This window comes from Erpetoichthys calabaricus, chromosome 3 (assembly GCF_900747795.2).
Source record: "Erpetoichthys calabaricus chromosome 3, fErpCal1.3, whole genome shotgun sequence".
Lineage (NCBI taxonomy): Eukaryota > Metazoa > Chordata > Cladistia > Polypteriformes > Polypteridae > Erpetoichthys > Erpetoichthys calabaricus.
Window position 1 is genome coordinate 271,627,789 of NC_041396.2, and position 144,179 is coordinate 271,771,967.

At 40.2% G+C, this 144,179-nt stretch overlaps 1 protein-coding gene and 1 non-coding gene across 2 annotated transcripts; both read left to right on the top strand.

Moving 5' to 3' along the window:
• Nucleotides 1-23,836: 23,836 nt before the first annotated feature.
• On the top strand, nt 23,837-23,911 carry trnaw-cca (transfer RNA tryptophan (anticodon CCA)). Its single transcript has one exon. It is a non-coding gene; the product is annotated as a tRNA-Trp (tRNA).
• Nucleotides 23,912-36,612: 12,701 nt separating this feature from the next.
• LOC114647604 (zona pellucida sperm-binding protein 3-like) lies at nt 36,613-107,452 on the top strand. Its single transcript, XM_028796211.2, has 9 exons — nt 36,613-37,146; nt 48,810-48,925; nt 49,011-49,114; nt 52,149-52,326; nt 91,593-91,722; nt 95,841-95,929; nt 106,154-106,271; nt 106,894-106,980; nt 107,321-107,452. The coding sequence occupies exons 1-7, from the start codon at nt 37,060-37,062 to the stop codon at nt 106,269-106,271; spliced, it is 822 nt and encodes a 273-aa protein (XP_028652044.2). The 5' UTR covers nt 36,613-37,059; the 3' UTR covers nt 106,894-106,980; nt 107,321-107,452.
• The last annotated feature ends 36,727 nt before the right edge of the window (nt 107,453-144,179 follow it).

Sequence of the window (144,179 nt, forward strand, 5' to 3'; positions counted from 1 at the left end):
CATTTCTAAACATTTTTAAATTATATAGCATGTATTGCATATTTGAAATAAAATAGGTACTCAAGCAGCTAGAGTTCGGCTCTGATTGTCTGATGACCTCCTTAATAAAGGTCAACAAGACTATTGCTCACTACATTTCAATCCTGACAGAGAAGTGGTGGAGCAGCTTTTCAGCTGGGTCTGGAACAGATGACTTCATTTCCAGTTTAAAAATCCAATAATATCTGATACCTGCCTATGTCTAAAAGAAAACAAGAATCGAAAATATGAAAAATACATCTATTGAAACCAAAACAAATTAACTTAAACTACATTCTGATACTAGAAACATAAATACAGTATAGAGTTAGATAAATGTCGATAAAAGTTAAGTAGGTATAATAAAATATGCATCTATGATATATCATTAATTAAAAAAGAACAAATTGGTATTAGTGGGCTCCTTTCAAAAAACGTTAGGGGGGCACGATTAAAACTGTTATGAAAACTCGGGTTGCAAATACTTAAAGGTTAGGAAACGCTGCTCTATAACATCTGAGAATATGAGAGACTAGAAATGTAAAGTGGGATGTATTAAGCATTCCCGTCTTCACCTGGCAAGACCACAAACACCACTCCATAAATAGCCCCATTACACCCTCATCCAAAAATGAAAAGGGCGAATATCCAGAGCAAGGATAAAAATTACACACTCGTTTGGAGATGGAAGAGGTGAAGTTCTGGAGCAAGGATTAAAGTAAGGTGGAAAGGATTCAGAACTGACTTCAAATAATGAGAAGTGTTCTTTTGATTTCATATAAATGTTTATATTTCAAAGAGACTTATGGAAAGTTATGGGTACTGCAGAGAACCAGTTTACACCTCTTATCTCAGATGATATTTTAATACTGGATAGGTTTCATCAGACTGAATGGAAAAAGCAGGAGCAGGACTGGAGATTTTTGTGAGTGTGCAATGGTGAAAAAGGGAGCACAGAACAATTAAAACTAAAAATGTAAAGTGAATTCCTCCATGCTACTGCCCAGGAAAGTAAGATGCATCATCCTGGCTGACTTAGGAACATCTATCTATCTATCTATCTATCTATCTATCTATCTATCTATCTATCTATCTATCTATCTATCTATCTATCTATCTATCTATCTATCTATCTATCTATCTATCTATCTATCTATCTATCTATCTATCTATCTATCTATCTATCTATCTATCTAAGACTCATCAGAAAGTAATGGTGATAAATTGTGCACAAAGAAGAACATAATAGCTTCAGATGTGTTAGACTTCCTTCTTGGTGGAAGGTAGTTCAGTTCAGTCAGTCAGTCATTATCCAACCCGCTATATCCTAACTACAGGGTCATGGGGTCTGCTGGAGCCAATCCCAACCAATACAGGGCACAAGCAGGAACAAACCCCGGGCAGGGCACCAGCCCACCGTAGGGCACACACACATACACACCCACACACCAAGCACACAATAGGGGAAATTTAGAATCGCCAATGCACCTAACCTGCATGTCTTTGGACTGTGGGAGGAAACCGGAGCACCCGGAGGAAACCCACGCAGACACGGGGAGAACATGCAAACTCCACGCAGTGAGGACCCGGGAAGTGAACCCAGGTCTCCTAACTGCGAGGCAGCAGTGCTACCACTGCGCCACCATGCTGCCCTAGTTCAATTCAATTAAATTTTTTTTTTGTATAGTGCTTTTTACTGAATGTAGGCTCAGAGCACTGTAAAAAGTTCACAGGTAAAATGCAAATACAAACTTTACCAACCATACAATGAATATGCATCCCAAAATTTACACACACAGGAAGAATGGCAAACTACTTCAGGTCGCCAATGTATGAATATGTAATTGGAACTGGTGGAATTAGTGGTCACACTAGAGTAACATCATCAGGGGATGCGCTGGACATTTGATTTTTCATACTAGGAAGAGAATTGTAAATGGTATTAATGTCTGTTTCCCCCTAAAGCAAAGCATTGTGTATGACACATGTTTAGATACTGTAGACGGGTGGAAGAAAGATTCTTAACACTTGCAAAGTGTTTGGGTGCCAACCTGGCTACCTCATTTATTCTTATAGCATACAAAGTAAATAGCCTCTCGATGGTGCTGAAAACAACCACCACCATCACAATGGTTACAACTATATATGTAGTCAAAAAGTCTGGGGAGCTCTGTCCTTCTAAAAGGTTCAGGCCCAGATAAGACACCAACATTTGGGGGCGTCTCCCTTTTATAGTGGTCCTGCCAGAGGGGGTGTGGTTAAATACCCTCAGGGCATCTTCTCTTAGCCGAAGAAGAAACAAGGGACAAGTCTGTTAGCTGCAGCGCCCCCTCTCTGCCTGGCAGCCTATTATATATCTGGGATGACTCTTTGAGATATCCTTCAGACAAACATAAATGACAATTCCAATTAAAAATCAATTATCATTATAATAATATAACTTATGATAAATGTAACTTTCATTTTTCTTTGTTTTAAGCCATATTATAAAGGCTTGTAATATATTTTATAATATACAGAGTGCTAACAGCTGCTAATAAAAGATAAAGTGTTGCATTATCAGTTAATTTGCTTTATGAATTAAAGCATTTGGTGTGCTCTCTTATTTCTTGTAATTTTTTGTAAGGACACTTATATATTCTTTATTTAGTAAACATAGCAAAGTCTTTCAAAGGCCACTGTGCCCAAGATGGAGACGGTGAAATCAGACAATGAGTTCTTTTTCTTAGACTCAAACTGTCCTACCTGTTTCCAATAACTTTTCTATCCAAAGGTGTGAGATTCTGTAATGTGTGTTATAACACCGTTTTATATCAGCCCAGCTCTCCCAATTAATAGTTGCCATTTGTCATAGTGAACTCGGGCTGTTCATATGGCTGTGCTCCCTCAGATCTCTTGAGTAAAAGATGTCTGTTGGAAGCATGGCAGGAGTGACGTCAGCTGTTATTTTAAAGAACGTTCACCACACTTGTGCACCAGTCACTTCATTTTTAAGACACTAGATTTTTCTTGTAATTTTATTATGTTTGTGTATTAAGAAAAATGCACAGCTGGTAATACTGTACACCAAAGCACAAAAGGAGTCGAGAAATCAAGAGACTCAAGCCGCCCATCTGAGCTTATGTATCTTTTCTTGTTTAAATCTCTGCTTGTCAGTTGTGTGATTTTGCTGAACCTTGTATAAAAGTTGTTTTTTTTTAACCATCTGCAGAAGCCTTTAAAGGTTGTTGTTGATTGCCACATCTCAGAATGGAATCTCAAGGACAATGTATGCGTGACATTTAATGCACACAAATCTAAGGAGCAGGGTATCCAGTGTGACATCAAGCCTGCTGTAGTTACACACATTGCTCCCTTGGATTAACAGGAGACAAAGGGAGAGCACCATAGCAAAATGGCTTTATTTCAGTTTTCTTCTTTTCATAATGTGGGAAGCCAAAATCATAATCAAGATTAAAATTTGATTAATCATCCAGACTTAATCTTAATAACTTGGTATCATACATTCATCTTATTGTGTTACCGTTTGTGGTTATTTGGATTACTTTATAGTTTTCAGGTGTTTGCCAAGTTCACTTGGATTTCCCTCAATGATCTTCACAAAGCATTTTTTGAGATACTTGACCATCACCTAACCCTGACTGTTGCAGATTTTCCAGTCCAAAACTCAAAGCATTTGTCAGACCTCATCAGATATGTTGCAGAATGATGTTGAGTTAGAGGTAAGTCATGCGGTCAGAATGTGTGCACATATAAAAATGTGCCTATGAAAATAAACTTCTATGTCCACAAATAGAATAAAGTAATATTACATATTCCCATTTTGAAGACACTTTTACCAAACCAGTGATAACTAGTGACGTTCAGTCCAAATATGGATGAGTGGATGAAATTGAGTGTTAAATATCAATGACAGCAGCAGACTCATTGCAATATTTCAATGCCACAGTATTTGCTACTGTGACTAAAGTATTCTCTCCGTTTATCACTACAATAGTGGAACATCAGTTTGGTGGCTTCTAATGCAGTGATCACCTAGTTTTGTTGAAGCCAAACAAAGAATATATAGGTTGTGAAAAATGAGTCTCAACGCATGAAAAACGTTTGGGGCAGCCACCCTTATATTGTCCCTGGCTGCAAAAGGGTATTTAAATAAATGCAGAAGTACTCTGTTTGAGTTCCAAGACTAAACTGAATTAGTAGAGACAAGATGGCGGCTTTAAAGGCCAAAACTGGAAGTGATGTCATCGAGGGCCGGAACCAGAAGTGACGTCAGCCTGGGCACTGAAACTGGAAGTGTCATTGTTGATGTTCAACCAGGTAGGTTTTCCCGTATTTGGCCTGCAGAGACAAGAGAAGTGGGTTTAGCATACCCCGTCACCTCCTGGCCTACGTTCACTTAGTCCATTCAGCTTCCTCCTAATCACATGTGTGTGACAATCTCTGCAGACAACCATGAGTGAGCTTTGCTTAAAACTGTGTGGGAACAATGAGACAGTTCAATGAGTGCCACATTTCTAAACCAAGGCAACGCTTCATGAAGCTGGTGCTCTGAGCAGGGGTGGAGATTTTGAACTACAAAGATAAGAGGTGGTCTATTTAACCCAGTCCAACAAACAGCAACAAATCTGCTTTCGATGAACCACCTACATTTGAAAAGTCTTCTAACAAAACCCTATTAGACATATAAATGTGTGTCACATATGCAGAGAGCACATTATGCATTTAAAATAATTATCATAACCTGTTTTATAGCCTAATGCAAGGGAAAAAACCTCTCTGTAGCATCAGATCATACATTGGTATGCGATGGCATCAATGCACGAGTGGTAAACGTGAATGTGATCTTTGTCTCAGGTGCTGCGAGTGTTCTCTGTTGTTCAACATTTCTATGATAGTGTCGTACTCGATGCAAGTTTGAAGGAATGAGCAGCAATATTCATGAAAATATGATTTGCAAAATATGCATTTAAAGGAAAAGGTGTGTGTCACTCCATCAAAAGAACTGCCGTTAAGAGAGATGATAACTAGGAGCCACAGGAAGTGCAGAACTCAGAAGAACAGATCTGCCTAACAACACCAGTAGATGCACAGATGAGGCTGCACAGCATCCACCATTTGACTGCATGTCTACACGAATAACTACAAAAATGTAACATTACTGTCTAATTGGAAGTAGAAACATGTCATCACAAAATAGACACAGTGTTTTAACACATAGTATATCCTTAGACCACAATGCTCATCTATACTCTATTTGCTGTTGTTATGCCATATTGTGATTCAATAGTTAAAATGATAGAAAGATATTGTAGCAGACAGAGGCACTTCTCAGACATAATCCGGTAGCTGTGGTGGTCTATGCGTGTTTCTGTCTGTCTGCACTGTCACAGTGCTCATTACAACAATCAATTTAATTTTTAAGCTTCACTTACCTTGTGCTACTGAGCTTCTAAATGGATAATAGCAATTTTACTTTTACGTTTCTCTCAGCATCAAGTCTTTTGTTCAGTTTCTATTGCTCTTTCCATGAAACCCCAGCAGCGGTTTTAAAATGTACAGACTTGAGAAACTAGGGATGGGCATTTTCGGAAGAAGCCCTGTGGTTGTAGCCTTTGCAGCACAGGATTTCATCTCTATTCACCACACACTTTTAAACAGGTTGTCCCCAGACGTGTACTCTTATTTGAGAATCACATTTGGCTCCATGTGGCTAGGGGTCACAAACTCTACTTCTGAAAGGTTACCATCTTTTAGATTTTAGTTGAACACCTCGTGTCACTAATCAAGCCCTTTGGGAAAACACAAATATCACAATCAGGTGGGTTTGATTAGGGATGTATTTAAACCCTGCAGGATGGCAGTTCTCCAGGTTCAGGGCTAGAAACGTCCGTTCTAATTTGTCCAAATTAAGACTTCTGACAGAGCTTTATACATTCATCAAGAACCATCAAATTATGTCTCTTAAAACCTAACTGTGTTTTTTTGTAACTATCACTTATTAATTGTTCCTAGAATTCTGAAGTAGCCCCTCTGAAGTGCATTGCATTTCTTCTTGGGCTCTCTGTCCTTCTGAGAGATGACACCTCTGGATTCTACATGATGAACTCTTGTAAGTAACTATGATAACTTTTTTCAGATGTTTGTGAAACAAAAAGTTGAAATTACAGTAACATTATACACATTTATGCTGATGGAGAGATTTGTTCTCTCCAGGAACCATTTGATGGCTGCAAATGTATCACTTTGGTATTTAGAAATCAGTAATTCAATATTTTACCAGGAAGTTAGCATGTTTATTTTGTGTAATTGCTGTTTTACATCAGAGGACAATGTCTGAAATCTCTGAAAATAATGGTACCCTATATTGTAGTGTACTGAAATGAATATCATATATTTAATAACATGTAATTTAAAGCCCACATTATAAAGTTGTCTAAATCAAGTTTCTTCAGTCTTAAAAATGTCAGGAAATTAAGGCATTTTGTAAATAAGCGGGATTCTGAGAAATTAATTCATGCATTTATTTCTAGTAGGATTGACTACTGCAATGCGGTGTTCATTGGATGTTCAAACTGTTCTTTACACAGCTTCCAGTTAATCCAAAATGCTGCTGCAAGAATTATTACAAGAACAAGAAAATATGAACACATAACTCCAGTTCTTACATCCTTACAATGGCTCCCAGTTACGTTTAAGGCAGATTTCACAATCCTCCTCTTGCTTATGATTCCAAGGAATAATAAAATAACAGTGGGAGGTCGAGCTTTTAGTTACAGGGTCCCTAAACTGTGGAATGGTCTGCCTGCTACTATAAGAGATGCCCCTTCGGTCTCAGCTTTTAAATCCCGGCTGAAGACTCACTACTTCAGTTTAGCACACCCTTGGTTAGAGCTGCTGATTAACTGTACATACTGCATTCTGTTGTTAGTCATTAGCACTAAAACATAAGTAACATGATAATTAGAATTGGATACTAACCCTCACCTATTCTGTTTCTCTTCTCGGTACTCAAATGTGGCACTTGGTGCCACGGCTCACCTGCCAAGTTGTTTTTCCTGCCTAAGGTAAAGTCATCCCTGATGGAGGATCGCAGGAATCATCGGGTAGAGGGGTCCTTTCGTCGGATTGGCTGGCCCAGCACTGACTCAGCTATGGACTGTCCAAGTTGTTTTTAGTAATAATCGTAACTTGTTTAGTTTTGTATTTTTCATTTTTTTGTTTTTACAATGTCAGCTGATAGTAACAGTCACATTTTAGGTTTTGGTGCTTCACCTGTTTCAAGAATGTCATATAATGACATGATAGCTGCTGAGATTTTCCACATTTGTTTCTTGCAATAAATGCCAGTAAAATGTGTGAATCTGACCTTTCCTGATTTTATTTTGTACTTTGAACTTTGTTGTTTGCAATATTTGGAAAGGATGTGAAAGTATTTCTGTTGCATAGAAATTTTATGAATGGCCTAAAGTTGTTGTCAGTGAAAACCTACTAACAGGTAACCTTTGTTCTATTTATGATGTCAACTGATAACCACTAACTTTTTATTTTATATCGGCCCACCATTCTTTATCAATTTCAACAATGCTTTGATCAAAAGTTGCTTATGACAGTTGCTGAGATTTCCCATGGTAACTACCTGCAAAATGTTATGAATCTTTACATGTGATTCTTAATTCTTTATAATGTAATGAAAATAATGTGGTTACTTTCTGGAGACAAGCACTCAGTAGTAGTTCATTTAAATAATTAACCCTTTCGGGTTAAAACCTGATTCCTGCAAGGGGTGACTCTGACTAAGTAAAGATTACTCATACAAAATTAATGAGTCAGACATAACATGAGTAATATTTACTTACTGTATGTAAGGCAATGAGTTTGCACAATGTACTGAATTAGTGGAACAAATACATTTTATAGTGATTCTTGCTGTTATAGTTTCTTTGGAACTAATACTATAAAGTCATAATCCACACAGATATTCACTGCTGCAATTAAGCTAACTAATGACTAACAATGAAAAATGATTAAAAAAAACATACATAATTATTGAACACACTAAAAGTAATTAGGAATAAATCATAAAGACCAAATGAAAACATAAACGAATTAAGTAACAAGAAAATGGAAAAATAAAGAAGGAGGCAGACCCTCAGCAACACATTTAATACCTAAATTCAATAGAATGAGGACAAAGCAGAACTCTAAGCCATAACACCAAATTCATAATTTAACAGACATAAAGTACTGAATCACTAGACGTTATCAGGTACCAGTCCAAGAACCCAAATCTAGAGCTGTAAGTCAAAAACCTAAGCACCCTGAAGAGTCTTCGTCCACACAACTGAAACCTCAGTGAAAAACAGAGGCTTGGGTGGCCCCTTTTATTAGACAGATGGTGGCCTGCACACCTGAAGGATTAGTAAGTGGCTCTGCCCCCCTAGGTCAACTCTTAAAAGGAGCAGGACAACATCATTGAAAAATAGAAGTCATGAAGGAAACACAACCAAAAAAACAACCAAAGGGCCAATTAAAGCATGAGCCTACCTCTCAAGTACCATGAAGCACTTCACTTTACATCTTCCTTCTTTCTCCTATCTGCTCTTTTTCTCATTGTTCTCCTCCTGACTGTGGTCTCTATCGTTGTCTGATCTGAGACAACTGTAATCCTCACCTCTGTTGTCTCTTCTGGGGTTAGGATCAGTCCCTGTGGAGATGGATGGACTGAATCTGTGCTCTGCCTTTGTCTGTTATGGTTTCACTACTTTTTGAATTTTTCTGTTTTTTCATTTGTTATGACCGTTGTTATTTCACAATCTTCATCTTTTTTTTTTAAAATTTTATTGATTTTATTAAAATCACACAACATTCCATACAAATACTGTAGATCAATTTTACAAGAATGCCCTCTAGCACCCTCTCCAGGGACTCCAAAAATGGTGGGTACTCCAGACTGCTGTTCGGCGCATACGCGCAAACAACAGTTAGGACCTGTCCCCCCAACCAAAGATGGAGGGGGGCTACCCTCTCATCTACTGGGGAGAACCCCCAATGAACAGGCTCCAAGTTGAGAGGCAATAAGTATGCCCACACCCGCTCCGTGCCTCTCACCGGGGGCAACTCCAGAGTGGTAGAGAGTCCAGCCCCTCTCAAGGAGATTGGTTCCAGAGACCAAGCTGTGCGTCAAGGTGAGCCTGACTATATCCTGCCGGAACCTCTCAACCTCGCGCACTAGATCAGGCTCCTTCCCCTTCAGAGAGGTGACATTCCACGTCCCAAGAGCCAGCTTCTGTAGCTGAGGATTGGACCACCAAGGTCCTCGCCTAACTCACACTGCACCCAATATCCTTGGCCTTCTTTGTAACAACAGATTAGAAAGATAATAAGTTTGGGGCAAATAGTACAAAATAGTGTAAGTCATTTCTAATCTTTATTTGACTTTCTTTCCAATGTTGTAATTTGAATCTGCAAATTTAGTTTGGTTAGACTTTTGGTTACTGACTTGGTTACTTGTGTTTTAATTGCTCCTCTGCCAGCCTTTTTTAATATTTATTTATTGGGTTTGTAATTGAGCTTTTATAAAATGCTAATAATGTGCTGTCTGTCTTAAATAGTGCCTCATCTATCTTATATAGTGCCTTGTCTGACTTATATAAAATCTTTACTATCTATCTATCTATCTATCTATCTATCTATCTATCTATCTATCTATCTATCTATCTATCTATCTATCTATCTATCTATCTATCTATCTATCTATCTATCTATCTATCTATCTATCTATCTATCTATCTATCTATCTATCTATCTATCTATCTATCTATCTATCTATCTATCTATGTCTTCCATCTCCTGGTCTATCTATCCTTCATTCAATGTTTCACTGCCTGGTACTCATAACGACGGAGATATTATTTTTTTATTCCCACTAGAGATCTTTATTTAAGTACTAAATGACAGTCAAAAGAAATGCTAAATTTCCAGACAGAAAATTTGTGTCAATGTCACAAATTGTGCAGAAAATGAAACATCACTTATTTCATACATTTTTGCACAAAGCTAAACACAAACTAAATTTCACATGAATCATGTTGTTCATCACTAATCAATGTATAGAGAACAAGGCACCAGCAGTGAATGTACAGTATGCTCTAATGAAAGCATTTCACACAAAACATTGAATAGCAAAAATACAGGAAAAGGTAGGTAAATATTGTTATAAATAAAATACAACACAAGTGAAAATCAGTAAATAAATCTGGAAAACAAGTACAAACTAACCATACAGATGAACAAAACACAAGAAAAATATCAAGAAATGTAAACCAAAATGCATCATTTCCATCGCTTCACTCTTGGCATAACTGCCAGGCCTTTCTATTTGCAGTTACATGCAGTTACTTCTACTGTAGATGAAACGTTGACTATACTGTATAAAATATAAAATAATACATTAGTCTACACTGCCCTTCAATGGCCCTCAGGGAGTGAAAGTGGCCATTTGCGGGTTCTCACCATTAAACGCACAGCAAGCTCTCAGCTTCTTCCGCTAGGGAGTTTGTGTCGGCACCTGTCAGCCTGGAGGTCTTCTCAGCCCCTGGCAACCATCTGAGGACTGATGGTCTCAATCACCAGAGGGTTCGACTCCCACAGCCTGCTGCCCACTCTCTGCTCTTAACTGGTCACTTTATCTTTACTCAGGCTCTGAGACCTCTTTATCTTTTCTGAGAAGCCATTCAGACCGGTAGAGCTTCTCATCTCCTCTGATGACCTTAGTTTCTCTGTGTTTCTTTTCATGTTCCCTGTTGACTTTCCTCTGCTCTGTGCAAGTTTGATTCAGCCCAACTTTTTTAGCATCCTATATAAATGTCACATTTTCTTTTACCTCTTCTTTTGAAATATTCTTGGAGCGCCAGTGGGACCATGAAAAGGGGGTTCAATACCTAGGATGCCTCAAGGCCTGCACTGGAATTGGAATTGGGTTACCCTTGACACACCCCAGAAGGAGCAGTGTATTACCAGTGGAGCCTACCCAGATTTAGAAGCTAAGGGAGGAAGTGAGAGGATTGCCCCACTCTGTCCACAACTGAATACAACAGGAGAGACAGTTCACCATTCTTCAAAGAAGGTGTTAGAGCCCTGCCAGCCAGACTGTGCCTCACACCCAAGTGGGAACATAAACCTTCTATTATAGAAAATAACAAATAAGGGCCTCCGCTGGCAGTATGGTGTAGTGGGGATGGCTAAAGCTGATGGCTCAGTTTCCACCCATGACTTAATGTGAGCAGACACTAATAATTTGCTATATAAATCTCCCAACCCGGCTTAATCCAATTATGGGTGTCATGGTGTTATGCCCAGTGCACTGGCACCTCTGCACATATTCAAACTATGGGCATCTGTAATGTTACTTATGAATGGAGGCACAGAAACAAACAAAATATGCAAAAGAAAATAAGTCTTAATTAAAGTGCCAGCAAGACAAAACAAAAAAAAAATAATGTTATGCACTTCAAATTAAATGCACTCCTCTGCAGTGACACGGAATTAACAGATATAAATACAACAAGAAACAAAAATAAGTGATGGTGAATATGTACAGTATTTACAATAGTCAAAATAAAGTTGAAAAAAAAATGATCAGAGAACTCTTCTTCCTCCTCCATCTCTCAGGACAAAATGAAAAGTACAGAAAAAACAGTTAAGAAATCAAAAGTGAAGAAAATGGCACCAGCACAAAAATACAGGAAAATCAGCGCAAAACAGATAACTTTATGTGCAGGAATGTTTAATAAGTCTTGCCTAATAAACACATGTGAAAGAGCCATTTGCTAGTTATTTAGGTTATGTCAAGTATATAGAAGTATTTCCTTAGTTAAATTAAATGTTTGCCTATAAATTAGTGTATAGTTTAAGATTGGTGCTTATAACCCCCACAAACTGAATTGAATTGGTATTGTGGCAGGTGGCTGGCGTCCATGCCCAGCCGGGACGCCCCTGCACACTATATTCAGGAGGAGCAGCCCTGGACACTGCAGTACCTCCTCCTGGACACTAGATGGCTGCCCCCCTGGGGTGAAGCAGTGCCTTGGTTTCCCACAGGGCTCCCTGGGAATTGGAGTTGGGTGCAGCCCTGTTGGGTCCCGCAGGCACCACCAGGGGGCGCTGTGTTTGGGACTCCTGAGCCCATGTGGGCAGCGTATGCATCACACCTGGAAGTGCAGCCGGAACTTGGTGATCAAACACCTGGAGCACTTCCGGGTGAACTATAAAAGGAGCCAGCGACCAGTGGCCAGAGTCGGGTGGAGGAGGTCAAGGTTGCTTGGGAGGAGTGATGATGCCAAGGAGAAGAAGAGTGCTTGCTGTACTGGTGTGCTTTATTTGGGACTGTGTATTGCCTGTGGGTCACGGGGAAGACGTGCACCCACAGACAAAGAAAATAAAAAGTATTTGTTTTATTTTACACGTGCCTCCCGTGTCCAATCTGTGTCTGCTCGGGCGCTATACAGTGTCCATTCTTACAGTATATTTTAACTGTTTCTTGTCCCTCTGATTACAGATTAGTCTTAGTAAGTGACCTGCCTTGCCGTGAGTAAGGCATGGAGGGCACACGGTTTCAAACTGTGCCTTAACGTGCCCAATAGTATGTAACGCAATGTGCTCTATTGTATGTGCAGCGGTGTACATACAGAACGTACTGTAGGGGAAGTAAAGCATCTTTTAGTACAAGAAACAACTGAAGTTTAATAAGAAAAGGCGAAGTTTAGAGAAGAGACATTTTTTTCCCATTTTTTGTTTTTTGCTTTTTATTCTACATAACAACCTTTTTTCTCTATTCTTGTGTTGACTGTTTTCTTTGAATTTTCACTAAATTCATCCATCCATCCATCCATCCATCCATCCATCCATCCATCCATCCATCCATCCATCCATCCATCCATCCATCCATCCATCCATAACGCTATTTCCTCATTTAAACAAACTTTTGGACTGAGCGATTCCTTTGGTATGTGTCTGACCCATGCTTGATCTTGCCTTACCTACCAGCAGCTACAACAGGAGTGCTTAATAAAACCTTCCCCTCTCTCATGCCAGACAGTCAAAAAACTCGATTTATATGCTGAGCTGATTTATCTGGCAAGTTATTAATGCCAGCCCGACATAATCCATTCAACGACGCCGTCTGTGACCTTCCATCCCTGCAGCCTTGGTCTAGGCAGAATCCTTTCCATTTACCAGGTGTCTGGTGTGTGGCTGCTGGCATACACATGTGCATGCACCTCCAACTTCAGGCAGCTTCACCAAGTTGCTTTCTCTTTTACTCCTTTCTGGGCTTCCAAATCTCACAGCCTCTCTGCACGCCTGTCTGATGTGCCTCCTTTATCAGCCGGTTAGTCTGCTGCAACTCATGCGGCCAAATGGATTGCCTGCCCTGGTATGGCACCAAGTAATGCCAGGATGTTGGCATGCTGGTGTTCGAGGGTTAAAACAAGTGCCAGTTCTTCTTACTCATGTTAAATAGCCATCAAGGATTCTACCCGTGGTGTACCTCCACAACACCTCCACAGGTGTTTGCTCCCAGAGCCTCTTCATCTACTATGCAGGCAAGTGCACTTTTTATAACTAAACTATACGAAAATCAAACTGCTATAGTCAGTTATTATATTGTCTCCAAATGTCCTGTGATATGGCCTATCATACAATGCAAAGCATGAACTAGCCCTGCATGGGGCCCAGGCCATTACAGGGCCCACATTCCCACAGAGCCAAATTGGAATTGTCATTTAAGCTGACATGCACAGTGAGAAAAAGCTGAGTATTTTTTTAAAGGAAAGCCCATGTGAACATGGAGAGAAGATGAAGACTCCTGAAGGGAAACAACTGCTTGTGGGATGTAATCCCCGGATGCTGGATTTGTGAATCAGCAGTACAAGAACTCCAAGAAGAAAAATAGGAAGAAAATCCGGTTTTGAAAAATAATGACATCATCTCGAGCCTTCCTGGCTAAGCAGCCCCCAGTGGTCACAAAGGTGTATTGCACTTGTGAATAATAGCATGTTTTCATGCTTGTGATCTGTAAATGATTAAGCATGACAATGTATGTTAATTGTATAGAATTTGTTGCTGACAATAGTGTTCTGAGGCTTTTCAAGTAAGATACACATACCTTAAAATGCGAATTTCCCCTTGGGATTAATAAAGTATCTATCTATCTATCTATCTATCTATCTATCTATCTATCTATCTATCTATCTATCTATCTATCTATCTATCTATCTATCTATCTATCTATCTATCTATCTATCTATCTATCTGTCTGTCTGTCTGTCTGTCTGTCTGTCTGTCTGTCTGTCTGTCTGTCTGTCTGTCTGTCTGTCTATTGTAAGCTTCAAGATGAGGTACAGGAGCTAATCTTTGGGTATTTAACAAAATCACCACCCTTGAAAAGCCCTTTCAGGCCTAAAACCTTTTGACCACCATTCAAAACTTCCTCTTGTTAATATATCTGAACTTAAAAGCATCATGTGCATTATTCCTAGGAAAGGAGCAGAATGTATTGTAAGGCGTTTTGAAGGTAGTTGTGGCAAGGTAAACATTTCAGATAAGGACGGTGAGGAAGTTATAGAGAGTGATAATATGTTCCACATTGGTGAGTGTCTCTGTCCTCTGTACATATGGCAATAATGACCTTATAAACCTACAATTATATGTAAAACCGTATGTAAGAGTAAATGCTACATTTTACACATGTTTCACATTAATGCATGCTCATCATTTTTAAAAATACTTTTCACCTGAACTGTTGGTTAACAATCTTTTGGCTAAGGAACAGTTGATGATTCCGATGGGCTTAGAAAGTGGGATATCCTGAAGGGCTTGCAGTAATATTAACAGTCCTTTTCCTGGGGATGAGGCAAACAGCCAGAGAACAGCAAAGTCAATTCGGAAAAGGTCAGGAGATGACCAGCAAGTAGCAGCTCCAGAGGAGCTGATGAAAATGTACTCAAGGTTTTCCTACAAAAGACCCATTTGCTGTTTTTCTATTTTCAGTTATTACATTTTTATTGCTAGAGAACAGTATGCCTTTAGAGATTCATTCTCACTCAGTGCCTGTCCACTCCATAGGTCACAGTCAAGAGACAGGCTGAGATCTGCAGAATGGCAGTGCAAGGCTTGACTGGCCTTTAATATCTGTGACAGAAGAAGATGTTACCATTGTGGAGTGAATTGGCAATATGGACATTCTCTTCCGGATTCCATATCAGCCTGCTGCTGCACTTCTGGTGCTGATATCAAAATGGACTAGCTATGGCGTTTTTCATCTAGTCACTTCAAGATGTGCACAGACATACAGTAAATGATGTAAGTCACATTATTCAATCATTGTGCCAAATGTCATGAGCTAAAAAGGAGAAGGGCTTCAAACTATATGTTTCAAGCTACATTCACAATTACAAAGGTAAGATCTGGATGTATTAAAAATGTGTGTCTACAATGAAGTTACATAGGACAAATATGTGATTACATTAGGCTTCTTTAACTCTTTCAGGGCAAATGAAGGCCTTTATCAAGAGGAGGTGTTGAGGGTGGTAATCAACTGTAAGCAGTGGCCAAACCTGTTGTTATGTGTTAGTTCAACTCTCTTTGCTAGAAGGAAAGTTAACTTCATTAGTTTGACTGAGATTCCCTGCACTCATGTGAGTAGCGAAGAGCAAACAATGCCAAAAATATCATTGATATCTGCCGATATATCGAAGTGAATGTGCAAAGCAAAATACTCCTTGGACAATGTTTTGCATATTATCAATGAATTTGACTGTGACGTATCAGTCTCTGATTTTGATGCAAGTAATTGAAAACGAATGTGAGGTACCAGCATCAACTAATCGGTCCCAAGTTATTGAACACTTTTGTGTAGCTGATGCACCTATGGAAACATTTGCCTGGGAGGACTTGCACTTACAATGACAAGAGGTACAACCCAGATTGTGTTTCACTGCGATCATGACGGCTGCTGCCACCCATGCCCCATGAAGATAGCATGGCAGCTAGCCAGCCGTGCATTCTTGTCAAACCATGAATTACAATGACAGGGTACAGGTGAACATGTACAGTATGTAACCTTAATACTGCAATGACACTGGATAAGTCATATCAGCCAGGGATGAGTCACCAAAAGAATGAGCTGGCTATTACATCATTAATAGTAAAAGATAGATAGATAGATAGATAGATAGATAGATAGATAGATAGATAGATAGATAGATAGATAGATAGATAGATAGATAGATAGATAGATAGATAGATAGATAGATAGATAGATAGATAGATAGATAGATAGATAGATACTTTATTAATCCCAATGGGAAAAGTGCCTATAAATATGTCAGCTCTGCACAGTCGCACATGCTTTTTCCAACTAATGTGGCAAAAGGCAAGCAGTCCTTTTAAGGACAGCAAGCCACCTCAAAGAGCCATGTAAAGAACAGAAAATGCATCCATTGTGGCACTCTGCGCCAACGCTACAATGCATAATAATATGAGTCTGCTGGACATCTTACTTTGTAAAAAAGCAAATATCTCTGTCTGAGCCAGCAAAACCCTGAATGTCAAACCGCTGTTTCATTGTAAGGGTCCCAATTTGATTCCTCAGCTGGAGGGATCTTCTCGCTGAGAGACATGTTTTCATCAAGCGCTATGTCAACAACTGCTGAATCTAGGGCCAAAGTGTAGTTGTTGTCCTTAAGGATTTTATCATCCTCCTCCTTGTCCGGTAAGTTATCCTCTGTCAGTTGCTTTCTCCGGTGTTGAAAGTGGAACAGAGAAATTGTTCCACTCAAACAACGCAGGAACCACTCCCTTCTTCAATAGTTGCCACACTGTCTCAGACCCTGGATAGCAAAAATCCTCTTTTTTAAAAAATTCTGGCTACAAACTTAGGCATTTGCACTAATAGTAAAGCATTCTCTCCAGATAGCGATGATTTCGGTGGGAAATGTATGAAATCTAAGTACCTTGTGAGATTTAATGTCGAAGCACTCGACATAAAGGTACACAACAATATTCAGCTGTAGAGCTATCTGTACACTGAAACCTAAACTCTTTTTCTGTGACATTCTCGCCACTAAATAAAAATCACAAGTGCAGTACGGACAATGGGAAGTGACAGAGCTGGGTTAGATTTCACCAGAAGTACGTCAGAACTACCACGTGCATATAGCCTATTGTAATGGGGGACCATGCATGAGGTAATATTACAGGGATGAGTTATGGTAGAGATGAATTAATTCTTCATGAAAAATGAAATATTAAGAAAGTCTGTTAACATTGGGTTCTTAGAAGGTTAACTCCTGACCTGAAGCATCACAGCCTCATTGCATCCAATGTTCTAAGGAGAATTTCATGTTAATGAATTCAGACTGGGAGAAATCTTTGATCCCTTACTATAACCCAAGTCAGTGCCAGCAAGTTCACATGCACAATTGTATATGATGTGGAAGGTGTAGTTCATATTGACTATGTCCCTCAAAAGGCCCAAATAACCAGTCAGCTGATTTGCTTTGTCTTCTATGGCAGTCAGTCAAAGAGAAGTGTTAGGGGAGCTGTTGACCATCTCACAGCTGCTTCATTTCTCTGTGTTAGCTCACATCACATAAGTTGCAACGGCTGCTGTGAAAGACTGTTGATACCAGGAGATGCCACCACCATCCTATTCTCCAGACCTAACCTTGGATAGCTCCTACGTAGCAAAGGACTTTATTGAACTACAGTTTATATTGCCACTTTCATCATGGCCTACAGCTACTCATAGCCTAGTAATTGTGGTCTTTCAGTCTGACAGTCTTTAGTGGAGTGTTTTTCCACAAGGTTCCATAAATTCAGCACAAACGAACATCGGGGAAGTTGATTTGTTTTTCCTATTCCTACAAGAAAGTTTATCATGGCAATGGAGAGTGCTGATATGTTGTGGTTGAACAATCTGTGTACTCTGTACACATGACAATACGTCTACTACCACTACTACTATCACTAGTGCCTGTTGAATGTGAAGAGCTATCTCCAGCTAGAGAGTTCAGTGGGGGCTAAAACAAGACAAAATATTTTATTTCAGTAGCATAGAAAAGCTCTGAAAAAGTAATAACAAGAGTAATAATGTTTATGGGATTATGTTCAAAAATAAAATTTACTTCATTTGGCTGCCGTTTCTCTTCATAATTGTGGCTTAAGAATTTTTGATCATCTCTTGTATAAAAGGGCACATTAATAACAGTGAAGCAACAGTGGTTCTTAACAAAGGGCTATTGTCCTGTGGAATTTATTACCATGATGCACTGCTGGAATGGACTCGCTGTACAGCCTGCATAAGAAGAGGCTTCATTTAAATGATGGCTGCAGCCCAAGGCAGAACATATCTGATGTTCTTTATCCATTAAAATAGGTATAAAATATTTTAAAAGGGCCCATTTTCTTCCTGTAACACATCAGAGATTCATTAAAACATCACTGGAAGAGAAGGCTGAATTGGTTGAACTGCCTCCATCCTTCTACATGTCTTACATATGTAATTATATTTGAAAGAAAAGAAAAACTGGTGAAGTTCTGGCTCTGATTATCTAGGATGGATGAGCACGTTAGGCAGCCCAGTGTGTTCAGAAATGCTGTCTGTCCAGAGAACGGGGTTTGAATCCTGGCTCAGTTACAGGTCATGCAGAATCTGCATGTTTTCCCATTGATTTTAAAGAGTTTTACCTGATGGTACTCCACTTCATCTCACATATCTTCAATGGCACATGTGATACATTAAGTGGCAACTCTGAACTGGCCCGTTCAAAGTGATTAGGAGTGTGGGCCCTGTAAACTGGCATTCCATATAAGAATGCTTCCTGCAATGTGCTTAGTCTGTGGCATCATCAGTTGTGAATTAAGTGATTGGATTGATGGGTGGATAATAAGTAAGACATTGCAAGTCCAGTCATGAAGTCTCCCATCAGGTAAGTATACAAAAGGATGTGAAACGTTAGCCTGGTTGAGCGCAGATGTGACACCATGAGCCAGTTCAAATATACAAGTAAATAAGTCAAGGCAACAGCAAGTAAAAGGAGTGACAGGGGTGAACTCTCAGGTGATACTAATGGCCAAAGCGTGTGATGAAGTGTGCCACTAATAGTGAGGAATAATATTAAGATTAATGAATGTCACAGTTTGTTCCTGTTTCTACTAGTGACATCTGAACTTGGACCACAGGCATACCTAGGAGGAACAGTGGAGGAGCATGAGAAGTTCAACAAGCAGGAGGAGACCATTCAGCCCATTAGGCTCATTTGTTCCAATGTCTCATCCAAAAATGTTTTAGAGTTTGTCAAGGTTTCTGGTTCAGCCCATGACTCAGACGTTTTTTTCCAGATTACTACAACTTGTTATGTTAGAGTTAGGGATACATATCTAGCTTAGGGGTCTTTTCTATTTATTTAATGTTTGTGCTAAGTTTTAAATATTTATTTGCAAATTCTGTTTGAATTTTATTTTTGTCCATATTTTATTTTTTAGTGAGTTTTGTTTCGTTTATTACCTTTAATTACTAATATGATCTTTATTTATTAATTTTATATATCTTGTATTATTTTTTTGAGCCTAAGGAGCCTTCAGGGCTTGTAAGCTTGGCCTTTCTTGAGAGTGCAGGGCATAGACTGCTTAGGAGTTTCAAGGCTTGCCTTACTTTATATTTCTACGTGTTTTTAGAGCGGTATAACCTAGATTTTTATTTTATAATTGAAGCACTTTTTTGGGTTTCATAGACCTAGCATTACAGCACAATACTTTGTGCAAAGAAGTGCTTCCTGGCTTCAGTCTTAAATAGGCTGTCCTTTAATTTGCACCAGTGTCCTCTAATATGTGATAATCTATTAAATAAAAAGAATTTGGCTGAATCAATTTGTGAATTTTAAAGATCTAGATTAGGTGTGCACACAGCCTCCTCAGCTAAGATTAAGAGGGTTTATCTTGTCAGAGTAGGACATAATCTTGAGTTGTGGGACCACCTTGGTGGTTGTTCTCTGCACAGCTTCAGGTGCTTCTGTGTCTTTTTGCAGTGTTGTAGTCTCACAGAGCCAGATGTTTAATATACATGTCTGGAGGCAACCATGAGTGGATCTGGCTTAAAAGTGGACAAGAACAATTAGATGACTCAATGGGTGTCACGTTTTTAAACCAATCCAACGCCTCAACAAATGCGGTGCTGAAAGTAAGGGCAGTGTTTATGAACTGCAAACAGAAATGGTGCTCTCATTAACTTGATCTGACAGACGTTCATGAAGATATGAATTGCAAAATATGCGTTCTAAGTAAACTGTGTGTCATGCCCTGTCAAAAGAAGGTGGAAATGACTACCATTAAGAGAGCTGACAATGAAGAGCCTAAAGGAGATGCAGATTTGAGAACTCAAAACTCACAAATCAGTAAATATGCCTAACGACAATGACACCACTCCAGGCAAACCATGGATGAGTCTGCATACATCTTCTGACTACTCATTTAACAAATAACTAAACTAAGTTAACTTTGTTGTCTAATTGGAAATGCAAACATGCCATATGAGAATACAGCCACAGCATTTTAACACGTAGTATTATACACAGACCATGATGCTTATCTAAACTCTATTGCATATATTGATTCAATAGTCAACTTGTGCTACTGAGCGCCTGAACTGATAACAGAAATTCTACTTATTTTCTCTCAGTGTCAAGTCTTTTGTTCAGTTTTTTTCTCTGTGTCTTTTCATAGTTATTTTATATATTTTTCAGATACGTGAGTAGAAATGGGACACTGCAAATCTGATTGTTTAAAGTACACAGAATGAAGGACACTGGAGGTGAGTTCTAAGGAAGAAACTCCGTGGTTGGAGCCTTCATAGTGGTAGATTTCACCAATATTTACTACAAACATTTTAGTGAATTGTCCCCAGATATGTGTTCTGGTTGAAGAAACACCTCAGGGCCCCATAAGACCAGTAATGTGATGACCAGAACTGCATATGGGAACAGGCAAACTGAAATACACAAGAACTATGAATAACTCAGAAAGGGTTCTTATATTTTCTCAGAGTAGGACGAGCCCAGTGAGGGAGGAATGGGAACTTGGTGCTGCCCAGTAAGGTAGTTTATAATTACAGAATCTCCTTGCCTCTTCTGGTCATGCGTCACCATATGACATGATAAAAGAAGGAGCCAGACAGAAAGCCGGTAGCTCACTTCATAAGTAAGGCAGGAAGAAACTCTACCTGTGCTAGGTGCTTCATGACAAAAGGCAGAAGCAATATAATATACAACGGGAGGCCAAAGGACTGCTTCTCCAGGAAACTCAGAGACACTTTAGGGACACTACTTGCTAAATCTTCAAGGAAGAGACTAGGACTTGTTTAATCCTTGAGTGATCTTACTTTCATAAATGTTAGGTTGATAGGGAATTCCAAGTTGGCCCCGTGTTAGTATTTTCATGACTGGGCCCAGAGTTAGCTACAGCCTTGTGCTGAGCTCTGACAAGACAGACGCCATTAGAGAATGTTATGTGAAAAAGAATCCCCAAACGAGGTGTATGAATATCTCCCATCCCATTGCCCAGCACTACACACCAGTCTATGTATGAGTACCTTTCCTCCCATCACATGCTCTTGGCCCTTGTTTGAAACAAACATTAATTATTCTCAAGTCTCACTTTATGTTCAGTTTCCCTTTATATTTTGTAACTTTGGTGTAATCCTTTGCAGTGTTAGTGATTTCTTCTTATGATGCATCATATTGCCTGCCACCTATAGAATAATTTTTTACTCAATGTATGTTTTGGTGATTATTTCATTTTGCATTTTAACTCACTTCTTGTAATTTTGATCGAGTACCATTATTTGCCACTATAGAGTTAAGAACAAACTTTGAGAACACCCATCCATTCATTTTCATTTGTTGACTATCGCAGTAATATCAGGGAAGACCAGGGAATGAACCAAGCCTGGATGGTCAACTCATGCACACAGTAGAATTTGATGAGCCCTAGTGCAAATAAAAATAAACAAATTAGCCCCCTTAAGTATGTTAATAATGAAGCCTTGCAAAACAACATCTGTGCAGTCACTGTGGGCCCCCCTGTCCCCAGCATGCACACACCTACACATCCAAATAACTGTCAGCATTTAACTTACAAATCCTTAGGGTGAGGAAGAAAAATTAAAGTACCTGAAGAAAACCCACACAAATAGAATATGCGAACTCTACTCAGACAGTGACCCAGCTAGAATGTGAACACAGACTCTGTAGTGGTTAAGGCCTTGAACTTCAAATCCTGACGTTGTGGGTTCAAATCCCGCTATTGACACTGTGTGACCCTGAGCAAGTCACTTGGCCTGCCTTTGTTCCAATTGGAAAAACTACAGAAACGTAACCAATTGCATCATAAATGTTGTAAGTTGCCTTGAGTAAAGACATCAGCAGAATAAGCTAATGTAAACAGCACCAAGCACTGTCACCCAGCTCTAGGAAATGGACATTAAAATCAGTAGATGCAATGGCCTTATAGCACCTTTATGATTATTAAAAGGAGGAGGAGGAGGTTGTGAGCATTTGCTGGTAGCGCGTTGCTGCACCCACCACACGCTGAACCACCTTGACTGAGACCTGCGTGCAGTGGGGTGACACCTCAGCACCACGCTGGAAGGAGATCAAAAATTAATTTGCAAGGCCTGAACTTCTCCATTGGCTGTCTAAAACCTGCCATGCTCTACACAAGAAGCAGATATTTGCAGGGTTTTCTAACAAGGCATTGCTAAAATCTCTCAGTGTCCCTCCAGTGATCTATTTCAATTAGTAACATTAACTGCAGGGTGACACAGTAGTTAGTACTGCTGCTTCATGTTGTCCATGTGCAGTTTTCGTGTCCTCCATTTCCATATGAGTGGGTTTTCCTCAGGCTATTAGGTTTCCCCAGAGAAGTGTAGATAAAATTAATCTGTAAGTCTAAATTACTCCCACTTGGGTGTGCAAGAGTGGTCTGTAAGATGGACTGGCTCCCTTTCCAGGGCTGTTTCCTGTCTTGTACCCTCTACTGCAAGGGTATGCTTTGACCTGCCATGCCCCAGAATTAGATAAAGCAGGTTTCAGAATGATTAATTATTGATATTAATAGCATACACCAAAAAGCAGTTTATAATAAACTAATCAGTATAACTTAAAAATAAAAACACCACACACACACATAGAGCATATAAAATCCAACGTCTGTCTATCTGTATGTCTCTCCATTTTTCACAAGAGAGCTACTTAACGGATTTAGATCAGGTTTTTTGCTATAATTTGCTTAAACATTCCGGTTGATTTTGCGACTTCTCTCATCATGCTATGTATCATAGTTTGCTTGTGGTACCGATTTATTTTCACAAATCCAAGAGACATGCAGAAGGCAGAGGGGAGGTGAGCAGGTTCCTCCTCACTCATGCTCCAGTCTCGGGGCGTGTACCTTACATCCGCTTAGCTAGCGAGAGAGAGAACTACTTAATGAATTTAGATCGTTTTTTTTTTATAATTTGCTTCAACATTCCAGTTGATTTTGCAACTTATGTCATCGCGCTGAGAATCATAGTTCACTTGCAGGAGCGATATATTCACGCTAATCCGAAACAGAGGGGAGGAGGAAGCGTGACATCAGGAGTGGGGAGCTGGGCAGGGCCCTCCTCACTGTCCTGTTTCACTACTGTGCTGGTGGAGCCGCAGGGGATGGCTAGTAGAGCATATACAAAATTGTGCCGCTGACAGGACAGAAAACCTTCAAATCCCCTCGTGGCGCAACGGTAGCGCGTCTGACTCCAGATCAGAAGGCTGCGTGTTCAAATCACGTCGGGGTCAAAGTGTTTTCTGGGAGAGGAGGTTGAAATAGTGAATGAATATAAATACTTAGGAACTTACCTAGATAACAATCTTAACTGGAATACAAATACAAAAAAATTATTTTCTAAATGCAACCAGCGCTTATTTCTCCTCCATAAACTCAAACTATTTAAAGTAGACAAGGACCTCATGTTGTCCTTCTATCGTAGTATGATCCAGTCCGTGATCACTTTCAGTTTCATTGCCTGGTTTAATAGTCTGACAAACCAAAACTCAAAAAAGCTCCAGCAGATTACGAAGTATGCAGCTAAAGTTATTGGGGCTGATGTAGATGATTTGACTAGTGTGTGTCAGAGGGCAATGTTAAAGAAACTGGAAATCATCTCAACTGATGACAGACATCCATTACATGTAGAACTAAACTTCAGTAAATCAGGAAGGATAGTTGCTTTGAAAACCCACACAAATCGCTCCAGAAACTCCTTTCTTCCTAGTGCCATACGACTTTTCAATAAGAAATATCGGAGATAATGTTTAAGGTTTTGATATACAGTAATCCCTCGCTATATCGCGCTTCGCCTTTCGCGGCTTCACTCCATCGCGGATTTTATATGTAAGCATATTTAAATATATATCGCGGATTTTTTGCTGGTTCGCGGATTTCTGCGGACAATGGGTCTTTTAATTTCTGGTACATGCTTCCTCAGTTGGTTTGCCCAGTTGATTTCATACAAGGGACGCTATTGGCAGATGGCTGAGAATCTACCCAACTTACTTTTCTCTCTCTCTCTCTTGCGCTGACTTTCTCTGATCCTGATGTAGGGGGATTGAGCAGGGGGGCTGTTCGCACACCTAGACGATACGGACGCTCGTCTAAAAATGCTGAAAGATTATCTTCACGTTGCTACCTTCTGTACAGCTGCTTCCTGAAGCGACATGCTGCACGGTGCTTCGCATACTTAAAAGCTCGAAGGGCACGTATTGATTTTTGATTGAAAAAAAACTATGTCTCTCTCTCTCTCTCCCTGCTCCTGACGGAGGGGGTGTGAGCTGCCGCCTTCAACAGCTTTGTGCCGCGGTGCTTCGCATACTTAAAAGCCAAACAGCCCTATTGATTTGTTTGCTTTTCTCTGTCTCTCTGACATGCTCTGCTCCTGACGCGCACTCCTTTGAAGAGGAAGATATATTTGCATTCTTTTAATTGTGAGATGGAACTGTCATCTCTGTCTTGTCATGGAGCACAGTTTAAACTTTTGAAAAAGAGACAAATGTTTGTTTGCAGTGTTTGAATAACGTTCCTGTCTCTCTACAACCTCCTGTGTTTCTGCGCAAATCTGTGACCCAAGCATGACAATATAAAAATAACCATATAAACATATGGTTTCTACTTCGCGGATTTTCTTATTTCGCGGGTGGCTCTGGAGCGCAACCCCCGCGATGGAGGAGGGATTACTGTATATCCTGTTACCTTTTTTTTTTTTTTTTTTTTTGGTATAAATATGTTTTATCTAACTGCCTTACCTTAACCTTTCTTATTTCTATTTGTCTGTTTTATTTCATTCTGTCTGTTACCTGTTATTAGATGCAACTGAGAAGGCAAATTTCATGTTTTCCTGTGTAAACATGACTAAATAAAGAAACCTAACCTAACCTAACCTAACCCCTGCCTCCTAGAAAAACGGGGAGAAAGAAATTACCGAGTACAAGGCTCACTGCCCCAAGCTTGTGCCAGCCACCTCCACTGCAGCACTCAGCTGAGCACCCTTTACCTTCACAGAGAATCCCCAATACTGGCATACAAGATCCTCACAGATCTCTGCTGGCCCAAGCCATCTGTTACAAAGCCCCTCTAGGCGTCATCTTCTTACCTCAATCTCAGGGCTCACTTTCCCGCACCGTGTCACTCATTCCACTTCTTCATGTAATGAATTTAGGCCTCCAATTCCTGCACAACATTAGTATTCAATTAATCAGTCATGGGAGTAACCAGTTAGAAAATTAAACTAATGGCTAATCAATTTAAATTAAAAATAATTAAATTCTTTAGTGGCATGCAGAAAAGAAAATGATATACATGTACTACACAACTGTTTATAAAGGCACACAGTTCTGATGCAGGAATAACATCTATGAGTGTAGAAAATGATTTTCTCAATAATATGATGGCCTCATACTGACTGGCAAACACCATAGTATTAGCACTGCTACCACACAGTCTCGGGGTCTTGGGTTCAAGTCGTGCAGTGTGTGAAGTCTGCATGTTCTTTTCATGTTATTGTGCTTTGTCCTTTTTCACCTCAAAGGCATTCAATTCTAAACTTGAGGTTGTCATTTACAATACAATACAATACAATACAGTTTATTTTTGTATAGCCCAAAATCACACAGGAAGTGCCGCAATGGGCTTTAACAGGCCCTGCCTCTTGACAGCCCCCCAGCCTTGACTCTCTAAGAAGACAAGAAAAAACTCCCAAAAAAACCTAGTAGGGAAAAATGGAAGAAACTTTGGGAAAGGCAGTTCAAAGAGAGACCCCTTTCCAGGTAGGTTGGGCGTGCAGTGGGTGTCAAAAGAAGGGGGTCAATACAATACAATGCAGTACACAGAACAGAACAATTTCTCAATATAGTAAGAAATAAAAAATATAAATTTTAGAAGTACAGAGCAGAATTTAACAGTAGATGATATATCCCATAATAAGATTTGGATTTGTATAGAGTCCTGGAGACCTCATCCTTCAAGCTGCCTCCCCCATTTGGCCATTCCACGGCTGAAACAGTGTTGGGCCAGCCAATCCGATGAAAGGACCCCTCTTTCCCACGATTCCTGCGATCCTCCATCTGGGATGACTTTTCCTTAGGCAGGCAAAACAACTTGGCAGGTGGGCCATGGCACCAAGTGCCACATTTGAGTACCGAGAAGAAAAACAGAATAAGTGAGGGTTAGTATACAATTATAACTGTCATGTTACTTATGTTTAAGTGCTAATGACTAACAACAGAGATGCAGTCTGTACAGTTAATCAGCAGCTCTAGTCAGGATATGCTAAACTGAAGTAGTGAGTCTTCAGCCGGGATTTAAAAGCTGAGACCGAAGGGGCATCTCTTATAGAAGCAGGCAGACCATTCCACAGTTTAGGGGCCCTGTAACTAAAAGCTCGACCTCCCTCTGTTATTTTATTAATCCTTGGAGTCATAAGCAGACCGGCATCTTGAGATCTTAAAGTGCGCTCTGGTTTGTAAGTCATGATAAGTTCAGACAAGTAAGCCGGACCTCGACCATTTAATGCTTTATATGTTAAAAGAAGGATTTTGAAATCTGCCCTAAACTTAACCGGGAGCAAGTGTAAGGATTTAAGAACTGGAGTTATGTGTTCGTATTTTCTTGTTCTTGTAATAATTCTCGCAGCCGCATTTTGGATTAACTGGAGGCTGTATAAAGAACAGTTTGAACATCCAGTGAACACCGCATTGCAGTAGTCAATCCTACTAGAGATAAATGCATGAATTAGTTTCTCAGAATCCTGTTTATTTAAAAAGCGCCTTAATTTCCTAACATTTTTAAGATGGAAGAAACATGTTTTGGACAACTTTGTAATATGCGCTTTAAATGACATGCTAGAGTCAAAGATAACTCCTAGATTGTGGGCTGATTCAGTAAAATTGACTGGGATTCCCACTGAGTTAAATGATGACAAAATATTGTTGTGATCAGCATCATTCCCTCCAACAATTAACATCTCTGTTTCATCTGTATTTAAAGACAAGTAGTTCTTATTCATCCACTCCTTTAATTCACTAACACAACTAATTAAAGACAACATTGGAGAAACTTCATTTGATTTAAATGAAAGGGTATAATTGGGTGTCATCTGCATACGAGTGAAAATTAACATTATGTTTCCTAATGATAGATCCCAGTGGAAGCATGTACAGTGAAAACAGTAAAGGTCCCAGTACTGAGCCCTGCGGGACATCATATTGAACTTCTGTGTATAATGATGGAGTACTGTCAGCACATTTCTGTACATATTGGAATCGATTTGATAAGTAAGAACTAAACCAAGCGAGCACGGTGCCTGTAAGCCCAACATCATTTTCTAGCCTGTGCAGTAAAATAGAATGGTTGATGGTGTCAAATGCTGCACTTAAGTCCAACAACATAATTACAGTGGAGTTTCCTTCATCAGAGGATATCAGAATGTCATTTACAACCCGTGTTAGTGCCGTTTCTGTACTATGACCAGTGCGAAAACCAGACTGGAATTTCTCAAATAAATTGTAATGCATAAGGTGTGTCTGAAGCTGACTGGCGACTACTTTTTCTAGTATTTTAGAGAGAAACGGTAAATTTGAAATAGGCCTATAATTATTTAGTATATGTGGGTCAAGGTCTAACTTTTTAAGTAATGGTTTAATGACTGACACTTTTAGTGCATCAGGTACTGTGCCATGCAATAATGAACTATTGATAATGTTTAGGATAGGCGCTGCAAGAACATCCATTGCACTTTTTACTAGTTTTTCAACTTAGGCAGTTTATAACCAATAGATTTTCCAGAGCAGAGGATGCTTATGAGGCTTTCACTGTAGCATTCTATATGGCTATATTTTGTCACTTGTGGACAATGTCTGAGGGTTGTGATGGACGGCTGGCAGCTCAACCTGGCCGGGATGCCCCTGGAATAGAAGGATGAGGGAAGGCAGCGACTTGCCGACACTGCTTCCCCCGAGACACTAGATGGCAGCTTCCCTGGAGTGCAGTGGTACCCCAGATTCCCACAGGGCACTATGGGACATGGAGTTCGGATACACAGCCCTGCTGGGTCCCGTGGGTGCCACCAGGAGGAGCTGTCAAGAGACATGAGGATTTCCATTTCCAATATAGCCCAGAAGTACTCCCAAGTCATGGGGACGGAAGGACAGAAGTACTTCTGGGCTGAAGAAAAATGTGATCCTCCATTTGACCTGGATGTGCTGACAAGTCACGTGAACAGAACAGGAGAAGCACTTCCAGGTCAAGGACTATGTAAAGGACTGGTGTAGACCCAGCAAGTGAGCCGGAGTTGGGAGGGAGTGTGACAGAGCTGCTGGGAGGAGAGGAGGAAATTTATTTGTGTTTATTCATTGTGATTAGTATATTTATTACCTTTTTATTGTGGTGGAGGTCCTTTTGGGCACTTTAAAGAAGAAATTAAAATTACTTCTTGGTGCTTTTAAACTTGTGCCTGCATCTGTATGCTGGGTTTCATGGGGCAACAGCGCCCTCAAGTGTCCACTTACTGACGGTATCACAATAACGTGATGACAATCAGGACAGACTGGACACCAGCATTCCATTGTTTGATGTTTTTATGACATGAAGGGTGGGTGAACTTGCTAGTTTCACTACTTATTAGCAAAAGAGAGACTGAGATATTAGTAGTTAGGTATGTTTAGTTTATTTTAACTTTAGAGACACCTGTACACCTAATGGAACATTCTGGTACATGAATGTTCATACCAAAAAATGGCCCACTTACTAAAGCCAGACGATCTTAATTCAATTCAATTTTACTGAAGTGAACCGAAAAGTAAGTGCTGACATAACTTAACCAAGACATACTGAGAGCAGAGCAATGAAGTAGGAGTACTTTGTTAATGTATGTTTTGAGAATATTCCTACTTTACCTGAGTATAACACTTTACGGCCACGTTCACTTACCCATCACACCATTTTCAAACACAAATGGCTCCCTGTACTCTGATATATTTTGCTGGACACATGCATTACTGCCTTATTAAATCAGAAAGTAAAAGAGCTATGCATACATGCACAATACTTTACACAGTCAGTTATCTACCACTTTGGGAATAACCGCTTATCAATAATGTGTGTACATTCTGAAAAATGCTGGTTCTTTAATGGCATTTTATGGTTCTTTATGGGGTTCCTCGGAGAACTATGGCACCATTTCATTCCAGGAAGTGTCCTTTGCATATGAAGTTGGTTCTTTGTGCTTTGAAAAACCTCCTAATATGTAGAAAAAAAAATTAAATCTTTAATGTATAGTAGGCTACCTAGCAGGACACTAACAGATTAAGAAAACATGGACTTAGCCACCTGTGTTATTGTATGCAGCGAGAGTTCTTTTCAAATCATTACCCATTGGTATTTCACAAATCTGTTCCCATCTGTTCATGGTTATTTACTGTATGGAGCCTGTTACCCATCTATCCATTATCCAACCCACTGAATCCAAACACAGGGTCACGGGGGTCTGCTGGAGCCAATCCGAGCCAACAAAGGGACCCGGGCAGGAACCAATCCTGGGCAGGGTGACAACCCACCGCAGGGAGCCTGTTACGAGTTTAAATAAATCAAAGTTCTATCTAGAGCCTTATTGAGGATAGGTCTTTTGGGAAACAAAAATGGTTCCCCTATGGCATCGTTCTGAAGAACCACTCTGGCGCCTTTATGTTTAAGAATGCAAATGAAAAATCTGAGATGATTTTCAAATATGCATTGCTCATGCTAACATCCGATTTTCTCCACAACCATTCCAAGCAATGTGCAATGCGGAGATGCTGCACGTTGGTGACATGCAATCTTCAGTTTTCTTTTTATTTCCACAGTGTGCGTCTCCTCTGAAACTAGACTAATTTTTTATTTTCGGTTTGGAGTGGTGACGCTGCAGCGAGGTGTTCTTAGGTGTTCACGTGGTTTACTCACCTTGTCACAAGTCAAGACAGAGGTAAAGAATTTACAGGTAATTAATCACTCTGACCTGAATTTTAAATCACATATTAATCAGATTACCAGCACAGCATTTTTTCACTTAAGAAATATAGCAAAAATTAGATCCCTTATAACATTGCAAGAGGCTGAAAAGTTAGTTGACGCTTTTGTTTTCAGTCAGCTAGATTACTGTAACGCACTCCTCTCAGGACTACCCAAAAAAAGACATCAATCAATTGCAACGAGTGCAGAATGCAGCTGCCAGAATCTTAACTCGGAAAAGAAAATCTGAGCACATCACCCCAGTTTTGATGTCACTACACTGGTTACCTGTGTCATTTAGAATTGACTTTAAAATACTGCTTATAGTTTACAAAGCCTTAAATAATTTCTCTCCATCCTATATTTCAGAATGTCTTACACCTTGCACTCCAAATCGTAACCTTAGATCTTCAAATGAGTGTCTGCTTAGAATTCCAAGAGCTAAACTTAAAAGAAGTGGTGAGGCGGCCTTCTACTGTTATGTACCTAAAATCTGGAATAGTTTCCTGATAGAAATTCGACATGCTAATACGGTGGAGCACTTTAAAAAACTGCTAAAAACTCATTACTTTAACATGCCTTTCTCATAGCTTCATTTTAGTGTAACCCTGATATTCTATATATGCATTTATTATTATTTTTTTTCATGGCTCCAAAATCTGTACTAACCCCTACTTCCTCTGCTGTTCTTTTTCCAGTTTCTGTGGTGGCGACCTGCACCACCACCACCTGATCAAAGCACCACGCAGTCCCTACATTGATGGATTGAAGGCCGGAGGTCCACATGGCCATCATCATCAAGTTCTTCCATGTGAAGCCGGAAAACCATGAGGACTGATTGAGATTATTTATGTTAGGTAGAATGCCTAGAGGGGGCTGGGTGGTCTCGTGGCCTCAGAACCCCTGCAGATTTTTTTTTTTTCCTCCAGCCCTCTGGAGTTTTTTTTTTCTGTTCTCCCAGCCATCAGACCTTATTTTATTCTTTGTTATTTAGTTTGCCTAATCTTATTTTTGTTTCAAATAAACTTTTCTTTCTTTGTCTTGTAAAGCAATTTGAGCTACACCATTTGTACAAGACCGTGCTATGGAAATAAATGTTATTGTTGTTTCTCACATCTTCTCACATTATCCTGGACACCACTGGTCCAAAACAGATTGTGAAATACTTGACAAAGCACAAGAAAAAAACTGAAAGGCCATTCCTTTGAATGTGAAACTAGAAGTGATAACGTTTAGGTAAAGAGCTGTGTTAAACATTATTCAATGAAGGGCAATGCCTTGCTAGGGTTTGTTTTGAGGACTGTATTTATTAGACTAATTCTGTCAATTTTCATGCCTAAAAATGGAGGTTATTTTTGGGTCCAGGGAACACTTAAACATATGTTCCATTTAAATTAATTGTAACTTATTAGAATTCACTTATTGATGAGTTTTCATGAATGGATTAGCTCCTTCTTTAAAGCGGGGTAAGCCTGTACGCCTCTCCTGTTAGCACCTACCCAAATGAAGTAGGACACGATCATTAAGTGGTGGGCTTACTAAGCGGGGGGCCACTGGGCTTGAATCATTGGTCAGGCTCAATGTAGGTGTTCTCAGAGAACCTATGGAACAACTAGTATGTGATTTCAAAGCTTAGGCACCACACGAGAACAGCAAGTAGTGAGAGAGTAGAAAGAGGTGAATGGAAAGCAGCAAAAATAAAAAAAAACGACATCCAACTATGAGAAGCAGAGAGACTGAAGGACGGACTTCTACTTGATGGCACAGATTACACAAAACAGAGAGTCTGATCTTTCAGCTATCTGTATCTGTTTAGGGAGAGTGAGAGAAACAGGGGGAAGGTGAAAGGGAGGAAAAAACATTTTAAAACATGAGTCTGGCAGCTATTTGTTTGCACATCATCAGGTATTTTGAGCTGTTAAGTTAAAAAGTAAAACAAAAATAAAAACACATCATCACGTTTAATTTTTACCAGTTGGCAGACTCTGAGCACCTTTGTGAAACAACCAATAAACTTGACCAGTCATTCAATAGACATACTGCCAACTCAGTAATTGTCCGATGTTCACAGAATTCTCAGCATCATGAAGCCTGTATAGCAATATGTATTATATGTTGTGGCACCCGGATGGGGCTCATGCCCGGCCGGGACGCCCAGGAAGACAGGAGGAGGGCTCATTCCTCCTCTAGATCACGAGAGGGCGTCCGCCCTGGTTGTATTGGGGGCCACGGGTACAGGGCGTGGAAGCCCAACCCTGTAGGGGCCCGTGGTCATCCCCCTGCCTGAAGGACCCTGGACCCCAGTACTTCCGCCACACCAGGAAGTGCTGGGGGGAAGAAGAGAGGGAACACCTGGAGTGCTTCTGGGAGGACAGCCGGCATTTCCGCCACACTGGGGCGTGTCCGTGGGATTGCCGGTGCACACCTGGAACACATCCGGGTACGGATAAAAGGGGCCGCCTCCCTTCATTCAAGCTGGAGTCGGGTGGAAGCAGGACAAGGTGTTAGAAAGAGAGAAGGAGGCGGTCCGAAGAGGCAGAGTGGTTGGCCTGGACTTTGGGGAAGATTGGGGTGTGTGGCACAAGACTTTGTAAATAGTAGTGTAAATAAACGTGTGTTGGGTGACATGAGCGTGTCTGCCTGTCTGTGTCCGAGCCAGTCTCCACAATGTGTATCATCTGGTGTCGTTGGGGAGGGGGGAATTTGGTCATGAGAGTCGTCTTTAGGGTGTTAGACGGTCGTCACAAACATACTTAGCCTCAGGCAGCATTATTTCAGTCAGCCCTTCTGACATGCAAAAGATTAGAAGACCTTCATTTGACAACTAGTTGTGCTACACACCTAAGATGGTTGGAAATCTAAAAAATCAATGCAGAGCTCAGTGCTAATGTTGCAGTGCACCATACAATGCATATATCTGTTATTTACCATTTGGTATGGCATTTGAAACAGCAGGGTAAATGTTTGTGATGTGCCATCTATTGGAATGACAGAAACAAAGCATCTGGACAGACACACAGACACTACTCCTTTCAGTGAAGGAGATACAGTATATGCAAACAGGAAGAGATCCTACATTTAACTGTACTTCTGATACTTAAGTGCACTTAATATTAGATGATTTAAAGCTTCTGCTTGAGTATTTTTCTCTTGAACAAATTTTACTTTCATGCAAGTCACTTAGGTGAAAGTTAAATCTACTTTTACTCAATTATGGCCATTGATTACTTTATAATGCCAGGATCACTGGAACAATTTCTTTGGAAAGGGCTGCTGCCAACTACAAAGACTTTACTGTATGCATACGGGACCCACACAGGCCTACATGACCTGCATATGGTACACGCATGACAAATGAGTTTTAATGTCACACCCTACTGCAACAGTGGCCACCATTTCACTTAATTAATTAAAAACATAAATACATTAAAATATAAACACAGCAGGCTTAGTTCTTTGCCAGTTTGCAGACTTTTTTGTCAAACCTCTAATAAACTTTACCTGTTGTTCAGCAGAGTAAATGTGGGGCCAACTCAGTAGACAGATACAACTTTATTTGTCCCCAGGGTGAAATCTGGCTTTATATAGGAACTCTTTAAATAAATAAATAAATAAATACATAAATAGGTAGATAAAAAAAATAAATACAAACACACACTTTGGTCTGAACACACATCAGAATGACTATAAAGCAAAGAAAATTAAAAATAAAGAAAACTTCTGACTTGGCTGTCTCAGTCCCAGTCCCAGTCCCAGTGAGACATTATGCAGACGTATTGTCATTGGTGTAAAGAAGCCCCAATAGCATCATTTTTGACACACTCCTGCTGAATAATTTCTTGGCTGAAAGTCCTCAGTGTTAGTGTGTCAGAGAGGATGTGTGCAGCATTCTTCATAATGGCAACATTTTATTTCTCTCCTTTACTACGACCTCCAGGGGGTCCAAACTGTGTCCTATAACTAAGTCTGCCTTTATAATTAGATTGTTGAGTTGGTGGACATCTCTTGAAGTGATATTACCAGCAAAGTATAGAAAATTACACTGATCATCACAGAGTTGTAGAAGATTGGAAGGATGTCACATCCCACATTAAGGGAACACAATCTCCAAATAAATAAACAGCGTGCTTTGCATTTTCTTATATAGTTTCTCTGTGTTCATTAATGTGGACCCCTAAGTACGTGTAGGAGTGAACCACCTCCACATCCACTCCTTGAATAGTGACCTGGCATAGACTCATAAAGTCAATAACCAGTTGCTTGGTTTCGCTGATGTTAAGGTGCAGACAATTCTCTTTGCACCAACTGCATAATTTTTGTATTGCTTCATTGTCAAATGATCCAAACTACAAAGGATTTGTCAACAGCATTATTCTGCTCAGATATGTAGGTTTTATTTTCTAAGAGGAGTTCTGTATACCGTGAGAAGTAATGGCTATCAAAATGCAAACATCTGAGACTTAAGCAAAAAGGTTTTGCAGTGGTGATATGCTGACCGAAAGGCATTTCAAATGATGTTTTTGTTGACCAGCACATCTCATCCTCAGCTTACTATATTATATCCACCGAGTGCAAACAAGGTCAGCGACTCGTCATGACATCAGATCTTATGAGCAGCCTGGATTTTGCTTTCAGTGTGTGCTGCTCAGTCAGTGCTGACCATACGTGCATCCGGGTGCAGGTAAACACAAACGTCTCTAACTAAATGTGCCCGCCAACAAGCATGTAGATACACTAAGAAGTAGAAATGTTTATAGCATTACCTTAAAACATAAATCATCAAAAAAAATTAAAAGGACTAATCATGTTGTAGATGAGAGGTTCCCATACTTCTTCACGCGTAACACGTTCTACCGGCCGGTGTTCTGTCGAACCAGATAACCTAGCAAAATGTGCTTCTGCGCGCGCAGAATACATTTATAAATAAGTTTATTATATATATTACAACCTTACAACCATATATATAATGAATGTAAACATCCATCCATCCATCCATTCATTTTCCAACCCGCTGAATCCGAACACAGGGTCACGGGGGTCTGCTGGAGCCAATCCCAGCCAACACAGGGCACAAGGCAGGAAACAATCCTGAGCAGGGTGCCAACCCACCGTAGGACACACACCCACACACCAAGCACACACTAGGGCCAATTTAGAATCGCCAATCCACCTAACCTGCATGTCTTTGGACTGTGGGAGGAAACCGGAGCGCCCGGGGAAACCCACGCAGACACGGGGTGAATGTAAACAGACCTTACTAAAATTATTTGTCGTTTAAACCATTAAGAGCAAACGTATCCGATGCAATGTCTTTCTCATTTTAATCTTTTTTTCTGTGCCGCATTGTTGTGATTGTAAGCAGAACATGATTGTTATGTTTAAGCTTAGAAAAAAAATCGGTTGATTATAATACCATAAAGGCGTTACGTTCATTTCGTGTAAATATTTGCATGTGTAGCTTATTTCGACGAGGCAACACAAAACGACACAACACCGGTATTCGCACGTCCTGCTGCCGCTGGTTGTAAGGCGTTGTGCGTGTGACTGGCGGTGGACGAGTGATATCAAGGATAAAGGCAATGAGGTTAAAGAAGACACGATCGGGAAGTGTAGACGCAGGAAGATTTGTGGGAAAAGTACAGCTATTTTTTTCATACAAGTTAGTACAGTTCGGGAGCACTGGGTTAAGTTAAGTTACTGGGTTAAGTTGCCCAGGTTTGTCCGTGCAAAAGTTGGACCAATCTGATCCAACTCAGTTATTATCGCCAATTAAAGCGGGTGCTACTCTCACCCTTGTAATAACGCTGATTTTAAAGTGTTAGATCGTTTATTTCCTTGTTTACTGTTCCCGCCCATCAGCTGCTGTTGACTTTTCGTTTTTGACCCGCAGTCACACGTGCGCCCGCCCGCCCGTTTATTGGCACAAGATGAAATGCATAAGCGCGGCTACGGCTCTCGCGCGGAGTGATTTGAGTCTTTAGTTACTGGCGTAATGAGTTGGTGTAATATGCGGCTTTCTCTGCACCTTGCTTGTCTATGGGTCGTATTTGTTGGCTTATCTTACAGCTTTTCACCGGGAGGAAATAAATGGATAACTCGGTCTCGACCGTCATTGGCTAAGGCTGTCCAGCATCATCATCCTCACTCTTCCTTCAAGTCCACGTCAAAGACCCACCGACTCGACAGACCGCACGGGTTGAAGAAGCTAAGCAAAGTGAAAGCGGCCATTCAGTTTCCTGAGCCTCGTATTCTTCACACCCCCAGTCCACCTCAAACAGTACATTTCAGAGCCAACGGTCGTGTGCAAATAGAATGTGGGGGTGCCAGAATGATGGTCACGGTCCCGCTGGACCTCTTTGCTAATAAGATGCCAGCTGACCCCGATTTTCTTTTCTTGGGAAATAACCCGAAATGCAAGTACTGTACAACTTTTTGAATCTAACGGCCATGACCGCTACCTTTGACGTGAAGCTTCGGGACTGTGGCAGTGAGATACATGTAAGGCACTTTTTTACCTGCACGTCCGATCGCATTTTTGCTTGACCACCTTTTTAACCATTAGTGAGTGGACACTTTGGACTGGACGCTGCCTCAAAGGAGTTTCAGTTGGCTGAAAATGTAGTAATGTGTTGTACGTGGCCGGTGGTCTGGTATTAAGAGCCTGGCTGATGTGAGAAGTACAGTAGTTGTGCAGTGCTTTACTGTTAGAATGTCTGTCTGTCTGTCTGTCTGTCTGTCTGTCCAGGTCAGTTTCCAGTCTTGTATGCCCAGTGCTGCACTGGCCCCCAGAGAAATTGAATTGGATTTAGTGGGGCTGCAAATTTTGTCTTTCGGCCATGTTCAGCTACCTTGAAATGTTTTCTGTCTCTTATCTCATACATTTTGTATAGCATGTTATAGTAAGAACAATCCAAATGCCACTTTTGTAATTAATGGAAAGTTTTCACCCATATTTTACTTATTTATGCTTCCCCTGTTTTGACTTTTTTGGCATTCTATGGTCCAGGGAACTGAACAGGCTAACTTGTATGTCCCAACTCCATATGTTTGTCCAGCCTGGACTAATTACACTTGATTGGTCAGACGCTAACCATCCTTGCATTGCGCTTCAGTGCTTGTACACACAACTTTATGGATTTGTAAGTTTAGCGGTATCATATACAGACTCCCAAAAGAGCATGTTCCCTGCGACACTCGCCTTTATTCATGCAACTGCCATGTCCTCCTGCCCGTCACTAGCTGCACATGACTGACGATTGGCAAAAAAAAATTAAGAATGTGAGTTCAGCACTATGGTGGCCTTTAATGACCTCTTGGGCACAGCCATCAGCAGTGTGTCTATCTGCGGAGAGAGTGTCGACTTTGTTGAGAGCTTTACTTACCTTGGCAGTGACATCAATGTCTCTGGTGACTCTTCCTATGAAGTCAGTAGACGAAATGGGAGAGCATGGGGGGTGATGAGGTCTCTGGAAAGGAAGGGGTGTGTGGCGCTCCCGATATCTATGCAAACGGACGAAGGTCCAAGTGTTAAGAGTCCTGGTGCTTCTTGTTTTGCTATATGGCTGTGAGACCTGGACGCTATCCAGTGACCTGAGGTGAAGACTGGACTCCTTCGGTACTGGGTCTCTCCGGAGAATCCTTGGGTACAGCTGGTTTGACTTTGTGTTGAATGAGTGGTTGCTCATGGAGTCCTGAATGAGGCACATTACCTACATTGTGAGGGAGCATCAGTTACAGCACTATGGCCATGTGGTGTGATTCCCTGAGGGTGATCCGGCTCGTAAGATCCTCATTGTTGGTGTCCCAAATGGCTGGACCAGGCCAAGGGGATGCCCATAGAACTGGCTGCGGCAGACAGATGGTCATTTCCGAAGGGGGGGACTGGATTAGGTGTCTTCCTAGGGGGTTACCATCCAGGATCCTGAGCTGTTACGTCGTGTGGAGGACAAGGCAATACTCTGTACCAGTGCATGCCCCCCAACCTGACCTGATCTATTCATTTCAGAGATGCCACCTGCAATGAGAAATATGCCTCGTCATGAAAGCTGCCATCTTAACCTGTCAAAGTTGAGAGGGTGAGCTCTAGCAAGAACTCTGTTTTAATTTTGAGTCATTGGGAGAGTGAGTATAAATCTTTTGTCCGTCAAGTGCTATGTTTATAGGTAGATGCCTAATTTCAGACTCCTGAGAGGACGATGGATCCAGGACTTCTTGAATTCAAGTAGCTGCTTTGTTACTGTAATTCTTGCCAGCGTTTTTTTTTTTTTTTTTTTGCACTTGTTTTCAGTCACAACTTTGAGCCTGCACTTGACTTGCCAGTGGCACACGTGCGAAGCTGACACTGTGAGTGCCCACAATACCAATGTTTCACTAATCGAAAAACAGTTCTTGCCAGAACCCACCCACCCTCTGAACTTTGGTGGGTGACAATGACAGTTTTAATTTTAAGGTGTATTTCATGTTATATGTGGTATCACGGAAATAAATGAAGGAATAATTGAATACAAAAATAAACCGCACCAAACATTTCATGACAAATTGCATTATTTATGCTTACATATCTTTTTGTTTTTTTTTTATTCATTGTCACATTTCACAATACATTTATTTGCATATTTTTCTTTGACTGAAGTCCTCCTCCATACAGTACGTGTACAAATTAGATTTTAGTCTTAACTGCGCTTGTATTCACTAATGGCTAATGATTGTTAACTCTACTTGTGCCTGAAAGTCGGCATCCTTGTAAAGCATGAAACCATTTAGATGATTAGGTACAATTTAAATCTGTCACCTTGTTAATACTGGATGTTAGTAGAATTCCACCTTCCACTTCACCAGCTGCGGTTTCTTGTCAAATATCCGAATATCTGTCATAAATGGTTCTAATAACCCAGCACAGAATATGTCGACACTCCAACCCTGCTCAAGTCTCTCAGTTGGAGGAAATCTCCGTTGCTGATTTTTCTCTACATGTTGCTGCCCCTTGTTGAAATAATTTAAAAAAAAATTATTTTTTAGTCCACCTTTGTTTATTTTTTGAAAAAATCTTCATCATTCCTCTGTGTTCGATTAGAGTGAATGTGACAGCCCACAGGTTAGTAGGATCTTGTGTCTGTAGGGGTGCACTGCGGGTGCAGTGTAGTCCACTCCTGTCCTGTTCATTTGGTCAGTTTGTGGACCAATGGGAATCTTCCTGATGGTCAGCACATGCTTGGACCAGTGTGTGCTCACATTTCACAAGTTCCGTAGGTTCTGCTAGTTTTTGTGTCCTCCTCTCATAACCAATGGTATGTTCATTACTTCTTTTCAAATTGACGCTAACTGGCAGTGTGGCCTGCTGTGGTTAATGTTTCACTTTCATCACAAGGTTGCTGGTTCAGTCCTAGCTGGATGGTGTAATGCAAGTCACCACACTTGATTGTATGGTGGGTTTTAAAATCCAAGCAAGATCTTTGGTAAAGGCATCTACAAAAATATGAGTGAAGCAAATAGGGTTTCAGTCGTTGATAATCATGGAAGTAAGCTAAAACCCATTACCTTTCATACTAAGTTACAATCGATAGCCAAGCTAAGATTTGTGAGTCTTGCTACCCCTGTTAGAAAAAGACTAAAGAGCCATGTTGTGACTTCACTTCCTGACTAATCAATTGTTGAAGGTTGTTTTTGGGAAGTTATGGTGGAGCCTCATCACTGTTTGAAGTTTTGCTTGTCACCACTCATAATGTTGCCTTTATAAGCTGTTGTGGACCTTTACAGGTGGGCACTGCCACCCCAACCTGGCACAAACAGACACAGAGGTACAACTCCAAGGCACATAAGAATTTTTGTTTTCTCCCTTGTGGGAAGCATCTTCCCCGTCTCCCACAAGCACCAGAACACAGTTCCTAAGCACAGAACAATGCACAATTGTTTTCCTCTTCTTATATTTTCCTTCTGTCTATTCTCGCCTCCACTCCTCCTCGGCAAGCTCAGTCTCTCTCCTCCCAATTGCTGCTCACTGAGTAGTGTCTGCTGGCTCCTTATATAAGGCACCAGGTGTTTGATGGCCTATTTCTGGCTGCACTTCCAGGTGTGGTGGTAGAACTGCTCATGAGGGCTCAGCAGTTGCTGCAGCACCCTTCTACTTCCTTAGAAGGCTGGTGTCCTTCAACATCTGCAATAAGATGCTGCAGATGTTCTATCAGACGGTTGTGGTGAGCGCCCTCTTCTACGCAGTGGTGTGCTGGGGAAGCAGCATAAAGAAGAGGGATGCCTCACGCCTGGACAAACTGGTGAGGAAGGCAGGCTCTATTGTAGGCACGGAGCTGGACAGTTTGACATCTGTGGCAGAGCAACGGGCGCTGAGCAGGCTCCTGTCAATAATGGAAAATCCACTGTATCCACTGAACAGTATCCTCTCCAGACAGAGGAGCAGCTTCAGCGACAGACTGCAGTCAATGTCCTGCTCCACTGACAGACTGAGGAGATCGTTCCTCCCCCACACTTTGCGACTCTTCAATTCCACCCGGGGGGGATGGGTAAACGTTAAAATTATACAAAGTTATTGTCTGTCTGTATACCTGCATTGTTATCACTCTTTAATTTAATATTGTTCTTTCAGTATGCTGCTGCTGGAGTATGTGAATTTCCCCTTGGGATTAATAAAGTATCTATCTATCTACCATCCCCTGGCTGTGTCCACATGCCCCAACAGGGATGTACCAAACTCCAACTCCCATGGAGCCCTGTGGGAGTCCTAGGTACCAATGCTACCTGGGGGGGCTGCCATCTAGCGTTCCAGGGGAAGTAACGCTCTGGCCATGCTTGCTCCCCCTGTCCTCCCAGCGTGGAAGCATCCCGGCCAGTGCCCTGCCACACTGTGCATAGTCTGGATTTTCATCAGTGACTGGGATCTTGTGAGGTTCCATTATTTTTGACTCATTCAGCTATCATCTCCCACTACCTTTCTGTAATCTCTTAAACTCTCGTGATTTTTATTGCACTTGCCTTCTGTACTTGATATCGACCTCTCACCATCAATTACTCTTAAGTGTCTGTAGTTGTGTGCCGTGCTATTCACATCCTTCTTTAACTCGCTGTTCCTACCACTCATTTCCTTTTTTAAGGTCTTGATGTTAGGCTTCATTTCTTCAGCATTATTCATGAGAAACCCAGTCAATGCATTTGAACTTCTCGGCTTGACGACTCTAAAATGCTGCTGCACTCTGTGTCACGCTGTACACCCACACAATTATTCTTTCCTACTCCATTCTTCATTCTGCTACTACAAGCTTTTCACAAGATCCTTTTGTCATGATGTACAGGTTTTCTGTGCTCAGACTTAAGCCAATGTTGCATTAAATAACTTCTAGTCGGAGGGGGATGTCAGACGTTATGACCTGATTATGTCAAATTACACAGCTGGAAATCTCAGGATATGTCATGCTAGACGACTGCATAGTGAGTTATCGGCACAGTTTCACATTTCCCAAATATTGCAAGATTTTTTTTTTTTTTTAAATTCTGTCCTGGTATATAAAACATGCAGCGTTGGATACATAGGCCTCTTCTATTTGTCAGGTTTGTACAGAATTCGCCCCAATGACCTAAGATGAAATCAAACCAGTTTGACTTTGTCAGGCCAGTCTCAGACTGGTTATGTCTGAATATGTGATTGGAGGCCACAGAAAAGCACTGACTGATTCCAAATTAATACGATTGTGTTTAAAAAAAAAAAAAAAAAAAAAAAAAAATGGACGTGAGCATCGGTAGACTTTGTGCCTTAGGAACCAAGTTACCTGAACTATTCTATAACATTTAAATATTTTACTGCTTTGCTCCTGATCTTTCTAATCAAGAAATAGGTCTTTTCAAGAATTCATAGTTAATTGCAGAATTATGGAATTTGAGGGTTCCCCTAGAGTACCTCTTTATTTTGCACAATTTGATTAAAAAAACTAATCGGCACATCATCATCTTCTAACAGCCTTAAATTTCGAGTTTGGTATTTTTCTGTCCAGCCATTTTTAGCTGTAGACCATCCTTAAAAAGCTGTGACACACACCCATCATCGAGATATCAATGGTTTTGGCATCGGGGGACCCTAAAATGTCGAGATCCATCGAAATTGATGGATTAAAATTTGATTGAAATTTTGGACAAATGTGAAGCTTTCGCTCCTCCCCATAGGTCGATAGGTCATGGTAGGAGAGGGCACAAAGCAAAAAAAATCGCTGGTAAAGTTGTGTAAAGTACTGTTTGAGGCCTTCTGGCCTCTCCTTATGTCCTAGTATGTCTAGTCAGCTATAGCCTGACAACCCAAGAATGTTGTTGCTCCTCTGCTCTTACTCGTAGGAATACATCCAAACCACTTTACTTGTCTTTTGGTGCTTTTAAGCCCTTTTGTTGTCCTCTGGCTATCTAACCATGTTTTCCCACCCTGTAATGCTTTATTTTGTCCACTTCTGTCACTGGATTGTCACAAAGCCCTGGCACTAACTGCACTGCTAAATATGTTGTACTCTACCCAAAATCATCTTCATAATATGAACCACCTTGCCAGATGTGCATGTTTAGCGCATATCTGTATATCTCATTATAGGTCACCTTGTGTTTTCATTTCTACAGAATAAAGGACACCATTTCCACTGCTTATGACATGGTGTGATGCCAATCTGCTTTAGATTAACCTGGAGTTGAAGGGAGGTGTATAAAATTTGGACAGTCCACTCTTTTTAGTTCTATATTAATGTTTTGTTTTCCTATGGATTTAAATAAATTGTATAATTAGCAGTCTTTTATATGTGCAGTACATTAAAAACACAAAGTTTTAAGTGCTGTATACAATTCTAATATTTTACTCCTAAAAAATAAAAGCCTTGCATTTAGCTTATCCTGTTGGTGGTGGTGAGAACAGCCTCCTGTATAAAACTTGCTGATGCTTAGAAATGTGTGTAAGCCATTTCTTACACAAGAGTTGAGATTTATCAAACATGAACTTGGAGTGAAAATTGGCTTAAAGTTGCAGAAAGTTTCAACCATCTGTAATTCCCATGCTGCCTTTTTCGTTGTTGGCATTTTAGTGATTTAGGCAGCACAACAGTAAAGTGAACAGAAAATCTTGTTTCTTTGCACATTTCAAGGACTTGTCTGTCACTTTCTGATGTCCATCCATCCATTTTCTAAACCCTATTAAAACAGGAATGGTGTGATTTCTGTGGGATGGCCTCTAATTTCGGCTCCAATTCAGCACACCACTCTAAGATGGCAGCTCTGGGTCACCCAAGTCTGTTTATAAGCCAGTCGTTATCCGAAAAAGGACACAAATGCAGTTAATGATATTTACATGATAGAAAACACTGTGTTTTTAAGTTTGTCTATGTATTTTAATCATGACAAAATAAGCACTTATTTTAAGAAGTCCGAAAATGTACCATAGTATAACATTTAGTTGTCACTTGGTTAATGTGGTTGGAAGGTTGGAGCATTTTCTGTTATTTGCTTCATCAAAGACACATTTTTCATTTTTTAAATATCTTGTAACTGGCTTCTGTGTGATATATAATGGAGATCAGCTCAGACTGCTACACTGCTGTTTGTACTGGCAGGCATAAGCCACAGCCACACACATTGCTGTTTCAATCTCTCATGCTGACTACTGAGCATCTGTCTTACTGACAGGAGCATCTTTTGGAAATGTAAAAGAGGAAAATACTGAATACAGCATATTCAATTTGAAATAACCTCTCGCAAGCTAAATCTGAAACCATACATTAACTGGGAATTGAGGAGTGTTTCTCTGTTTGGCAACATGCAAGTGAAAGCTGCTTTGGGTAGAACAGATTATAGTGTTTGTTGATCCATCCATTCACTCTCTAAATCGGGGGCAGCTGGAACCTATCCCAGCAAGCAGTGGGTGCATGCAGGAACAGTCTCTACACAGGTCGCTAGCAGGGTGATCACACATTCACATATATCAGGGGAAGATTTAGCATCACCAGTTCACTTAACCCACACACAGGGAGTGTTCATTATGACACCCGTAAACTCCTGTCTATGAGACAGCAACGCTACCACTGTGTCACCATGCATTCATTCATTGATTAACATATTTATAATAACTGTCACCTTGTAACTGAAGAAACAAAGACCCTTTATTTGAGACTTATTTCAGTAGCGTCATGCATCTGTTGTAGGGGTGGATAGCGGGCTCCCTGGCCAGTCCTTAAATGCTGCCAAATGTCATTAGCACCTCAAGTTTGCATTCACTCAAGTCTCATTTTCTGTAGTTTCATGGTTTGAAAGTAAAGATGTCACTCGGGAACAGGGCCAAATTTATATAGTGATTAGGTCCAAATAATTCAAAATGGGTGTTTTTATTAATTTTTTTCCACATTTTACGGAATTTATTAAAATCAAACAACATTCCATACAAGCAAGTCAAATTTTACAAGACTAGGGTCAAGTCAACCCCCACCCATGAGAAAGAGAGATAGGCCAACACAGTGAAACTTTAATACAGTGATCCCTCGCTATATCGCGCTTCGCCTTTCGCGGCTTCACTCCATCGCGGATTTTATATGTAAGCATATTTAAATATATATCGCGGATTTTTCGCTGCTTCACGGGTTTCTGCGGACAATGGGTCTTTTAATTTCTGGTACATGCTTCCTCAGTTGGTTTGCCCAGTTGATTTCATACAAGGGACGCTATTGGCAGATGGCTGAGAAGCTACCCAACTTACTTTCTCTCTCTCTCTTGCGCTGACGTAGGGGGTGTGAGCAGGGAGGCTGTGTGCAGCTGCTTCCTGAAGGACATGTTGCACGGTGCTTCGCATACTTAAAAGCTCAAAGGGCACGTATTGATTTTTGACTTTGTTTTTCTGTGGCGCTCTCTCTCTCTTCCTGCTCCTGACAGAGGGGGTGTGAGCTGCTGCCTTCAACAGCTTTGTACCGGCGGTGCTTCGCATACTTAAAAGCCAAAAAGCCCTATTGATTTTTTTTTTTGACTGCTTGCTTTGTTCTCTGTCTCCTGACGCGCACTCCTTTGAAAAGGAAGATATGTTTGCATTCTTTTAATTGTGAGACAGAACTGTCATCTCTGTCTTGTCATGGAGCACAGTTTAAACTTTTGAAAAAGAGACAAATGTTTGTTTGCAGTGTTTGAATAACGTTCCTGTCTCTCTACAACCTCCTGTGTTTCTGCGCAAATCTGTGACCCAAGCATGACATTCTAAAAATAACCATATAAACATATGGTTTCTACTTCGCGGATTTTCCTATTTCGCGGGTGGCTCTGGAACGCAACCCCCGCGATGGAGGAGGGATTACTGTAGTAGAAAAAATAAATAAGTAAATAAATGGAATAAAAGGGGAGGAGAATCCGCTTCCTCAATTTAAAAGTTTATTCTAAAATGTTATTAATTAGGTCGTGCCAGGTCTTAAACAAGTTTTGCACAGATCCTCTAAGTAGTTAATTTTTTCCAATTTCAAGTAGTATATAACATCGTTTACTCACTGACTTAAAACAAGAGAGTTGGGATTCTTCCAGTTGAGCAAGATAAGTCTGCGTGCCAATAGTGTAGTAAAGGCAATCGCAGTTTGTTTGTCCTTCTCCACTTTAAACCCCTCTGTTATCCCACCAAACACAGCTGTTAATGGGTTAGGAGGGATTGGGACACCAAGGCTGTCTGAAAGGCATTTAAAGATTTTGGTCCAGAATGATGTTAATTTGGTGCAGGCCCAAAACATGTGACCCAGTGAGGCTGGAACTTGATTGCAGCATTCGCAGGTTGGATCTTGCCCTGAAATCATTTTGGACAATTCTAAATGAGGTAGATGTGCCCGATTTTATATAATTGAGTTGAATAATTCTATGCTTTGCACATATTTAGCTCGAGTGAATTCTGTGCATTCCTGCCTTCCACTCCTTTTCTGAGATGTTGAGTGAGACATCCTTTTCCCAATGTACTCTGGGATCTTTGAAAGGGAGGGACTGTAAAATGTTTTTATATGTTATGGAGATGCTGTCTGAGTCCTCCAAAAATGGGCATTTTTAAGCCATACATGATTACTGGTCAGAGGTGACAGAGAGTAGCTAAGAGTGGGTGCATGAGCATGTAGTTTTTTAAATTGAGATTTGCCATATAAAGGATCTCATCGTGGGACCTGGTATATGCGTTTGTTTTTATAAATCCTTTTTTTGTGTGCTTGTGTGTGTGTTTGCAATTTTGCCTTTCTAGAGTAAGCAAAATATATGTATGTAGTCTAAGCAAGGTTTTGTACATGAGACCTCAGGCCAGTCCAGTTCTCTTCAACATCCTCAAGCTCTCTCCTGAGGAACTACCAGACCAGTTGAGTGTGGGGAAAAAAAATCCCACTTGTTGCTGCTGGGGGGTCTGCCATTTGGTCTTCCATTAGTCTCTGCCTGGTACACATATTGAATCGGGACTCCAGGATGAGTCCTACTACACGCCCTTTATAACTGGCTACTCTTGATTTGGAGGACTAGCAGCTCCACTGAGGTCCTCGCATGTACATGTGCTGTTCCAGGTTTAAAAAGTTGTTTGCTGATAAGTCAACAATTCATTTTTCTTGATTTTGCTAATTTGCACCTTTGTGTAGACTGTCTCATAAATCCAACCACAGGGCATGCACAAACCAGTGTGTTTCTTTGTACCACTCCCAAGCCTGGATAAATGGGGAGGGTTATGTCAGGAAGGTCATCTGGTGTAAAATTTTTCCAGCTCGATATGTGGACTGTCTTATAAAGAATGTTTTCTTAGAACTAAATGCATACTTGGAGATCAGAGCTTCTAAAACTTAACATTCTGTAAAATGCCTCTGGTTGTAGGAAGGTGCAGGGCAGATGGCTTCTTGAGCTTGGCGGTGTTTTGCAGATCCTCTTCAATTATCTTACCAGCTGACCCCCTTAATCTCCTGCCTTATTAAAACTAAATATCCAGAGCTGCTTTGCTTTAATACTCCTGAAGGCACTAGAGGGAGCGAGGAGTGATAATGACCAAGTGCTGTACAAGTACATTAAACCAGTCTTTGAGCTGCCACAGCCTGAAGGGTGGCACCATTTTTTTTGTTTTCTTTTTTCAGGTTTGTAGTTGCCTAGGGACCAAGACATATTAGTCAAATCTCCGGTGTGTTACTTGGCTCCCAGTGAGGTAACTATTTTCCTGTATTAACAGTCCTCATTGAGATTCCCCATCTGTCTAAAATCCTTTTTTAAAAATGTGCCTCCATCTGGCTTTTCTCTGCCTAGAATTTAAGAGAAATTGAGCAACTGCTAGCAGAACTTAATATCCATCAAGGAGGAATTTTTGCTCGTTTTTATATGCTTGTTTAAGTGACCCCTCATCCAATATCCATGACATGAGAAGTTTGCTGACCATCCAAGATGGATCCCTGCTATTGATGGACCGTGTCTTGTAGTGTTTAGGACAGTGGGCTTTAAACTGGAGAAATCTTGCCTTGTCCTTACTGTAATGGTGAATGTGCACCTCAACCTGCCTGTTCTCCACATGCTACAATTACTAGGTATAGATACACTGTAATGATGTCTGCCAAGCATATAGTCCTAGCCCTACCCTTGTAGCTTTAGACCTCTGCCACCGCCACCCCTTCTTTTCGCTGTTGTCACCCCAGTAATCACCCACAAGGCAATCCTTGCCTTGTCTGTGTGAAGTAAACCCACTTATTGACTGTGAGGCCCCTGGCAGCTAAGGCGTTTGCAGTGAAGGTGACCTGCCGACTCTTGTGGCACCAGCTGTTCAGATGTGCAGTGCCTGCTGACTCTCAAACTTGAAGGGGAATTTTAAAATTCACCACATGTCAGATTGGCAAGAGAGCTGCTGATCCAGTTCTATGGCTTCCTCGCTCACCTGAAGCTTTTGTGGAGGTCACCCCATAAGCTATTTTTCTGCTCTTAAAGACTATGTGGTGAGAATGGACATGCAGGTGATGGGTGTAATAGAACAAGATGCAGAGGATAGAAAGATATGGAAAAAGATGATCCACTGTGGCAACCCTTAACGGGAGCAGCTGAAAGAAGAAGAAAGACTATGTAGTGAGACCCTTCGTGGAATGTGGCTCACATGTTGCATATCCAAAAGTTTTTATTTATTTTTTTATGTAATCCTGACTAAACTTGTTGGGTTACACCTGTCCCTACAGGTCACGGATGATAAATTCATCTATATGAACAAGCTGGTCTACATCCCTGTAAAACCAGACTCTGTCATCATGAGGACTGGTAGGACAGTGCTCCCCATTGAATGTGTGTATAATCGGTGAGTAATGAGGAACAGAGTCTCTTTGTAAAGCTGTGGTGGGTAGAGAACAAACTCCTCACTAATTCATTCTTTCCTCTTACAGGGTGACCAACGTTAGCAGCAAGGGTCTTCAGCCAACTTGGATCCCTATCTTCTCCACAAAAATGGTGAACACTTCCCTAACTTTCAGACTGACTTTGATGAATGGTATGTAGTTTCTGTGCTCCTGTTTATGTTGGATTAAAGATTAGAGATCTTTTTTGTCACGTACACTGCAAGAGCGTAATGAAATCCATGCACCACAGTTTGGGCAGGGAAGAGTGTACACACAATTGGACAGAAAGGTGATGTACAAATACAAGTAACAGATGAATGGTCTCATTTACAGACTTTAATACAATCTATATGTCTGTAAAGGGGGCTTTGCAGATGTAATATACAGTGGTACCTCTGGTCACGACCGTAATTCGCTCCGAAACTCTGGACGCGATCTGATTTGGTCGCGACCCGAATGTAATTTCCCCATAAGATTGTATGTAAATAAAATTAATCCATTCCAGACCGTATGAACTGTATGTAAATATATATTTTTTTTTAAGCACAAAAAGTTAATTATACCATCGAATGCACAGTGTAACAGTAAACTAAATGTACAAACATTGAATAATACTGAGAAAACATTGAACAGAGAAAACTAACATTGTAAGAGTTTGCGCTAGACCCTTACGAACCGCTCACTGTAAACACTTTTGAGTTTTAAGCTCAGGGAAAAAAAAATTAAATGCCACTTCTCTTGTGAAACTTTTCAAACCATCCTCTACTGGCTTTAAATTCCTCACCTTCACCACTCGAAGAAGGATTTTTTTCTCATCAAACCGCCATGAATCTTTCTGGCTTTTTCGCATATGATCGCCTCGCTTACGCTATCCTCTGCAAGTTGCTTCTTGTTCAACCACAATAGCAACAGTTTTTCCACCTCTTCCAGCACTTGAGGCCTCTGCTTGGTTAACATTGTAACTCCTTTTGAAACATCAGCTGCTTTGTAAGGCCCTATATACGCAAACAAAACAAAATGGGAAACGGAGAATGGGAAATCATTGGCATGTACAAACACGTATAGGGAAACTGGCCGCCAGTGTTTTTGTTCGCCACCAAAGTGTGTGGTCGTGAACAGATGCAAAATTTTGGCAGACTTTTTAATTGTAACCCGATTTGTACATGTTCGGAAACGTTCATGACAAGAGGTTCTACTGTACAGTAGAATTAGCCATAAACCAGTAGGTGGGTACAGTACAGTACAGTACAGGGCAGGGCAGGTGGGATCAGGTTAGCGAGAGTTCAATGACCTTATGACCTGGAGTGAGAAGTTGTCCATGAAGCAGACTGAGTGTGTGGTGAGGCTCTAGGAGCGCTCTTCTGGAAGGCAGAAGTGAAAATGTGGTGACCTGGATAGCTGTCATCAGAGATGATGAATTCAAACCTCCTTGGTAATTGGGTGGAGCAGATGGTATGAAGCTGTGGAAGGTCGGCCCCAATGATATTTACAAGCTCTACAGATATTGGAGGAGCAGAGCATGATTGCCTTTGTTTTTCCTGAAAGTAACAATGACCTTCTTTGTTTTGTTGACATTCAGGGAGAGGTGGTTGTCATGGCATCAAACAGTCAAGTTATTATATGAGGGTAAATCGGAAAGTAGAGGCAATTTGAAAATTGTGCAGCAACCACAATAAATAGAAGCTGACGCGGTACAACGTATTCACTATGGCTTATGGGTAGCTTGAACAGCACTCTGCTGTTTGTTGAAGCATGTTGTAGTGGGATTTGTTGGGGCAGAAGGAGTGAAACCTGCTGAAATTCAGTTAAGGATGTGGGCTCAGTACAGAACTGAAAATGGCATGACTTAAGGAAAAGATTATGAATGGGTAGAAATGACTAAAATGGGAAGAACAAGTATAACCAATGAAGCTCGATCTGGTCGACCATCAGCACCATGCAAACAGACTCACATCAACATGGCAAATTTCTTCATCAGAGAAGACGGACAGGTTACGTTGTCCACCATTGTATATATGGATATTGGCTATGAATCTGCATATGCCATAGTGCATGATGACTTTGGTTACCATAAAGTTTGTGCAAGATGGGTAACCCAAACAGCTTACTGATCTGCACAAGTCAACATCCTTTGAATTTCATCAGGTTTCACTACCTTTGCCAAAGAAATCTCACTAAGGCATGTTGTTCAACAATGATGCATTTCTGCAGTGGAGCATCCATATTCATTTGACCTTGACTTCAGCTAGACTAATGGCACAGTGATGCGCGGTGTGTTTTACCCATAAGCCATTGTGAACATGTTGCACTGTGTTAGGTTCTGTTTGTTGCGGTCACCATGTAATTTTCAAATTGCTTTTACTTTTTGATTTACCTTCTAATTTCACCTGAGGTCAAAAGCTCCTTTGTGAAGTCCTTGGTAGCCAGCTTGTGTCAGAGACTTCTCCAACTAGGCCTTTCACATGGATCTTTAACAACCAAACTTTGACTTGAGTGGGGAGCAGGTTAGGGGGTTTGTCACTTCTTTCTTTAATTTCCACTATGGGACAATGAAGACATTCTTCTATGTTTAAATAAATGTGGTCTCCCTGACCATGGGTTTCTTTTCTCCAGTAAAGTTAAAATGGAGGTTGAGTTCATCTTCATTGCTAACAGGTAGTTTTGTGGATGTGGCCTCTGTAGACATTTTATGGTCTGCTCTGCCAGAACGATTAGGTTTTTGCTAAAGATTCCTGTTTATCATAATAGTATTAGCAGTAGTACATTCAGAGTACAGTGAAATTCTTCCTTGCTTGTCCAAGTAATATTCAACACATTGCCACTTTAGAATCATGATAAAATATGTTCTTTATACCATATTATTAAAACTCTTTAACCACATTGTGATGGAGTAATAGAATTACAGTACATGTGTGTTTCTAAGCTAGGTGTCTCAAGTGGCGATGCGCACCTTTGGTCACTGTGAACAGGCTGGGTGAAGACTTGACTTTGCCGTTTAAATGAGGCATCTTAGGCACACTGTATTAGAAGTGAGGTCATGTTCTCCAATGCAGAAGATGTCTCTTGTACTGCTGTAGGTGAAGAGTGCTATAGAAAAATAAATTAAATTGTGGATTCAACAAGCAGACTTAACATTCTGAATTTTCTATGCACAATATCTACTCTGATTCCCATTCTTTTTCTTAGATAACTGGACTGCACCAACCACCACCAAGACATTTTCTTTATCTAGCGTCCTCAACTTTGAGGCCTCTGTGGATTCCAGCAACCACTACCCAATGCAGCTCTTTGTTGATCGTTGTAGGGCTTCTGAGTCGGCCTCCATGGATTCCTCTCGCAGTTACAACTTCATCAAGCACCATGGGTGAGACTGGAGTGGTTGTGGGGCTTGGGTGCATGCTTATGAGGAGGAGATATGGGCAAGAGAGCTCTTGATTTTTTGCTTTGGGTCCCTTGCTTTTCAGTTTACAAAAAAAATGCCTTGTGAGTTTGGCTATTCATCTTGGTATGTTGACCTGTTCTCATGGACACCTGCCAAGTGTTTATTTTTAACAATTCCCCAAAGTGAGGTTATGCCCTTTCAAATACCAGTCTTTATGTTTTGTCAGTTGATGGGCAGTCTGTGGTTAGCCAGCACAAGATGGCATACCATCGATCAAGTAAGTTGCCCCAGCTTTGCACAACATGGAGAAATTGTGCCAAAACCGTGTGTAGAAGAGAGAGTCTGAATTGATCTTTATGTTAAATAGTAACGGTCACAGGGAGAACAAGGGTTCGGAGGTGTCCAGCCATATAGTGAAGTCCCATAAGCTAAAGCGGGAAATCCATCCATTGTTGAGTGATTTTGGTTTTGTATATTTGGGTAGAAGACTGGATGTGATGCCAGTCTTACCATACAGTGAAAAGCCCAGACCTGCTCTTACTGGACCACCTTTTAGGTTTTAATCTAATGTGCACATCTCTGGCCTGTAGGAATTCCATAGCAATGAGCAGGCTAACTTGAGTGACTGGGCTAGAAATTTAAACCTCGGTGTCTAATAAAATCTGTTAGAGGTTGCAGTGTTGCTGGAGACTGGATTGCCAAAAATCACTATATAGTGCCTTTAATACTGTCATTTCAATGGAAGTCATTGTTAAAATGGGTGCACGTGCCTATAATGCTGGATATTGGACCTAAAGCCCATTTGGTTGTGTTAAGGGTGCCAAGTTCATGAGGCATAGGTACCTGATTGACTTAATCTAATTCAGGATTGCAGAGAGGAGTGAAACTTATCCCAAAACACAGTAATGGGGGCAACTATCCATCACTGGCAATGCTTATGTTCAAGTCTTATATGAATAAGAGCCTGGCAACTTGCTAAATTTGTCTGATACCACAAGATGTGTTGTGAAACTGCACCTGTATCTTTTGGCTTTACACTTCTGTACCAGTGGGTTGCTTTTAATAGGCAACTTGTACAGGAGCAGGGACCACTGCTTAAAGCCACGTGCCTACCGATTTTGTTATTTTTTTTTTTTTAAATACCTCTTGGGGCTAAATTTTACAGTTCTCTGCAAATGTTTGGACACCCCTGGCCAAACTGAACATTTTGTTGACCTTTTGAATTGAAAAATAAATGTAGCTTTTGATGGCAATTTTTATGAAAATGTTAATAGACCGTTGTGATTTATTTGAACCAATAAAGTTAAAGGTATATGTATCATTTTGCAAACATTTGTGTACCCAAGTCAGTGCCCGGTAACACAGCTTGCAAATGGGTTTCGTTGCCAGATGATTTGTTGAATTCTTGTTTTGGACATTTCTCCCCGTTCTTCCTTGTAGATCACATCCAACAGTGAGATGTTCTTGGCTTGTCTTGCATGCACAGAACTTGTAAGATCTACCCACAGGTTTTCAATGATGTTCAAGTCTGGGAAATGGTGAGGGTCATTCCAATACCATCACCTTGTGTTTCTTGAGGTACTCCATATTAGATTTCGAAGTGTGTTTCAGGTTGTTGTCTTGTGGTAGAAGTCATCCTTTTCCAAGCTTCAGTTTCCTGACTGACTACCTAACATTCTCCTTGATGTTTGTGAAATCCATTCTTCCCTATACTCCTACAAATTTCCTTTGCCACTAGCAGCCACACAGCTCCAAAGCATAAAAGATCTATTCTGTACTTAACTGTTGCATGGTGTTCTTTACTTCAAAAGCTACTCTTTTAATCTTCCAAATAAACCTTTTCTGGTTGTAGCCAATGAAACGTGAAACAAAGTGACACCTTTTACTGTCTAACTGAACAGGTTGTAAACAAAGGTTCTAATTTGAGCTTCATCTGTCCACCGCACATAGTTCCAAAGTGACTGTTTTTTGTTGGTGTATTTTGTGATGATTGCAGATCACGGGTAAGATTTTCTTGTGATGGCTCTTCCATGCCAAGTGAGTAACGCTGCACAGCAGAGCAGTGCACCATCACCCCTCTAGAAGTTAAATCTGTCCGTGTGTCCCTTGCAATCATACTGGGTTTTTCCATTACCTTACTGCATACGTTTTTTTTTTCTACCTGTCAGCTTTCTTTGTCATCCAGATCATGTCCTGCATGGTTCCCCTTAACTGTCACTTCTTCATTTCAGACTGTGGATTGCTAACTCGAAGCACTTCGCTGTCTTTTTGTAGCTTTCCCCTGCTTTGTAGGCATCTTTTAGTTTAATTTTCAGATCTTCAGTCGGTTGCTTTGAAGTGCCCATAGTTACTGAATGTTGCTCAATGTTTGTCGAGTTTAAGAACTGATTAGGCTCTGGAATTATCATTGGCTGGAAATTCCGTTCGACCGTGTTCCTCGGGGAATCCTGTGGGGGGTGCTCCGGGAGTATGGAGTACCGGACCCCCTGACAAGAGGCGGTTCAGTCCCTGTACAACCGTGTCAGAGCTTGGTCCGCATTGCCGACAGTAAGTCGAACCCGTTTCCAGTGAGAGTTGGACTCTGCCAGGGCTGCCCTTTGTCACCGATTCTGTTCATAACTTTTATGGACAGAATTTCTAAACGCAGCCAGGGTGTTGAGGGGGTCCGGTTTGGAGGACTCAGGATTGGGTCACTGCTTTTTGCAGATGATGTTGTCCTGTTTGCTTCATCAGGCCGTGATCTTCAGCTCTCTCTGGATCGGTTCGCAGCCGAGTGTGAAGCAGCTGGGATGGGAATCAGCACCTCCAAATCCGAGACCATGGTCTTCAGCCGGAAAAAGGTGGAGTGCCCTCTCAGGGTTGGGAGCGAGATCCTGCCTCAAGTGGAGAAATTCAAGTATCTTGGGGTCTTGTTCACGAGTGAGGGAAGAATGGAGTGTGAGATCGACAGGCGGATCGGTGCGGCGTCCGCAGTGATGCGGGCTCTGCATCGGTCTGTCATGGTGAAAAAGGAGCTGAGCCATAAGGCAAAGCTCTCAATTTACCGGTCGATCTATGTTCCTACCCTCACCTATGGTCATGAGCTATGGGTAGTGACTGAAAGAACGAGATCGCAAATACAAGCGGCTGAAATGAGTTTCCTCCGCAGGGTGTCTGGGCTCTCCCTTAAAGATAGGGTGAGAAGCTCAGTCATCCGGGAGGGGCTCAGAGTAGAGCCGCTGCTCCTCCGCATCGAGAGGAGTCAGATGAGGTGGCTCGGGCATCTGATCAGGATGCCTCCTGGACGCCTCCCTGGTGAGGTGTTCCGGGCATGTCCAACTGGGAGGAGGCCCCGGGGAAGACCCAGGAGACGCTGGAGGGACTATGTCTCCCGGCTGGCCTGGGAACGCCTCGGGATTCTCCCGGAAGAGTTAGAAGTAGTGGCCAGGAAGAGGGAAGTCTGGGCATCTCTGCTCAAGCTGCTACCCCCACGACCCGACCTCGGATAAGCGGAAGAGGATGGATGGATGGATGGATGTAAATTCCTAACTGCTTTTGACCAGACTAACACCAAACGAGCTAAGCCAGACTAGTCTGAGCCATGGGGCATTGTAACGGACAGGATGTCCAAACCTTTGCAAATATCACATTTAATTTTTTACAGTTAAATTGTTATTGTACATTTTCATAAAATGCAGTTTTAGATTGCTGTCAAAGTTGTATTCCCTTTTTTTTTTTTTGGTCAACAAAATAGCCAGGGGCATCTGAACATTTGCATGAAACTATATTTTTTCCACTCTCTATTGGCTGAATTTTCTTTTAAAGGGAAAAGTCAATATTCTTCCATACCAAATTGTGGAAAATCTACAACTAATTATTCTGCGCCCTCTATAGATGATGGTTGTGAAGCATACAGGAGGTGCCATTCAAAGCCACCAATGGCTCTTTGCATTAAATGGTGCACTCCCCCTTTTCTCAACCCCCCCCCCGCATGTTTCACTCGTGATTCTTGTTTTTGCATGTGGCTGGTCAATGATGAAATGGAAATTATTTAATAACTCGCAGGGAAAATTAAATGTCCTGCATATTTGTCTTTATATCTTTTTATTTCAAAAGCACTCGCCAGAAAAAAAAATCGATTTGAAATCAACTGGCTCATGGTCCGTGTTGTCCAGCAGGATCACATGTCTTGAAAATCTGGGAACCCAGAGTGCTTCTAGTGCTCTGTCTCTGGATCACGTCCCTAAATGAGTTTCAGGAATTTCTAGGGTGTACTGCCCTCTGTCATGAGTTTTAAGGTCATAGCAAAGGTTTTAGAACATTAGAGCAATTTTGGCAATAAACAGCCCACTCAACCTAACAACCTTTCTAAATCTGTTTACCTAATTTCTCTAAATCTAATTAGTACCACACTACTTAGTAAATGATTCCATATGCCTAGAGTTCTGTGCCAAGAAAAACATTTCATTGTTTGTGCAAAATGTACCCTCTAGATTCCACCTGTGTCCCTTTGGTTATGTTTAAGAACTCCTTTAAAAGTAACAGCTTGGGATCTGCTGTACTAATTGCCTTCATATTGTAAAACCATTCAGTCATGTCACCTCTTTTCATAACTCCTACCTCTCAGGCCTGAATCAGTCTAGTCCCTCTTCTTTGGACTTTCTCTAGTGCTGCTACATCCGGTGTGTAATATCCAGACCAAACCTTCTCGCAGCACTCCAGATGAGGCCTCGCTAGTGGCGCAATATAACCAAACTTCTGTCATTGTCTTCTTCTTTTGGCTGCTCCCGTTAGAGGTTGCCACAGAAGGTCATCTTGTTCCATATCTTCCTGTCCTCTACATCTTGCTCTGTCACACCCACCACCTGCATGTCCTCTTTCACCACATCCGTGAACTTTCTCTTAGGCCTTCCTCTTTCCTGGAAGCTCGGTCTTTAACATCCTTTTCCCAGTATACCCATCATCTCTCCTCTGCACGTGTCCAAACCAACACAATCTCGCCTCTCTGACTTTGTCTCCCAACCGTCCAACCTGAGCTGACCCTCTAATATCCTTATTTCTAATCCTGTTCATCCTTGTCATACCCAATGCAAATCTTAGCATATTTAGGTCTGCTACCTCCAGCTCTGTCTCCTGCTTTTTGGTCAGTGCCACCGTCTCCAACCCATATAACAAAGCTGGTCTCACTAACGTCCTGTAGACCTACCTTGCTGATAACCGTCTGTCACAAATTACTCCTGACACTGTGCAAGGAGATAAGGTGTAAGGTGAAGAGAGAGGTGACAAAGGCTAAAGAAAAGGCTTATGATGAGTTTTATGGGAAGTTAGAGACTAAGGAGGGTGAAAAGGACCTGTACTGATTGTCTAGACAGAGGGGCCAAGCTGGGAAAGATGTGCAGCAGGTTAGGGTGATAAAGAATAAAGATGGAAGCGTACTTGCCAGAAGATGGAAAGAGTAGCTTTGAGAGGCTGCTGAATGAGAGAGAGAGAGGGGGGAGTGACTGGCTGTGCGAGAGAGAGAGAGAGAGAGAGAGAAAGAAAAGGTTGGATGATGTGGAGATCGTGAATTAGGAAGTGTAAAGGATTAGCAAGGAGGAAGTAAGGACAGCTATGAAGAGAATGAAGAATGGAAAGTCTGTTGGTCAGGATGACATACCTGTGGAAGTATGGTGATGTTTAAGAGAGATGGCAGTGCAGTTTTTAACCAGATTGTTTAATGAAATCTTGGAAAGTGAGAGGATGCCTGAGGAGTGGAGAACAAGTGTAATGGTGCTAATTTTTTTAAGAATAAGGGGGATGTGCAGAGCTGTAATAACTACAGGGGTATAAAACTGATGAGCTACAGCATGAAGTTATGGAAAAGAGTAGTGGAATCTAGGTTAAGAATAGAGGTGATGATTAGTGAGCAGCAGTATGGTTTCATGACAAGAAAGAGCACCACAGATGCAATGTTTGCTCTGAGGGTGTTGATGAAGTATAGAGGAGGCCACAAGGAGTTGCATTGTCTTTGTGGACCTGGAAAAAAGCATATGACAGGGTGCCTTGAGAGGAGCTGTGGTATTGTATGAGGAAGTAGGGAGTGAAAGAGAGGTATGTAAGAGTTGTAAAGGATACGAGGGAAGGGTGATAGTGGTGAGGTCTGCAGTAGGAGTGACGGATGCATTCAAAGTGGAGGTGGGATTACATCAGGGATTGGCTCCGAGACCTTTCTTATTTGCAATGGTGATGGACAGGTTGACAGATGAGATTAGACAGGAGTCCCCATGATGATGTTTGCTGATGACATTGTGATCTGTAGCGATAGTAGGGAGCAGGTTGAGGAGACCCTGGAGAGGTGGAGATATGCTGTGTAGAGAGGAGAGGAATGAAGGTCAGTAGCAACAAGACAGAATACATGTGTGTAAATGAGAGGGAGGTTAGTGGAATGGTGAGGATGCAGGGAGAAGAGTTGGCGAAGGTGGATGAGTTTAAATACTTGGGATCAACAGTACAGAGTAATGGGGATTGTGGAAGAAAGGTGAAAAAGAGAGTGCAGGCAGGGTGGAATGAGTGGTAAGCTTTCTTAATCCCTTCTCTACACTCTCATGATGAAGATCACGACAAGTCCACTATAGCCCCTAGGTACTTATCATTTTCACACCTCTCTTTGTCTATTCAAATCTAACCTGTTTATTTCCTATGCGTAATAAGTTACATTTAATTACATTCAAATTTCTACTGCCCATGCCTTGTTCTGTCCTTGTCAGTCATGATTCATCTACTGTTCTCTACCATTCCACCTAATTTGGTGTTATTGCACGGAAATTATTTATTTTTTATCCTTTGAAGAAGGCCCGGCACTGATCCCCAAGGGCAACCACTTTTGACGTCGCCCAGTTCTGAGAAAGGTCCTCAGGCCATAACAATTTACTGTTTAATGGTGTTTAAGCCAATTTTTACATCCATCTGCATTCTGTCTGGAGTTCCTGCTTCTTTCAGTTTAATGACTAGCCTGTCATGTGGAACCATATCAAAAACTTTCAGAAAATCTGGATCAATAATATCATGTACATCTCTGATTGTATGCTTTTGTTAAATATAATCTTTCTGTCAAAACCGTACTCACTAATATTCCTGTTCATCTGATGCCCAGTATTAATATAAATTAATATCATCGAAAAGTAGTTAATTTCAGTAATCCAAAAAGTGAAACTCATATATAGATTCATTACACACCGAATGATACATTTCAAGCATTTATTCCCTTTCATTTTGCTGATTATGTCCATCCATCCATCCATCCTCTTCCGCTTATCCGAGGTCGGGTCACGAGGGCAGCAGCTTGAGCAGAGATGCCCAGACTTCCCTCTCCCCGGCCACTTCTTCTAGCTCTTCCGGAAGAATCCCAAGGTGTTCCCAGGCCAGCCGAGAGACATAGTCCCTCCAGCGTGTCCTGGGTCTTCCCCGGGGCCTCCTCACGGTTAGACGTGCCCGGAACACCTCTCCAGGGAGGCGTCCAGGAGGCATCCTGATCAGATGCCCGAGCCACCTCATCTGACTCCTCTCGATGCGGAGGAGCCGCGGCTCCACTCTGAGCCCCTCCCGGATGACTGAGCTTCTCGCCCTATCTTTAAGGGAAAGCCCAGACACCCTGCGGAGGAAACTCATTTCAGCCGCTTGTATTGGCGATCTCGTTCTTTCGGTCACTACCCATAGCTCATGACCATAGGTGAGGGTAGGAACATAGATCGACTGGTAAATTGAGAGCTTCGCCTTGTAGCTCAGCTCCTTTTTCACCACGACAGACCGATGCAGAGCCCTCATTACTGCAGATGCCGCACCGATCCGCCTGTTGATCTCACACTCCATTCTTCCCTCACTCGTGAACAAGACCCCGAGATACTTGAACTCCTCCACTTGGGGCAGGATCTCGCTACCAACCCTGAGAGGGCACTCCACCCTTTTCTGGCTGTGGACCATGGTCTCGGATTTGGAGGTGCTGATTCCCATCCCAGCTGCTTCACACTCGGCTGCGAACCGATCCAGAGAGAGCTGAAGATCACGGCCTGATGAAGCAAACAGGACAACATCATCTGCAAAAAGCAGTGACCCAATCCTGAGTCCACCAAAACGGACTCCCTCAACGCCCTGGCTGCGCCTAGAAATTCTGTCCATAAATGTTATGAACAGAATCGGTGACAAAGGGCAGCCCTGGCGGAGTCCAACTCTCACTGGAAACGGGTTCGACTTACTGCCGGTAATGTGGACCAAGCTCTGGCACCGATTGTACAGGGACCGAACAGCCCTTATCAGGGGGTCCGGTACCCCATACTCTCGGAGTATCCCCCACAGGATTCCCCGAGGGACACGGTCGAATGCCTTTTCCAAGTCCACAAAACACATGTAGACTGGTTGGGCAAACTCCCATGCACCCTCTAGGACCCTGCTAAGGGTGTAGAGCTGGTCCACTGTTCCGTGACCAGGACGAAAACCACACTGTTCCTCCTGAATCCGAGGCTCGACTATCCGACGGACCCTCCTCTCCAGGACCCCCGAATAGACTTTTCCATGGAGGCTGAGGAGTGTGATCCCTCTGTAGTTGGAACACACCCTCCGGTCCCCTTTCTTAAAGAGGGGGACCACCACCCCGGTCTGCCAATCCAGAGGCACTGTCCCTGATGTCCATGCGATGTTGCAGAGGCGTGTCAACCAAGACAGTCCTACAACATCCAGAGCCTTGAGGAACTCCGGGCGTATCTCATCCACCCCCGGGGCCCTGCCACCAAGGAGTTTTTTGACCACCTCGGTGACCTCAGTCCCAGAGATGGGGGAGCCCACCTCTGAGTCCCCAGGCTCTGCTTCCTCATTGGAAGGCATGTTAGTGGGATTGAGGAGGTCATCGAAGTACTCCCCCCACCGACCCACAACATCCCGAGTCGAGGTCAGCAGCATACCATCACCACCATATACAGTGTTGACACTGCACTGCTTCCCCCTCCTGAGACGCCAGACGGTGGACCAGAATCTCCTCGAAGCCGTCCGAAAGTCGTTCTCCATGGCATCCCCAAACTCCTCCCACGCCCGAGTTTTTGCCTCAGCAACCACCAAAGCCGCATTCCGCTTGGCCTGCCGGTACCTATCAGCTGCCTCCAGAGTCCCACAGGACAAAAGGGTCCTGTAGGACTCCTTCTTCAGCTTGACGGCATCCCTCACCGCCGGTGTCCACCAACGGGTTCGGGGATGGCCGCCACGACAGGCACCAACCACCTTATGGCCACATCTCCGGTCAGCTGCCTCAACAATAGAGGCACGGAACTTGGCCCATTCGGACTCAATATCCCCCACCTCCCTCGGGATGTGGTCGAAGTTCTGCCGGAGGTGGGAGTTGAAGCTACTTCTGACAGGGGTCTCTGCCAGACGTTCCCAGCAGACCCTCACAACACGTTTGGGCCTACCAGGCCTGACCGGCATCCTCCCCCACCATCGGAGCCAACTCACCACCAGGTGGTGATCAGTTGACAGCTCCGCCCCTCTCTTCACCCGAGTGTCCAAGACATGTGGTCGCAAGTCCGATGACACGACCACAAAGTCGATCATCGAACTGAGGCCTAGGGTGTCCTGGTGCCAAGTGCACATATGAACACCCCTATGCTTGAACATGATGTTCGTTATGGACAATCCGTGACGAGCACAGAAGTCCAATAACAAAACGCCACTCGGGTTCAGATCGGGGGGGCCATTCCTCCCAATCACGCCCTTCCAGGTCTCACTGTCATTGCCCACGTGAGCATTGAAGTCTCCCAGCAGAACGAGGGAGTCCCCAGAAGGTATGCCCTCTAGCACCCCCTCCAGGGACTCCAAAAAGGGTGGGTACTCTGAACTGCTGTTCGGTGCATACGCACAAACAACAGTTAGGACCCGTCCCCCCACCCGAAGGCGGAGGGATGCTACCCTCTCGTCCACCGGGGTAAACCCCAATGTACAGGCTCCAAGTCGGGGGGCAATAAGTATACCCATACGCGCTCGGCGCCTCTCACCGGGGGCAACTCCAGAGTGGTAGAGAGTCCAGCCCCTCTCAAGGAGATTGGTTCCAGAGTCCAAGCTGTGCGTCGAAGTGAGTCCAACTATATCTAGCCGGAACCTCTCAACCTCGCGCACAAGCTCAGGCTCCTTCCCCTTCAGAGAGGTGACATTCCACATCCCAAGAGCCAGCTTCTGTAGCTGAGGATCGGACCACCAAGGTCCCTGCCTTCAGCCACCACCCAACTCACACTGCACCTTACCTCCTTGGCCCCTCTCATAGGTGGTGAGCCCATGGGAAGGGGGACCCACGTTGCCTCTTCGGGCTGTGCCCGGCCGAGCCCCATGGGTGCAGGACCGGCCACCAGGCGCTCGCCATCGAGCCCCACCTCCAGGCCTGGCTCCAGAGGGGTGTCCCGGTGACCCGCGTCCGGGCAAGGGAAAACGTCGTCCAAAGTTTTCTTTCATCATAGGAGGTTTAAACCGCTCTTGTCTCATCCCTCACCTAGGACCAGTTTGCCTTGGGTGACCCTACCAGGGGCATAAAGCCCCGGACAACAGAGCTCCTAGGATCATTGGGACACGCAAACCCCTCCACCACGATAAGGTGGCGGTTAAAGGAGGGTGTTGCATGTGCACCTTTTTCTGCCACATTTTATCCTTCCACTCAACTTTCCATTAATATGCTTGGATACAGCACTCTGTGAACAGCCAGCTTCTTTAGCAATGACCTTTTGTGGCTTACTCTCCTTGATGAGGGTGTTGATGACGGACTGTCTTCTGGACAACTGTCAAGTCCGCAGTCTTCCCCATGATTGTGTGGCCTACTGAACCAGACTGAGAGACCATTTAAAGGCTCAGGACACCTTTGCCGGTGTTTTGGGTTAATTAGCTGAGTGGAGTGTGACACCAGGAGTCTACAATATTGAACTTTTTCACAATATTCTAATGTTCTGAGATACTGAATTTTAAATTTTCATTAGCTGTAAGCCATAATCAGCAAAATGGAAAGAAATAAACGCATCACTCTGTGTGTAATGAATCTATGTAATGAGTTTCACTTTTTGAATTGAATTACTGATATTAACTTTTCAATGATATTCTAATTTATTGAGATGCATCTGTAATATATAATTTTTTTTTATGAGAGAGCAGATATCTTTTTTGAATCGTAAGAAAAACAAATACTAATTTGCAGGGATGTTTTTTTGGAATAAGTATGGATTTGTCTATGTACTTACTAACCTCCTTAAGCATACAAGGATAAACAGTAATTGGTCCTGCTGATTTTTGTTAAATTTCTGCATTTTTAATCTAAGCAGCGCTTTTCTTACTAAGTGCCTCCCTGGCAGTCTCTGTAACTGTTGGAGGTTCTCCACTTCACATTTTGTAAAGTTAAATGAATAAATGCAAATTTAGAACAGTTGCTATTTTACTGTAAGTACATTTTTACTTCCTCTTCCTAGACTGTTCTTTTATTACTAAAATACTGAAAGAATCTGTATGGGTCATCTTTTGCCTTTTCTTTAAAATTTATCTGCTAAATTTCTTTTAGCCTTCCTAATATCCTTTTCAACTGTTGCTCTCGTAAGCCACGTGCTTAGCACTGGAATTATTTGTGTTGTGTGCTTTGTACAATTTTTTTTTTATTTTTTGCAAATTAATTTTTAACTTGTTTGTTTACCCAATCGTAGATATCTCCTTAATCCTTTACTTTTTCTAAATTTTTGGATGAACTTGTATTGCATTACATGTAAAATGTTAAGCCCTCCATCTTTTTCAAGTTTCTTCACTTTTAAAAGCTCATCCCCGTTACATTTTTTTTTTTTAGACTTTGTTATATCTGCTCAAAAGTTATACTGAAGTCACACTTCACAGTTTTTAGTTTGAGTATGTGCTCTACTGAAATGCTAAAAAATTGGGGTCTCTGTCATAATGCTTCAATCATTACTACCCCCTGAATTCTATCTTGATTATTGCAAAATATTAAATCTACACAGGTGTCTCCTTTCTTTGGTGTTTGATCAGTTACTGATTAGACCTTGGAGTTCTTCTGTTGTGCTCTGCTATTTGTAAGGCTTGCCCAGTTAATAGTTGGGTAATTGAAATTTCACAGGACTATAATGTTCTTCACCTGCGATGGGTTGGCACCCTGCCCAGGATTGGTTCCTGCCTTGTGCCATGTGTTGGCTGGGATTGGCTTCAGCAGATCCCCGTGACCCTGTGTTTGGATTCAGCGGGTTGGAAAATGGATGGATGGATAATGTTCTTCACTGAACTTTTTGGTTATGGTGATGGTTGTGGGTTTTTGTTTTTGGTTAATAAAAAGATACTTCTTGACACTACTCTTTACACAGGAGTGTTCTGTTACACACTCCCAATGTCAGGCGTCCATCCCCGATGCTTTCTAGGACTTTGCACTTGACTAATTTCAAGAAGACCCGTATTCAGATTCTCTTTTTACATAAATGGTAACTCCCCACCTTTCCCATTTTTTCCTGTATTTCCTAAATAACGTGCACCGGTCTGTTTTACTCCTCTCAATCTTTATTTAGCCAAGTTTCTTTTATTGCTGTAACATCATATTTATGCTCAGCTACATAAACTCCAATGCACAGGTATTGTTCTTGATAATTCTGGTATTAAAGTAGGCCACCGTCAATGATTACATTGACATTTTAATTGTGGACTTCAGAGTTCAAATTCTCTGTTTGTTCTATCTATCTATCTATCTATCTATCTATCTATCTATCTATCTATCTATCTATCTATCTATCTATCTATCTATCTATCTATCTATCTATCTATCTATCTATCTATCTATCTATCGTAAAGCCGGGTTGTCCTAAACTTTCTGGCCTATCACTAACCATCTCCCACACCTACCCATTACATTGGTGCCCCCCTGGTTCAAATGTAACCATTCACAGCAGAACAAGTCCCATCTACTCCAGAAGATACCCCAGCCCAGTGTCCCATAAATGTAATGCCCTAGTATGGCACAAGGCAGGCATGGTCCCTGTGTTCAAGCCTGTGGGAGGAGACCCTCGCTTGCTCATACTAGCCAGTTTAAAGTGTGCTTGTTTTATTCACTGGTGCCTTTTAAATTTGGAATGAAAGCAAGTCTTGATCTGCAGGCATGTGCTTTCTTCTAGGATTCTGTACCAACAATTCACTGCTCGAACACCCGATCAAGATATACGCTCTAAGGTGGGCAAGCAGAACACAAATACAGGGTCAAGTTTGATGCAGACATACCATATTGTTGTATATGAACAGTGTTAAGCAGAGGATCATGGGAGAAATTACCCCACAAAAGGAATGTGTAATGTGTGATGAAGTTTCTTCTGGAAAGGTGGCTGTTGTCACTCTTTTCAGTTGTCTGAGGATGTCAAAGTTGAAAATGAACCTGTAGAATGACCAAATTCACTGCCTACTGACTCGCAGTCGCCATACAGTTGACCTCTATTTGTAACTGGGTTCTGTATGCTTGGGAGAACACTCCCTTCCCAGTCGTCGTCCTGTGTGCAAAACAAAAAAACAGCCAGCTTATCTAGTCAAGTCAAGGCCTTCAGTTTAAATGAGCAAGAAGACGACTGACTGTGCTGAACAACCTTGAAGTGAGGTGAGCTGACTGCTTCATGGACTTGTATACATATTATAATGTAAAGATGTTTATGATTTTTGTTTTGTTTTACAGAGGAATGTCCTCCTAGGGATGGGAAATATGCCATGTATACATTCATATGTGTTTTTTTCGCAAAACGCATAATGTGATTTTTATGTTTATTATGGTTTCTGTATTTAACTTAAAGAATGTTTTTATGAATAATACATTGCAATGTAGTGTTGTTATGTTTAGGGCTTTTAATCATTTTGAAATTAACTTAATATGGTCTTGGAGTGCATTCACTTTTCAACATAACAATGCAAATATTTGACTTTCGATACAAATGCTTGCCATAAACTTTTTTTTTTTTGGTCCTAAATGAATTGGGTTTATATTGTAGGGCCTCTGTGTACATTTTTAAAATCTCCAGGGAAATGATCACTAAGAAAACATGTGCATCTGACATTGTATCTGTAGAAATGTGCGAGGTTTTTTTTTTTTTTTTTTTTTCTATATTTTGGTTTACCTCCCACATATTCAAAGGCATCTATGGTAATTGACATCTGTAAATTGGCCAGGAGTGAGTTAGTGTGTCTGGATTGGTCTGCCATCTTGGGGTTGGTTGCAGCATATGCCTAATAGTGCTTGTGCCCACAAATTTCTACAATCAAAAAGGTTCACATTAGTCTTTAAATTAATAATAATAATAATAAATTTTATTTATATTGCACTTTATATTTTAGCAATCCCAAAGTGCTACAGAGTAAAAATAGAATAATAAAAATAAAAAAAAAGAACAGAAGAGTCTATAAAATACTTTAACAAAATGACTTTCTAAAAAGATGAGTTTTTAGGTTTCGCTTAAAGGCCTCAGTCGACTGTGGGGCTCTCAGGTAATCAGGGAGGGCATTCCACAGCCTCGGCGCCACCGATGAAAACGCCCTGTCACCCATGCTGCTGAGCTTAGTTCTGGGGACTTGAAGAGTGTTAGTGAGTACAGAGCGGAGGGAACGTAAGGAGTTATGGGGGGTAAGGAGTTCCTGTAGATAAAGAGGGGCATGTCCATAAATGCACTGATGGGTAAGAAGGGAGACCTTGTACTCTATTCTGAATGAAACAGGGAGCCAGTGAAGGGTTTTTCAGGATTGGGGTGATGTGATCATACTTTCGCACCCTCATCAGGATCCTGGCAGCGCTGTTCTGAATATACTGGAGTCTCTGGATACTCTTGCCAGGAATCCCAATGAGGAGTGCATTACAGTAATCCAGCCTGGAAGAGACAAAGGCATGGACGAGCTTCTCTGCATCTGCCAGGGTGAGTAATGGGCGGAGTTTGGCGATGTTCTTGAGATGGTAAAAAGATGACTTACAGAGATATTTGATGTGGGTGTCAAAAGTAAGTTGGGAGTCCATTCTAACACCCAAATTAGTAACAGATGTGGAAAGAGGAATATTTTGGCCAGAGAAAGTAATACTGGTGATGGTAGAAGAGCGAAGATGATGTGATGTACCAACTAAGATGGCTTCTGTTTTGGATCTGTTCAACTGAAGAAAATTGAGCCTCATCCAAGCCTCTATCTCCTCCAGGCAGGTAGACAATGTAGATGTTGGCAGAGGAGCAGTAGAGGAGGTGGGAGTAGTCCTGAGGTAAAGCTGAGTGTCATCGGCATAGCAATGGAACGATAAACCATGTCTGCCAATGACAGTTCCAAGGGGGAGCATGTAGATAGTAAAAAGGATAGGGCCCAGCACAGAGCCCTGTGGAACACCACAGGCGACGTTGTGGGTGTGGGACTTTGCGCTGCCAAGGGCGACATGCTCAGTTCTGCCAGTCAGGTATGATGTAAACCAATTTAGAACAATTCCTGAGAGTCCAATAGTGTATTGCAGGCGGTGAAGAAGGATGTTATGGTCTATTGTGTCAAAAGCAGCTGTCAGGTCAAGGAGGATAAGTAGTGAAGGTGAACCAGTATCTGCCGTCATCAGAAGATCATTGGTGACCCTGACCAGGGCTGTTTCAGTGCTATGGCCAGGGCGAAAACCAGACTGAAACTTTTCAAACAGATTGTTCAGTTTGAGATGGTCGTGAAGTTGTGCTGCAACTATTTTTTCCAGAACTTTGGAGAAATTGCTCAGATGTCTGCATTTGTGCTCATTAGCTTGTACAGGTGCCCAATCAGAATCAGCTTTATTGGCCAAGTATATGTACACATACAAGGAATTGGACTCCGGTTTTACCTAGTATTGTCCCTGATGCTGTGAGATTGACTTAAGCGTTCATGAGAGTGATGGCCTGAGGAAAGAAACTGTTCACATGTCTGGTAGTTTTGGCGTACAGTGCTCTATAGCGCCTACCAGAGGGAAGAAGTTGAAAAAGGTTGTAACCAGGGTGTGATGGGTCTGCAATGATGTTTTCTGCCCGTTTCCTGACTCGAGATCTGTATAAGTCTTGAATGGAGGGCAGATCAACACCAATGATTTTTCCTGCAATCCTGACTGTCCGTTGAAGTCTGTTCCTGTCCTGTTTTGTGGCTGAGCCAAACCAGACTGTGATAGATGAACAGAGAACAGACTGGATTACTGCAGAGTAAAATTGGATGAGCAGCTCCTGAGGCAGGTTGAACTTCCTGAGCTGGCGCAGGAAGTACAACCTCTGCTGGGCCTTTTTAACAATTGTGTTTATGTTTAGTTCCCACTTTAGGTCCTGGGAAATTGTGGATCCCAGAAACCTAAAGTTTTCCACAGCAGACACAATGCTGTTGAGTAGTGTGAGAGGGGGCAGCACTGGGGGGCTCCTCCTGAAGTCCACTGTCATCTCCACAGTTTTAAGCTTGTTCAGCTCCAGGTTGTTTTGACCGCACCAGAGGGCCAGTTGTTCGACCTCTCGTCTGTATACAGACTCGTCACTGTCCTTGATGAGGCCAATGACTGTCATATCATCTGCGAAGTTCAGGATTTTAACAGACGGGTCTCTTGAGGTTCAGTCATTTGTGTAGAGGGAGAAGAGCAGAGGAGAGAGGACACATCCCTGGGGGGTGCCAGTGCTGACTGTTAGTGTGCTGGATGTGATTTTTCCCAGTCTCACTTGCTGCTTCCTATCTGTCAGGAAGTTTGTGATCCACTGGGAGATGGGAGCTGGTACAGTGAGCCAAGTGAGTTTGGTGTGGAGGACTTCTGGAATGATAGTATTGAACGCCGAGCTGAAGTCCACAAACAGGATCCTAGCATATGTCCCTGGAGAGTCGAGATGTTGCAGGATGTAGTGCAGTCCCATGTTGATGGAGCCTTTACTCACTGGTATGGCACCTGCCCAGCCTTGGCTCTTAAAGCACAGCAGGGTGTGTTCAGAAAATACATCACACATGCTGTATTAGAAAGGGAAGGGGGCTTCATTAAACAAATAATGCACCTATATATATAATATTATTATTTTTTTTTATATATATGCAAGTTACCCATGTAGTTTGTAGCGATAGCGGGGGAAAAAAATGAGCGGCATCAAAAATGTCAGTGGAATCCAACATTCCTTGTATTACATAAAACACATTTCAAGCCATCCAGAATTATGCCCACAATGTCCCTAAAACTTGTATATTTGGTAAAATATTGTTAAGTAAACCAATTCCTGAAAACACTCAAAATGCAATCAAACATTTACACTGAAGCCATTTCATTGGTTAGAAGTCCATCCCAGTAAGTGCTTATTTATTCATTGGCTAACCGTGTGCATCATGTGATATCAACATTGCAAAGCTGAATTCACAGACAAGTACAACTAAAGATTAAATGTTGGATAGAAGTGAGTGAAAACTTATCAGGGTGAGAATCTGCCTTGTGCTTGCACATATCTGAGGTGCTTCAACAAGCAGAGGGCCAGTTCACCCATGCAGTTTCACAGACTGCCGCTGAATAAGGTGCTCCAGTTGTGGATATGAATAGAAATGTGGTGCCGAGAGCCAGATGTTCAGTTTAAATAGTTGTTTGTGTTTGAGCGTGTTCTGTTTTCATTCAAGACAGCGTTTTCTGGAAGTGACTTATCTATAATAATAAAAGGCAAAGCCCTCACTGACTGACTCACTCACTGACTGACTGACTGACTCATCACTAATTCTCCAACTTCCCGTGTAGGTGGAAGGCTGAAATTTGGCAGGCTCATTCCTTACAGCTTACTTACAAAAGTTAGGCAGGTTTCATTTCGAAATTCAAAGCGTAATGGTCATAACTGGAACATATTTTTTGTCCATACACTGTAATGGAGGAGGCGGAGTCACGTATCGCGTCATCACGCCTCCTACGTAATCACGTGAACTAAAAACAAGGAAGACATTTACAGCACGAGTCACACGCGGGAACGAAGGTAAATGACGTTAATTTTTGACTGTCTTTTAATACTGTGTAAGCATACATATTAACACATGTGCAATTAAACGTGTGCATTTACGGGGTGATTTCTCAGGCTTAAAAGCTCACCTTTTATCAAACGCGGGGAAGAAAGGTAACTGACGTTGTTCACTGTCTTTTAATACTGTGTAACCATACATATTAACACATGTCCAATTAAACGTGTGCATTTACGGGGTGATTTCTCAGGCTTAAAAGCTCGCCTTTTACTAAAAAGGTAAATGCAAAACTATTTTCAATCAGTTTATTGAAACGCTCCCGTTAAGGATTGCAATAACATATTCGCGAGATAAAAGAACGAAGTAGGGGGAAATGGAGGAACAGCCGCAAACAGCGAACAGCAAAAAATTAATTAAACAATTGAGAACGGAGCGAGTTAAGCATACAAGCATGTTCATAAGGGAAACAAAGCACGGTGTAAAACGTAACTTTCAATTAAGTTTATAGAAACGCTCCCGCTGCGGATTGCAATAACATATTCGCGAGATAAAAGTTTAATGACAAGACACGAGGTATAAACGAACCACACGCCGTGGCGCAACGTTAGGGGCAACAGTTTCAACCATTCTATGATCTGCTTCTCGCAACTGAAAGACGGCACATGGCGGATGTTAGCCGACTTGCTGACCGCAACGTTAGGGGCTTCAACTATGGCGCTGACACAACATCTCAGTGCCAACACTTTGTAGACTGTACTTAAAAGACACGCCCTCCTCACTGGACAGTTGAAAACACCAATCAAACTAACGATGACATCAAGTATTACCCAATCCAAAGTAGGAAAGGAGGCATCTTCATAAAATGCGTGTGGGATAATTTGCATGAGACGCTGCTTTAAAAAAAAATGATACAAAACATACGGGATAAATCCCGTCCAGTATTGATTCAAAACGGGACGCGCAATTTCATTCTCAAACCCGGCACGATTCCGTATTTTAAAGGACGGGTGGCAACCCTACAGTGCCAGGTAACCACCCATACAATCAGATTGTGATTCAGACTAGGAATGCAATGAATGTAATTACCCCGATCTACATACAAGGCGAAAGTCTTGCAACATTCAAAGATGATGGTTTGGGATAAGTACACCATACAACATAAAAGAGCTTATGAAGCCTTGAACCGAAAAAAGCAAGATCTCAGAGATCGTAAAAAAAAAAAAATAGGAGGTAATGTCGTTTTTACTCGCTGTAGATTTTAGTCAAACATTACCAGTTATTCCACGAGGGAGACCAGCAGATGAACTCAATGCGTGTTTAAAATCCATGCTTCTCCCACGCTCGGTTATATGTCGCGTGTTCTCGGGTAGGTGCACCAAAACATTTATACATTTAAGCATGTAATGGGCAAACAAAAAATGAGGTATACCCGAAGGCACTGCAGTAGTACTTCATGTAACTTTACTTCTTAAATGTTAATGTTTTACTGTTTAATAATTTATACGCTTCTTATATATTGTTCAAATTCTTTTATCAAAATAACACTGACAGCGCAATGCACGGTAACATGGAGTGAATACACCATACGCATCCGCCCATGGCCGCCCTGGTGTGCGCAGATAGGAGTTGATTCTAAAATAAAATAAACATAAAAACAGTAATACAATCATCACCCATAAAGCGGATAGCAGACGTGACGTATTATATGTGTACCAGATTTCAAGTCAATAGGTGAAACGGTTTGCAAGCTACAGGTGATTTAAAATCCTGGACAGACCAACGAAAAGCCACGGTAGCAAATTATAGAAGAAGATTTTACTGTTTAATAATTTATATTTATATGAAATGTGCTTCTTATATATTACTTCATATTCTCATATGATAATGATGTTCATGTTGTTTATATATGTATATTTATAAGTGACTCCGTGAGAACCCTAACTACAAAGAGGACTATTTCATTTATGTTAGGTAGAATGCCCAAAGGGGACTGGGCAGTCTCGTGGCCTGGAACCCCTACAGATTTTATTTTTTTCTCCAGCCTTCTGGAGTTTTTTTTTGTTTTTTCTGTCCACCCTGGCCATCGGACCTTACTCCTTTTTATGTTAACTAAGGTTGTCTTATTTTAATTTCTTATTTGTCTTTTATTCTTCTTTTCTTCATTATGTAAAGCACTTTGAGCTACTTTTTGTATGAAAATGTGCTATATAAATAAATGTTGTTGTTGTTCTATGTTATTGTAAGTGCATCTGTGTGTATATGTATGTATGTATGTATGTATGTATGTGTATATATATATATATATATATATATATATATATATATATATATATATATATATATATATATATATATATATATATATATTATATAATATATATATAAAATATGTGTATATGTATATATAATATATCTGTATATGTGTGTATATGTGTGTGTATATGTGTATATGTATATATATATGCCAGCAACACTCATAACAATGACAACACAATTACATTGACAATCGTGTTACGTTATTTTTAAAATGTTTCCTTTACTTTTTCATAACCTCTTTAACACACTACTTCTCCGCTGCGAAGCGCGGGTATTTTGCTAGTTTAACAATATTTTAGTAATACATGTTTTTAAGACATTGTTAGCCAATAACTGGATAACTCAATGTGTGGATTATGCTATTTTCTTCATGGGTGTTTTTGATATTGTTTTCTGTTTTCCAGCATTCATCACTATAGATGTCTACTCCTTTAGAAACTTTCTTAGTACTGCATGAAAACACACTTCCATTTCTGCCTCCTCCATTCTAGCAAATACAACAGGTCCATCACCACTCGCAGCACTAGATCTGGGGGTGGTCAAGATAAAGCAGCTCCTCAGCCACTGATAACTGCATGAGTGGATGTGGTGTGTAGTTCTTATCTTCTGTTGTGTTCACTCAGTGAGCAGCAAATATGATTATCACAGACTGCCTGGTTTCTTACCATGTGCACATATTAAGTTTGTTTTCAGGCATCTCTCTTCAGTAACTGAAATAATTGCTTAAAATTAAATAAAAACTGAAGCACTATTAGGAGCACCACATGATATAGTAAATTCCAAGATTAGGGATATTTCATTTACATATCCTATTTCATTTACAGTTCCTTTTCTAGCACACTTGTTACAAAACTCATTATTAAATACTAGCCAACCTGTGCCGTAGCATACACCGCATAATTATTTATTGATGGGTGAACACTTCCTGAAAGACAGTTGTTTAAATGGGGTGGGTTTGAGGATATGACTGTAAGTGAATGAAAAGATGGAACTCTGGAGAGAGCAACATACAATTGACTGTGACTGAAACTGGTTTTGGCAGATACAGGCATATAATTTTGAAAGTTTGTCCCTGTGCCTTATTAATTGTCATTGTAAAGGCCAATCTAACAGGAAATTGTCTGCGTGTAAAAGTAAAAGGCAAATTTGAATCTGATGGGGTCAGGGATATCCGGGGAATAAGGACAGTTTGTGAGGTAGCAGCTGCGATTGTTTTATACTCCAGTACATTGCAGTGAATTCTGGTAACAGTCCGTCTAGTGCCATCACAGAGACTTCTTGCTGGCATGAGGTTTCTGAGAAGCATGACGACTGAACCTATTTTAATTGAGTTTATGTGGAGGCATGCCATTGGGAGTAAGACTGTTAAGAAATTCTTCAGGGAATGAAACTTGATCTGTGGGATCGTCTGTGACGATGGAGGCAACGCTGGTGAAAGTTACTTCATCGGTAGGGATAAGTTTCAGTACTTGTTCATTAAGGTGTAGAGAGTCTTCGTTGGTGACGTTTAATATAGCTCGCGTACTGAGTTGTTCCGGAGTCACAGTTGAGAAGTCGATGTCGCCATATAGTTGTTGAACGGGATCAGAAATAAAAGGAAAACAATGTGAAGGTAATGGACGTGGGAGGAGTGATAGAGCTGGCGGGCAGGGCTCTGTCGTGCGTGCCATGGTCGGCTGCTTAGTGAATTGTTGGTGGGCGTGGCTTTGTCTTGCGTGCGTCTTGCTTGCCATGGACTTAGTGTATAAAATCTAATGGACACATCAAACTCCTGATACTTTAACCTTCCAGATTTCTCCATGTAATTAATAAATATATGTGTGTGTGTGTATATAATTTTTTTTTTCAAATTTTAAACCTTCATTTGTGAAATCCATTTTGCCAATTGAAGATTAATCTTTTACAGGAGCAGTGAATAACAGCCGTTGTTCTTTTTTGCTTTCACAGTGCCGCAAATAACCAATCGGCTTTTGTTAGTGAGTATGTCTATGTAGTTATCCAGAAGTAGCCATTGAACTGGACTGGCCTTTACAGCAATCATTACTTGTAACTTTAGAACTTGATTCATCCACCTCTTGTATCATTCAAACATGTGCGTTCACTATGCAAGTGACATTTTGGTAGTTCAACTAATTAACATTATTTTGTGACACATGTAATGGCACCAGATTTATTTTCAGCAGCGAAGTATGCCGTTTCTGCGGCCCCTCTAACTTGCAACTCTCAGATTAATGCTCTAATGGACGTGCATACATGTTTTGGCAGTCACTTGAATTTTGAAACACTAACTGGGTTGTATTTTTTTGTAATGAACATATGAAGCGTCTTACTTTTGTGGTGGTAGTCTAGCCACTAGTAATAAGTAAAACCGTGAAGGTTCAGTTCTTAGTTTCAGCAAAACAGACATTTAACATTAGTTTTGCTGTCTGTTTCATAATTGCAAAAATTCAATAAAAAGTCATTTTAGGGGGATTTTAAAGGTGCGTTTAGGGTGGAAAATAAGAAATATTTCAACCTAAAGACTAATTTAGACTACTGTTTACTTGTTTTTTTTTTTTCCATAGCCACATAATACAGGTAATCCACTACTCACCAGTACTGTTAGTTCTATTTATGCCTCTCATTCTCAACACTATGGGGATCAGAATGTAGGGGGGTGGAGTTGGTTTAATTTATGTATGTATGTGTGCGTGGGGGTGTGTATAAAATAAATAATTAATACAATGTATGTATATGTATGTTTTTTTTATATGTGACATTCTGTATATTTTCCACAGGAAGGTGTATTCAGAACTCCCATGGTGCACATTACTAGGTTTTCTCCACAGCAAAATTCACTGTACAAGTTGCCACTATTCACCCAGCTGCCTCCTGCTGCCTGCCATTAGAAAGCACGGACAGGGAGGTTTCTAGATAGACACTTGTAAAGAAGGTTTGCATGCTCTATGAGCTGTGCAACTTCAAGTTTCATTTAGGTTTTCTGTGAATGGCAATATTTTCCAATGGGAGCCCCCTTAATTAGAACGAACACAGCAGATGTCAGATAGCTCAACAAAATCTATATATATAAAAATGGAATGGGTGGGTCGTCGGGTGGGCCTTTTTTTCATTCCGTCGTTTTTTCGACGTTTTGAAAATGTAGAATGATTATTTGATTTTTTTGTTTTTACTTGATCGTGTCTATGTAGCCGCCGTCGTAATAAAGTATCGGTAAAATCGTCATTTATCGTAATTTATTTTTGACGTATAACGTCGCCGTCGTCGAGGTCAGTGATACCAGTGCAAAAAATCTGCTTACGGTTGAAAGACACGCCCTACTCACTGGACAGTTAAAAACACCAATCAAACTAACGATGACATCAAGTATTACCCAATCAAAAGTAGGAAAGGAGGCATCTTCATAAAATGCGTGTGGGATGATTTGCATGAGACGCTGCTTTAAAAAAAAAATTATAAAAAAAATACGGGATAAATCCCGTCCAGTATTGATTCAAAACGGGACGCGCAATTTCATTCTCAAACGTGGCACGATTCCGTATTTTAAAGGACGGGTGGCAACCCTACAGTGCCAGGTAACCACCCATACAATCACATTGTGATTCAGACTAGGAATGCAATGAATGTAATTACCCCGATCTACATACAAGGCGAAAGTCTTGCAACATTCAAAGATGATGGTTTGGGATAATTAGTACTTATTAAGTACAACATTGAACATAAAAGAGCTTATCAAGCCTTGAACCGAAAAAACCAAGATCTCAGAGATCGTAAAAAAAAAAAAGGTGGTAATGTCGTTTTACTCGCTGTAGATTTTACTCAAACATTACCAGTTATTCCACGAGGGAGACCAGCAGATGAACTCAACGCGTGTTTAAAATCCATGCTTCTCCCACGGTCGGTTATATGTCGCGTGTTCTCGGGTAGGTACACCAAAAAATGTATACATTTAAGCATGTAATGGGCAAAGAAAAAATGAGGTATACCCGAAGGCACTGCAGTAGTACTCAATGTAACTTTACTTCTTAAATGTTAATGTTTTACTGTTTAATAATTTATACGCTTCTTATATGTTGTTCAAATTCTTTTATCAAAATACCACTGACAGCGCAATGCACGATAACATCGAGTGAATACACCATACGCATCCACCCACGGCTGCCCTGCTGTGCGCAGATAGGACTTGATTGTACAATAAAATAAAATAAAGATAAAAAGACTAAAACAATCATCACCCATAAAGCGGATAGTAGACGTGACGTACTATATGTGTACCACATTTCAAGTGTATAGGTGCAACGGTTTGCGAGCTACAGGTCATTTAAAATCCTGGACAGACACACAAATTGCCACGGTAGCAAATTACAGAAGAAGATTTTACTGTTTAATAATTTACGAGCTGTATATACCCGGCGTTGCCCGGGGCAGAAGTAACCTAATCGGTCAAACACTTACATATATACCAAAGTAAACCTAATCGGTCAAACAGTTACATATATAAAAAAACCGAACCTAATCGGACAAACAGCTTCATATATACAGAAGCGAACCTAATCGGACAAACAGCTAATCTATATACAAAAGCAAACCTAATCGATCAAACAGCTTCATATATACAGAAGCGAACCTAATTGGTCAAACAGTTATGCATGTGCACAATGATTTTACAAACATTATGCGTGTTAACAATCATTAAAAAGAAAAGATTGAGGAACTGTTCTTCTATATGTGATGAAGCCACTAATTAGACAGATTTTTTTCAGGACCCAGCTGTTTCATAACTAAACTACTGCCACCCCAAAGTAATGCCTAATAGTGGTTTTTCGGGTAGCTGTGGAATAAAAAGGGTGTTTTTTAGTCAGTAAGAATCTGACACTACCCTTCAGTACGGGCTGAAGGGTGCCTATGTAAGGTTTTACATCCTTCCCGTATGGAAAAAAAAACATACTAAACTTTTTTTTCATCATTACAGATAATCTCAGTCAAATGGAAGTACGCATTCTCAATTTATTTTTTATGTAATTTTTACTTTTTCACAAAGCCATCCCATTCCAATTTGTATGAATAAACTTTTGCTACAGAGTTAGCAAAAGTTTATTCATGCACATATTTTAATACGGATAATCTATCTCTAATCAAGGTTCTCATTTTCATTCTAATTTAAAATAATAATAGATACTCATTTTTTTCTTCTGTTTTAGAAAAACCAATCTATGCCACCTACGTCTTCGTCAAGTCAGCTTCATCCAGCTTCATCACATATACAAGAAGAGTTCCTCAATCTTTTCTTTTTAATGATTGTTAACACGCATAATCTTTGTAAAATCATTCTGCACATGCATAACTGTTTGACCAATTAGGTTCGCTTCTGTATATATGAAGCTGTTTCATCGATTAGCTTTGCTTTTGTATTTATGTAACTGTTTGACCAATTAGGTTTGCTTATGTATATAGATTAGCTGTTTGTCCGATTAGGTTCGCTTCTGTATATATGAAGCTGTTTATCCGATTAGGTTCGGTTTTTTTATATATGTAACTGTTTGACCGATTAGGTTTACTTTGGTATATATGTAAGTGTTTGACCGATTAGGTTACTTCTGCCCCGGGCAACGCCGGGTATATACAGCTCGTACTATATACTGTGTGTATATATATATATATATATATATATATATATATATATATATATATATATATATATATATTATATATATATATATAATATATATATATATATACTGTATATATACATATCTACTTATTGGCTCCTGTATTTAGGATATAGCAGGTTGGATAATGGACGGATGGACATTTGTATGCATAGCCCCATTTGCCCGTTTTCGTTTTTTTTCTTTCTTCAGTAATATTTCAGCAAACCCGGAGCTTGTCCGTTCAAATCCTGGTACTGACACCACTGTGTGACCCTGAGGAAGTCACTTCACCTGCCTGTGCTGCAAAAAACAAAAGTAATGTAACAAATTGTACCTCAGATGTTGTAAGTTGGTGGAATAAAGGCATAAGTAAAATAGATAAATATGTATTATACACATAGGAACTATTCATTTATTTTCAGTTAAGTCATCTGCAGCAAACTTTTATAAATGAGGGTTTCTGATTTTTAGATAGTGCAAACTGTTTTTTCTTCATTGACGTTTTCTCTTGGAGAGCTTTTTTCATTTCATTGAAAATGAAAGCAGCAGCTGCCAAAATATGTAGCTTTCTTATTAATTTTTCAACATTGTGTAAAATAAATGTATAAAGTAACATAAAATGTTTAAATACTGGTTATCCTTTTACAGTAAAATATTACTAAAGAGATACAAAAAAAGTAAAATGGATATGTTCTTTTTCTTTAAGGAGATTAAATATTACTGAAGAAAGAAAAAAAAATTAAACAGCCAAATGGGGCTATGCATATGAACTTAAAAGGTTTAAATAAAACAGAAATATATATTTTATTTTTACTTGCTTAACTTGTGGAGGGTGTATCCTGTAGCAAAGCCCTAACTTTTTTCGTGAAAGCCCGTTTCAGTCAATAAGTCTTATGTGTGTGTTTATGTATGTGTGTATATATATATATATGTAGATATGTGTATATGTAGATATGTATATATATGTATATGTATATAAATGTATGTGTGTGTGTATAATTTATATATAATATATATATATATATATATATATATAAAAGACAGCAACACTTATAACAATGACAACACAATTACATTGACAATCATGTTACGTTATTTTTAAAATGTTTCCTTTTTTTTCATAACCTCTTTAACACACTACTTCTCCGCTGCGAAGCGCGGGTATTTTGCTAGTGTTTATATAACCAGAAAAAAAGTCTGATTTCATTTTTCTTCCCCCTACTAGAGATCTTCATTTAAAATTTATTTAAACACAGCTTCAGAGAGAGCTACTTGGTTTAAAACTTCTCCAGATTTTAGCTGTGGAGTTTCCACTGGCATACTTTCCAATCCCCACAAGAAGGATATGTGTGTTTAGATTATCTCGTTCAACGTTGGAGCCATACAAGTAAACCTAACCTGAGTGAGTACGAACTTGGTGTCCCATTCAAAGTTGATTCCTGCCTCACTGTCAGTACAACTGGAATATATACCTACTCCCAGCAACCCTGAACTATGTCAACTGGTCAGAAGATGGCAGGATTTGTACAATGGACAGCTGCCTGTAGCCATGTGTGTTACATTTAGAGCAAGGAATGTTAATGTATTCTCACTGTCATTTCAATCTACCTCATTCAAAATGCATGGCATTACATGTCCAAATAATTTAAACTCCCAGCTAATTTATCACATCCTTGTACAAGCATGAATCAGGTAGTGTTATTTCCGAACAAATAAAAAAAAAAAAAAATGACAATAACAAAGGGCCTTTTTGACCTTGAAAATATATGCGATCCCGCCCCCCCCCCAAAGTTAAAGATGTTTTATTGATTTTTAATGAAAACTCAAGTGAAACTTAACAAACCAGAATTCATCCTCCACCCGAAAGAACAAGAGGAGAGCCAACAGCATAAGCAAATCTTTAAAAACAACAAAGAAAGGAGAATGTCATTTTCCCTGATGTAAATGCTTATTCTAAGATTTAATTAATTAAATCTTGACATATTTTCAAAATTTTGAACAAAGCGAGAATTTAATTTTTTCCAGTTTCAAATTTTATATAACATCAGTTACCCACTGACTTATAACAGGTGGGCTGGGATTCTTCCACTTGAGCAAGATAAGTCTACATGCTAATAGTGAGGTAAACGCAATTAAGATTTGTTTGTCCTCCTTCTATGTTTAGCCTATCCGGGAGTCTACCAAATTTTGCTGTTAATGGGTTACGAGTGATTGTGACACCAAGGTTGTTTAAGTATTTAAAGATTTTTTTTGTCCACAACGAAGTTAATGAACAATGCTGGAGCTAGATTGCAAAGTTCACAGGTTGAATGATACATTTTGGACAATTTTAAATGAGATGAATGTGCTCGGAAAAAGATTTTAAATTGAATGTTGTGTGCATAAGGAGCTCGGGTGTATTCTATGCATAGCTGCCTTGCACACCTTTTCTGAAATGTTAAGTGAAAGATCCTTTACCTGTTGCACCCTGGGACTTTAAGATGTTTTTGTATATTACTGAGATGCTTTCTGAGTCTTCAGGACTGATCAGCATTGCCTCTGGAATTTGGGTGGGAGGTGAGGAAAACTGGGCAGGTTCCTTGTTAGTTTCTGATTTGAAAGTAGTGGAACAATTGTGTTGAAGTTTAAATGTGAAACATAATTGTTCATAAGATGCAAAGACCTTATTATATACAATTCTCTAAGTTATACTGTGTAGATTTGAGAAGGTGGAAAATGGTGGTTATCATGTAGAGGTGCAACAGATAAGAGCCCCTCTGTCTTAAAGTGCTTCCTACATTGGTTCCATATTCTGAGTGATTGGTGGACAATTGGATTATTAGTATATTGACAATAATTTGTCTATACTGGGGCACAAAGCAGGGCATATAAAGAAGTTGAGCAAGATTTTACTTTTATTGCAGACCAGACTTGTGTATATTCATCGATTTGCGTCTGTCGACTTTACTGGGCACAAATATATAGGGCATAATCAAACTGAAATTTAGGTAGTGCCATGCCCTCTTCCAAATAAATGTGGTTAAAATTGAATCAAATTTCTTAAAGAATGATTTGTTAATATATATGGGGATGCTCTGAAATGGGAGAAGCTTGGAAAGGATGTTAATCTTGACAGTGTTGATACTTCCTGCTAATGTGAGATAGAGGGCACAACATCTGTTCACATCTTGTTTAATCTTTTCTGTGCAGATAGCATAATTTGTTGAAAAAGATCTTTAGATTTACTTGTGATGTTAACCTCTAGGTATTTAAACTGATCTGCTAAAATAAATAGGAAGGTGCCCATTCTAATATTGTGTGTTAGAGAGTTCACTGGAACAATTTTATTCAAGTTAACTTTGAATCCAGATCTCTTTTTTGAAATTCTGCTAGTGCATTGAGGACTGTTTAGTACAGAAGTTTGTGGGTCTGCTATATAGTACCATATCATTTGCATATAGTGATATTTTCTGTTCACGCCCTTCTCTGGAAATCCCCTTTATCTCTGATACATTTTAAAACTGAATGGCCAATGGCTCAATGGCGAAAGCAAATCACAACATCCTTGTTGAGTACCATGTTCTAGTCTGAAGTAGTTTGAAATAATGTTAATACAAACAGAAGCTTCTGGACTTGTATAAATGTAGTTTGATCCATGCACATATGTTTGGGCTGAACCTAAATATGTGCAATTTGGTGAATAGTTAGTCCCATTCAACCATGTCAAATGTTTTTTTTTTACATCTAAAGATAAGATCTCTGGGATGTTTTGTTTAATGGAATATAATCACCTATAAAATCAATGTCTGAGATTAGATGCTAAATGTCTGCCTTTAATAAATCTGGTTTGGTCTTGTTATATTACAGAAGGAAGCATTCTCCCAGTCCTTCTAGCTAGAAGTTTAGGAGTATCATAACATCATTATTCAGAAGTGAAACTGGTCAGTATGATGCACAATGTAATAAGTCCTTATTTTCCTTTGGGAAGGTAATTAATACTTTCACAGTAGAGGAGCCAATGTATTTTAATTTTTATTTTTTATAAAATTCCACTGGGTATCCATCATGGCCTGTTGCTTTCCCACATAGGAGTGAATTTATAGCGTCCAGTAATTCTGAGAGAGTCAGAGGTTAATGCAGTTCTTCTGCACTAAGAGTATCTAGCCGTGGTATTTGTAATGCGTCACACTCATTAGGTTGTGTCTTATCTTTAAACTGGGTAGAATATAAGGACTTGTAGTACTCTCTAAACATGTGGATTATATTATGGTAAATGATTTTATCTCCATCTGTGTTGGTAATTTTTGTTATTGTGTTGCAAACTTCTTGCATGTGGATTTGAGCTAAAATCTTATTAGCCTTCTCTCAGTGTTCATAGTATTGATGCTGCGATTTAAAGACAAGCTGTTCTGTCTCTTTAGTAGTCAAAAGCTTAAATTCTGATTGCAAAAAACTTTCTTTTCCTACAAAGTGCCTCATTTGGAGACCTGCTGTATTCCTGACCTACTCTGGTAATTTCACTGATTGACTCTTACACTGCCTTGGTTTCTAATTTATTTTTGTGGGAAAGATATATGAAATAATCTTTCCTTTTAAACAGCTGTCAGTTTCCCTTTAGTCTTTAAAAGCAAATAATCAATTTGCTCAGAGATGAATTCTGTTCAGTTCTCATCTGCTAATGACAGGGGGTTAAGATGCCAGTCACGACATAAGTGTGTAGGTCATAGTGATCTAAGCTCCATGATCAGAGGGGTGTGGTCAGAAATAACAATAGTGCCTTTCTTACAGGATTTTATAGTGGACAGTAAATTATCTACAAAGAAATAATTAATTCTTGAGTAACTGTGATGTACAAATGAGAAGGAATATCCTTTTAAGTTTGGATTTAAAAATCTCCATGGGTCTGATTAAGTTATGATCCATTACAAACTGTTTGATTATTTTTGCAATATTAAATGTTATCCCTACAGTAGTTGAAGACCTATCTAGGTCTGGATATGAAACGAAATTAAAGTGTCTGGCCATTCTAATTTTATGAGCGTTCACATTAGGGATACACAGAAATACTTTTTGGATGACATCTTTATCATCCGCATTGGGTGCAAAGATATTTATCAAAATTACTTTAAATTTAAATAAATTACCCATTACCATGACATTTCACCCTTCGGAATCCAATACTTATGTCTGATACTGCAAATGAGATTTGTGTATTAAAATTCCCACACCTTATGTAAGCAAAACTGGTCCTTATTAATTGAGTAGAAATATTATGTTGACATTTAGTCCTGTTAGGTGAGAAAATACTTTACTTCTCTTTAGATCATGATTGAGAATGTAGACATTTCAGCACACAAAGTTCACTGTTTGGTCAGAGACACTGCTTCTAAACATTTGAGGACAATTTTGTAAACTTAAGTACAGGTAGTATGTTGTTTAAAGCTATTATATGAAAATTGATTTCATATTGTTGCCAGGTATTATGACTAACAAGTCTGTTATTATGTTGGCACTTACAATTGTTAGGGTAAAAAGGATAAATTAAGAAATAACTCTCTCTCTCTTCAGCCCCAGCCCCTCCACAATTCTGATGTTGTTCCTTCTAAGAATTTCAATTTTGTCATTTCTCTTGTGTATACCCTTCTTTTTATCCTTTTATATTCTTCTTTATGTCACTCTTTTTATCAGTTATATTAGAGTGCGGTGATCATTATCTTCAGACCAAGCTTCGCAAAGTCACAGTTCTCTGACGTGCCAAGAGATGGGGCATGTCCAGAACAAAACAACCCCTAGCAGTGCTGTAGTAAAGATCGAGAGATTTTATGATAGTATAGTCCAGATGCAGTAAACCTAGGGTAAGATGATGATGATAGAACAATAGGGGACAACTTAGTGGTTTCCGAAATACAGTATACATATATTTAAGAGAAGACATTTCATTGTAGTAATTGGAAAGAAAAAGCGAACAAAAGTGGCCATAAAGGAAATTTAATGTGTAGATACACCAAATATTTCATTACAAATAAAATAAGTTGCAAGCAAAATCTTCTTTGTATTAGCAGGACACAATATGCCTCATGTTCGTGTTAGGAGGTTGAATTCAGGTTTTTTTCGCTCTCTTTCTGCTTTTTAGTAGAATTTTAAGATGTAGAATTGGTCATCAAAAATCAGTTTAGCAGGAAACAAGAGACTGTATCTAATTTTATCTTTGTGAAAGCGCTTTTTAATGCTGTAGAATACGGCTCATTTGGTAGCTGTTGAAGGAGAGAAATATGGTAAAATATGGATGAGGCTATTTTCAAATATAATTTCTTCTTTCTGTTTGAGATTCAACATCAAATTTTCTTTAACCTGTAGTTTGTTGAAACGGACAATCGGCCTTCTTGGTTTTGAGGTTTTTGATCCACATATGCAGAAAGCTGCTGATATCTGGGTCCGATTTTGAAGTTCTCTCCAGTTATTTTAGAGCATAGTTCAGCTAAGAATTTCAGTGGGTTTGGACTTTCAAGATTTTCAGGGAGACCTTTTGATTCTGATGTTGTTCCTTCTCTCTTTATCTTCCAGTGCAGCTAGTTTATCACCGAGCACTTTCCATTCGGATTCTACAGCAGTTGCTTTTCAGTGGCGATGTCAGTTATTCAACTTCTTCAGTGGAGCTGTAAACGTTTGCTTGACTTGTTTAAGCTTAGCACCAAGAGCACTAATTTTATTTACAAACTTATTTTTGTTTATTTTCATCAATTCTTTCTTTAAAGGTTTCAGCAAAGTTATTATGTAAACATACGTACCTCCTGGTCTCATATCCTGAAGCAGTTTGTCTGTTACTTCAATTTTGTCATTTCTCTTGTGTATACCCTTCTTTTTATCCTTTTATATTCTTCATGTCACTCTTTTTATCAGTTATATTAGAGTGCGGTAATCATTATCTTCAGCTCTGACAGATTGTTTCCATCTTCGACACACTCCAAAGGCAGAGTCGTGAGTCCAGTTGGAGTTAATGCTGTTGACTCACTGGGGGTATTGTTATTAGTTGACAGTGGGGGGGGGGGGGGGGGGGGGAAAGAGGCCATGCTCAGTACTGATAACGCACCTGAGATTGAGTGAGGCGGGCAGTGAGAATTAGCCACTGTTTTGCTCTTGCCTTCACTCTTGACCAAACCTGACGCTGTAGCGTGAAGTCCTGGCTGATCTATTCCTTCATCCGTGTTCACCAGCTCAGTCACTGGAAGACTGTATTGTGAACTTGAGCCCAGTTTAGACTTTGATTTAAACTTTAGCTACCTTTTCCTTCTCATTCTGAACCATTGATATCCTACTCATGCTTTTTAATATACAATAAGTAATTAAATCCTTTTGGGTTTGCAAAATACACAATACCTCTGAATTACGTTAAAAATATAAAATAAAATAAAAGCTAAATAACACGTCCTAGATGTCCATCTCTCACAACAGATGAGACCAATTTAAACTCCCAGCTAAATTGTCACATCCATGCACAAGCAAAGCATGCATGAATCATATAGTGTTATTTCTAAACAAATTTAAAGAAAATGATGGTAACAAAGGACCTTTTTGGCCTTGAAAATGTAGTAGGATTTTCCTGAAACAAAAAATTTAAGTAGGTGCAACTCATGTGATTCTCCTCTAAAATGAAAGTCCCGATTGTCTGTTGGTGGTGTCTTTTTTTTTTTTTTTTTTTTTTTTTTTTAATTAATTAATTTATTTATTTTTTTCCTTCCTCACTTTTAACCTTCAAAGTGAGCACTGCGTTTATCAGGCAATGTCAAGTATCCCAGAATCCTCATCCTAACAGACCGTTCCATTCAGCTCAGCAGCTGCACTTTTAACCCTGTCTTGTACAGACTGATTAATAAGGAATTTATAAGGATCATGGACACTAGTGATGGCACCACTGGATGTGTCTTGTACAGAGTGATACCAACTGAACATAAAAATTTCTACCTAATTTCTAAAACTGAGATCTGTTAGAAGTACAGTGACTATATATCCATTGTAATTCCAATTTGCATATTCATGCATACTGTTACTTTAAAAAGTGATGGCAAAAATATTCTGGTTAAGCCTCCGAAATTAATATCTTGCTTTACTTACTAGCAAATATCCTATCAAAAGAACTCTTCCTCCTACTTAAAAGGCAAAGCCGGCTGCTTCCATGCTTTACTGAAAATTTTGAAATTGATTAGAGAGGCCAACTGCCACTCATGGCCTCCACTCACGATTTGAACTCCTGCAGTATATTGGAGCTTTATAAAGTACTGATTATTCAGATTCTTTAAAGGATGAGGTTAAAAGCACCTACTTGGACCAAGCGTTTATTTGACAAAAAGACCCAGCCAAACTCAATTACTTTCTCCAAAAGAGCATTTCTAATTGACTGGAAACATTCTTGAATAGATGAACAATGACACATCGTAACATTTGTTTTCCTTATCTTAGTTTGTATATTAGTTTCTAAAGCTGTTTGATTTCTTTTTATGCCAGTCTAATGTTTGAATTCTAGTGCTGCCTTTGTATGATTCCTCAATTGCAAAGAATATTTGGGATCACCAACTCTAGGCTAGAAGGATGAATATTCTGTGAAGTTTAATATTTTTCATTTATCATTGTTGGTCAGGTAAAAACTGGTGAGCTGTGTATCCCTAAAAGTGTGACTTCTTCTCTGGTCCACTGTAATAGGTTTATATGTTTAATATGTCACTTTGCTCTGTACAAAAATATTTTCTAAATCTGCTTCTTCTCACATGTACAGCTAAAGGGCAGATTTACCACACAGGGGCTCCTCATTTAGAACTGCTAGGCAAGCATTAGAAGACAAAGTGACAACTACGAAAATGGGCATTGTACTATTTCTGTGTGTCAGAGTCTGCATGATATTGGATCCTCTCTTTGCCTGGTTTGGAATGGCGTAATTTACCTAAGTAAGGGCCTGCACATGGAGAAAGAGTATAAAGCCTTGGAACATTGCCTGGCACACTTTTGAAGCCGACAGACGGATGGGAAATAGCGTCATCTGATCCTGAAAACCCTTCCAGCGCAGCGACGGAAATGGCAGACTGTATACATTGAGCTCCCACTTTGATAATCTTGCTATGGCTTCCTTCATCTGTAATGCCACGTAAATCGTCATTAAAGAAAGCTACGTTATTTTCTCTTATGTGATTTCTTGCTGCCATATCACTATGGGAGGGATAGCGCCTCTTTAATATTAGATCTGTATAGTTTCGGGTTACTTAAGACACTGCAATTGTAAAAACTTATTCCAACTAGCGCTCCCTAGAGGAAAACATCCCCCACTAACTGGTTGAAGCTTTACCTCCATGTCTAGTTTTTATTCCACTTTTCTCTGAAAGTTCTGTAATTAATCCCCGTGCAGCTACATTATACTTCTCTAAAGTAGGGTGTGTGTGTGTTTAGTACAATGTTGTATGGAATCTTTTTCATTGTAAATTCCATTGCAAATGGAGTGCAAATTGTATAAAATGTGGTTAAGTTGGTGACTTTTGCTGTACCAAAGAGTGTTTGTGTATGGTCACTATACAGGGAGTGGGTATACTCCTCCAGTTACTGTGGGGGACAGGTCTCATAACACAGCAACAATATACGAAAGGGCAGAGAAGACTTCCCAGCCTCCTTAGGGGACTGCATTCCTTTAATGTGGGTAGTGATCAAGGTTTTTTCTGACCTTCCTTGGAAATTCAGTTTAATTTTAGTTTTCCTTCATCCTGTGTTTTTAGTTTTAATGTAGTTTTAATTTCACAAAGACATTTATATATCTTTACTGTATATATCCATTAGTTTTAGTTTTAGTAATTATAATATAGTTAAAGGACTACTGTGGAGTTTAGTTTTGTGTCACAATCAGACAGAATTGTACACTTAATGGGTTAGGATAGGAGTTTAAAAGCTGACTCCACTACATGGTTTACTATCTGGTTTTGTTTTTGTCTGATAAAAGCAAGCATAATCAAAAGCAGATACTGAATATGATGTGTTTTATACAATTTTGTACATTTTAAAATATTTTCTGTCATTTGTGCTGAACAAATGTGGGCTGATTGTTGGCACTTTTTATCTTTTCCTTTTATTGCCCAGAATGGGCCAATTTGTAATGAAATTTCTGTGAATTTTAAAGTTTGAGGGATTTTTTTTTCTCTCTAAATATCTACAGCACACAACATATCTCGCTCCAAGACAATGTGCTCATAATGAATGCCTTCAATATTGCATTAAAAAATCTCCCATTCTGGGCTTTTATTTTCTGCCAGCCATATTGATCTCTGATTCTGTCTCGGGCACATACAATTTATAGACAGAATTTTGCCACCTGCAGGCCTGAAAAGATATCAGAAAATAGATTCTACTGTGTTCTGACAGGTGTGATCATGAAAATCACGGGGGGCTTAGGAAGAACAGGACTGTTAGGCTTGAATCAGTGTGTCAACCCCACCTAGCTAACCCCACTGAGGGAAACAAAGAAAAACAAGCATTTAGTGTCGAGGTTAGGGGCAATGAGACTTGAATAGACCATGCATAAGAACAGTAAACCCTTAATGAGCAGAGCAAGAGTAGGTAATGGGAGTATGGATGGGCATAAAACTACAGAGACCGTATCGGAGATTAAGAATAATATTTGCATTATCTAAACCTGTTTATCCAGAGCAGTATGGCAGGAATCCTGGAGCCTACCCCAGCAGGTTTGGATGCAAGGCAGGAGAAATCCCTGGTATGCAAAATGTATGATAAGGCTGATGTTAAGAACAAAAAGAATATGATATTTCAACTATCTATTTTGAGAGAGAGAGAGAGAGAGATTGAAAAAGAGGGACTAATGTTTTAAAACCTAATTCTGCTGCTGGATTGTTTTCACAATATTCAGTATTTTGAGCTGTGAATGTAAACTAAAAAGATAAAATAATAAATATAGAATAAATACATAACGCATTAGTATGTTTTTCACCAGTTGTCAGACTCTCTTCACTTACATACCTGTAGTTCAGTAGAGATATTGCCAATTCTGGAATTTTACAAGGTTTGTATCGCTTTGTAAAATAAGGGCTGTTCGGTCCCTGTACGATCGGTGCCAGAGCTTGGTCTGCATTGCCGGCAGTAAGTCGAACCCGTTTCCAGTGAGAGTTGGACTCCGCCAGGGCTGCCCTTTGTCACCAATTCTGTTCATAACTTTTATGGACAGAATTTCTAGGCACAGCCAGGGCATTGAGGGGGTCCGGTTTGGTGGACTCAGGATTGGGTCACTGCTTTTTGGAGATGATGTTGTCCTGTTTGCTTCATCAGGCCGTGATCTTCAGCTCTCTCTGGATCGGTTGGCGGCCGAGTGTGAAGCGGCTGGGATGGGAATCAGCACCTCCAAATCCGAGACCATGGTCCTCAGCCGGAAAAGGGTGGAGTGCCCTCTCAGGGTGGGAGGCGAGATCCTGCCCCAAGTGGAGGAGTTCAAGTATCTCAGGATCTTGTTCACAAGTGAGGGAAGAATGGAGCGCGAGATCGACAGGTGGATCAGTGCGGCATCCGCAGTAATGCGGGCTCTGCATCGGTCTGTCGTGGTGAAAAAGGAGCTGAGCCGCAAGGCGAAGCTATCAATTTACCAGTCGATTTATGTTCCTACCCTCACCTATGGTCATGAGCTATGGGTAGTGACTGAAAGAACGAGATCGCGAATACAAGCGGCTGAAATGAGTTTCCTCCGCAGGGTGTCTGGGCTTTCCCTTAAAGATAGGGTGAGAAGCTCAGTCATCTGGGAGGGGTTCAGAGTAGAGCCGCTGCTCCTCCGCATCGAGAGGAGTCAGATGAGGTGGCTCGGGCATCTGATCAGGATGCCTCCTGGACGTCTCCCTGGTGAGGTGTTCCGGGCACGTCTAACCAGGAGGAGGCCCCAGGGAAGACCCAGGACACGCTGGAGGGACTATGTCTCTCAGCTGGCCTGGGAACGTCTTGGGATTCCCCCGGAAGAGCTAGAAGAATTGGCCGGGGAGAGGGAAGTCTGGGTATCTCTGCTCAAGCTGCTGCCCCCGCGACCTGACCTCGGATAAGCGGAAGAGGATGGATGGATGGTATCACTTTGTTGTTAAATTACTTTTTTAAAGCAAAAGTGATTGGTCAGTAACAATTATGCTGATCTTGTATTATGACCTAGTCAGTCTCTCGATCGGTGCCGTTTTATTTTCAGAAAGGATTTCTCCTGTGCAAAGTGGCAGGTTAATTACTGTCAACAAAACGCAGGCACATGAGAAATAAACTGAATCGTTACTCACTCATGATTTTTCTGTCCATACTGTAAAGGTTTTGTTGATCGGCACATTCTGATTTCAGATGTTTGAATTACATCTTGCCGTACAACAAGCACAAAGAAAGGTGGCACAGTAAATTGCTTTCTATTTCACACGCTTTACACGCCCATAGTCAGCTTGTTCTGTCACAGCAAATGCTTTCTGTTTTAGACTCGAAGGTTACAAGTGTTAAAGACTAATGGCAAGAATACTCATTCAAAAACTAAAAATATTTTTAGCATATTATTTTATTTGTTAGTCTTTCCAGCTACCTTAATAGTTTCATTTAGGTTTAGTTTTTCATTTCGCCTTTAATTATTTTATTTCAGTTTATAAAACTTTATTAAATTTCTGTTTTGATTTTTGTTTTCATTAACTATAATAACCTTGGTAGTGACATCCTTCTCATCTTCTATAACTGTGTGATGGCAAGTGCAGTTTTCTACACTGTAGTGTGCTGAGTTAGTAACATCACTTCGAGAGACCAAATCAACAAGCTATTTAAAAGGAAATGTTCAGTTATGGGACACAGGCTGGACCCCCTGGAGGTCGTGGTAAAAGACAGAATTAAAACAAAACTGAGTGGCATTATGAACAATGCTGCACATCCTCTCTCTCACACACAAATGCTGAGGACTTTTCAAAAACGAATCATTCAGCAGAAGTGTGTTAAGAAATGCAGTGGGGGCTTTTTTACACAGTGCTGGTACTAGGTGTTTTTTTTTTTTTTTGCTCCCTAGGCCAAACTTATTGGTGCGCCAAACATCTGTTCAGTAGCTAACCCAGATGGCTGGGTTCCCATTCCCCATCCTACCACCCCCTTTATGATTTGCTTTCTAGGTGAATGCCTAATTCACCATAAGGGTGGCTCAGGCCATGCTTTTATATCAACATGCCTGCATAATGCCTCACTGGGACTACCAAGTCAGATGTTTTCTTATTTTTGGTCATTCTGGGGGTATGTTCATGCCTCTGTCTGTCTGTCTGTGTAGAATTGTCATGGATAAAGATCCAGACTTTCAATGCTTTGTGTATTTATAGTGTGCTTTACTTTTTTTGCCTTCTCCAACAGGTGTCTGGTTGATGGACTCCAAAAGGATTCAATCGCAACCTTTAAACATCCTAGAGTGCAACCAAATGTGCTGCAGTTCATCATAAATGCCTTCTATTTCTCTTCAGATGCTCAAAATCCATTACAGGAGGTGAGTGGCAGAACAGCCTTTGTAATCAGGTTTGTGTGCTTGTTGGCACAGCAGAGGTGCTTGCAATGCAGCACCTAACTGATCTAACATGTTGATATCCTTCAAAGACTGTGCACTGGGTTACTGTTAGCCATACCTGTCACTGTGTGTGAACCTCAGGGGGACGTGTTTGTCCATTCAGACTGTTAGGCCCGTCCATTTATTTATTTTTATAATGAGGAAAAAAATCTGTTTTGTATAAAATATAAATAAGTACTTGTAGATCTTGATTGATTGATTGATACCCTTGTAGCGAGTGTGATAACACATCATACCCAAACTAGTTAATCGGCGTGGACTGTTAACTCGGCATTTCCTTTGGCAAGAAGTTGTGTGTGCATTCAAAATCACTAATGTGGACCATTAATAATTAAAAGCACAGCACATCAATTTAAAAAAAAATAAATTACTTTATTCTCCTCTTGGCAACAGAATTCAGCTATCAAGTCATAGGAGAGGGTTTGTGTGATGTAGTCGAACTGAATAACACATTCCAAGCTCGATTTACTGCGGAAGACACAAGTACTGACCATCCTAACCAAGCTGTACTGAAAAAATATCAAAAGCTTCATACAGGGCGATTTTTTTTTTTTTATTTATTTTAAAAAACTTTGATCTCTTTATGTGCTTTGCTGCATGTGGACACATGTACCACAGCCTCTGTTTGTTTTTTTTTTTCTTTACACATATGTGAGGTCTGGCTTGGTGATGCACTATTCTGATGTTGAGTGTGTTATTAATATAGTCTCTAGCAATGCATGTATTGGCTGGCTTTATTATTTTGGCGGCCTCTGCTTAATGCTGTTCTTTAACTCTGTTGTGTGGCATCTGAGTGAGAGGTCTACTCTGCTGATGTGAGTTCATCTGCTGCTACAAATGGCAGCAACCTTTCGTTACAAATCCATCTCGTCAAACTAGCACTCGATTGATTACCGTGTCGGTATCTCTCCATTCATTCTGAAATCAATGGTTTGTTAAAACAGTGCAACAGGATTTAAAACTGGAAATTCATACCGACTAAAGCCCACACCCAGAAATGTCAAGACCCTCCTTTAGATGTGGTCTGGGTGATGAGTCTGCTGGTAGCCTATTAAAGATGTGCCAGTGATTTAATTAAAATTGAATTTTAGTTTGTTTAGTTAGAACCTTAGTTTTGTGTTGCAAAAATAATAAATTGTAAACACTATGCCATTGTGTGACCAATGACATTCATTAATTGATGTTTAGTGTATTTAGAAATCTCCCCTTCCCCCTTTATATATTCATTTAATCAGCAACCTCATGGCAGTGCTGACTCGGGGACTAAAATTCCTGTCCGGCAGCTTGTGTATGCTGGGGTTGATGGGAGGACGTCTTCATCAATAAGCACAAAGTGTAAATTGGAGCACCGGCAAAAGGAGTCTCATCCAGAACACCAGCCACTGTGTTCTTAACTAATATGGATAACATTTCATTGACTACCCGGTTTACAGTTTTGTCTTGAAGTATATCTTTTTCTCTCATCATGAGTTGTGTTCATTTGTATTGAATTTGCAAAACATGCACCCCCCCCCCCCCCTTTTTCTCCATCAGGACCTTTTCTGAGAGATTAATGGACCCAAAAGGGGTGTACAGTGTTGTAAAACCTTTTAAGGAGCAACGTTTCCATCTTTTCACGCATAACATGCTTTAAAGTCCTCCAAACCATTTTTTTTGTATTAAAGATAGTGAAACTATTTTTATGAAAGGAAACTTTTTTGTTTGTGCTTCATCACTTTTATTTTTTGTTGTTTTAAATAAAATACAAAGTGATATTCAGGCCACCAGACAAGGACAGTTGCAATATATTGCTTATTGGTCAGTCATACAAATGGGAATTTCATTTATACTGTGCACGAGACAATGAATCTGAAATGGACTTCACACTTTTTGCTTTGGTTTAATAAGAAAAAATAATAAGTCTTGCATTTTTGAAAAATGCAATGCTGTTGTACATCTGCATATTATTACTTAGTATGATAGAAGTAAGCAATGAAAAAGCAGAATGAAGTTTAATATTTTTTTTTTTTTTTGTATATGCTCTGTAGCAGAAGCGCTTGGTTGATGCCGATCCAACACAGACTGACACCGGAGGCACATGTAAAATAAAACAAAAAGATTTTATTTTTCTTCAGCTGGGGGCCACGTCTTGCCCGTGTCCCTCGGCCCTAACACAGTCCCAAAAACCACTCTTCTTTCTACTCTGGCGCCCTGAGTAGTGGCTGCAGGCTCCTTTTACAGCCCTACCGGAAGTGCCCCAGGTGGTAATTGGCCTAATTAGGCTGCACTTCCGGGTGTGGCTGCATTCCAGCCCACCTGGACTCGTTAAGCCTCTGGGTGGTGGCCACCGTGCCCAACAGATCTGAGCCCTGAAGTCCCACGCCTGTGGCCCCGATGTAACCCAGGAGGGCTGCCACCACGTGGTCTGGGGAACGTAGTGTGCATCACATTGGCTGCTCCCCCGGTCCCAGTGTCAAAGGGGCATCCTGGCCGTAAGCCACAGCTCATAATAGAAAGAATGGCTAAAATATGGCTTTAGTTAGTTTTACTGTTTTTTGATGGTAGACATTTACTGTATTCAGGTCCATTTTTTTGATGGTGCAGGAGTAATTTTAGGTTTTGATGCTGCTGCATCATTGTGATTTGTAGTAATCTGAATGAATCAGCTTTGATGTATCTAACATTTATTGAATACAGCTGCTGGTGCTGCCTCCTGAACTAATATAGAGTTCTGCAGCAATGTCTGTGAATCCCCCCCCTTCCCCACTACTGCAGATGCTTTGACAGTCTGTGACAGCCTTGATTATTCAGTGCTCAGCTTGGCACTGCATGACAGGAGGGCAGTAGTTTCGCAGGCACATCAGAGTAGCTGAATGAGCTTCATTCATACCCTTTCCCAGTTGCGTAAGTGCTGATGTAGGTTGCTTACAAAAGCAAAACCTTTATTGGGATGAGGCTATGGCCCCATAAGGTTCAAGTGTGACTGAGCATTTGTTAAATTTGTACTTGCCTAAAGTTGGAATAAAATGGAAATGGTGGACAAAGTATAATCTTCTCTATTTTTGTAAAGGTAGAAAATGCAGTATGAAATATAAAAAGGCAACCTTGATTCATGGAGATATGATTAAATCAGTCCTTCAGTGTGCATTTAGCTGTTCGGTTGTTCTAGGCTCCACACAATGAGCTTCAAAAGTTCATTCCCAAGTGAGCAAAATTGAAGTAGCTGACATTCTGATACCTGGGCCAGCTGAATTTCAAATGGATTGCTAGCAGGCCTTAAATGTTTCATGACTAGGCCCAAATTCACACTCGGCAAGTCTGGATGGGCTAATCTTTAGCCGGTGTAGTCTCATGATTGAGGTGTCAAGGCTGCTTTATTGAAAAGGACCTGACTTTTTTTCCACTCCATGTACATGCTGAACAGCACTATGAGGAATTGCTAACTCGTAACATTCTGGCAACAATACCTTCAATCTAGAACAGGACTTGGTGACATTCCTCAAGTATTCATTATTGAAGATTGGTTCTGATTTGACATCTGTCATGTCCTCTCATTTACCCCAGGCTTTTTCCTTATCTGGGGGTCACTGTAGTAGAGGGGTATCTTTTTTTTATTCAACCCCCAAGCCTCCCCCCAATTGGCAACTCCATTTCTAATACTGTCCTTGGCACAATGTTTTCCTATTGTCTCCATACATTTTCAGGCCACTGAAGTTTTCTCTCCATCTTCCACTGTATCCTTTTCACCTTTAAGCTCCACCTAATGTCTTATTTTGCTACTCAATCCATTTTATTCACCCCACTTGTCAACTGCAGCATTTTCATCTCTGGATCTTCCATTCTTTCAGTGTTTCATCTTAATGGCTTTAAATGGGGCCTTCTTTGTAACAAGCCTTTTACTTCCCTGAGCAAAAGTTGTCTTTTGGCCTTTTAGTTGTAATTTGAACCATATGAGACTTACTAGTTTGAGCAGAGCTGTTCTTCACTTGGGGCTTTGTCAGGGTGTTGCTCCGTTTTTGCCTTGGTTGCTCCAGGTCTCACTAGTCTCCTTCTTTTTGCAGATCTATATTACATGCCAAGTGAAGGTGGTTCCTATTGGCCAAACTGATAATCGTAACAAGGCCTGTTTTTACGACAAGATGCATAGCAGGTGAGTCTGCATAAGGTTTTCACATAAACATCCATTTTGGCTTAGAGCTGCCTCCCTCAATACATGGCTGCAATGTTTCAAGGTCACAAGGAGGCTCGGGAAGATCCAGGAGACTCAAGGTACATGCCTGCGATCCATAGTGTAGGCCTGTAGCAGAGTATTGACATCAAATTTATACTGCTTCTCAGAAGGGATCTCTCCCAAGGAGATGGAGTTGGTTAGGGACTTGTTTGTGTTGTATCACATAATTCTAACCAGCCGTGGTGGAAAAATAACTAAATCTTCATGAAATGTCCAAATTCAGCTCAAGGAGGCTATGTTTGATTCTTTGCTTGTCAGGATGGCATATTCTTGTCTCCATGTGTTTCTTCCGTGTAAGGGATTCTTTTCTGCATCCAGCAGGCCTAATGTGAGCGCTCACTGAGAGAGATTGTTCAGAAGCTGTGTTTGGGACAATGGGATGCTGCTAAGCTTTGAATCAGAACAAGTCTCAAGTTCTTTTCCGACCATTATGTGCAACTGTTAAGTCTGTGTTTTTTGGATGAATGTGTGCATTCTAGGAGAAGCCACAATTTTGTTGTCAATGTATAATTTCAAGCTAAGCAGTGTTGAGGATTAAACCCTGCGGATAGAATCGGCAGGTTCACTTGCGAGAGACAGAAGATTGGTTTTCCTTGTAGCCTATCTCTCTGGGCATTAAGTAGCAGCAAAAGATGAGCTATAAATCTAAGCTGAGCTATAAACCTAAGCCTTCTCGGACCTTCAATACAAGTAAATTGTTCTGTCTAGTAAACAACTACTGACTAACCTAGCAGGTGGAAAAAAGCAGAAGCTCTTAAGACCTGAAATTACATATCTACCAGAGTAATGCATCTCTTTCTTGACATAACTGTTAGGCTTTTCTATTTGAAGATACTCTTAAGCTTACAATACATAAAAATATCCAGATTTTTTTATTTATTTAAATCAGTTATTTCACATCTGATACACATGAACAGCTTGTCATGGACTTTATAATCTAGCACAAACCTCCATATTAAAAACAGTATAAACATCAACAGCACTGGTCAACAGTAATTCTTGAGCCATTGTTTTATATATGAAATTCAAGCATGGACATTCCTTATTTACACCACAAGCTCTTGTTAATGCAGCATGGCCAACTGAAGAAATCTCACGGAGCATTTCCTTTAGTCAGGTCGGTTCATTTACATATAATGACTACGAAACATTTTAAACAAACCAATCGGCATGCAGGTAAATGGTATTGTCCAGAAACCCACCTCTGCCATTAAGTATTGTTAAATCCCAAAACAGTTAATCCATGTAAACGTTATAGGTGATACCTGGCTGAAAGAAATGAGACATCATAGATATAAATGGTTATTATGGAACAAAATATTAAGCTAAATGTTATTTATTATCTAATTTTCTGATTAAAATGTACTGTTAGAAATGTCAGAGTGTCTTGGTTAAACAGGCAGGCAATTTTTTTAAGAACATTTTCTCATACAGCAGACTCTTGGCTGTGAACACAATGAAGTGAGTGGCACTTGTTCATTTATTCCTCAAAAGTCATGTTGAAAGCCATCTTTCTCCATAACAGAAATAGGTTCTTTTCTTTACCTTTACCACTTGCTGCTATCATCAAAGAGACCTGTAAGAATATGCAGTTAATTTTATAAAGCATTCAGTGTCAAAGTATAAATGGCATGTCTTTGGCGATCTAAAGGTGATTGCACTTTTTCTTGGCTTGTAAGTTGGTTCAACCATATTTGTTCCTTTTTTTGCTTTGCGCTCACCCCCGCAATAACCTATCTATGGGGTTAGAGCAAAAGCTTTAGATTCCATAAAAATTTCAGTCTCCAGTTTTTTGACTAGTCTCGATGTTGCAGGGTCCCCCGATACCGAAAACGTCTATCTCGATGATGGGTGTGTGTCTGCATGTTAGTTTCTTGAAGATGGTCTAGAGCTAAAATAGCAGGGCAGAAGAATACCAAACTCGAAACTTAAGCCTGTTATGAGATGATCTGCTGATTAGTTTTTGAGCCAAGAGAAAGAGGCACTTCTAGAGGAACCCTCAAATACCGTAATTCTGCAGTTAATTATGAATTCTTCTCATTGATTGCTATCGTGATGACCTATTTTATTATCAGAAAGATCAGCATCAGAGTGGTAAATGATTACTGAAATGTTCGGATAACTTATGGTTCCTAGGGTGTAAATCTCGCATCCGAATTTTTGTGTTAGTGGAACAGAAGGCTCAGAAAGAACCATGTGCCGAAAGAGTTGCCAAAACATGCCTCACTTGTCTTGGGAAAGAAAGGTGGTAAACAGTCTTCTTGATGACGCTGAGAAAGTTTACCTTTCTCCTTTGCATGTCATACTTGGACATATAAAATCCTTTGCTAAAGCAATGGATAAAACCCAAGGGTAAGGAAGGCATTTTTGTATGTCCTAGGATCAGAGAAATGTTGAGAGATGAGATTTGAAGAGCTGAATGAAGTTGAGTGAGGTACTTGGCAGAGCTTTAAAAAGTATCTGAACAAATGTTTTGGGAAATCATAATGTTAAAAAATTATCCTGAAATAGTGAGTGATCTCCTCGAGTCCTAACAAACAATATGGTTCAATATGTCATTGAAGATTAATTTCTTGGATGCTCAATTGGACTCTCTCTAAAATCTTTGTTATGGTTAGTGATAAACCCAGAGAGCAATTTCATTGCAATTATTTCCAACATGAAAAAGTGTTGCCAAGGCTAGAGTCCCAGTATGCTGGGAGACTACTGATGGACTCTTAAGGCAGATGTTCCTATAATCTAAAAACATATTTTAGTCTTAAGTTTGCATATTTACACATGTATTAAAATGGCAATTATTTTCATATTTAAGTTGTTCATGACTCAAACTTTACCTGATTTGAGATGTTCTAGAAACATTTGGAGTCTACACACAAACTATTGGATTGGATATTTTTTTTTGGTGTAGTTTTAAATTCACAAATAGTTTTAAGTTTGGGTGATGCCTTGTGCCTAATAAGCAGCAAAGATAACTGGTACTGGTGGTAAGCTGGCCAACATTCAGCAAGAGCCGAAGGATACCCTCCGATGGCCACGGTCTGAAGTATTTAGACTCTGTATGCAAGTCGCCAGGTCATGCCTTTACTTTAGTAACTCCTTTATCCTTCACATAACCCATTAAGGTAGAGGTGATGTGTCTGATCCATTTGGCCATGTGGCGTTGGTGCTTTTTTCCTTCCTCCATATTTGGTTAATTTTATTTTTTGAGTTGGAGTTCGCTGGGTAGGTTTAATGTGTTTTCAATTCCGGTTCAGGTTCATACAGTGGGTTAAGTGCAGGAAGTGACCCAACAGTCCTGAACTTTACAGGTCCGTGCCCTGCTCAAGTTTTGTTGGATACTGGTACAACAGCATCTGAGTTACGGGAGGTGTAGTAGAATGCTTTAATTCTTATATGGCTTAATATTTCAAATACGTTCCCATGGTTACTGAAGAGAATGGAGTGTGCAATATATTTGCCCAAAAATCCACTCTCCTGTCTCACTGTGTACATCGTCAGAAGCTCAAGTTCAGTGGGTGGTGAAGTGATATGCGAGTCTTAAACATAACAAAATGGGTGTAAGACCTCCAAAATATAGCCAGGCGTTTCATTGGCCAGCCCCAATGAGGATTACTCAGAATTAGGACCAGAAGACTTTGTCCTAGGAAGTCCCAAACATGGGGAGCTGGGAAAAGTAACACAAAATAACCTAAAACATAGTCAAAAGCCAGCCTCACATAAACACTAAAAGTCTGAACAAGGATTCTTCTATCACTGAGCAGGATTGGTATTGTGACAACATATCAGTACGTTAAAACTAAGTTGTCTCGTGATGGACTGTAAACCTCCAGCTTGTGTACAAAAGAGCAAACAAAGAATCTATACAAATTAGGGTTTGGATTTTATTTATTTTTACTAGCAAAATACCTGCGCTTCGCAGCGGAGAAGTAGTGTGTTAAAGAGGTTATGTAAACATATATATATACATAAACATATATACATATATATATATATATATATATACATATACACATCCACATATATATATACATATATCAACATATATATACACATACAGACACATATATACATATACTTATTTGTATATCTACATATATATACACATATATACATATTTTTATATCTACATATATATACACATATATACATATACACACATATCTATCTACATACATACACATATATCTATCTATCTATCTATATATACATATCTATCTATCTATATATATATATATATATATATATATATATATATATATATATATATATATATATAATAATATACACATACATACATATCTATCTATCTATCTATATATACACATACATACATATCTATCTATATATACACATACATACATATCTATCTATATATACACATACATACATACATATCTATCTATATATACACATATATACACATACATATCTATCTATATATACACATACATATCTATCTATATATACACATACATATCTATCTATATATACACATACATACATATCTATATCTATCTATATATATATATATATATATATATATATATATATATATATATATATTAGCTGATTACCCAGTGGATTCGCTCACTGAGTGCAAGAGAAAAAAATAAAATGTATGTATAGAATAAGTTTAATTGCCAAATTTATTTTTCCACAAATAAAGGGCACTTACAATAACATAGAAATCAATATAAACAACATTAACATCATTATGATATGAGAATATGAAGTAATATATAAGAAGCACATTGCATATAAATATAAATTATTAAACAGTAAAATGTTCTTCTATAATACGCTACCGTGGCTATTCGTTTGTCTGTCCAGGATTTTAAATCACCTGTAGCTCGCAAACCGTTTCATCTATTGACTTGAAATTTGGTACACATATACTACGTCACGTCTACTATTCGCTTTCCCACACATATGAACATATATATATATATACACACACACATACACATATATACATAGTGCGTTGCAACACGGGCTGCGATTGTTACATGGGAGGGAGAGGACAAATCACAGCTTCCCGCTTTCTAATCGGGCTTGTGATTGCTGCTTTGACGGATGCCCAGATCCCACAGTATTTCCCCTTAGGAGAGGCGTTAGGCAAGTGTAATTGAATAGCGGTGCTGCAAGTTATTGCTCTTTTTATCTTTATTTTATTTTATTGTAGAGTCAACTCACAGCTGCGCGCACCAGTGCGTGCGTGGCGGATGCGTACGGCTGACGTTTTCATTGTCTACCACCTCCGCTAATCATTCTTGAGGCAGATTGAAGACTTAAGTGCCAGCTTAACTGAAAAATTAAAGAAAACATACTAAGTTTTAAAACAAATCAGTTTTAACGGGAAAATATGCCGACGAAAGAAGAGAAGCAGCGGGACGCTAGGGTGAAGAGCTGCTCATTAAGCAGCAAGCTCATCAACCTCTGAGCAAACGAATGGTAAACGTACAGAGAAAGAGGATAAATACTATGAATGGTCATGTCAAGTATATTCACTCCACGTTATCGTGCAGTGCACTGTTACTGGTATTTTGATAAAAGAATCTGAATAACATATAAGAAGCGTATAAATTATTAAACAGTAAAACATTAACATTTAAGAAGTAAAGATACATTGAGTACTACTGTAGTGCTTTCGGGTATAGTACATTTTTTGTTTGCCCATTACATGCATAAATGTATACATTTTTTGGTGTACCTACCCAAGAACACGCGACATGACCCGGCAGTTAAAAATTTATCGCTCCAGCAATTTTAACTCTGTTACAAAGTCATCTAATATGGTATTGCAAACGGCAGCGGGAGCGTTTCTATAAACTCAATTTAAACTTACTGTTTACACCGTGCTTTGAAGATGCATAGTATGCGACACGTGTTTCGCCGTAATTGTGGGCTCATTAGGAGTACACAGTCACTGCACTCCCTTACTGGAATCGATCCTCGGACGTAGAGGCGAAGCCCCTAACATTGTGCTACGGCGTGTGGTTCGTTCATTTGACAGCATGTAGATCGGGGAAATTACATTGCAGGCATTCGTAGTCTGATTCACAATCTGATTGTATGGGTGGTTACCTACCAGGTAACGCTTGTGGTTGGTGAGCAAGTCGGCTAACTTCTGCCACGGTGCCCTCTTTCAGTTGCGAGAAGCAGATCATACAATGGTTGAAATAGTTTAATATATATAGCAAAATCACCGCGCTTCGCAGGGGCGAATATGGTATTGCAAACGGCAGCGTTTCTATAAACTTAATTTGAAGTTACGGTTTATACCGTGCTTTGTTTCATATTCTTTTCCTACTTTATCAATTGTGTAATGTGTTTTTTGAACAGGTTTGATTTATGGAAGTGATCACTCCTGCTGCGTTCAGTCACTTCACGTGAGCCGCTCTCTTGTGTGATGTTGCGATGTCCACGGGTTTATTTAATGTTAGCTAAGACCCGGCAGTTAAAAGTTTCTCGCTACAGCAATTTTAACTCTGTTACAAAGTGATGCAAACTCTCGTTTATACCTCGTGTCTTCTCATTAAACTTGTATCTCGCGAATATGGCATTATAGAAACGCTCCCGCTGCCGTTTGCAAAGTTAATTTAAGGTTAGGTTTATACCGTGCTTTTTTATACCTCGTGTCTTCTCATTAAACTTGTATCTCGCGAATATGGTATTGCAAACGGCAGCGGGAGCGTTTCTATAAAGTAAATTTAGACTTACGGTTTACACCGTGCTTTTTTATACCTCGTGTCTTATGAAGATGCTTGTATGCGTCACTCACTCGCTTCTTATTTCGCTGCCTTGTCAATTGTGTAATGAGTGTTTTCTTCAGCGCTCTTTGGGGCTCCTCCTTCTTTTCTACGTACTGAGTTCACAGTCAGTTCACGTGATTACGTGGGAGGCGTGATGACGCGACACGCAACTCAGTCTCCTACGGCCATCTTGCTGCCTTCCATTACAGTATATGGACAAAAAAGAGGTTCCAGTTATGACCATTACGCGTATAATTTTGAAATGAAACCTGCCTAACTTTTGTAAGTAAGCTGTAAGGAATGAGCCTGCCAAATTTCAGCCTTCCACCTACACGGGAAGTTGGACAATTAGTGATGAGTGAGTCAGTCAGTCAGTGAGGGCTTTGCCTTTTATTATTATAGATAACATGTTTAAAACAACTAGAAGTTGACCAAAGTGATTTACATAGAATAAAAGGTAACGGTAAGAAATAAAAGCCAGATAAGGAATTATTAAAAAGAAAACATTACACATATGTACTAACACACAAGCATAAATAGCTTATATCAGCATTTCTCAACTTTTAAGTATTTGCGATCCGAGTTTTCATAACAGTTTAAATCGCGCCCCCCTAATGTTTTTTTGAAAGGAGCCCACTAATACCAATTTGTTCTTTTTTTAATTAATGATATATCGTAGATGCATATTTTAATATACCTATTTAACTTTTATCGACATTTATCTAACTCTATATTTAACTTAAACTACATTCTGATACTAGAAAAATAATTTGTTTTGGTTTCAATAGATGTATTTTTCATATTTTCGATTCTTGTTTTCTTTTTTTCCACATCTTTGCGCTCCCTTTTTTTGTTACTTCACAGTTTGAGAACCGCTGGCTTATATAAAACTATGTAAAATAAAATACTTAAGATGAACACCATATAAACAATATAAATAGAAAGTTTGAACACTCAAACTCCTAAGCTAAAAAGCAAATGAATAAAAGTACTTTTTTTAGCAGAAACTTAAAACTATTAAGTGTGAGAGCCGACCTTATTGTGATGGTCATCCGTTCCACAATTTAGGACAAGCCACCACAAAGGCACACTCACTCCTCTGCTTCGACCGTGTGTGTGGGACAGTTAGCAATAGCTGATCTGAAGACTTCATCTGCCTGGCTGATGAATATGAAACAAGAAGAACAACTAAGTACGGCGGAGCTGACCCATGTAGGGCTTTAAAAATGAACACTAAAATCTTAAAATTCACCCTGTAACTAACAGGGAGCCAACAAAGAGAGGCCAACACCGGAATGATGTGATCTGTTTTATTGCTGCTGGTCAAAACTCTAGCAGCTGCATTCTGTACCATTTGTAGGTGAAACAGCGTCGTACGGGATACCCTGACATACAAAAATACAAACAAAACATAACCAGCACGAAGGAGCTTTTGTAGGTCATTAAAAGACAAAACCTGCTGGACTTTATTGAGGAAGAAAAAACTACTCTTTACCACACCATCAAACTATTTGTCAAATGTATTACTTTTTATTAACACAAAAATAGAAAAATACAAGGAAATACTCATAAGCATAGAGGAGTTGTCTACAAGGCAATACGGTAGCAAATAAATCCCAAATGAAAATCTATAAAATGGAATCTTCAAGACAGAGCAAGAAAGTCAGCAGAACCTGAACAAACCAAGGAAAAATAGCAATACTTCCAAAATTCCTAACAAACACAATGATTTCCTGATCTGCTCTTATTGCACTCTGGCCTTCAATGGCCAGCTAGAGTGTTCAGGAGGAATGATGTCAGGGTGGTCCCACCTTCTGGGGCTCTATACCCTCGAAACACAAGGAATGGAGGTGTGGTTTAAAAGACAGTACACAGTTATGAATGTAATGGAAAATACACACTGTAAAGATATGAAAAATGATTAAAACAGAAAATACACACAACTGCAGGCTTTTACATAACAGGCGAGTTTGCCGAGTTGCCATGCCCCTGTTCTGTGTTGCCTACAGTATTTGTTTTTAGTCCTCCGAGAGCATATTCCAGAAGTTCTTATGGTGCCTTTCATAGTAGCTTGCCTTGAAATGCCATTTAGGTTTTTAAAGTATAAAAACAGAACACATTAAATGAGTGCACAACCTGTTTTAGGGTTATTGTTGTTAAAGTATGTCAGTGCAGTGTGAGGGTCTCCAGAAATTCAAACTGGGGTCGTTTCCCTGGGATTCACTGACAGTCCATGGGCTAAACCATCTCCCATAATTCCTTAATAATGAATAAGGTACCCAAAAGTTAGTAGCTGGTGGAAAGGCTGTTTAAAGGGGATTGTCCAGTAGTCTCCTCAACACTGGATTCGCTTCATGGTGGTGCATCTCTCCTAAAGGCACAACAGTTTTAATAAGGGGAGAAGGGGTACTGAAGTGGCCAGGACATGGAGCATAACATTTCTCAGTTGCAGTCAGCCATAGTCCCCCTAATACTCAAACCAACAGCTCCAATTTAATTTTAAATGCGAACACCCATAGTGTATGCTTTATCTTTTCATACAGATGATTCCAAGGGTTTTATTCATTTATTTATTTTACATCTTGTGAGTAATTTTTAATAGATTCTTTCCTGCTTGAAAGCTTTGGGTGCACCTTTGGCATCAGCTGGCATCTCAGCCAGTTAGCATGTGATGACTGCCAAATTTCTGGTGACTGGCAGTAGGAGTAACAAAAGCTGTTCCAAATTCTGGATAATTGGGAATTAACTTGGATGGCAAATAACCTGGCAGCTTCCTTCATAAGTGTTCTAAAGTAGCTAACAAAATTGAATTGCACAATAATGTAAAGCAGCTTGGACGGGTAGTCACCAAAGGAAGGGAACTGTAAGATATGAATGAACTTTCTTATAGATGAAGGAGGTTGATGCAGGAATGGTACCTGCAACCTTGGAATTTTTTAAATTTTATTTTAAATTCAGTTCTTTGTCTACTAGACCACGCAAATTGTAGAGTACTCTTTATTTTGGAACTTGATTTCCTCCTGCAGTGTAAGCTGTCATTTGGGTGAATGTAAAAAACTCTATACTGGCTCATTTGGTTGACGGTGGGGTAAATGTTCCCTGTTTGGAGTTTTGTGCCCATCAGGGAAGGTTTGGTGTTTCAATAACTGTGACTGGGAGAGGCCATTGAATACAATGGATGGGTAAAAAGAATAATTTAAAACTGAACTGCTTTATGAATTGAGTCTCTAACTGCCTTGACAGCAGCATCTGTTCTGCCTGGGGCTTCCCTTCTCTTTTGCTATTTAGCTTCTAACTTTACAGCCAAGTATAGCTCATTTAAAACATGACTTCAATTCTTCAAAGCAGATCGTGAATGTTGTAGCCTTTCAGAAACAGTTTCACCTTCTAGGTGGCTTTCTGTGGATGGAATGATACTGTCTGTAGATGCTGCTCTACTGGAACCTGCAGTTCTTCGAGAAAGTACTCCAATGGCCAGAAGTGGAAGAGGGCAATGGGTGAACCTTTAGGTAAGCTGATTTTAAAAAATCAGGAGTGGTCTCTCCTAGACTTTCTCGTATACTCCCGATATGGGGATGGATATTTGAGGAGTAAACTGCAAGGCAATGATTATATTTTTATATTACGTACAGTAAAGAACCATCAACACATCAAATCAAATTAACAACATATTGAACAATTATTTTAAAAGTAAAGTTGAATAAATCAGACTCTGCAACTGCATAAATAAAAGGTAAAGTACCACTTCAGGTTAGCGGAAATAGCCCAAAAGTTGATAGAAATCTACGTTTTTGTACCTAATACTTGTATGCTAAATTTGGTTGACCTAAGTGAAAGCGTACTCAAGTTATCGTGTTTTATATATGTATATATACACACACACACACACACACAATTCCAAAAATGGTCGAGATTCATCAAAATCCCAAAATGGAATTTTTGGAGGACTCCAATACTTTTGTATACGAGAAAGTCAGGGAGGTCTAAAATGCTGAGGTTCATCAAAGTCTCAACATTGAATTTTTGGACAATTGCAATACTTTCCTTATACCGCGTAAACGAGAAAGTAATCAATGGCTGGTCCCAAACCTTCTAACAATGAACCCTTGACATGAAGTTTCCTTCTGGCAGAGTCTGAGTCTCTGGTTGTGGTGGGCCCCATTAGACTTTCTGATGAAAACCTTGTACCTGACGAAGAAAAAGCTTTTAGTGAAAAAGGTGAGTCTTGGTTCGCTTCTATGTACAGTAGTTATGCTTCTTGTATAGCATACCACCACTAACAATATATAGTGTATACAGCAGTTAAACAACATGCCCCAATCCAAAGGGGTTCATACAAATGTAACCAATATTGAAATTCATAGATTTATAAGTAAGTAAAGTAAATTTAATTTATAAGTAATTAAGCAAGTTCATTTTCTAGCTTACCCAGGGTCCCTCTGTCCTTGGTCAACTGGCTAGTTTTAATTAATTGTATTATTTATGCTTCATTTTATTTATTTTAATGGTTACCATTTGTCTCATTTGTAAATGGTCACTTGTGTGCTGTCCTCCACAGATGTTGGCCTGGTGTTCCTTGTTGGAGTAGCCTCCATGACTGCTGGCATCTTCCTTGTTATCTTGGCTCTGCTCTTGTTGTACAAACTCAAAAACTTTGTGTAACTCTTACTGTTGAAGGCTTGGTAAATTTTACTTGGTAAAAGTTTTGGCTGTGTGACTTTTTTGAGGGGGTGTGTGGGGCTGAAAGATCTTAGTCCTGTGAGGGTTTTAGATGGTTTGGGTAAATGAAATTTAAAGATGGGGTTGGGGTGGGATGGACATGGGTTTCAAGGGTGCTGTAGAGGAAGAGAGGCCTGGGGTTATTTTAATGAAGGTCCACTGTGCTATGTAGTATGAGTAATCAAAAGGTGTAGCAATGCCTGGGCTGAATAAAATCTTGATGTCCGCTAATTGGGTTAATTTTCGAGGTAAAATGTGTTTTTTTTTTTTTTTTTTTGTTTTCTTTAGTTTCTTTGTTTATACTAGAAATTAGTTTGCAGATGAAAAAGTTTGCTTCTTGATAAAGCATAAAAAATTACACATTTTAATACCTGTACTACCCATCCATCTAAGATGGGTTGAAATCCAAGTAATCAATGTTGACCTCCTGTTTTTATTTGATAAATGGGTTGTCCATTTGGTCTGGTACAATAATATATACATCTGATCCCTTTATCTCATAGTGACCTTTTCCTTTTCGGATATAGATACCCACTTTTGCCACTTCCGGTCAATATCCCTTGATGAACTGATCACTTTTACAGTCAGTGTTTTGGTGGGAAAATGTGGCTACTGCATTGGCTTGGTTTAGTGACTCTAGCCCAGTTGTCGGGGCCTTTGTTTTCCCGGTGTGTGCATCTTTATTTCCCCTCATCCATTGCTCACCACAGTTATTAGTATTACTGCTATAAACCTTGTTCATGTGGGTGTATAAAAGTTGCTACCATGCTACTGTTGCCAGCATACAACACTGGAGAACAGAATAGACTGATAAGATCAATATTCTTATTTTTAGACTGTTTTTTTTTTTTTTTTGGTGTTTTTATAATTATTTTTGATATTTTCTGACCCTTCTACATGTTTTGCCTATTGTGGGGGGGGGGGGGGGGGGAATTAGTCCTAACCCTGTCTAACTAGATCAACTGGATACACAGACACACAAACACAGGCACTTGTTCTTTTTATTATGATGGATGTTTATTAGCATGGTCAACGCACAGCTACACTGGTGATGGGGAGAGAGATCATCTGTCTACAGACTTTAATTTATATTCTCTTTATATTAGTACTTCACTCTTACTATTTGGTCACAAGCAATGTCAATTGATGAACACTATTTTAAAGGGTGATGACTTTGCAGCAAAGTGGATAGCACTGCATTCTAGAGGATACTGCATTCCAAGCCATCAGCTCAGTCGAGTTTGCATATTCTCCTGTGTCTGTCTGTTTTCATCTGGGTACTTTAGTTTTGGTCCCACATCCCAAAAAGTGTCTGTGTTAGGTAAAATTTACAAGATTAATTAATCTATGTGAAGGATGAAAAGATGATGAAGAGGGATGAAAGGGAGAGCCCGTGCCAAAGGAGTTGTTTATCTCCGTGGTAGTGAGGGGGATGCAATCGCACTGCTTCACTTCCTATTTAGAAACCACATAGCAAGCCAATTGCAAGATGATAAGGTATTGCAGGAAGTTGTACCATTTTGGATGGACCCTTGGTGGGATGGGTGTGGGTGGTTGAGTCAGTCTTAGCCAGGACCTCACCTACTGACCTTGCTGCATGGGTGGCCCCCTACCAGGATTACATGACTCCCAGATGCATCGCTAAGGGGTCATTGATATGTAAACCACTCTACCACGTTAAGGCACTGACTCAATGCAGTTGTTGTGTGATGGACCATTGCTCTATTCAGGGCCATTTCCCTCCTAATACCTAGTGCAGCCAATGACCGACACTGTTGCCACACCCCGTGCACCAGATTGAATAAGGCAGGTCTGAGAATGTTCTTTTGAAGACCGATATAACCTGATGGACTATTCCTTAATGTCACGCCTGGATGTTCTCGCAAGCCATTAGAAACCTGATTTCTTCCAGTTGTCTCCCTACAGAGGTGAGATTGTTTTAGAATGCCTCTCCCCAGTTAGATGGAGCTGCAAGCCATGTAAAGTGGCAGTGGAAGATGTCATGCCTGAAATAGTTTTATTGGAGCCATCACTGCTTGGAAGCAGTAAGCACTGGTGAGATGGTACTCCTCCCTTTTGATATAACCATATAACCTGCTCCTTGAAACAATCGGTTTTCAGTTAAGTGTTGGTTCCCACTGCCACTTTCAAGATTTGAAAAACAAGGAATTGATGGTCACGGTCCTGTCTGATTTCTTTAATGGCCAATTGGCCCACAATAGCTGCAGAGGGCTCTCACCTGTAGTTCATTTCCTAGACAACAACGCGCAGAGACCGCTGGTGCTATGTGGATAATGAGCGTTAAATAAGACATCCTTAAAACTATTCACCCTCTCAGAAAGTAATTGGTCCCATTTGAGAGAATAAAGTTTTCTCTGTGAAATATCAGATTAAGAAGTGGATAGTTTTGTCTGTATATGAAGTAATGATTGTATTTGCACTTGCATTTTGATCAACAATACAATTTATTTTTGTATAGCCCAAATCACACAAGAAGTGCGTAAAAGGCTTTAACAGGCCCTGCCTCTTGACAGCCCCCCAGCCTTGACTCTCTGAGGAAGACAAGGAAAAACACCCAAAAAAAACCCTGTATAGAATTAAACATGGAAAAAGCCTTGGAAAAGGCGTTCAAAGAGAGACCCCTTTTTCCAGGTAGGTTGGGTATGCAGCCGGTGTCAAAAAAGGGGGTAAATACAATACACAGAACAGAACACAAGTAATCCTCAATATAATAGTACAATAGTAATATTACAAGTACAGAGTAGTATTCAACAGTAGATGATATCACGTATAAAGATTTGGATTTGTTCAGAGTCCTGGAGACCTCGGCCATCGCGCTGCCTCCCCTATTGGCTATTCCACAGCTGAGTCAGCACTGGGGCAGCCAATCCAATGAAAGGAACCCCTCAAACCTGATAATTTCCTGCAATCTTCCATCAGAGATGACTTTTCCTTAGGTATTCAAAAACAACTTGTCAGGTGGGCAGTGGCACCAAGTTCCACATTTGAGTACCAAGAAGAGAAATTTAATAGGTGAGGATTAGTAACAAATTCTAACTATCATGTTACTTATGTTTTAGTGCTTATGACTAACAACAGAGATGCAGTCTGTACAGTTAATCAGCAACTCTAGTCAGGGTATGCTAAACTGAAGTAGTGAGTCTTCAGCTGGGTTTTGAAAGCTGAGACCGAGGGGGCATCGCTTATCATAGCAGGCAGATCATTCCACAATTTAGGGGCCCTGTAATTAAAAGCTCGACCTCCCATTGTTATTTTATTAATCCTTGGAGTCATAAGCAGACCGGCATCTTGAGATCTTAATATGCGCTCTGGTTTGTAAGTCATAATAAGTTCAGACAAGTAAGCTGGACCTTGGCCATTTAAGGCTTTATATGTTACAAAGAGGATTTTGAAATCTGCCCTAAACTTAACTGGGAGCCAGTGTAAGGATTTAAGAACTGGAGTTATGTATTTGTATTGTCTTGTTCTTGTAGTAATTCTTGCAGCAGCATTTTGGATTAACTGGAAGCTGTATAAAGAACAGTTTGAACTTCCAGTGAACACCGAATTGCAATAGTCAGTCCTACTAGAAATAAATGCATTAATTAATTTCTCAGAATTCTGCTAATTTAGAAAATGCCTTAATGTCAAAATGAAACGCGTTGCTACTTTCCAGTGCTGTGATAAACAAGAATGTATGAAAATATGGAACTTCAATAAACATAACCATTTTTACTTGATGTGCTCCGTATCACATACTGAACTAGATGGCAGCCAATTGCAAAGCATGATCCTATTTTAACCCACACTCATTTTTATATGTATAGGTTTTTGGGTTCCTGCTCCTGTATGTCTCTCCTAGGAAGATGTCTGTCTTGGTCATTTTAACTTTCTTCTGGGAGTTCACATGTTTGAATTAAATGGTGACACTCAGTTAATGTGTCCCTTGGGTGTTTTTTGTTGTTCTGGTATTGCTGCAATTAGGATGTGTTGTCTGTTTTCTTTTGAGTTTGGGCTCAATGTCCACCACCCAGATCTTCTCTGGGATATTGCTGTCTGAAGGTACCATCTCCTTTCTTGTAAGGTTCACCTGCTTTCCATCTCTAGTTTCCATCTCTACACGTGGGCTTATTTTCCACTGTAAACTTTGCTATACCATTAAGTTTTGTATTGCACCACTAGTGGCTCCATTTTTTCTTAGTTCTTGTATCCCTTGATGTTTCATGAACCCACCCCACTGAATAGGAAAAATGAGCTGTAGCAATATTTGCAGACAGCATCAGTATCATGGACCGCAGTGAATCAATCATCTTGCTGATTCTGAATCCTTTTTTGAGGGATACCTGACATGCTTGAGAACAATTCTGCATGTACTCCTTGTGGCGCTGTTTCCTTGTGGAAATAAGATATTTCTTGTCCATAAATTGTACAGCAAACTCTATTAACAATGAATTTGTAAAAAGCTGCTCACCGCTGTTCTTTCCCATCTGTATTGTACCTTTTTCTCCAGGGCACCAGTAAGCCCTCAAGTGATTTGACTTCTTTTCTTGTTTATTGTCATTTTCTGTGTCTTGTTGTTCAGGTTTAACCACCTTCTTACATTTTCCTCATTTGAGTACTCATGAAAATAATATATTCTCTTTATGTGTGAATGTATAGTGTGTCCTTGACTGTGTTTATCATGCTGACAAGTGAAGAACAACTAGTAATGTCTCTTATCTACATCTGGAGAGACATGCAGGCGTCTCCCCTTAATATTTAACTATCCTTGCATCACTGCTTCTTCAAATACTCTGCTGTACATGCTTAGATTAAGTTACTTTTTTAATCAACTGGCTATGCATTCCTGCCCATGATCCTCTTTATCAAAGCCAGCAACGGATTGTCTTGACCATCTTTCACTATCAGCATAACTTCATTAGAATGGCTCATTATGATTATGTATAATGGGTCGGGACAGGTAAAATTAATGGCATTTATTATCCATCTTACAAAAGATAACATATCTGGACCAACCACGCTTTACAAGGTATTTCTCAATTTAGAATGTGCATTAGAGCCTAAATACTTAATTTTCTCCTCCTCCATTAGCTGCACTGTATCCTCACTCATCCCCTATGCAAAAGATTCATTGAGCTGCATCCCCTCCAGGCCTCTACTGGTTTGAATTAACTCCCCTTGGTTATAGTCTCTTACACTTTGAGTGACTCTGTGTCTCACTGCTCCTGTTTTTTGACTTGTTTTGAGTAGCTTGCCTCATTTTTACAGTTTCATATCTACCACACACAAAGTCCTCTTCTTGGCTTTTTGAAATCCACTTTTGGAAAGATTCTTTTATCATATTAGATGGCTGAGCACAGACTCACTGTGTCTGTTAGGACTGTGAACCCTTTGGGGGTTCATTTTGTCCAGGTATGTTGCTGAATAAAGTTGTTTTTCTAAAAGAACAATCTAGACAAAAACAAGCCATTCGAAGTTCACCAATCCACTTACTTCTAATATAACATCACGTCGAGTTTTGAAGGTCCTACTGTCCACCACACTACTTGGTAGCTCATTCCATGTTCTTGTGGTTCTCTGTGTAAAGAAAACCTTCCTAATATTTGTATGAAATTTGCCATTAACAAGTTTCCAATTGTGTCCCTGTATTCTTGGTGAACTCATTTTAAAGTAGCAGCCTGAATCCACTCCACTAATTTTCTTCATAATTTTAAACACTTCAAACATGTCTCCTCTTAATCTTTTGCTTAAATGGAAAAGGCTCAGCTGTTTTAATCTTTCCTCATAATTCATCCCTTGTAGCCATGGAATGAGATGAGTCTAGTTACTGGACCTTTTCTAGTGCTGCTATATCCTTGTTGTAGCCTGGAGACCAAAATTGCACCAAGTACTCCAGATGAGGCCTCACCATTGTGTTATAATGTCAATGTCAACTTTATTTATATAGCACATTTAAAACAACATCGGAATGCTGTGGCCAAAGTGCTTTACAATAATAAAAAATAAAGAAAAACATACAATTAACATGAATAACATAAATAGAAATAAAATAAATGAGCATAAATAAAATAATAAATAGAAGTAATGTTACATAATCACAATGAGGAAACCATCAGTATTACTGAAGGTCACAGAATGCAAGTGAATAGAAATGAGTCTTTAATCTTGTTTTAAACAGTTCAGTTGTAGACGACTCCTTTTATGTGATGAGGTAAAGATATCCACAGGTGAGGAGCAGCAGCTGCAAAAGCCCTGTCCCCCTTAGTTTTACACTTGGTTCGAGGGACAACAAGAGAAAACTGACCAGAAGATCGAAGCACTCTGGGTGGCTGGTGTAAAACACATAATTCAGATAAATAGTCGGGAGCAAGCCCATGTAATAAAGCTTGAGCAGAACCTCCTTGGACGTGTACTCCACACATCAGGATGCTATATAACCTAACGTTCTGTTAGTTTTCGTAATGGCTTCTGAACACTGTCTGGCAGTTAATATTATCGAGTCCACTACAACTCCTAAATCCTTCTCAGATGATGTATTCTCGATTTTCTAACCGCCCATTGTGTATTTAATCCTAACATTTTTTTCTTCCTGTGTGTAATACTTTACCTTTGCTTACAGTAAATTTCATCTGCCATAAATCTACCCAAGCCTGTATGTTCAAGTCCCTCTGGAATGATTCCACGGATTATAGATTATCTGAAAATCTACCTAGCTTGGTATCATCTGCAAACTTAACACTTGTTATGTCTATTCCTATATAAATCATTTTGATTTATATATACTAACTGTATAAGCCCGTGCTGTAAAAAGCCTGTGGTCCTAGAAACTATTGATATCATCAGAAAATGTAGAAAATGAAGGGAAATATAGAGATGTCAGTTTATTGAAAGGAACTACTCTGGCTGTCTCTCTCCTAAGAGTATTCGTTTTGCAGACGTGCTCGCATTGCTTGTGCATTAGCAGTGGGAGGAAAAGTAGCCGGAAAAGTTTGCCGATGTTAGCGGCTAAGCAACTTTCTTTCTTCTGAGGTTTTGTTTTGCTGATGTGCTGGCCTCGCTTGTGTTATTAGCGGCTAAGCGAGTTTTCTGTTTCCTCGGAGCCGGACCCCTTACCTTGACTCCATCTCTCACTTCCAGGCAGGACAGACACATGTACATCCTCGCGTAGACATTTATATATCAGATATATATTAAAAATGCCAACAGACCTAGCACTGCCCCCTGTGGAACACCACTCTTAACATCAGCCAGTTCTGATAAGTTTTTCTTGCACCATAACCTTCTGCTTCCTGTGCCTGAGCCAATTCTCCATCCATCTACACACCACACACCGAACTCTGAATTCTTTTAGTTTGAAGCTCATTCTCTCACATAGCACCTTATCAAATGCTTTCTGAAAGTCAAGGTAAAGAATCATATCATATGCTCTACTTTGATCGTATCCTTTTGTTGCTCCCTCATAGAATTCCAGCATGTTAGTAAAACACAACTTCCCTCTTCTGAACCCATACTGATTTTTCAGTAAAACTCCTGTACTTGCCGTGTGCTGCTGAATCTTATCCTTAATAATTCCTTCCATTAATATTCCTGTGATGCATGTTAGGCTTAATGGGCTATAGTTACTTGGATCTGCTTGGTGTTTTATATAACACGATAACAATTTCCAGTCCTTTGGAACTTCTCTATTGCGTAGTGACTTCCTAAAAATATGCGTCCAGGGTTTATATATACTCGCTAAACTCCTTAAGGAGGCTGTTCCACTGGCTATGGTTGGACAGTTAATGGACATATATTGCTGGGCTCCATTTGTTAATCAGTTTGTCTACTTTGTTTCTTGTCTGTTAAAAAAAAAAAAAATCAGTCTTTGTATACTAATAATTTAAAATGTTTGTGCATGCATTTACCTGTGATCTTATAAGAGTGCTGTGAGCTTTCACTCACTGAAGAGCCAATATACACCAAAAACATTGGGTGTACCTTCTCCCATCAACCCTCATCTTCCCTATCTATGTGTGTCTGGACAGTGTCTCAGGAAAGTGTCCCCCCCCCCCCCCCTCCACCACCCCTCACCAAAAAACATTTTTATTAATTAATTACCAAATACTGTGCTTATTCTTCTCTTGCACCCTTGGATCCATTTTACGGTGTTGTCAAGGAAATCCATCATATTTCTCCTGCAGGTTGTTTCATCCCCCTACCCCCTTTTCTACACTCTTTCCAGCATGATCTCTAATGTCGTTTGTACTTTTGGGCTGTTGCTTGTCTGGCTGTCTGGACTGAAGTGTCTACTAAATAATTCTGACCAATGCATTCCATTGAATCACTTGACTGTAATCCTGCCAACTACACCATTTCTATATGAACTGTGCTCTTTTTAAAACTGTGACACTAAAGAGTAAGGAGATGCCTTTCTGAACATTAGTCATTTTTAGTCCGGCTTGTACAAATATAATAAAAGCTGAATGAAGCCTGGCAGCGGATAAATAAGGTGGTTGCTTCTACTGCTGTGCTCCACCAATAGCTTATTTTTCAATGTTGGCTTGCACTCAATAAAGGAAAGGTGATAATGGACAGTATTGGACAGTGGATTGTTAAGGTCATTTAGCTAAGTATGTAAAATGTTTAATTTTTTTTTCCTTTTTATGGAAAGACATTGGTGTAGGATGAGGTTACTAGCTTAAAATGATGTGTAACTCCTCTAACTGACATCTCATGTCCACTTTTTCAGTGCTCTGTACAGCTTTGTTCGAATCTGAAACTTTTAATGAAAATGCCACTCATACTGCTTAGCGATGGTTGGTAGCTATCTGTTAACTACCTAATTGACACACAGCCTGCAGTGCGTGTTCTGCGTCTGACTTTTCCATTTCAAAGAGACGGATTCCGTGCTGAAGGAGGCACATCATGATCAAAGTGCACCAAGATGCTCATTCCTCATGGGGTAACTTATGCACATTCAGTTAACTGGGGGACTGTTTTGGAGTTAACAAATGAGTTCCCAAGGATTGTGTTCACATGAACTGGGCTAGCTTGAGCACTAACAATCGTGCTTCTTCTAATGGAATTGTCTATCTCCTGTCAAGCCTGCTTAGTCCTGTTCAGATTCACAGTGACAGTTGCTTCTCCGGAGAACATCCGGTGCAAGAGAGCAATTTTGGGCATGCCACCACTCAAAATTTTATTACTGTAGCCTCTAACAATAACCTTGAGATAAATCTCCACCTATAGTAGGTCATACGAAGAGCTTGTGCAGGCAAAATCTTATCCAAGATAAATGGACGCCCAATAGAAGGTGAAAGAATGACGTCTTAAGTAGTTAGAAATTCTTCAAATTAAGTATCATGCGCTGTCATGATCTCTAGATATTTTACACATTTTTTTGTGGTTTTGAAAATGTAACCTTTTTTAGTTTAGTTTTTGTTCTTTTGGCTGCTATGTTGCTGCTGCGCATGCAATCAAGGCAGGTTTTAAGTGCAGTTACTATAACAAGGTGCTGGGCTCATGGGCACCATAATGTTTTTCTTAAATGCATGAAAAATCTTGTACCCAATTTAGGAGACCCTGTGCTGACTTTGCTTCCTCTTCCTGACCTGCTCTTGACATCATTGAGTGGTTGGCTCATTGCTGACATGAGAATGATACGCTCACCATCAGAAATCCATAGGTGCATCTGTTTCTTCGGATTCCTTGGAGTTGTACACCAGGATTAACTAAATCAGTATTGGTTGGGATTTCCTCGTGACCTCCTTCTTTGGGGAGGAGAGTTGGCTCTGTTCCTATTCCAAAGTTTGTTGTCTTTCGCATTTCTGCTCATCAAATATTCATCTTCTTCTGACTTGTGCTGATACCACCTCCAACCTAGTAGTTGATATGGAAATGTAAGTTCGTTAGTTTTCAATTATCTGAAGGCCAGCAGTGCCAAATTGTGGGATAATACAAGGGATGTTCAAAAAGTTTTCCACACTTTTTTATATTTTTGTTGGAAAAGGTGACGGTGGAAGGAGTAGTAATTGATTGTGTCAAAGTGAACTTTATTGTCATCTCAACCATATACAAGTATACAGATAGACGAAATTGCGAAGCTCAGGGTTCACAGTGTAACAACATGACATGCAAATAATAAATTAAAAACAGATTTTAAATTTAAAACGCAAACAAGACAAGACATTGTGCAAAGACGACAAAAAAGTGGCAGCAATATTGATGTGTAAGATATGTAATATAATAAATAAATAATAATTTCTGTATTATCTATCAGTGTATAATAGTTGTTTAAGCCGTGTAAACAATGACAGGTCAGAATGTTTCACAGCAGAAGGATAGCAAGAGTGTCAAAATACTTAAAGGTCATTATGAGATTTTCAGTTGTTTTCTACCTGCACACTCGTCTTTGCAGGAAAGCGTCTCGCGTGTATAAAAGTTCTGTTTTTAGCGGTGGTTGAGGCCGTGTGGAAGGTCCCAGGGGGCAGCATGGTATTAAGGAGTCCGACAGCTTGGGAGAAAAAACTCTCCTGCATCCTGGCAGATCTGGCTTTGATGCTGCAGTATCTTCTCTTGCATGTCAGAAGTGTGAAAGTCCATGTGAGGGGTGTAAGGGGTCCTGCACAATGCTGCAGGCCTTGCGGACACTGCGTTTGTAAAATATGTCCTGTAGTGAAGGGAGAGGCACCCCAATAATGTTCTCCGCTGCCTTCACTATCCTTTGCAGGCGCTTGCAGTCGGATATGTTACAGTTGCCATACCAGACAGTGATGCAGCTGGTCAGAACACTCCCAATGGTGCCTCTGTAGAACATGGTGAGCATGGAAGGGGGAAGACTTGCTCGCTTCAGACGCCTCAGGAAGTGTAGTCTCTGTTGGGCTTTCTTGATTAGTGATGAGGTGTTATGCATCCACGTAAGTTCCTCAGTTGTGTGCACACTGAGGAACTTGGTACTCCTAACAGTCCCCAAATTTAAACCGTTGATGCTGAGTGGGATGTGGGCAGGATGTGATTTTCTGAAGTCCACGATTCTCTTTTGTCTTGTCAACATTGAGAGATTGTTGTCTTCACACCATGCAGACGGCCGTTCCACCTCATCTCTGTATGCTGTTTCATCATCCCTGCTCATCAGTCCCAGCACAGTCGTATAATCAGCAAACTTGATTATGTAGTTGGTGTAGTGCATGGCTATGCAGTCATGAGTCAGCAGGGTGAACAGCAGTGGACTGAGCACGCAGCCCTGTGGCGCTCCAGTGCTCAGTGTGATGATGCTGGATGTGTTGCAGCCCATCAGAACTGACTGGGGCCTCTCTGTCAAGAAGTCCAGGATCCAATTGAGGGTGGTGTTCAGGCCCAGCCTGCTCAGTTTTACAACCAGCTTTGGAGGGATGATTGTGTTGAAGGCGGAGCTACAGTCTATGATTAGCATCCTGACATATGTCTTTTTTTTATCCAGATGTGTCGGGGAGAGGTGAAGGGCAGAGCATATGGCATCCTCAGTTGACCTGTTTGAGCGGTATGCAAACTGAAGAGGGTCAAGGGAGGCAGGGAGATTAGTCTTTATGTGTGACATGACTAACCTTTCGAAGCACTTCATTATGATTGCCATGAGTGCAACTGGCCGGTAGTCATTCAGGCATGTCACTGATGACTTCTTCGGCACTGGTATGATGGTGGTCGACTTGAAGTATGCTGGGACTGACGACTGGCTCAGAGATGTCTGAGACTGTCATGTGACTAGTTCTGTCTGGCAAGCCAGCTGCCCTTGTAGTTTAGTATAAGAGTTGTCACCCTGTGGTGAAGATGGCTGCGAAACGTATAAATTGTACCAAAGATGAACAGCGTTCTGTCATATGCTTTTTGTGGGCAAAAGGGTGTGCCGGAGCACAAATTCATCTTCACATGTGTACTCAGTATGGGGATAAAGTTCTCTCTTGTGGAGTTGTCTAGCAGTGGATTGAAATGTTCTCAAATGGCTGTACTAGTGTGATGGATGCAGAGCTACAACCACGACCAGATTTTCGTGTGATGTTGATGTGAAAGCAGTGGTGCATCAGTGGCTATGCACTCAACCAAAAACATTTTTTGCTGATGGCTTTAAAAAGATGGTATGACTCTGGGGAAAATTGCATCACAAAGGAAGGTGACTATGTAGAAAGTGATGTAATTTGCTTTTGAAATTCCTAATAAATACAGTTTAAAAAAAAAAAAAAAAAAAAAAAAAGTGCTGAAATTTTTTGAACTTCCCTCGTAATTATCGTATTATCTTTGTTTGTTTTTTGATTCTTTATTTGCTCGGATTGAAAAAGGCGCGTAAAGTTTAAGTTACAAGGGCCGTGTAAAATAAGGGCAAGAAAAATATCTGAAGTTTACTTAAATGACCAAAGTTCTGTTCATGTCCTTATATTTAAATATTAATTACTTTGTAAATATTACATTGGGTGGTTGTGGAATTGTGTATACAGAGTGTGCACCTGCTTAACCATGTAATTATCTAATCAGCCACTCATATGGTGGCAGCACACTGCATAAAATCATTGCACATACAGATCAAGAACTTCAATTAATGTTCACCTCAAACACCCGAATGTGATCCCAGTGATTTCAACCGTGGCATGATTGTTGGAGCCAGCTGGGGCCTATTAAGTATGTGTGCAATTGCTGATCTCCTGGGATTTTCACTCACAACAATTTTTAGAGTTTACTCAGAATGGTGTGATAAACATAAAATATCCAGTGAGCGGCAGTCCTGAGGATGGAAATGCCTTGTTGATGAGAGGGGTCTTCAGAGAATGGCTGGACTGCTTTGAGCTGACAAAGGGTATGGTACCTCACATAACCACTTTGTACAAATGTGGTGAGCAGTAAAATACCTCAGAATCCACACCACATTGAACCTCGAGGCGGATGGGCAAACACAACAAAAGTCCATGTTGGGTTCCACTCCTGTCAGCCTAGAACACAAAGCTGAGGGTGCAGTGGGCACAGGCTCACCAAAACTGGACACCTGAAGACTTGGAAAAACATGGCCTGGTCTTTCTACTGAGGCATATAGATACTTGAGTCAGAATGTGGTGCCAACAGAATGAATCCATGCACCCATCTTGCCTTGTGTCAACAGTCCAGGTTGATGGTAGTGTTGGTGTAATGGTGTGAGGAATGTTTTGGCCCGTTGATGCCAATCATTTATCTCTTGAATGCCATGGCTTATTTGAGTACTGTTGCTGACCATGTGCATCCTTTCATGGCCAAAATTTGCCCTTCTTCTAATGGCTACTTCTAGGATGATAATGCACTATGTCACAAAATGAAAGTCCTCTCAAACTGGTTTCATGAACATGACAATGAGCTGAGTGTTCTTCAGTGGCCTTTCCATTAACCAGATGTGAATCTAACAGAGCACCTTTGGGATGCTCTGGAACGGGAGATTGAGACATAGGTGTGCAGTTGACAAATCTGAAGACCTTGCTTGATGCGATCATGTCAACAGAATCTCAAAGGAATGTTTGCAGCATCTTGTGAAATCCAGCAAAAGGAGGCCATACAGAGTACTAGTATAGTCTTCTAAAATTGTGCCCAGTGAACGTATATAGTGTGTGTGTATATATAGATTAATTATATCATGAAGGAAACGGGAAAAGACAATAAAATGGGTCTTCTAGGGTGTTTTAATAATAATTGGAGAGATCAGTTGGAATTTAATAATCTGAGCGCATGTTATTTTTCCAATTTAAAATAAAATAAAGTGAAGTAGTTTTTCAGTATCTTTTTTTTTTTGTTACATTTTCTGATCCCTTTTTAGAAATGCATCAGAGTCTGGTAATGATGGATGAGTGTAGTAAACATATTTTTTGATACTGCATTGTAGTTGAGATAGAAAAGGAGTCTGCCACCTAGCGACCTTGAACTGGGTGGTATCAACACCATGGCCCTCCCAGCACGCACTGATTGATGACATGCTAGGCATCTGCTTTATTTAAGACTGAGGATTTGTGTTAATTATTTGTCAAAACTTAACAGAATCAAAGGATTCTTTAAGTCTACATTTAGTTTAGAATTTCAGTTTTCTTTCTTCAGTAGGTTTTCTGTTTTGTTCCTAAGATGCAAATTTTCAAGTTCAATTTGGCCCCTTATTCTTTTACCGTTATGATTCCAAGTGAATGTACTTTTAAAATCTGCCATATATTTAAAAGCAATAAAACTACCAGTGATTCCCTCCTTTTTTAGTTTTTATTTATTTATTTATTTTTTTGGAAAGACATCCTCATTGCCAACATTAACCTGTTTAAGATGGAATAGATTTATATTCCTCTGTTTGGTGAGTTCAGTCAAATGTACCTGAATAGAAGTTCATAAGTTATGCTCTTGTTGAAATGTTTTTATACTCTTAGCTGACCTATGGATTTTCTGATTATTTTTGTCAAAGTCCTGATCTTCAGGTTACCTTTTGAATAAATCACTTTTGGGACGACAGGGTATGTGTTGGTGAGACGTAGATGTAACAATTCACTTATACTCTGTACACAAGTCAAGTCTAAAATTGAATTCAGTGACCATCATCCATCCATTATCCAACCCGCTCTATCCTAACTACAGGGTCGAGGGGGGGGGGTCTGCTGGAGCCAGTCTCAGCCAGCACAGGGCGCAAGGCAGGAACAAATCCCGGGGCAGGGCGCTAGCCCACCGCAGGGCACACACTAAACACAATTTAGGATCGCCAATGCACGTAACCTGCATGTCTTTGGACTGTAGGAGGAAACCGGAGGAAACCCACACAGACATGGGAGAACATGCAAACTCCACACAGGGAGGACCCGGGAAGCGAACCTAGGTCTCCTTACTGCGAGGCAGCAGCGCTACAACTGCGCCACCGTGATACCTTTAGTGACCATCATGCCAGAATGTTTTTGGATGATCTCGTGGTGATATGGGCATACACCTTCTGATACAGGCAATGCAGTAAATGTTCATGTTCTGTTACTGCATAAGTCTAACTTTGAGGCAAAGTACTCCCCCCTAAATAAGGAAGCCAGAAGTTTCAAGTGCTGGTGCATGTAGGTTAGAATTGCCTTTGCTATATTGGCGTGTGTGTGTACTCATCCTGCAGTGCACTGGTGCCCTGTCAAGATGCTGTTCCTGCCGCGTGCCTGATGTTTACTGGGATAGGTTGCCATGGGTGTGGGGGCTAACACTGGGTAAGTGGGTTAAGAAGATGGATGGATGGATGATAGAAGTACTCACTCAACATGGTGCTGCAGAGTGCCTACATGGCTGCAAGTTCAGCATCATATCCAAGTAACAATTTCACGGTACTATGTACGTGTGGCAGTACTGGCTATGAAGGACAGTTGTACGTTGCTGTGCTGATTGTACACTTGCTGGCCTTATTCTTCAGCTAGAAAGAACTGCAGCTACACCAGAGAGTAGATAACACTCTTTTACAGCTTGCTTCAAGTACTTTAATAGTGTATGTGTGCTATTTTGTCAGTAACACACAACACAGTTGCAAAAGGTAACGGCAAAAACGCAAACAAGCAGGTAGCGACTGTGAGCACGTTACAATTCAGAAACAAAACGCCATGCATGCACAATTGGCTTGTAGGGCGTGACTGCCCAGGTTCAGCATAAAGCAGGGAATTTTGTACACTGACCAAATGAATTAGAAAAGGTCATTATTTCTGCATACAATTTGTGAAAACTGTAGCACCTATAGCATTCTAAACTGTGTGCATTTGCCTGAAAGCTGTTTTATTCTGCCTACTAAGCGTTGTCTTTTATTCTTTAGATTCATTATTCTCCTTGGATCATTGAGATATTATAAGATGATTATATATAGAACTACTTTTTAAAATAGCAGCTTGTGGCCCTTCCATGGGGAGCAACATGCTCGATCAATGATGTCATTTTCCAAGAGCCTGGCCATGCCTGGATGTTTATATTAGTGAGGAGGATCTGCCACTGGCTGACTGTCCCGAAGAGCAGTTAAGATCAAAGAGAGCTCGAGGCCCTCATCATCACCCCTGACCAAACACACACTTGTAGTCTTTGATCTTGGGCAGGGGGGCTGTTGAATGGCTGTAAAAGAATATAAACATGGTAGGGCAAGCTCATTCTTTGACCTGACTCGACCCTTTTAATCCTAATGTTTCCTTCCATTTTTGCATATTTTCCATACTTGTTTGTGCTTTTTACTCCACATTCCTAACCCACTTTCACATCTGTTTCCTCCATTCCTTTTTGTTCACCTACATGAAGGCGGTGTAGCTTTTAACATCAAACCTTTTGTTTGTATACACCTGTCCTAGGTTTTTACACCTTGTTCTGGGCTACTCTAGACATATTGTACATTTTAATTGTTATACCATTCATTAATGTTGCTACAAGTGGTACACTACCAGTTTAAATTTTTAGAACACCTTAGTTGTTCCAGTTTTTCTTCATATTTAATCTGTTGATAGGCAATAAATGACCTAAAATGGTGAAAAGATCAGCAGTAAACTGCCAGAGGTTTAAATTTAAACTTTAGGTTAGCAATACTGAGAAAAAGGAAATTTCAGAATATTACAAATGGGCCCTCTTAAGAGAACAACTAATAGGTTACAATTTATAGATGTTCTGCAGCAATTAATGCAAAGTAATCCTTCAAATATAAAGCAAACGATTTGTACAGGTGTCCCAACTTGTGTTGATTACTTAAAATCTCTCTGTCTGGCTTAAAGCAGAGCTGCAACAGACTGTATTACTACACCCTCTGAAGTATGACTTGGATAATATTACACTGTAGAAAGTTGTAAATTTCAGTGATAAAGGGCAAGAAAATGTCAATTAACAAATGGAATGAGACAGAGCATTATTGCCTTTAGAAGTGTAGGCCTTTCATTTAGAGAAATTGCTAAAAAAATAATTCAAGTGTCTTACACAATTTGAAGGCAATCGAAAAATGGAAGAAGCTCTGCTAGGAAGAGATCTGGCAGACCTAAAGTCACAAGCCAATCAGAAGACACGTTACTGAGGGTCACCAGCTTATGTGATCACAGGCTCCTCACAGCACAACAGCTTCAAGTACATCTTAACAAGGTCTCAGTCTCTACTGTGAAGAGGAGACTTTGTGCAGCATGTTTGATAAGGTGAGTGGCGCTAAGAAAGCCATTCCTTAATGGACAAAATAGGGCCTTGAAATAGCAGCTGTAGACTGGAGCAAAGTCTTACGGACCCATGAATCAAAATTTGAAATCTTCTGTTCATCACACAGGGGGTTTGTACGTCATCGAGTTGGTGAAAGGATGGTTCCTCGGTGAGTGACACCAACTGTCGTAGTGTGATGGTTCTTTTGCTGGAGGCAGAGATGCCGACTTGCACAGAGTGACTAGCATTCTGAATGAAAAGGGTTACCACAGTTTGACTGTTATATCAGAAAAAGTTGGCTACTTTGATGATTCAAAAATGTGAATAATTTTTGTTTATTTTGTTCAATGCCCTGATTTCATGAAACATTAAGACACTAAACTGTGTGCATTTCCTTAAAAACTGGAAAACCTTGGGTGTTCTAAAACTTCTGACTGGTGGCGTATATCTTGGCAGACGTGGTAATTACAGAAATCTTTTGGAGGCATCACTTTTTTAAAAGGATAACCTCTCCTCCTAAAAGGAAGCTCCATTGCAGGCTATGATTGCTTTCACATCTAGCAACCATTTGCTGTTAACTCTCAAATGTAGTTACAATTATTGAAAATAGCAATGAAGGGTTAATTAAGTTTACTTCATAGAATTGGTGGATCTGACTGTCCTTTCCTAAAATGCAACTGTTTGAGTTCTCCACATGACTGCCAGGCGGAGTGCTGAGGCGGCCGAGCGGATGTTCATCGTTTTGTATTTGCATAAGTGATTGAGAATTTGGAGCTGGCACTGATAATCCGTGAGCGCTGGCTGTTGCAGATCTTGCCAGCAGTGTTCTTCCTTGCCAATGCCTAAACTTGATTGCCAGGAAAGGGTCAACCTCTTGTTTAAATCGGGTTCAACAAACAGAGCTGCAGCTATCACTGCAGCTCAGATAAGCTTTTGCGTTAATACCAGAGGTCAAAGGCTCCTTCTGCAGATGAAGATAGGAACCGTTGTTACGGCAGAGGGAGGGGTTCTGTTTGTCCAGTTGTAGTCATGGGCTGGCTGCTGCCTTTTTATTTATTTTTTTTATTTTTTTTGTTCTAAAACCTGTGGAAGCCATTCTGATTGTTTTCTGAGTATCGCAGGTCAGCTGGGAGGTCCTGGTAACCGAATCCTTTCCCACGATTTGGCCCCGCTGGCTTCCAGCCAGGCTGCTTCCTGGTCTTGGTGTCCAGCTAAAACAACGCGCACACACACAAAAAGTGACCTGTGCGGTCAGAATAAGGAAATCACAAATAAAAGCTGTTGACAGTCGTTTTGTTTAAATAACCAAGTCTATTAAATGCACATTCAGCAGTCAAATACAGGGACTGCTGCCTGGCCATCAAAGCTGTCCTGTGAAGAAGGAGATAGGCACCCAGAGACCAGATGAGGGCAAGAAAAGGTGGAGGCAAATGCACCGTGTGTTTTCTGCTACAGCTTGCACAGTGCAGCAAGAAAAGACAAAAAATAATCTCAAACTGTCTCATCCGTGCAGCTGGTGTAAGGCTGGAGCCATTCATGAAAAAATAGCTATAACCTTTTTAGGGTGTCAATTATACTTGTTCCAGTATAATTTTATAGTTTAGTTCTTGTTAATAATAACTTTGAACATGAACAGGTTTGCTTATACCAAATTTTTTTCAAATTTGATTCTGCATTACTTGATGACAAAGATTTTAATAAATGGAAGCATTATTGATACAATTTAGGTTTACATTATTTAGTTTAGTTGGTGACTCTAAGCTGGCCCCAATATGGTAGTAGAAGTCAGTCATTTTCCAACCTGCTATATCCCAACACAGGGTCACGGTGGGTCTGCTGGAGCCAATCCCAGCCAGCACAGGGCGCAAGGCAGGAACAAATCCTGGGCAGGGCGCCAGCCCACCGCAGGGCCCGTGCACACACCAAGCACACACTAGGGATAATTTAGGATTGCCAAAGTGCCTAACCTGCATGTCTTTGGACTGTGGGAGGAAACCCACATAGACATGGGGAGTAACCTGGGAAGCGAAACCAGACCTCCTTACTGCGAGGCAGCAGCGCTACCACTGCGCCACCGTGCCACCCAGTAGTAGAAGTCACATTGCCTTTTGCAGAGCGTACAATGGAACTCTTCCTTGCATATCCGGCCAATCCGTAACACATTGCCTCTCTTTCATGCCATTTTTTGAATAGAGAGTCCAAATCAGCTTACCCTGTTTTCACAGCATTTATTCAGTTATAGCCCCAGTTCCTTACAAGAAGAGAAAATCTCTGGTACACTCTGTGGCTGACAATGGTGCAGGCCTTAACTTGGCGAGTGTGTAGTGAGTGTGAATGGGCTCTTTGAAACACTGGTACACACTCCAGGTTTGTAAAAACCAGTGAACCTGCTGCAAGGGTCACTTAGTGTAGCAGAGGGTAAAGCTCTGAAGGCAGTAGTGAAGAGTGATAGCGTTCAGGATGTTACTGTGGTCAGCATCTATAATAAGCTTTGAAGTCCTATACATTAACCCACATATGAACTATACAAACTACAGCTGATTTAAGTATATAGACCCTTTTACTTTCTGCATGCTTCATTGTGTTCTACTTTTAATTCTAAATGGATTGCCATTTTTGCCCATCAGTCTGCGCTCAATATCCATCCATCCATGTTCCAACCCGCTGAATCCGAACACAGGGTCACAGGGGTCTGCTGGAGCCAATCCCAGCCAACACAGAGCACAAGGCAGGAACCAATTCCAGGCAGGGTGCCAACCCACCGCAGGGGCTCAATATCTCATCATAATAAAGTGAAAACATGTTTTCAGAAAGGTTTGAAAGTTTATTACAAGCAAAAACTGAAATCTCTGTTTTATTTAGACCTTGTGCTGTGGCACTCCAAACTGTGCTCAAATGCATTCTTATTTGCTTTCATTTGCCTTGAGATGCATCCAGAACTTTATTGGAGTCTACTCGAGGTCAACAGAATTATTTGAACCTTAGAAAAGTGTGTGTATACAGTTCCCACTACATGTTGGGACAAAATCAAGCCATGAAGGCTAATGAACTCTCTGTAAATCTCCACCATCAAATTGTGGTGAGGCACAGATCAGAGTAAGGGTATAAAACCACTTCTAAAAGTTTCAGTGTTTGGAGGAGCACAGTGGCCTCAATAATTCTGAAAAGAGGAAGTGTAGAGGACAAGTCCAAGGAGGTTATGCACTGGTGAGGCATCATCTGGATTACCATGTTGCAGGTTTGGTCTCCAGGCTACAAAAAAAGGATATAGCAGCACTAGAAAATGTCCAGAGAAGAGCGACTAACTCATTCCAGGGCTATGGGGGATGAATTATGAGGAAAGATTAAAAGAGCCGATCGTTATCAGTTTAAGCAAAAGAAGATTAAGAGGTGACATGACTGAAGTGTTTAAAATTATGAAGGGAATTAGTCCAGTGGATCGAGAACTGTTACTTTAAAATGAGTTCATCAAGAACATGAGGACAGAGTTGGAAACTTGTTAAGGGGAAATTTCATACAAACATTAGGAAGTTTTTCTTTAAACAAAGAACTACAGACACTTGGAATAAGCTACCGAGTAGTGTGACAGACAGTCAGGGACTTTCAAAACTTAACTTGATTTTTTTTTTTTTTAGAAGTGGGTTGGCCTGGTGAGCACTGTGGGGCTGAATGGCTAGTTTTTGTCCAGATTGTTCTAATGTTTGGAACTGCCAGGACTCTTCATAGAGTTGGTCATCTGGCCAAAGTTAATAACAATCCATCAATCTGGTGTTTATGGTAGAGTGGCTAACTACAATTTGGTGTTTGATAAACTACATTTAAATGACTCAGAGGGCATGAGGAACAAGATTCACTTGTTTGATGAGACAAAAGATGAGCTCTTTGGGTAGAATTTAAAGTGCTGGTATCTGGCAAAGACCAGGCTCTGCACATCATCTGCCTAATAGCCTCTATGATTCACTGTAAGGTATCTTCTAAGGGATTGCTTTTCAGAGACAGAGAGACTATTCAGAATTGAGTGTAGAGGTTCTTGAAAAAAATGTGCACCTCTGACCGGGGCAATGGTTCATCCTTCAGCATGACAATGACCCAAAGCATATAGCCAAGGCACTGCTAGAGTAGCCTAGGGACAGATCTTTCACTGTCCTTAAGTTGTCCACACTTAAACCCCATAGAAAATCTATGGAGAGTTACCCAAGATGTCTCAAATTGTTGCCAAAGTGGCTTCTACCAAGTACTGAATGAATGAATGTGAATGCATATATTAAAGGGAGATTTCAGTTTTTGATTTCTTTTAATACATTTCTGAATATATTACCACTTTGTCAATTATGGGTTATTGAGTTTAAGATGATGGGCAAAAATGGCAAATGTGTCATTTTAAAATTAAATCTACAAAAGAATAAAGTGTGACAAAAGTAAAGAGGTCTGAATACTTTCTAAATCCACAATATATATTTTATTTCTACTTGTTATTATCATCACTTTGTTACATTGGTGCTTTTTGTTTTTATTGTCACGTTATATCAGTAACAAAGCATTTTTTGGACTGTGCCAGGAGAAACACTGAGAAAGTTCTTTGTTTTCAGAGATTTCAGGGATTTCTAGTGAAAGGTGTGGTGAAGATCCTAGTTACCCACTGACTGGTTTATTGTACCAAAGCAACATTAACACGAAGTTACAGAAACTGTTACCACAGCCTTGCATTTGAGGTCTCACAGCATGCTGGACCCTGAACACACTTGAGCACCACAGCTGCTGACCTGCTCATCCCTGGCCTTCTGTAACCTTCCACCCTTTCAACCAAAGGTCCTCATATTCGGTCCTGGAGTGTTGTTTTAGCCCAATCTCGTAATTAGAATCCAATTGTTACTGCAGAACCTCATTTTTCATCAAATAACATTTTTGTGAGTTCACAAATTTTTGGGATGTGCCTGTCCTGTATTATATGTAAAACATTTTGAAACCTGGTCCACTGCTCCTCGACTGTCTCCAGACTGGCTTATCTCAGCTTATCCCTTTCAGACTTTGCTATAGCTGTTCAAGGTTTGTCCCACTAAAGTTAAATTTAACAGTTTTAGTCTTTGTGTCTTTGCATCCGCACTCTTACAAAACACTGAGAACTTTATTTTATGATGGTCACTTGACCCTAGTGGTTCAATCACCTTTACACCCTCTGTTCTATCCAAGTTATACCAAAATGCTAAATCTAAACAGGCTTCCCCTTGTGTTGTAATAATGTCTAAAAACTCCTAATCTTGCACTCCACTCTTTGTAAGATTAACCCAGATAATATTTGGGTAATTAAAGTTCCTCATAACTATAATATCTGTTTAAACATACCTTTTTAATATTCTTAAAAGGATGCATATTGGAATTAACATCTGCACTGGGTGGTCTATAACACACTCCTAAAATAAGGCCACTTTCCATAATGCTTTCCAGACGAATCCAGACTTCCTCACTAAGATGGGGCTCATCGTCCTACTGAAAATTAGATGCATTTAAATTCTATTTCACATAAATAGCAATCCCACCTTTTTCTGTTTTTGTCAGTCTTTCCTAAAAATATGTACCACTCTATGTTATACTCATTCCCATCTTTGTTATTTAGCCAGGTTTCTATTATTGCCATAATATCATAATTATGCTCCGCTGCATACAACTCCAACTCACTTCTTTCATTTTTTACACTCCTCACTTTTAAATGAGCAATATTTGTTACTTTTTTGCTTTGGCTATTTACATTACTGTCCTAAACTCACAGTCTCTTCATTCCCTGCTGTAGATAATACTCGACTAACCTATTCATGTGCCTCCCCAACACGTTGGTGCCCCTCCAGATCAAATGTAAACCATCATGATGGAACAGGTTCCATCTGTTGCAGAAGGAATCCCACTGCCTCATAAACCTGGGTCTTAGCCACACATTATGTCTTCTCCTCAATCTCCCCTGGACTGTCATGTGACACAGTAAGAACTTTGGAGAAGACCACCTCGTCAGTTATGCGCCTCAGCTTGGCACCTAACTCTTTAAATTTGGATTGCAAAATTGACAGCCCTCACCTTTATTATGCCATTTGTTCCAATATAGACAAAGTCTACTGCCTATCCACCATTTCAGCGAGGTATTTCCAGAAGGCAACAAAAGGTGTCATTTTGCTTGGCTTTTCTCTACAGAAGGCAACACAAAGTGAAAGTGGTTCCCCTGTTGCTACTAGGATTATGTTTCTGGAACAATCCGCCATCTCAGTCCCCCTAATGACAGAGTCCTCCACTATCACTAGTTTTAGGTGACCTGTTGAGACTACTCATACCTACCTACCACTATGGAGTTGTCAGAGTCACCATTCAGACCTGGGAGATCCTAAAACAGTTTGACACTTTCAACTCTGGAGTTGATGTCCCCTGACAGTGTGCCCCCATTACCTTGCACCTCTGCTTGACTTTGACCCATCTGTCTCTGCTTTTCCGGTTTGGAGTCTCCTCCCGCACCACCTTAGGGGTGCACACCACCTCCATTAAGGACACCAGGTGGCCCAATTCTACTAATTCTCTACATAAACACAGGCCAGCCCCCTACTCCTCCAGTTCAATGACCTTAGCTGGCATCTTCTGCAGACATAGCCTTTAAGGAGAACTGACCCCTCCAAGACACTCTACGAAACGTTCAAAATCAAGCATAACTTGCATTGTTATGGCCTCATTTTTAAAATTTGGATTAAGAATAACAAACTGCTCAACCCTTTTTTTTGTGATAATTTCATCTTTAACTTAAATTATTAATATAAAAATCTGATTTGCAAGTAATGTCTGATCCCAAAGTCAAATACAATTTTTTTAAATAAATTTGAGCAGTCAAAGCCAAGATGGTCTATATTACTGCTTTCTTGGTAGTACAAACCTACTCTCCAACGTGTTCCACCATATCTACAGAGGACCAAGTCTACGGCTCACTTTCCAGAACTTTCTAAAGCATCCAGCTTAGCCAAACATCTTTAGATGTATCTCTGGACTTTCAGATGGTGTGGTGCATTATTTATGCTGTTTTCATCTTCCAACCCTTGCAATTCAGGATGGTGAGGATAATCGGACCAACACTGAATCTTGGATGGTGCCTCAGTCTTCCATCACATTATATGTTCACTCATACATGGGCAGATCTGAGTCGTCAGTTAAAATGAACAAATATGCCTTTGGGATGTTAGAAGAAAAGACTCAAGAAGGCTCTTGGAGGACATGCAAGCACCACACAGACCCAGGACTGTAGCGCTGTAAATTGGCAGCATTTACCACTGCATTACCATTTGTTATTTTATTACAGTCTCACTGTATACACAGCAAGACCCCACTCCATCTAGAATGACAGTCCATTGCAGAAAAGCCATAGTCATTAATGCCGAGACAATTTCAAGTCATAAATTAAAATGACTTTGAAAGAGCTGGGATTTAGAGCACTTGACAAAATCTCACACAGGCACAGATGGATCATCACTGTCACAGCACTGGGATCTGAACCCAACATCCATGTGCAACATTCACCACTGCACCACCTACTGGGCCTAACTGAAAGACTACCAGCCTGTGCACTTTGAAACCTGATTAGGATTATGTTAACTGCTGTCTGACCATTGAGCAGCATTATGGGTCAGTGGTTAGCGTCACTGCTTCACTGTCTTAGGTGAACAGCCCAGCCGCTGACTGCATGTAGTTTGTACATTCTTCCCATGTCGATGTGAGTGTTTCCTTTCCTTCATCCCAGTTGTGTATTAGGATAATCAATAGCACAAAACTGTCTCTCTATCAGTCAGTATGGCTTGAGATGGACTGGCGTCTCATTCTTGGCTGGTTCTTGCCTTGCATCTGATTGTGCTGTGGAAAGCCCCATACCCTCCAACCTTACAAGGAATTGACTGAATGTTCAGCCTTCATTACTGAAGTGTGCCACTTATCACCATCCCTTCATGACAGCTGAAGTGGTGTACAGGGTATAGCTGTTTGTGTGCTCCTTTAGACAAGTAAACCCATTTACAAGTGCATATTGCAATTAAACAGCTTGATATTGATTGCTTCACAGATGTTTATGAAAATGCAAATGGTAATTCTGGCGGAGTTCCCAATAACTGCTACCCGGCCTTTATAAATTCATCCTTGCTACACTCATGTGACTTCTCAGCTTCACTCTCTGCAGTGGTCTCCCTGTTGCAACTAGGATCCTGCTTCTCACCACCTCCTATCCTTGGTGTCTCCATGTGTTCCTTTAGGGAGCCTTCATTTTATCTTGGTTTGCCTGCTAAGAGTTTTCCTTCTCTAGGAAAAAAAAAAAAACTAGAACTGTCCTCTGCTTTTCAGTTCTTGTCAGAAGAAACAACAAATAGCTTTCAGGAGCTTCTTTGCAATGTTTACAGTTTCTGTCACACATACAATTGATTTTGACTCTTATTTTACTGTCGCATTATCCATCCTTCTTTTTTTGTATAGCGCCAAAAAGGTAGCCCCATTGTGAAGAGGGGGGCAGAGTAAACCCCAAGGAGATGCAGCCGCTCCTCCGAAACCCCTCTTAAATGGTGATACATTGGGAAACAAGTAACAAGTGTTTTTTTCACCTCCTCTTTGCTCAAGAAGCTGTTGGCTTGCTACTGCTGCTGCCGTGCTGCGTGATCTGCATTTTGTGTGGAGCTTTGAATGTTTAAAAGCCTGTACAGCACCTGAATATTCAATCTGTTTTTGCTGTTCCGTTATTTCCCCGAGTAATATTTTCAGATTGTTTGCGCTAATGCGATCTTTACTCTCATTTTTTGAGATTTTCGAATTTTCCTCCTTTCATTATCTCTAGCCTGCTCTGCGTGTGTGTATCATGGGACTTGCGTCTGAAGGTTGTGAGTATGACGTGACTTGTCCGTCTCGCGGGAAGTAAAATTGTCTCTGTCTCTCTTCAAAAGATCACGTCTCGTCCCCGAGATAAAGTCTCGTCTTGTTGCAAGTTTATTTTTTATAATGGAGAGATAAGTTCAGGATTTGTCAAGTCAAAGTTTTTTCTTTTTAAATATGGTGTATATGTATTTGCCATGTAAAATTGTGTTCTGAAATCCAGTGTTTTCTCTCTATTATAATAAAAAAATTCTGGGACGAGACATGACTTTTTCAGAGAGACACTTTCATGTCCCGCGAGACGAGACTTTGTGCCAAGAGATTTAACCATGCCTGGAGCCGGAAATAAATGACAAAGAGTAGATGACAAAAGTAGAACGTTGTAAAGAATTCAAAAACATTGGCACGATACACATGCAGAGCAGGTTAGAGATCATGAAAGTACTAAAATTTGAAAGTCTCAAAAAATGATAGTAAACATTGCCTTAGCGCTAACAAATGGATATTATTACTGGGTGAAATAATGGAACAATGAAAAGACATCAAATATGTTGTCTTTAATTAGTTGTGTTAGTGAATTAAAGGAGTGGATGAATGAGAACTGCTTGTCTTTAAACACAGATAAAACAGAGATGTTAATTGTTGGAGGGAATGACGCCGATCATAACAATATTTTGTCATCATTTAACTCAGTTGGAATCCCCATTAATTATACTGATTCTGCCCACATTCTAGGAGTTATTTTTGACTCTAGCATGTCATATAAAGTGCATATTACAAAGTTGTCCAAATCATGTTTCTTCCATCTTAAAAATGTTAGGAATTAAGGTGCTTTCTAAATAAACAGGATTCTGAGATAATAATTCATGCGTTTATCTCTAGTAGGCTTGACTACTGCAATGCGGTGTTGACTGGATGTTCAAACTGTTCTCTATACAGCCTCCAGTTAATCCAAAATGCGGCTGCAAGAATTATTACAAGAAAATACAAACACATAACTCCAGTTCTTAAATCCTTACACTGGCTCCCGGTTAAGTTTAGGGCAGATTTCAGACTCCTCCTTTAAACATATAAAGCATTAAATGGCCAAGGTCCGGCTTACTTGTCGGAACTTATCATGACTTACAAACCAGAGCGCACATTAAGATCTCAAGATGCTGGTCTGCTTATGATTCCAAGGATTAATAAAATAACAATGGGAGGTCGAGCTTTTAGTTACAGGGCCCCTAAACTGTGGAATGGTCTGCCTGCTACTGTAAGAGATGCCCCTTCGGTCTCAGCTTTTAAATCCCGGCTGAAGACTCACTACTTCAGTTTAGCATATCCTGACTAGAGCTGCTGATAAACTGTACATACTGCATCTCTGTTGTTAGTCATTAGCACTAAAACATAAGTAACATGATAGTTATAATTGGATACTAACCCTCACCTATTCTGTTTCTCTTCTCGGTACTCAAATGTGGCACTTGGTGCCACAGCCCACCTGCCAAGTTGTTTTGCCTGCCTAAGGTAAAGTTATCCCTGATGGAGGATTACAGGAATCATGGGAAGGAGGGGTCCTTTCATCGGATTGGCTGACCCAGCGCTGTTTCAGCCATGGAATGGCCAAATGGGGGAGGCAGCTTGATTGATGAGGTCTCCAGGACTCTAAATATATCCAAATCTTCTTATGTGTTCTGTTCTGTGTATTGTATTGTATTGTATTGTATTGTATTGACCCCTTCTTTTTGACACCCACTGCACGCCCAACCTACCTGGAAAGGGGTCTCTCTTTGAACTGCCTTTCCCAAGGTTTCTCCAATTTTTCCCTACAAGGTTTTTTTGGGAGTTTTTCCCTGTCTTCTTAGAGAGTCAAGGCTGGGGGCTGTCAAGAGGCAGGGCCTGTTAAAGCCCATTGCTGCACTTCTTGTGTGATTTTGGGCTATACAAAAATGAATTGTATTGTATTGTATTTAAACTTTAAGTCGGAGACTTGTAGATTGTCTAATTTGTGTTGCCATCAGGGAAAAGTAGTGTTTCTTCCCAATGAAGTGGCATAGCCACGAGAATTAAAAGATTTGTTGTTTGGTGAAAGTGAAATCCACACACGCAAGAGGCAGGGACGTGAAGTGTTTGGCGCATAGCACAGGCCGGGGGAGTTGGCGAGTGAAGCGAGCAGGGGGCAAAGCCTCCTGGTGTATAAATATAAAAAAATATATCTTGCTCGCACTGTTGCTTTACACTGGAGACAACGGGGCACAAAGCACCACCAGAAAATGCCTAAAGAAAAAATCCTAAAACTTTACGAATTCGTCTTCTTTGAGTTTCATGTTTCCGACACAAGTTTGTGACAACTAAAGGGACCTGGAAATCATAATTTTATTACATATTCCTGGTACTTATTTCTTGAGGTAAGGATATGGTTTCTATTGATGTGGTTGAGATCACATATACATATAAAAGTAAAGCAAAACAAAAGCAGCCACGTGGCAAGAACAATTTACTGTGATTTGGTCTTTTGAGAGGAAACAACTTCTGGGGAGGGGGGAAGGTTAGCAGAAGACTACAAGTGCTGAGCTATCATTTTTCAAAATGGTTGAATGTCATAATATTGGTGTTTTTTGGTTTATAAATGACATGTAAACACTATTTTACAATGAATGTGTGATTGTGAGATGTGAATCAATTCTCGACAAATGTCTGGACTTCATAAATGGACATTTTTTGGTAAATTTAAGGCTTTTGTTTTCTTGCTATATGCATGCCTCGTTAACTCCAATATGACGGTGTAGGCAAGAATGTTTTTTTAAATTTACAGAAACCACTGAACTTTGGAACACAGTTTCATGTGGCAAAGGCACATATGCCATGTTTGTGAAGAAATAACTTTTGAATTGAAAAATCCTTTAAATATCTGAAAGAAGTAAGTAAGGCTTTAGTTTTTATTTTGCCAGTGTGTTCTTTTAACAGGGGTTAGGGTTTTTTTGTTGATAATAATACTGTAGTGATTAGGCTATGTTTACATACCACATCCTATATACTGTACACACACATATATATATATATATATATATATATATATATATATATATATATATATATATATGGAGGCAATGGTCTGTGATACGGTTTGCATATTTGTAGCTAGAGATCCACAAAGGGATGAAATGAGTCACATATCTTAAAATAGTTTTTATTCCTCAGCTTTCGACAATCTACCAGGTTTCATCATCAGAAGAAAATGATTAGACTTACCCAGTACAGGAATGAAAGTCATAGCAGGTGAAGGGTGGAGGTGGAGGGGGAGGGTGGATTAGTAAGGTGGGTTTGGAGGGTGTTGATCATAAAGTCTTTTTTATTATTTGGATGTTCTTTGTTTTTCCTTTTAAACCTGCATATGCTGGGTTCATCTTCAAATGTTTGTTTATGGTGTTTTCATTAGAGGGCCACAATTCAGCCAGCTCTCTGGCACTCTTAGTGTTGGCCCTGAATTTTACTAGTGTCCCAGTTAAACATGTGTCAGGTGAGTAAATCGGAGATTGTGCATCTTTCCTTCTGACGGCATTGTATATGTATATATGTGTATATCTTATATATAAATGTCTATGCATGGAAGTGTGTGTGTTTGTCTGTCCAGCCCGGAAGAGCGAGACTACAGCATGACACTCAAAGAGCCAGCAAGGTGGCCCCAAGTTAACGAGTCAGAAGAAATAAAACGTACGAGGCTGTAAACAAAGTGATAGATGTTAGGGCCAAAACCTAAAGTTCTGCCAGTTCCCGAATTGGCCAGCCATTTCGCATTTTGGCCGCGTGGTGTGGCCAAAGTCCAAATTACTAGAAATGACCAGTGTATATGTTATTTTGGCCGACCATTTTGCGAAGTGGCGAGAGCTTCCTGGCCAAAATTTGATGGACTGATGTAAGACTGTCCGCTTAAGGCGCGAAGATGCTTAAAAACTTTCAGATGCAGATTCAGAAGTGAATTTTTCCATTCTGCACGAGAAACTGCTCACACTGGACTCTGTAGGCACAGAAGAAAAAATCACTACGAACCGTCGCATCTTCCCAATCACCGACTAGCGGCCAAGGCTACACTCGATGCAATTGTACTAGTAAGTGCGCAACAAATCGCTGCTCGTGCCTTTTTTCTTCCGACTTTGGCCGATCGCCCCATGCCATTTCGCAAAATGGCTGGCCAAATCCTGAAATCAAGGAAAAGATTGGACATTGGCTGGCCAATATACAGCGACATTGGCCATTTCTCGATATGGCTGGACACTTCCTGCTTTGGCCGATTTCGGGTTAAGCCTAAAAGTACAACGATTTTGTGCAACGATTTTATGTGATTTTTTTTTTTGTCACGCTTTAAATCAGGCTTATTTTAAAACCTACATATATATGTTTGGCATCATTCTTTTCAGAATTTATCAAAATTTAATGTGATGTTGTTAGATTTTCACATTGTTAATCCGTTTTTAAATTATAAAGTAAAATTTCAAGAAACTCGTGCATCGAGCATAGTGGACCTCGGTTTAATGAGAATACTCCAATCGGTAAGAGAGTAAATATTTTATTCTCATTTCATGGTTTTTACTCTGTTAAATAATAATTAAGTTTTCTTTTACATATTTATAGAATTTTGTGATTTTTGACTCCAATAAATAATAATTTTTCTTTTGTACATTTACAGATTTTACTAATATCCCTGAAAAAGATTGAGAGCATATTACTTTTAACAATCTTAGTTCTATGGAACTTGTTTGACATCACTTAGCTAGGGGAATTAAGTTTGCATATTGCTTGAAGTGTGTGCCCCTGTGATTTGTATGCATGTTAACTACCATGACACGGTCAGAGAGAACTGATCAACTGTAAGCTTATGTGTTCACAAGAAATAATAAGCTCTTCTTCATATGTTGAACTATGAACATCTATAGAATCTCTTCAATACTCAAGTACACATGCAGATGGTTTGAACCCAGGATGTTGGAGCCATGAGGCAGTAGTGGTCCAATGCTGGCCTTTTACAAGTGCAACATGTTGTAATTAAATTTCCATTTCACATTTTGGAGACTTGGATTTCCACACACACACACACACTGCTGACACATTCAGTGGTCTGGATCTACAGCATGTTCTTCAGTTTATTCATTTATTCAGTTACATAAGTGGTAAATTGGTGAGACACAATTATGGAGAGAAGTAGAAACTAAAGCTTTCTAACAAGACAGCATTCTCTTGACTGCTATCTCCATATGAAGAGCCTTACACCTGCAACTAAAATAAAATAAAATATTAAGAGTACTATGCTCTTCCTACACACTCACACTTCCTATGCCTGCATTATATTTAAATTTTAAGAGCATTAAGTCAGGGTGTGAAGTTTTGTCATGCCAGGTGAATGACATATGGAGGCAGCGCTTATCAGACCACCAGTACATCTAAAAGCAGACTCTCTTTACCTTGCAAAGCAAAGTCAATAACAAGTAGCAGCATGCCAGTCTAATCCTCGGCACACAGGGGTATGCCACAGCCTGTGCTCTCATTTCCACCTGCAAGCTATCTTCACAGATCAGCCCCCCATAAAAATGAGCGGGCCGTCCTTGGGTAAATAACATGCTCCGATATCTTGGGATTCATCACTTGTGCACAAATACCACACATGCCTTTAATGGGAGGTTTGCCAATTTAAGAGGCTAATGCATTCAGTCTTCAGTTATATGTACACAACTAATCCCACTAAACTCCTTGGGAATTAGCATTCCATCAGTCTTTAAAAGATCTGCAAACCGGTGCTCATTATTTATAAATACAAAATATACAGACGTTCTTAAACCTGCTTAATCCAATATGAGGTCTCGGAGGGTCAGAGCCTATCCTGGGAACATCAGACGGAAAGCCAAGAAGCAGGCCTGGATGGGCATTAGCTCATCATTGGGCACACATACACAGCCAGTTTAGAATTGAAAATTGCATGAAGAAGCCGTTTTTGGGATATTTTATGCCTACATGGGGAGAAAGTGGAAGCTCCGAACAGATAATGGTGGGATGCTGGATTATTGAGGAAGCAGCACTAAGCACCATTCCACTGTGCTGGCCTGTATAAATACTTGACTATTTAATAGCTCTGTACTCACCATTAACATTCCTGTCAGTTTTCTTAAGCCACTTAAACCACTACATGGTCACGGGAGCCTACCTTAGCAGCACTGGAAACAAAGAGGCAAAGGAGCCTGAACAGAACCCCAGTCCATTGCAGGTCACATTCAGGACACACATTGGATTAGATTGGAGTCTTCAGTTCTTTGGGATGTGGGAGGAAAAGCAGCCAGATACCCAGACATGGGGAGAACATGCAACCTCAAACCAACTGTAAACAGGAAAGGATTTGAACTCGGCCTACTCACAACAATACTAACCGTTATGAATAAAGAGGACTGGAGAGTTGAAAATAATAAATAGAAAAAAATGATAGAAAATAAACCACCTAAGTGAGAAAGTATGACTCCCATTGGAGCCCATTGACAGTCACACCCTCAAACTGGGGTCCTGGGGCACCAGTGTGCTCTCTTTATAGTTATTAATGGAATTTGTTATTTGTTGCCATGTTTTATTTCTGCTTTAATTTTCCTACAATAATGAGGGCAGCTACCCAAAATGTGTCTTGGACTTCAATGACATTGTTATTACCTCTCACATTCTTTTTTATTTCCTGTGTATTTTTTTAAATTTAAATTTTCCTTTACTAAGTTAACAGTGTCAGTTTGTCTGTTGTATGTTACATGACATCTGCAGTAGTAAACTAAACAGCAGTGATAATGTTTGAGATGTGCCATTTGCTAGAATGAAAAATGCACTGCATTTCATTACTACCTACATCACAAGATACGTTCCAACAGATGGTGCATTTTTAGTATTTACAATTAATATGCCCAACAGAGTGCAATTGCCAGACTAACAGATATTGGCTTATATTATATAGTCATATGAAAAAGTTTTGGAACCCCTCTCCGCCTGCATAATAATTGACTCTCCTTTCAACAAAAAAGATAACAGTGGTATGTCTTTCATTTCCTAGGAACATCTGAATACTGGGGTGTTTTCCGAACAAAGATTTTTAGTGAAGCAGTATTTAGTTGTATGAAATTAAATCAAATGTGAAAAACTGGCTTTGCAAAAATTTGGGTCCCCTTGTAATTTTGCTGATTTCAATGCATGTATCTGCTCAATACTGATTACTTGCAACACCAAATTGGTTGGATTAGCTCGTTAAGCCTTGAACTTCATTGACAGGTGTGTCCAAGCATGAGAAAAGGTATTTAAGGTGGTCAATTGAGTCGCTTGTTGTATTGAAATGCTCATTTAGACAAGCCAGATTCATTTTGGAACAAAGTGTTTTGGACTGAAGAGACAAAAATTGAGTTATGTGGTCATAACAAAAAGCGCTTTGCATGGCGGAAGAAGAACACCGTATTCCAAGAGGAACACCTGCTACCTACTATCAAATTTGGTGGAGGTTCCATCATGCTGTGGGGCTGTGTGGCTAGTTCAGGGACTGGGGCCCTTATTAAAGACGAGGGTCGAATGAATTCAACCCAATATCAACAAATTCTTCAGGATAATATTCAAGCATCAGTCACAAAGTTGAAGTTATGCAGGGATTGGATATTCCACCAAGACAATGACCCAAAACACAGTTTGAAATCTACAAAGGCATTCATGCAGAGGGAGAAGTACAATGTTCTGGAATGGCTGTCACAGTCCCCTGACTTGAATATCATTGAAAATCTATGGGATGATTTGAAGCAGGCTGTCCATGCTCGGCAGCCATCAAATTTAACTGAACAGGAGAGATATTGTATGGAAAAATGGTCAAAAATACCTCCATCCAGAATCCAGACTCTCATTAAAGGCTATAGGAGGCATCTAGAGGCTGTTATATTTGCAAAAGGAGGCTCAACTAAGTATTGATGGAATATCTCTGTTGGGGTGCCCAAATTTATGCACCTCTCTAATTTTGTTATGATGCATGTTGTATATTTTCTGTTAATCCAATAAACTTAACGTCACTGCTGAAATACTACTTTTTCCATAAGGCATGTCATATATTAAAAGGAAGTTGCTACTTTGAAAGCTCAGCCAATGATCAACAAAAATCCAAAGAATTAAGAGGGGTTCCCAAACGTTTTCATATGACTGTATACTGTAGATGTTGGTGTGACATGCTGTAAGAAACTGCGCAGCCTAACAGAGGACATATGCAGACTAAGAAATCCTTAATTGCAACCCAGTTAAGTGTTTAAACGGCCAAATATCCGGGTGACTTACAGAGAAATCAATGTGTGTTAACCTGGCTTGTCAGAGACTAATTTTCTGGTGTGTGTAACCAGAACAAGGGTATGAAGTGCATAAGATTTCTATGAGTAACAAGGGTATTAAAAAGCACTTTGCGGGTCGATCATGTGGGGAGGAAGACCTATCTTACCTCTGGAAGCTGTATGGTGTCTGTCTGTATTTGTAGTTTTTCTTTTTCCTTAACATACCTTGTCATTGTAAAGGCCTGGGCATAAGGCCTGTTTGTGTTAATGAAATCCTGTCTCTCTATTATAATAAAAAAAATCCTGGAACGATACGAGACTTTTTAGCCTGGGACAAGACGTGACTTTTTCGGAGAGATACTTTGACGTCCCGTGAGACAAGACTTTGTGCCAAGAGATTTAACCACACCCGGGGCCGGAAATAAAAGACAAAGAGTAGATGACAAAGTAGAACATCGTAAAGAATTAAAAAACGTTGGGCGCGATACACAAGCAGAGCAGGTTAGAGATAATGAAAGTACTAAAATTCAAAAGTCTCAGTAAAGATCGCATTAGCGCATACAAACGGAAATTATTACTCAGTGAAATAACAGAACAGCGAAAAAAAATTGAATATATTGTTATTATTTAAACTCTAAGTTGGAGACTTGTAGATTGTCTAATTTGTGTTGCCATAAGGGAAAAGAAGTATTTCTTCCTAATGAAAAGGCGTATCCGTGAGAATTGAAAGATTTGTTGTTGATGAAAGTGAAATCCACATACGCGAGCGGCAGAGACACGAAGTGGCTGGGCCAGGGCGTTTGGCAAGCGAAGCCCCCTAGTAATTCTGTAAGAAAATAATGAGAGGTGTGCGCATTGTCAGACTATGAGAGTGTTTGGTTAGGCGTTTCATTATGTTATTGACGCTGTCAGGCATCTGTGTGTGATTTTTTCGTTTTCAACTTATTTGATCACGTTTGCACCTCATGGTGATAAAACATATGGAGCTGTTGCCATTGTGTGTGTGCTGTAAAGTGAAACTGATTTCACAAAAGGGAGAAGGGAAAATAAGAACAACAACGTTTATTTCTGTAGCATATTTTCATACACTGGATGCAGCACAAAGTGCCTTACAAGATGTCAAAGCAATAGTTGCAAGAAAAGACATACAAATTAAAATTAGGTAAGAATAATAATGAAAATATAACAAATTATCTGTATGTTTACTTGAACTTTTTGTATATATCAGAAAGTTTGAATATTTGAATGGGGATGTGTCTTAAATTTGAGGGCTTCTTAAATTAAAAGTAATACAACACATACAGTGAATTTAGAGATATTCAGGCCCCTTCACTTTCTTTACGTTTTACCGTGCTGTGGATTTAATTTTAAATGAAGAAATTTGTCACTTTTGCCCATTAATCTATAAGCAATAGCTCATAATGACAAATTCAAAACCAGTTGTTTACAAGTTTATTAAGACATCAAAATATGAAATCTATCAGATATGTAAGTATTCAGTTGTTTATAGAAGTCCCTTTGGCAGCAAGTCCAGCTCTGAGTCTTCCTGGGTCTTCAAACCTCTTCAAGCTTTGCACTCCTGGATTTGGGAATTTTTATGCTGTTCTTCCTGGCAGATCCTCTCAAGCTCCGTTAGATTGGATAGAAAGCATCCGTAAACTGCCATCTTCAGGTCTCTCCACAGATGTTCTGTGGGGTATAAGTCTGGGCAGCAGCTGGGCATGCACCAAATTAAAATCATTTTGGACAAAAATCTTGGCATGTCTATCAGATAACCTTGGTGTCACAATCACTAATAACCCGTTAACAGCCATGTTTGGGGTACTCCTAGACGGCCTTAAAGTGGAGAAGGACAAACAAACTGTAATGGACTTTAATGCACTACTAGCACATAGACTTAATTGTTCAGCTGGAAGAATCCCACCCCACCACTCTTAAGTCAGTGGGTAAGTGATGTTATATACTGCTTGAAACTGGAAAAAAATCTAATTCCCATTTAGAGGATCTGTTCAAAACTGTTTTTAAAATATAGCAGGATCTAATCAACAACATTTAAGAAAAAGCTGCCATTTTGACCACCTTCTTTTCTTGAACCTTTTATAGAGTAGCTGCTGTTGCTGGCTCCTCTCTCTTTCTCTTGGGTGGGGGTCAAATTTTGCTTTGATTTGTTAAATTTGTCCTAAATGTATGGAATTTATAATTGAAAAAAAATAAGCCTGGGCAGCGGCTGAGCCATGTAAGGACAAGTCAGACTTGTCCCAAAGCCACTCCTTTGTTGTCTTGGCTGTGTGCTTTGGGACGTTGCGCTGAAAGTCTGAGATCACATGCACTCTGAAGCAGATTTTCTTCAAGATCCTCTTTATTTGGTCACATTAATCGTTCCCTCTTAATTCTGACCTGTCTATCTGCTGCTGTGAAGCACCC

Excerpts from the sequence above, each read along its gene's own strand:
- LOC114647604 (XM_028796211.2), top strand. The coding sequence starts at position 37,060 with ATGCAAGTACTGTACAACTTTTTGAATCTAACGGCCATGACCGCTACC. Across the intron at positions 52,327-91,592 it reads AACTTCATCAAGCACCATGG|GTGTCTGGTTGATGGACTCC; the intron begins GTGAGACTGGAG and ends CTTCTCCAACAG. Across the intron at positions 91,723-95,840 it reads CTCAAAATCCATTACAGGAG|ATCTATATTACATGCCAAGT; the intron begins GTGAGTGGCAGA and ends TTCTTTTTGCAG.